Source organism: Mercenaria mercenaria, chromosome 11, assembly GCF_021730395.1.
Source record: "Mercenaria mercenaria strain notata chromosome 11, MADL_Memer_1, whole genome shotgun sequence".
NCBI lineage: Eukaryota > Metazoa > Mollusca > Bivalvia > Venerida > Veneridae > Mercenaria > Mercenaria mercenaria.
Genome location: NC_069371.1, coordinates 17,414,007 through 17,558,185, shown reverse-complemented (window position 1 = coordinate 17,558,185; position 144,179 = coordinate 17,414,007). Strand labels below are relative to the sequence as shown.

At 35.5% G+C, this 144,179-nt stretch overlaps 1 protein-coding gene across 5 annotated transcripts; it reads left to right on the top strand.

Moving 5' to 3' along the window:
* The first annotated feature begins 56,003 nt into the window (after nucleotides 1-56,003).
* Nucleotides 56,004-131,675, top strand: LOC123530779 (integrin alpha-5-like). 5 transcript variants are annotated; one of them, XM_053518661.1, is made up of 37 exons: nucleotides 56,005-56,397; nucleotides 57,949-58,082; nucleotides 65,157-65,251; nucleotides 66,294-66,427; nucleotides 66,945-67,041; nucleotides 69,249-69,294; nucleotides 77,078-77,152; nucleotides 77,483-77,583; nucleotides 78,209-78,268; nucleotides 79,421-79,600; nucleotides 80,048-80,195; nucleotides 82,505-82,618; nucleotides 82,969-83,049; nucleotides 84,063-84,281; nucleotides 87,634-87,797; nucleotides 88,122-88,265; nucleotides 89,176-89,325; nucleotides 91,342-91,430; nucleotides 93,726-93,915; nucleotides 96,384-96,490; nucleotides 97,876-98,044; nucleotides 102,244-102,304; nucleotides 102,833-102,900; nucleotides 104,323-104,442; nucleotides 105,843-105,944; nucleotides 106,122-106,172; nucleotides 106,496-106,577; nucleotides 108,943-109,074; nucleotides 113,170-113,269; nucleotides 114,978-115,074; nucleotides 117,646-117,732; nucleotides 119,414-119,497; nucleotides 120,520-120,615; nucleotides 126,118-126,294; nucleotides 128,259-128,338; nucleotides 129,270-129,339; nucleotides 129,796-131,675. In XM_053518661.1, the coding sequence occupies exons 1-37, from the start codon at nucleotides 56,180-56,182 to the stop codon at nucleotides 129,925-129,927; spliced, it is 4,254 nt and encodes a 1,417-aa protein (XP_053374636.1). In that variant the 5' UTR covers nucleotides 56,005-56,179; the 3' UTR covers nucleotides 129,928-131,675. The 5 variants fall into 5 exon arrangements, 4 of the variants coding, with proteins under 4 accessions (XP_053374639.1, XP_053374636.1, XP_053374637.1 ...); XM_053518662.1 differs by lacking the exon at nucleotides 108,943-109,074; XM_053518663.1 differs by lacking the exons at nucleotides 56,005-56,397; nucleotides 57,949-58,082 and having other exon boundaries at nucleotides 66,945-67,015.
* Nucleotides 131,676-144,179: the final 12,504 nt, after the last annotated feature.

Below are 144,179 nucleotides of genomic sequence, written 5' to 3'. Positions count from 1 at the left end.
GCGAGTAAAGTGCCTTCATACAAAAAGTTAACGTTGGCCCCTATGACCTTGACCTGGTGACCCCAAAGTCAGTTGGGTGCACTCAATAAGTACTATCACAGGTGAAGTTTTGAAGGTCTGGGTGCAGTTGTTCGCGATAAATGCCTTCATGCAAAAAGTTAACGTTGGCCCCTGTGACCTTGACCTTTGACCTGGTGACCCCAAAGTCAGTAGGGGTGGTGTACTCAGTAAGTACTATCAGCATGTGAAGTTTGAAGGTTCTAGGTGCAGTTGTTCGCGAGTAAAGTGCATTCATGCAAAAAGTTTACGTTGGCCCCTGTGACCTTGACCTTTGACCTGGTGACCCCAAAGTCAGTAGGGGTGGTGTACTCAATAAGTACTATCAGCAAGTGAAGTTTGAAGGTCCTGGATGAAGTGGTTCGCGAGTAAAGTGCCTTCTTGCAAAAAGTTAACGTTGGCCCCTGTGACCTTGACCTTTGAACTGGTGATCCCAAAGTCAGTAGGGGTGGTGTACTCAATAAGTACTATCAGCATGTGAAGTTTGAAGGTCATGGGTGCAGTGCTTCGCAAGTAAAATGCCTTCATGCAAAAAGTTAACGTTGTGACTAACGAACTAACGGACGGACAGTTGAAAACTAATATGCCTCCCTTCGGGGGCATAAAAAGCCCAAAGTCAGTAGGGGTGGTGTACTCAATAAGTACTATCAGCAAGTGAAGTTTGAAGGTCCTGGATGAAGTGGTTCGCGAGTAAAGTGCCTTCATGCAAAAAGTTAACGTTGGCCCCTGTGACCTTGACCTTTGAACTGGTGATCCCAAAGTCAGTAGGGGTGGTGTACTCAATAAGTACTATCAGCATGTGAAGTTTGAAGGTCATGGGTGCAGTGCTTCGCGAGTAAAATGCCTTCATGCAAAAAGTTAACGTTGTGACTAACGAACGAACTAACGGACGGACAGTTGAAAACTAATATGCCTCCCTTCGGGGGCATAAAAAGCAAACCTTAAGAACCAAAAACGTATGTATTCAATGCCTTTTCAGAAGACAGAGAGCAAGCCACCGCCTTCTAGCAAACAGAAATTGTAATGCGTATTGCCATGACGTGTTCAATACTTTTGTATGAACGTACTATGAAAGTTGCTGATCGCAGTAAAATGTGACGATAGAAGGAAAGTACATTTGATTTTGTGTGATGTTAATTTGCCAAAACAAAAAGATAATTGTGCATTGTCAAAAGGGAAAAAAGGATGCAATTTGATATGAAGAATAAAAAGATGTAAGCGTAATTATTCTATTTTCTCTATGAAACGTAACATGCTAAAGTGCAAGTACTTACATCTTTGATATTAAACCAAAGTACCCATGTGTCACATTGGTTTCAGATATTTCTCTGTAGTTGTTTAATACAAGACATTAAGGAATCTATACTAGTCAAAAGTTCCAATGTACATAAGTATCGATATTTTATCTAATATTAAACCAAATATAATGAAATTTCACAAGAGTACCACATAACTATCCTGTAACAGAATGAAAAACAAAAACTTAACAAAAAAGCACAGTAGATAACAATAAAATGCATTATTTGATTGAATGGTGCATTTTTAAAGTTCGCAGGATCAGTCAATAGCGGGCGTGGCCACTAGCAGCATTCACCACTGCTTAACATCTTCGCATTGATGAAACCAACCGAAGTAATTATCCAGGAGTGGCATAACATTCCCATTACTGTGTAATTAGCTTGTTCGCATCAATGCGACGACAATTTTAAGCCGTAGTGAATACTGCTAGTGGTCACATCCGCGCTTCTGACTTATCCTGCAAGCTTTAAAAATGCACCCTTTAATCAATTAATGCATTTTATCGCAGTCTACCGTGGTATTTTGAAAAGTTTTTGTTTGTTATTGTGTTAAAGGATAGTTATGTGATACTCGTGTCAAATTTCAGTGTATTTGGTATAATATTAAATGAAATATTGATACCTATGTACATATGGGCGTTGGGACTTTTGACTAGTATATATTTTCGATGTTAAAATGCAAATAAAAACTGACTGTCACGATGACTTTCGAACCCGCACAGCAACAGTTCAATTGAACATAAACATTAACTTTAACATATAACCTAATTTGTAATTAGTTAAAAAATACATAGATTTTAATTTTGACAAGATAAAACAAAGTTGAATTTAAATCTATTTATAGTTATGTTCATACTATAAAAAAAATTGTACTGAAAAACACAAAAAAACGAGCAAATAGAATTTCTTCATCTGCATGAAAGAGAGAGGAGGGTATTACATGATGTCATTTCATATTGAATTTGTTAAACGAGTTGAATAAAAATAATAACATCCGAGTACCTGTGTTTGTGTTTGTGGATCATGGTAAGGAGTCATCAAATATTTTCTTGTATATTTAGTTTTTCTACAGGGATATCCAGAGTCCCCCAGCAACAAACCGTCGACCTCGCCTACAACATATGTTTCATTTGATTTTACTGAATCTAAGTAATTGACTGTCAATAGTATTATCCATTGGTAGTCTTGTTTTTGTGTTTCTTGTAGTGCTTTTTATATTGATTTTATGTTGTTGCTTCTCTCCTTCTATCACTAGTGCCCTTTGTGTTTTCTCTTTTTACCACAGGACAATCTATCTGTTATCAACTGGACGATTACACTGTTTGGACGGATTAGACATACAAACATCAGTAAGAGCCCTGATATGATTGCTGGAGAACACAATATTTGTTTTATATAGGCACTTAAGATATTATACACGTAAAAGAGAACCTCCTTTTTGAAGAGTATTTAATTCCTACCATAAACCTACTTTGACTGCATTTGTAAAACTTGATTGGGGTCATGGGGCTTTAGTAAAGAAAGAACGCGTGATGGACGAAGCATTCTTCAGTTGTGGATGGTATATTTCTAAGAAAAGAAATAGATGACGATTGATTCCACTGCAGTAAGGACGTAATCTCGTGTAAGAATCTGGAGCCGAAGTTTTTTATTCCGACATAATATTTATTCAAGAAATATTGAAAGGAAAATGTCGTTAAACTACAGACACTTGTTAATACCAATTCATGTTGTAACTTACACAGGCAAATCGAGTTAATCGAGCAAAATAATAATTTCTGAACTTTTATTTATGAAGTTATACGTTGAATAATTTGTTGTCACTTTCTTTCAAAAAAGTTTCTCCTAGACATATCAAACAGGGATTATATTTTGATAGAAGGATAATTTCATTATAATAAGCTTCAATATAATCTGGAAAGTAGATACCTCGAAAGCACCGAGAACAAAGCCAATAGTGAAAATTGCAGACTCGGTTTGATTGAGTCTGTTCATGGGCAGTAACGGAAAAAGCAACACTGCCCACGCCCCCTAGTACCGAGTTAAGCAGTATTCAATCTTCAAATCTAAATGAGTTAAAATCGATGCTCCCGAAGGACCAGAAAATAAAACAAAACTGAGATGAAGTCGGGGCGACTTTTTATGGCCGCCACACAGCACTTAACATCCGCTGTTGTGAAGTAAATAAAATCTGGAAAGTAGATACCTCGGAAGCACCCAGAACAAGGCAAACAGTGAAAATTGAAAAAAGTCCACGACAGTTCCACTGGATTATTCTACTCGACATTAATATGTTCTAACTGGAAACATGATACTCACATTATTCAGTCTTCTCAGGAGAAGGGAGTTTGGTAATCTTTTTCTCCGTCAAAGGTTTAGAATGTAGGGCAGGAGGCTTAGACGAACGTACATCCTCCTCATCCTCCATCTACATCTACTGTTTAATCCGGTTGTAGTGGTTAATGGGATCATTAGATCCCTTTTCCACTCCACCGGTATTTAGTTCAATTCTTTGTTTAGGTGTTTTATTCACTCTTGCCGATGATGAAATACTTGTTGAATTGTTAGATATATTGCTTGTTCGTTGTTGTGGTTTGCCAGAGCGTGTAGTCATGTCAAGCATTTCAATGAACGTAATCAATATACACAAGTAAACTTCTTCAGCAAGGCTACCGTTATAAAAAATTGCGTGAATATTTTGCAGAATTTTACTATCGTAATTCTGATTTAGTTTTAAAATTCAATAGTAGTTTAAAGACACTTCTGCGAGAAGATATTTCTAAACCCGTTTTTATGGGGATATGGTTTACAAACTTCGTAAGATATGGGTTATAGTAATTTTCCAAATGTATTTGGTAAAATTACAAACGCTTTATTAAAAAGAGGTTACGACCCAACTGTTTTGAGGCATACCGCATGTTTAGTGTTCAACCCGTTTACAGTTGGACACTACGCTTCCCACTTTGATTGTGTCTGACGGAAGAGGGGGAGGACTCTTATGATAAGCAGTTTATAAATCCTACCAGGACTGAACTGTTTTGATATTTGTCTTCTGGCCTGTTTCGTCGGGCCCTTAAGGGTGTTTCTGTTGTTGCTCTGTCTTCTGAAAAGGCATCGAGTACACACGTTTTTGGTTCTTAAGGTTTGCTTTTTATATATTTATACACGAGCATTTTTGTTTTTTACATGCCATGCCTTTTTGTTTCCATTACGTGTGTAAGAGATTCACCTGGAGGGGATTACTTTTATGTACACTGTCCCGTGTCTTTGCAACATGGTGGGGGTAAGAGTGAGGTTTGGTGCGCACCATAAACCCGTTTAAACTCCCCAGTGGTGTTTTTGCAACTGACCGTTCCAAGGCGGTGCCCCACTGTGTTCCTTTGTTTGTTCATTTTGTCCTAGTGTGTGTGTGTGTATGTGTGTGTGCGTGTGTGTGTGTGTGTGTGCGCGCGCGCGCGCGAGGCTGCGTTTTTGGTGCGTGGCATTCCCTGTTTGATATTTGTCTTTGTTTGTTTTGTTTTTTTTGTAATTATGGATGTTTTGTATTGCAGCTGGAGCTTTAACTTGCAGTCCTGTTTGGCGCCATATAACCTATACTGTGTTGGTGGGCCGTAAAACCCAAATTAATAAATAAATAACTTGAAGATTTGTCTGTACATTTGATTGTTATTTACTGGGTTCCGAAGTTGGGCTGGATTTTGAGAAACGGTCACTGAATCTGTTTGAGTAAAAGCATCAATACACTGTGTTGTTTTGTTAGCGACAGATTTAGTTATTGACAAATAAGTTTGTGCGAGTGATGGAGATGTAAATCTAGCTTTGGCAATTTGCCTGGCTACTTGAAATCCAATGTCTTGTGTGAATTCGAGATGAAGAACCTCATCGAGTTTCCATGTCTTGCAATCCCGAGACCTGGCTCAATGTAGATTGCTGCAATTCACACAAAGCACTGGATAACTGCACTTGTCCACGTCATGGGATTGGCCATCTCGACAGCACTTTGGGCAAATGTGATCACTTTTGCAGTTTCTCTCGTTGTGTCCGAACTTAAAGCAGAAGTAGCATTGAAGTGGATAAGGAATATAGTTTTCTCTTGAGGTATCCAACTTTTATGATTGAAGGAAGGAAAGGTATGCCAAAAGTATGAATGATAATGTTTACGTTAATTTCTTTTCCTAATCGTTTAATTTTGATTCGTCTAGCAGCCGTGACATGTTGATCAGTAAGGCCGTGCACAATTTCCGACTCCAAAACTCCAGAAGATCAGGACAGCGGATGACCCCATTGAGGAATTCAAAGCGCGATGTGCAATGCACTTACAACGGTTGAAGGATGTTAATTTAAGTAAATGGTGAGCATGTGCTGCTTTTTCTACTTCAACGAGCATATCCCCTGTGCGTAACTTTTTGACGTTCGGTACACCAGCTGTACTTTAAAGTGTTTTTTCAATTACAAATGGAGAACGACTAGTCATTTTAAAAGTTTCATCAGTTGACTGAATTAATAGAAATCTTGGAAATGCCGTGTTGGATGTTTATGGTCGGTGAGAGGGATTCTCACCTTCCGTACCGTCTGAGTCTGTTTCGGTATGCGGTCGTTTGTTTTTGTTTTTATTTTTCATGTTGAATTTGTTTAGATTCGTAACTCCCAGCCCCCACCCGCTACGGAGTCCAAAAAAAGGAACATTTAAGCAGAGCGGATATCCAGATCAAACATGTAAGGTACTGTAGTGATATACTCAGCCAGGCATTATACAATCTTGTTTATATTACCAGCTGTATTGCAAACAATGCAGTAAGGGGATTCAAGGGATTGTAACTTTACCCAACCAATTGACCCTAAGCCACCTCCTTCTAGGAAATAGAAATTGTAATACATATTGCATTGACGTGTTCAATAATTATGTGTGAACGTACTATGAAGTTGATTAACGCAGTAAAATATGACGATAGAAGGAAAGTACATTTGATTTTGTGTGACGTTAATTTGCCAAAAAAGATAGATAACTGTGTATTGTCAAAAGGAAAAAAAAGTCAGATACAATTTGGTATGACGAATAACAAGATGTTAGAGTAATTAAAGTGAAATTTCATAGGGCTTGGCCAGCCGATTGATCGTATCAGGTCAATACGACCGCCAAAAACGTCTAGACCGAAGGCTTCCAAACCCCGAAAAGGGGATACACACATGTAAACAAGCATGCATCCTCTCCGGGGTGCTATGGGGCACCTCAACATCCAGGACCCTCCTCTCCGGCTTACGCGCCGCCACCAAAGGCAGACGGGCGGCTCCATTTTCGGGGGAGTCGTACCCCACGATGGAGATAAAGCCGGCATTTTCTATCCCCCACCTCCCCCGCCAAGGGGCAGATGATTAGAGTCTAACACATGCAGAGTATATGACCCCTTTTGACTTTGGGGTCACTATAAAGGTCAAGGTTACAGGGGCCTGAACATGGAAAACCATTTCCAATCAATAACTTGAGAATCACTTGACCCAGAATGTTTGAAACTTCATATGATGATTTGGCATGCTAAGTAGATGGTTCATGCTAAGTAGATTTTAGGTCACTCTGTTAAAGAACAAAAACAAATATCAAACAGGGAATGCCACGTATCAAAACGCAGCCTCCACAAAACGAAACCCACAGCACGCAGACGTGTATTTCACAAACACACACGCACAAACAAGCCAAAACACGAGGAGAAAATGAACAAAGGAACACAGTGCCTTGGAACGGTCAGTGGCAAAAAAAATACTCTAGGGAGCTTAAACCGGTTTATGGTGCGCACCCAACCTCACTCTTACCCCCACCATGTTCCAAAGACACGGGACAGTGCAAATAAAAGTAATCCCCTCCAGGTCTAACACACGTAATGGAAACAAAAAGGCATGGCATGTAAAACGCAATAATGCTCGTGTATAAATATATAAAAAGTAAACCTTAAGAACCAGAAACGTATGTACTCAATGCCTTTTCAGAAGACAGAGCAACAAGAGAAACACCCTTAGGGGCCCGACGAAATAGGCCGAAGACAGATCTCAAAACAATTGAAAACTTCTTATCATAGAGTCCTCCCATTCTTCCGTCAGACACAATCAAAGAGGGAAGCGTAGTGTCCAACTGTAAACGGGAGGAACACTTAATATGCGGTATGTCTCAAAACAGTTTGATCGTAACCAAATTTAGCAAAATTGATTTTGGGGTCACTCTATTAAAGGTAAAGATCACACGGGCCTGTCCATGGAAAACCATTTTTACATTACTGATTTTAAATATGCTTTACATTTTTACATGGATGTTTTTAGATATGTTTTACATTATTCATAGTGTTCTTTACATTTTAACATGGATGTTTTTAGGTATGCTTTACAGTTTTACATCAATGTTTATGCTTTACAGTTGGCGTTTGCAATATAACTTCTTGTCGGCGATATATGACCATTTTGTGTCGATTCGCCGAAAAACCCATCTCACTCCGTAACTTGAGAACCACTTGACCCAGAATGTTGAAGTGAGTGAGTTGGGTTTTATGGCGAATCGACACAAAATGGTCATATATCGCCGAGAAGAAGTAAAAAAATGTAAAGCATATCTAAAAACAGTAATGTAAAAATGTATATACATGTGTGTTAAAATATCAGCTGCAAACATAATAATATTGCAAGATGTAAACAAAAATATGAAATGTTAGATTTTTTATATATTCCCTTTCTCCTTTAAAAACGGTAAAATATTTCCGACTGAAACGTTTTCAAATAACTCTTTCAAAGATTGAACGTCATAATATGTACCGCGCTGTGTAGCAAAGTCCACACAGTCGATTAGAATATGTTTAATAGTTAGCGGTGTTTGACATGGTACACATTCGGGTTGATCTTCTTTATTCAAAAGATAATGAGTCAAACGGGCATGACCTATTCTACAGCGAGAAAGAACAACTTCCTCCCTGCGAACAGATCTGTTCCCTTGGTGCCATTTACCTAAAGTAGGTTTGATATCATGGAAGTTTATTCAATGTTGAAACTTCATTGGGTGATAGGACTTACAGAGTAGATGACTCCTATTGTTTTTCGGGTCACTCTATTAAATGTCAAGGTCGAAGCGGACAGAACATGGCAATCCATTTCCAGTCAATTACTTGAGAAACATTTTACCTAGAACCTTCAACTTTCATAGGGTGACAAGACTTTTGTTTGTTCGTATTGTCCTCTTGTGTAGGCTTTGTGTGTTTGTGCGTGTGTGTTCCTTTGTTTGTTCGTTTTGTCCTCGTGTGTTGGCTTTGTGTGTGTGTGTTTGTGTGTTCGGGTTTAACGTCTTTTTCAACAATTTTTCAGTCATATAAACGACGGTATCTACTTGTAGCAGTGCGCACAATGCTCAACTTTATAGTGCTGCCTCACTGGAATATCACGCCGTAGACACGTGGCATGATACCCCAGCCAGTCACATTATACTGACACCGGGCTGACCAGTCCTAGTACTATCCCCTTAATGCTGAGCGCCAAGCGAGGAAGCTGCTAGTACCATTTTTTTACGTCTTTGGTATGACGCCGCCGGGGATTGAATCCACGACCTCCCGCACTCGAAGCGGACGCTCTACCATTAGGTTACCGAGGCGGTGTTTGTGTGTGTGTTTGTGGTGTGCACGTCTGCGTGCTGTATGTTTCGTTTTGGGGAGGCTGCGATTTTGGTACGTGGCATTCCCTGTTTGATATTTGTCTTTGTTTTTACAGAGTGACTGACCCGTACTGGTTTTCGGGTCACTCCATCAAAGGTCAAGGTCACAGGGGACTGAGCATAGAAAACACTTTTCAATCAATAACTTAAGAACCACTTGACTCAGAATGTTGAAACTTAATTGGATGATTTGAAATGCAGAGTAGATGATCTCTATTGATTTTGGGGGTCACTCGATCGGTCACAGGAGCCTGAACATTAAAAACCGCTTCCTGTTCATAACTTGAGAACCTCTAGTTATCATGAGCATTTGTAACACTTGGTTTGTTCATTATTTGATGCTCAAGCACAATTCATGTTATGTTTGAAGGAAACAAGATATTAAAACACATTTCAAAAGCATCATAATGTTCCAGTTACCAAGAAACATTGTTGTTGCCAAAAAGATGTTACTGGATTTGTACACAAAATTATGTATTCAATTCACACAGTACCGTATCGCTCATATGATTTATAAAGATAAAACACCAAATTAAGTTCAGGGCTGTTATATTTCGTCCTTCTCAGATCGTTCAGCACGACTTCTATCAAACCGAGCCTGCAACATTTTCGTTTTTGTTGTGTCGAGCGACCTGTGGAGTTTCCACTTTTTCTATTCTATGTCGTGTTATTGGTACTGTTTAGTTTATCAGCTAGAACACTTCGGCCTTGGTGGTTCCAATATTCCTGCTTTCATAACTTCGGGTATTGCATAGTTGCCCCTAGGATATGGTGCCTGCTTTTGTCTTTTTGCAGTTCCTTTGATTTGCAGGCTGTATAACCTTAGATCCACTTTCTAAATTCCAGTTTGTTTAGTTCTGCCCATTGTTTTCTCGTTTGGGGCAAACCCATTTGACCATACGCCTCTTTTCATGGAATTAATCATTGAAGGATCCATGTGCACCGACGTATGAATACATCTGCGGATGTCTGCAAATTGTTTATGTACTTGTAGCATGTGTAAATTTTTAATTCTGTTCAACCCGGGGCTAAAGGGCGTGCACGGTAGCATGCATTTCCACTACCGTCCATGAACAGGTTCAATCAAACCGAGCCTGCAACATATTCGTTTTTGTCGTGTTGAGCGACCTGTGGAGTTTCCAGTTTTTCTATTTTATTCTTACTTCCTTTCCGTATGACTCCAGATTTCTGTTTATTTACCAGTCGGCAGAACAGAAGAGGTTGCTTCAACATTATGAGACTATAGTGTTCCTTGATGCAACATATAAGACAACTCTGTATTTTTTTTTTTTACAACTCTGTATTATTTTTTTTTGTTTGGTTTTTTTTTGCTGTCAAAACAAACGTGGACTATCAAGTTGTTGGGACGTTCTTGACAGAGGATAAAACTATTGTTTCTATAACGGAAGCCCTCCAAATCATCCAGTGCAATTGGCATGATTTTAACCCATCGTTTTTACTGACAGACTTATATGATCCTCCATTTCTGCGATATACACTGGAAAGGATAATCAAAATTGAGAATTCCAAAATGAATATCAAAGGCCTGAATGGCCTGAGTCGGCTAATGATTGATGTACTGACAGTATAGTCTACCAGTTTCAGTTTATTTTTAGTTTTTTTCTTAAAATTTCATAACACAGCTCGATATTTACCCAAAATATTATATCCGGATACGATTACACTTTTCTCCAGTTTGAACAATATATTTTAAATTGTGATGATACGAAGACATTTAGCAGCAATTGGCAGTATCTAACATTGAAGTTTACGGTTAAATTACCTCTTATTTAAATCTTTTCATAAAAAAGTTGTTTCGTTTCGCCAAACATAGACGATCTACTTTCGATTTCAAAAACTACAAGAAAATACAATTTAATGTTTCGCCGATTTGTTTATTTCTCGAAAAATAAGAATTAAAATCATTTTTAATATCAATAGTAACTAAACAAACCAGTAAGAGCTTCTTCTTCCGATAAATATCCGTTTACTGACTGCAAAATTCAACCCACGCAAAGTTTATAGAAATCATACGATGCGTGTTTACGTTCAATGTGGGAGAATTGAGGCTGATCGGCTATGTTACCTAACGCATCCAGACGATTCAGATTTTGTTTTTAAAAAAGCACTGTGTGCGTTTCTGTAATTTTATATACGTTTTTATACGCTTAGAAATTATTAGACATGCGTATTTGCATTATTTCTATACGTAATTTACGCTAATAAGCATCTTATCTGGAGCCCTGCTGGAACTATTTTTTTGTCTTTCGCTGGATGTTACCCAAGCTTTGTAAGCCTGCGCAATTCTTAAAATGCACATTTATGCTTAATGAGTTACATTCGAGAATTGCACAATTACAAGTCATAAATATGACAGATTACATCGTATATTGGTCATAGCAAAGGGAATTGACACAACTTAACTTCATTCATGCAGTGAACTGTTTGAAATTTGAGAAATCTAATGGAACTACATCGCTTCACATGTTATTCGGTCCATTTAGCGAATCGTTGGATAGCAAGGACTCGTCAAAAGGCTTTCAGCCTTTAGCCGACTCAATAACTGAATGGATGCAAACACATCTCGCGGACAAAAACTAACCTGCTGATTTTTGAAGCCCATGCAATGAATTTTTCTTAACTTTTTATACACCCGTGGGAAAGAAGGACAAATGTTTTCACCTTTACATGGTACGGGCAGTTTTGTGGTTGGATATTGTGGTGAGCAGAAAAAGTTTGTGTCTTCTCAAATTTGTGAATTCTCTGTGGAGGGGTTTTTGTCCAGGATGGGTTTGTTCAGCTTCAAGAATTGCTTTGTATTTTAGGGTCATTTCAATGAGATGACATTTACATTCCTGTACAGACAGCATTAGGTAGTAATATTCCGGTTGTTGACCTACACACTTCAATAATAACACTTTTGAATACCACCTGCCAAAATTGATATTGTCCAGGCAAAACCTTGAAAATGTTAAGTGGTTAGTGAAAATGTGTATGGACACAAATTTAAAGGCAATTCTGTTCATTGGACACAGATTTAAAGGCAATTCTGTTCATATAACTACATTTTGAACAAGTTGAATGGAATATTATTCTTCAATTGTAATTGACATTTACAGGCCAGATTTTCAAACAGGATATTGGGTATGCATTTTTGTCTAGTCTGCTTGCGATGAGGTCGACTTAGTCGTCAAATTTGGCGGGTCGGTGTATGTGCATGCGTCAACGTGCGTGCCGAAGTCCGATTTTGTCCGGACTATTACTTTGACATGCAATGACCAATCTTGTTTATATTTGGCGTGAATGTTTGCCTCAATGAGAAAGAGTGTCATGCGCAAACCCCATGTTCCTATCTCAAAGGTCAAGGTTACGGGTCCGCCCGCTTAGCTCAGTAGGTAAGAGCGTTTGTCTACGGATCGCGAGTTCGATCCTCGGGCGGGGCGTATGTTTTCCGTGACTATTTGATAAACGACATTGTGTCTTAAATCATTAGTCCTCCACCTCCGATTCATGTGGGGAAGTTGGCAGTTACTTGCGGAGAACAGGTTTGTACTGGTACAGAATCCAGGAACACTGGTTAGGTTAACTGCCCGCCGTTATATGACTGAAATACTGTTGAAAAACGGCGTTAAATCGAAACAAACAAACAAGATTACGGGTGGCGGTTAAAGGTCAAATAGAAGTTAGTCCGGAGCATTTCTTCTTCATGCATGGTTGGATTTTGATGTAACTTGGCATGAATGTTCACCATTATGAGATGGAGTGTTATGCGCAAGAAACAGATCCTAAAAGGTCTAAGGTCAAAGTCTCTTAGACAGCTGGCGGGCTCGACATTCTTCCCTTGAACATACATACATGTTCAAGACAAATAAATAAACAGGAGTTTTATGTTATTAAACCTTGTTGATTTTCACAGGAACCGTTGCTTGTATGTGACTTCACAGGAAGCGCTGCTTGTGCGCGAGTGCTTAACGTCTTTTTCAACATTTTTTCAGTCATATAAACGACGGTGTCTACTTGTAACAGTGAGCACTGTAGGACCACATTCGTAACAGATCGCATTTGTAACAGGTGTTACAAATGCGATCGCATATGTAACACGTGTTACAAATGAGATCGCATACGTAACAGAAATCAAGCACATATGTAACAATTTTTGTGACGAATGTGATCGATGCCGATTTTTGATGTGACATCTGATCACATTTGTCACATGTCATTTTCAATCGGAAAAATGAACAAAAAAGTGCATTTTTACATCTGAAACACATTTGTAACATGTTTTAGCTCACTTGTACGAAGTGACAAAGTAAGCTATTGCGATGATCCGTCCGTTCACATTTTTCTTGCGAATATGACAGAGAGAACATTTATCATTTGATTTTGACAAAACTCGCGCAGAACTTAATATAGATCTATATCTCGGTTCCTTTCGAAAACCAGCCATATCACCTTATTCGTCTAGGAGTTATGGCCCCTGGAATGGCAATAATTTATGATTTTAGCCTTGTGAACCCGATTAAGGCCACATGTTTTGTTATTTTGACTCAATATGCATACAACTTGTATATCTATAAGATCTCGGTTCCTTTCAAAGACAACCGTATTGCACCATTTATTTGACTTCGAGTTACGGCCCCTGATTTGGTAAAAAATGCTGCTTGTGAACACAGTGGAGACTACATTTATTATTTGATTTTCATTAAACTTATATAGGATCTCACTTCCTTGAACACAATAGAGGCCATATTTATTATTTCATTTTGACCAAACTTGTAGAGAAGTTATATATCTATGACATCTCGGTTCCTTACGAAAACCAGCTGTATAGCAACATTTTTACTGGAGTTATGGTCCCTTAAATGACAAAATTTGCTGATTTTAGCATTGTGAACATGACAGAGATCACGTTTATGATTTGATTATGACCAAGCTTGCCTAGAAATTATATACTGTAGGAACTATATATCTTTTTTCCTCGAAGAGTAGCCATATCACGCTATTTGTCTTAAGAATTATGACCCCTAAAATGGCAAAATCGCAGATTTAATAACATGTATAGTGTAGTATTACTCATGTGAGCAATAGTGGGCCATGACGACCCTCTTGTTGATAGAGGGATTTTCCGGTTAGGTTAATATCTTGGTACTGGTTGGTTATCTGGCAATTAAACTTGGCAAGAATACCGAACGGTTATCATGACTGGTCTGTTCATAGTACTTCATGTACATGTCACTTATAAATTTCCCATATAGGTTTTGGTTTGTAAGATTTCATTTTTATTAAATGCATGAATATATGTATATGAATATGTATGATTAAAGGGGAAGATACACCACATGCAATCCCTGTTCAACTTTCGCTGGTTGTATCGCTTCAACAACAAATAAAGTGCGCTCGAAAATCAAGATCAAGGCAGTCTCAACTAGCATAGAAAGTCTTGTTAAAGCTGAACACTAGATATATATACATCTACGTATACTTAAAAAAAAGTGACTAGCTTGACTATTCGAGGACTGCTAATGGCTATTGTTCTGATCCTGATGTCGTCGGTGTCCGCGGGTTCGCTGCAAGATAGGTTTTACGTTTTCGTTTTGTTTATCTTTGTCAATTCGCATTACTTTAAACATAAAAAAAACTTAAACTGACGACAAATGAAATATGTCCAACTTAAAATCCTGACGTGAACTTTATTGGATTATATTTACTATGAGAGTTTTCTTGCCAGGCCTGGTGTCTACATTCGCATGGAAACACTCTTATTTTGTATCTCTATAGGAACGGTACGAGTAACTCCATCGGCGAAGCTGGTGCAGTGGATAGTTTTGCAGATTACGAAACCGGCGGAGCGGGTTGAATTCCTAGTCAGGGCCGGAATTTCCAGAGATATTGTGTCTCTCATCCACCCAGTTAATACCAAGTACGTGTATAAGTGCGTTTTACCAGACCTGTAAACGAACATATGAGTGTAAACTCGTATATGAGCCAGGGTATAATTTCAATTGAAATTAATGGGAAGAACTTACCATCGACCAGAGTGTCGAGGTACACACGTTCGAGACCGGGTGAAAACTACTCGTATCTGTTGCTATTTTCGCCACTCAGTGCTGTTTCAAGCTGGGACGTTGTCGGTTACTAATATAAAGATACTGTTGTACTCATTTTAATATTACTGACATTTTTATCAGCATTATCAGCATCATCATAATAATAATCATCATCATCATCTTGGACTGGTCCGTTCTAGGATCAATGGTAAGATTAACTGCCCGAAACTAAATACTGTTGGAAACATGCGCTCTGAATCCAACAAACAAAGATAATATTCATCAAAACCATTCTACAGGGTCCCAAAATTTGAGACGTTTGCAGTAATAGGTGTAATATGATCACTACAGATTGTCAATAAATGGTGGTTATTTGTACCAAGGTATTTGGAAATCTGACTAAAGCGGGTTATGATCCGGGCACAAACATATATATTACAACAAAATAACAAAACAAATCCAAGTTCAAAGCTGTAAACTTTATCTTGGATATATACATGCAGCAACAAGGATCATGATCTCAATACACCTATCCATGCTGATCATTTGTACCAAAAAATTTGAAAATCTGACAAAATGGTCAAGTTACCAATGACCAAGGACATGAACTTATATATATCACTGCACGAACGCACAGCCTCCTCTATTTCCCGGCGGGATTATAAAAGAAGGCCTATTACATGTATCTCACAGACGGACTCAGTGGGGTGAGGTTAATTAGAAAATAAGGTGTATTTTCTTAAAATCCCATAGACATTAGTTCGCAGCACAAGTTGTATATAATTTGTACCGTGACATAGCAGCTTCCTGTTTGTCAACCAACTTGAAACAGCTCTGGATGTCGCCACCGGGTTCGAACCAGTGACCTGGGCATATGGGTCTACATTTCAGCAAGTCGAGGTAACAGTAGAAGTAGCTGAAGTTGTACTCATATTAAAGTGGTAGTGGCTGTGGATGCAGAAATGATTATAAAAAATGAGCCACGTCACGGAAAAATTGGCATTCGGACATTTTCGTGAATTTCCGAAAAGTCTATATTTAGGCTGACCTGTGCATTTATGCATCTGAATCAGGGTCAGAAAATTTCATATTCAGGTAGAGTAAGCCTTCTTTGAAATAACAGCGAACGGTGTGGGCCATGATCAGACTGCGCGGATGCGCAGGCTGATTTGGGCCCACACTGGTTGCAAAGCCTCGAAGATTCCCGAAGGCCCATTTTCTCATGATGCGGCTCAAATAATTTTATGATGTCATTGACCTCGACGACGACGACGCTTACTTGTGATATGCTTATGGCAGTCGTTTAATTATGTTGCGATGACAACCAACTCATTGAACATTTTGCAGTATAAAACTCAACATGATACATATGTGCTTCTCATGTCAACCCCCATGTTGGCCAAACACATTCGTAACACATTTTACCTGTTACGAATGCGATCGCATACGTACGAAATCTGTTACAAATGCGATCTGTTACAAATGTGGTCCTACAGAGCACAATGCCCAACTTTATAGTGACGCCCGTTGCTTGTATAGGAATGACAAGTTACACAAGTTTTTGTAGTCAACCTACTGTAATAACCACAGGGATCCGTCACGTTCTATGATAGATGGGGAAAATGTTTATGATAGAGGGGATTTTTTTTTGCTTTAAATGTTTTAGGTGAAATTCAACTTATATGTAAAACAATCGTCCATAAAAATTGATAAAGAACCATAATTTGATGTAATTTTAAACAAAACATCATATGTAGCTTTTTTATGGGCGATTTTGTTTTTACAAATTCAACTTATATGTAAAAAAATCGCCCACTTTACCCTGTCGTAATAACTAAATATGACGTTTTGTTTAAATTTACATCAAATTATGGTTCTTTATCAATTTAGAAAGTTTGAATTAATTTCTGTGTGCATCTAACAATTGAACTCTTTGTCAGTAGCAGCTACATAAATTGATGTATAGTCAAGTGCGCTGTCTTATGGATGTTTGTTTTACTTTGTTAAACAACTGTTGCCCTGTGGACTTTTAAATAATATTTTAAATAGCCCAATGAAGTCTGGTTAATACTTACTGTGTTGCTTGAAGTATAAAGGGGCATACAGAGCTAAGTTGTTAAGTTTGTTTGTTTTGGGTTTAACGCCGTTTTTCAACAGTATTTCAGTTTACTGACTTATGCTCACATGTCCATTATCGCTGTGGGTTCAAACCTCCTTTGGGCCGTATAATTCTGTCATGTGAGGAAGCCATCCTGCTCAGTTACAGAAGGTCCATGGATCTACCCAGGTGCCAGTTCATGATAAAGTAATGGCCAATGGGGCACATGTGGTCTTCCTGCACCTTGAGAAGCGTGACCTTAAGTTGTGTCAGCATGACATTAAACCAAAGAACAATAAATTAATTTAGCATAACTGTTATTACCATGTTTTAGTAAGCATGTTTAAAAAAATATTTTTTGTAGGTTTTTATACCAGTCCTTTGATATAATTACAATTTTAAGGTATTTCTGCACATTTGAGCTGTAATAAGTTGATAACAATATTAAGGCCATGATTATTGGATTATTTGAGAGATGGTCCAAAGCCTACAGAGAAGGAATTATTGACATTGTTGCCAGTACTAGTTACGGAATAGAGTTCCACCATCGCATTTTCAAGAAAATCTACATACATGGACAAACAAAGTTAAATTTGACCAGCATGTCTCCTATAGGGGAGGCCATCAATGACTTCTTTTCCTAAGGTAAGTATGTACTTATCATCGGTTTCAAAAATCTGCCTTGATGGATATAATCTGTTGTGTATTTTTTGGGTTCAAACATGGATTAGCCATTTTTGAAAGTTGTTCACAACACTCCAGTATCAAAGTCCTTACGACTGTTAAAATATCAAACAGGTAAAGTAAGTACGTTTCCCTCTCTAGTTTTTGCCTGTTGATTATACAGTAAAATTAATGCTAAATTTCAAGCAAATGCAAAGTAACCAGACTTGATATCTACCTTTAACATTTAACAGTTGCAATAATAGCTCCGAGTGTATTCTTACTTAAACACAAAGACGTATATTGTGTTGCATCATGTTTGAAACTTGTTTAGGGGGCATATATTGAAAAGTTGTCTTGTCTCATCTTGTAGTTTTCTGGAGCTGATTCATATTGAATTTCTTCAACATGAGCATTATAAATGAAATTAAACCAGTATTTAATAGTTGTTATTGTAAGCTGATATGTCATTCAGAGAAAATCGACCAAAAATAACCAAGATATCACATAATTAACTGTTTACTTCCAGCTATGTTGACAAGAATCAAAAGTTGCCTGGGAAATTCAAGAAATACTCTGATCAAGTTCCTGTTCAACTTCAACGTCGGCCAAGAGAATTTATAAGGCATTGTCTACAGTATGTAGTGTTGTCAAAGGATATTAACCAGTATGTTAGTCTTATTTTTTTGTTGTTGGATTTAACGTCGCACCGACACATGATAGGTCATATGGCGACTTTCCAGCTTTCATGGTGGAGGAAGACCCCAGGTACCCCTCCGTGCATTATCACGAGCGGGCACCTGGGTAGAACCACCGACCTTCCGTAAGCCAGCTGGATGGTTTCCTCACATGAAGAATTCAATGCCCCGAGTGAGGCTCGAACCCACATCGATGAGGGGCAAGTGATTTGAAGTCAGCGACCTTAACCACTCGGCCACGGAGGCCCCTGTATGTTAATATTATGTTATACATTTTTATACACCCGTCTCTGAATGAGCGGGGCATATTTTATGAATACCCGTGACGGCCAAAATCGATAACCAGCCAAATCGTCCCAGGCACTCTTGGATTATGGCCAATGAATAAGTTTAATAATCAGCCAAATCGTCTCATGCACGCTTGATTTATGGTCCTTGAATAACTCGAAAAACAGCAAGTTTAGCCTTGTCTGCTCGCAAGTTGAATAGTTTTCATGCGATCTTCACCAAACTTGCTGGTAATGTTTGTGGGTAATGTTTGTGAGCAATATCTCGGTAGTTCGATAACCAGGCAAATCACCTATGGCACTTTTGGATTATGCCCATTGAATTTGGCCAAGCTCAATAATAGGTGTATTTTTGGACAGTCTGGCACACTTGTTAGACTTTGATAACGCATATGAAACATACTAAATGCAATCAAATCTATTTTCATACATGCATTTTGTTCTATTTTGTATATGGTTATGTTTTCAGGAATGATGTTAAGTCCATTGAAAGGGATTGTTCAGTGTGGCTTCTGGAAAGAAGGCGTACCAAGTATTGCTTGGGGATGACAACCACGTTCCATTTTGTGACTGCAACGATTGGTTTAAGTTTCATATACCATGCAGACATATGATTGCAGTTCTATCGTCAGGAACAGATATTCAGTGGCAGCGCTTCAGCACTGCATATGTAGTCAGTGTATTGCACTGTAGATGGTAATACTTACTGTTTTATAATTAAAAAAGATAACTTTAGTGTGAATTGTATGTTTAGGACTGCTTCAGATCACCTTTCAAATTTGATGACTAATAACTGATAAACTATATTCATTGCAAGGCATTACATCATTAAAAAAGTAACAAACAGACATACTTATATTTTCCCAGCTTTTCCCTAGGATCATGACTACTGTTGTGTGAAAATCCTTACTTCTTACAGCATCAACTGGTTTATGATAGTGTCAGCTTTTTTGCACAATCATGGAGGAAACAACAAGACAAGTCATTGATATTAATAATTTTTCTTCCAAAGACTTTTGAAGACGTTACTGAAAGAAAAGCAGATATGAGGAGGAATGTGACACATCTGAAAAAGAAGTCGAAGAGACAAATGGAACTAAAGAAGCAGTCACAAGTTTATATAATAATTCTGCCTCCCCTATAAGAGACAATTTCTTTTTTGCCTTTGCCCTCTACCTGTCCGTCCGTCCGCATTAAGCTTGTCTGGCTTTTACAGGTCAAACTACTGGCTGGATTTTAACAAAACTTCAAAGGAGTATTTAGTACCAACCCCAGTTGTGCATATCACTGGCACGTTCCGATTTGATGCAAAAAATGGCCGCCAGAGCTTAAAAAAGGGGAATACATAGGGCGGAGACATATGTTTTTGTGACAAAAACACCTAGTTGTAACAAAGATAAGTGGTTCTCTTTAAAACATAATTTACAAGGAATTTACAGAGAATACAGAATGGCATGCCAACAATTCACACAAAATACATAAACAAAGACATATTAAATTTTATAATAGATCTAAAACCGTAGAAGACAGATAATTAGGTTAACAAATTGCGAGCATACAGATATTTAAATAAAATCTGAAAAGTAGATCTCTTGGAAGCACCGAGAACAAGGCAAACAGTGAAAACTGCACTCTCGGTTTGATTAAGTCTGTTCAAGAGCAGTAATGGAAAATGCAACACTGCCCCTTAGCACCGGCTAAAGCAGAATTCAATCTTCAAATCTAAATGAGTTGAAATCAATGATCCCGAAGGACCAGAAAATATAACAACACTGAGATGAAGTCTGGGCGACTTTTCACGGCCGCCACACATGTACAGCACTTAACATCCGCTGTTGTGAAGTAAATAATGTAGCAGGAATGGAGGTCACAGAGGTCGTGAGAGGTCAGCTGAGGAGCTATGCAGCCAATCAGCAGCAGAGTCGGGCATCATGTGACCGTCACAGCCAATGAGAGTGGAGAACGAGGGGTGAACTATCTCTTCTGATTCTGGACGCCATTGTTTGTTACCGTATCTATTACAGCAGTGAAAATCCAGGCTAATCCTTGGTAAGTAGGCTGCACTTTGCATTGTTTATTCTGCCATTAGAGTCAGGAGCATCTCCTGCCTCTAATTGGAGTGTTCATCCAACATAGCGAAGGGTATTTACGCTATAATAAAATCTGAAAAGTAGATCCCTCGGAAGCACCGTACACCGAGGACAAGGCAACATTCTCCTGTTGAAAAAATTACATAGACAATTACTTGTTTTGAGTTTAACGCCGTTTTTCAACAGTGTTATGTAACGGCGGACAGTTAACCTAACCAGCGTGCCTGGATTATGAACCAGTACAAACCTTTTCTCCGCAAGTAACTGCCAACTTCCCCACATGAATCAGAGGTGGAGGACGAATGATTTAAGACACAATGTCTTTTATCAAATCGTCAAGAGGAACATACGCAGGGCCCGAACTCGCGACCCCGAGATCCGTAGATAGGCGCTCTCCCTACTGAGTAGTCCAACTAATTGTACGTAAGCCATGATATTGTGATAATTTTTGTATAGGTCAATATCTTTCCTCCACGTACAACATAGAAAGTACCTTTTACGTGTTGAGCCTTCCGCGCTGTTTTCTGAGCGGACGGCTCAACACAGACAAGGTGATTTTTAAATCGCATTCAAACTATTAAAAAACAAAAATATTAGTGAAATTTTACGGTACCTGGAAAGAATATCCATTTCTTCCTTCGATTCAATTAATGTTTACATGAATAAACGGCAAAACACGAGTTTGTCACTGTTTTAAGCAACACACCCTAAAGTTTACACAAATTTTACATGGCTCCGATTCGTGTCACATGATCGATAACGACCAACCGCACATGTACTGAGTTCAATGGTAGACGTGTAAATACAGCGAGGTAGCCAAACTGAAACATATAGTGTTTACGCTTTATTAACGTGTTTTTGTTTCCGTTACGTGTGTTAGAGATTCACCTGGAGGGGATTACTTTTATTTATACTGTCCCGTGTCTTTGGAACATGGTGGGGGTAAGAGTGAGGTTGGGTGCGCACCATAAACCGGTTTAGGCTCCCCAGTGGTGTTTTTGCCACTGACCGTTCCAAGGCGGTGCCCCACTGTGTTCCTTTGTTTGTTCGTTTTGTCCTCTTGTGTAGGTTTTGCGTGTGTGCGCGTGTATGTGTGTGTGTTCCTTTGTTTGTTCGTTTTGTCCTCGTGTGTTGGCATTGTGTGTGTGCACGTGTATGTGTGTGTGTTTGTGGTGTGCACGTCTGCGTGCTGTAGGTTTCGTTTTGGGGAGGCTGCGATTTTGGTACGTGGCATTCCGTTTGATATTTGTCTTTGTTTAACTGTTATGTTTAAAATCGAAAAAAAGTGGAAACTTCACAGGTCGCTCAATACAACAAAAACAAAAATGTTGCAGGCTCGGTTTGATTGAGCCTGTTCATGGAAGGTAGTGGAAATGCATGCTACCGTCCACGCCCTCTAGCCCCGGGTTGAGCAGAACTCAAAATTTACACATGCTAAAAGTACAAAAAGCAATTTAGTGACATCCGCAGATGTATTCAAACGGCGGTGAACATGGAACCTTCAATGATACACGTGTTGAGGCGTGTAATTCCATGAAGAGCGGCGTTTGGTCCCCAGATAAAAAAATTAAACCGTAAAATGATTCAGTCTTATTGTGTTTTATGATTTCATCGTTTAAATATATTGCCTGATCGTGTTTTTACTTAAATCTAATTTCAACACAGGAAAGGTTGTTCTTAGTTTTGACGTAAAGAGAGGGATTATGACCTACCACAAAAATATCTCAGAATCACTTTTGACGTCAATTTGGACTACCTACTGAGCTAAGCGGGCCGGCCTCGTAGACAATTAATCTTGAGTAATATGAGCATATTACAAAAATGAACATATATTGACAACAAACAGTATGTACAAGGCTAAAAATTACTAGAAACAATTTGAGCAATTTATTTACAAAATTACAGTCATAGTCATTACAACATACACATATTTTGAAATACATACTAAGTTTTCTTTAGCGTTTTCATTCATAAGTTATAATGTTTACCCGAATCAAATCTGTTATTAAGCCGCTGCTTATAATCTAGATAATTCCTTTTAAAACTGTTTAAACTATCCAAGTGTTTTTATTTGTTCACGAAGAGTTTCATACTTTAGGTGAAATTGTTTCGTAGAGAACAACCTTGCACATCATTATTGATTTTTTGTATTCTACTCTTTCGTAAAAAAAAGAAGACAAATATCAAACAGGGAATGCCACGCAAAAAAAAACGCAGCCTCCCCGAATTCAGTCATTCAGTTTAACATCTTAAAAAGCTTTGCTTAAGGTGTTTGTTGCTTTTGAAAGGACATGTGTTTATTGGTTTGCTCTTGATTAGAATGGCCCCAAACAGTACAGCAATAGTCCAGGTGGGGTATAAATATATGAGTTATAGAATAGTTTACAAATATGTACTGACAAGTAATATTTGATTCTTCCAAGTAAGTAAAGTAATATGTTGCATTTTTCAGGATGTTCTCAACTTGGTGTACCCCTAACAACCTTGTGGTTTAGAAATCTCTGTATTTTCATTATTTAAGTAGAACATGAATTTGGTAAAAACGAAGAAAAATATCAAACAGGGAGTGCCACGCACCAAAAGCGCATACTCTTCTGTCTGTAATGTCGTTATCATAGTTTTATTTTTAGTTGCATTTAATTTCATTGCATTTGTAGAACGGCAGGTATTTATTTCTTCTAGATCTTCATTTAGGGCGATTACTACATGTGACATAAGACTAGCATGCTTTTCCACTATCGTCCATGAACAGGCTCAATCAAACCAAGCCTGCAACATTTTCGTTTTTGTCGTGTTGAGCGACCTGTGAAGTTTCCATATTTTTCTATTTTAGAACTGTATGTAAAAGATTAGTCATCAGCTAACATATTTGTTGTAGTGTTGAGTTGATAAAAAAATACAAATATCAAACAGGGAATGCCACGTACCAGAAACGCAGCCTCCCCAAAACAAAACCTACAGCAGGCAGACACACACACACTTCTTTTATGAAAATGATGAAGAGTACAGGTCCTAGGACAGATCCCCGAGGAACTCCGCATGCTTTAGGTATGAGGTTAACCGCGTCCTTATGAAATTTGTAGGCTGTTATTTTTTTTTATACGCCCGAAGGGACGTATTATGTTATACCTCCGGTGTCCGTCCGTTAGCTATTTCGTGTCCGCTCTGTAACTCTTAAACCCCTTGAAGGATTTCAAAGAAACTTGACACAAATGTTCACCACACCGAGACACGTGCAGAGCGCATGTTTTGGATGACTCGCTTCAAGGTCAAGGTCACACTTAGGGGTTAAAGGTCATATCAGTTTGTTTCGTGTCCGCTCTTTACTCTTGAACTGCTTGAAGGATTTCAAAGAAGTTTGGCACAAAAGTTCACCACACCGAGATGACGTTCAGAGCGCATGTTTCGCGAGTGCTTTGTGTATATTGTCCTGCATTGCAGTGCTCTTGTTTTTATTTGGCAAATCCATTTTTTTTTTGTTCACTAACAATATTTTTTTTAATTACTTCCCTTTTATGTTACTATATATAGCTTATTTTGAAACCTTTTTTTATTATTGGCCGTAGGGAGAAACCGAGACCACTTTTCTGTGGTACAACATAGATGGTACCTCCAATTGCTAGGTGTATTTTGACATATCTGTACCAGGTAAGGGTTTTTTTGCGGACTGAGAACTTTTTTTAAATATCTTCCCTTTGTTGTTCCTGTCCTTGGGCTTCAACAGTCAAGTTCTTTAAATTTTGCTCCCATCCTCTGATGTAACCCTTCGGGCGTATATTGTCCCGCTTGGCGGAGCTCTTGTTAATAGTATTTTGTGGTTAATAAGGTCAAACGCTTTTGATAGATCCAAAAAGATTGTACCGGAATATTCATGATTGTTGATTGTTTTTATCCAGTTATCAACCATGGCGCTGAGAGCAGTTTCACAGGAATGGTTAATTCTAAAAAAAACAAAGACAAATATCAAACAGGGAATACCACGCACCAAAAACCCAGCCTCCTCAAAACGAAACCCACAGCACGCAGACGCGTGCACCACACACACACACACACACACACACACAAAACCAGCACACCAGGACAGAACGAACGAACAAACAAAGGAACACAGTGGGGCACCGCCTTGGAACGGTCAGTGGCAAAAACACCACTGGGGAGCTTAAACCGGTTTATGGTGTGCACCCAACTTCACTCTTACACGCACCATGTTCCAAAGACACGGGACAATGTAAATAAAAGTAATCCCCTCCAGGTGAATCTCTTACACACGTAATGGAAACAAAAAGGCATGGCATGTAAAAAAACAAAGAAAAATATCAAACAGGGAATGCCACGCACCAAAAGCGCAGCCTCCTCAAAACGAAACCCCCAGCACGCAAACGCGTGCACCACACACACACACACACTCAAAGCTTACACATCAGGACAAAACGAACAACACACACACACACACACACACACTCAAAGTCAACACATAAGGACAAGACGAACAATAAGCATACACACACGCGCGCACACAAAGTCAACATACAAGGACAAAACGAACAAACAAAGGAACACAGTGGGGCACCGTCTTGGAACGGTCAGTGGCAAAAACACCACTGGGGAGCTTAAACCGGTTTATGGTGCGCATCCAACCTCACTCTTACCCCCACCATGTCCCAAAGACATGGGACAGTGTAAATAAAAGTAATCCCCTCCAGGTGAATCTCTTACACACGTAATGGAAACAAAAAGGCATGGCATGTAAAACACAAAAATGTTCGTGTATAAATATATAAAAAGCAAACCTTAAGAACCAAAAACGTATGTACTCAATGCCTTTTCAAAAGACAGAGCAACAAGAGAAACACCCTTAAGGGCCCGACGAAACAGGCCAGAAGACAAATATCAAAACAGTTCAGTCCTGGTAGGATTTAAAAACTGCTCATCATAGAGTCCTCCCCCTCTTCCGTCAGACGCAATCAAAGAGGGAAGCGTAGTGTCCAACTGTAAACGGGTTGAACACTAAACATGCGGTATGTCTCAAAACAGCTGGGTCGTAACCTCTTTTAATAAAACGTTTGATAATCTTTCCAAATACATTTGGAAAATTACCATGACCCAAGATCTTACGAAGTTTGTAAACCACATCCCCATAAAAAACGGGTTTAGAAATACCTTCTCGCAGAAGTGTCTTTAAATTACTATTGAATTTTCAAACTAAATCAGAATTACGATAATAAAATTTAGTAAAATATTTACGCAATTTGTAATAACGGTAGCCTTGCTGAAGAAGTTTACTTGTAATATATTGATTACGTTCATTGAAATGCTTGACATGACTACACGCTCTGGCAAACCGAATTAATTGAGAAATATATACCCCATAAGATGTAGCCTGAGGTACATCCCCATCCAAATGGGGAAAATTTACAATACTAAAATTAAAATCATCCCTCTTGTCATAAATTTTGGTATGTATAATGTTGTCAAATATAGAGAGATGTAAATCTAAAAATGAAGCATCAGTATCCAAATTGTTAGTTTTAATTAACTAAAGCTCCCTGGGACAAATAGTACCCACCAAATGACCAAAAAACGGATTATCCATATTAAGAATATCATCCAGATAGCGTGATGTATTATTAAATGCAGTTATAATATCTGCTTGCGTATCTGGAGAAAGGCTCAACATAAAGTCTCTTTCATAACAATATAAAAACAAATCTGCGACAAGGGGTGCACAATTTGTTCCCATGGGAATACCAACAACTTGTCTAAAAACTGCATTCCCAAACCTGATGTAAATGTTGTTCAATAAAAAGGAAAGGGCTTTACAAACTTCGTCACAGGTCCACATAGTATAATGTTTAATAATATTGCTAGTAAAAAAAAGCTTTATCAAAATTGCAAGCGATAAATGTAGCATTCTCTCTGGCAAAAGTCTTTTGAATTAGGGCGGTTAATTTGTCATTTATTAAGTTATGTGGTAAAGTGGTATACAAAGTAGAAAAATCGTATGTACTGACTGTAGATACCTTGTAATTATTAATTTTCAACTTATCAAGGATTTCGCCAGAATTTTTAATCGACCAAAACAAGTGTTTACCAGAGTTTTCGTATACTTTATCGCAGTATCTTTCCACGTGGGCTTTCACAGCAGTTGGACATGATGTTAATAGTTTTGAAATATTTGTAGTTGTACAAGAGCTTGAATTAGCGATAAAGCGAGCTTTATATGGTTGTTTAAGCAATTTAGGAATCCAGTACATGGTCGGTAGTTTAATTTGTTGATCGTCTATACGAACTTTTAAATTAGAAACTTCAGTGATGTGATCAGTAACCAATTTGTTTTCAACAGAAGGACTCAATGTATAAGTTTTAGTGCTATTTAGTTCGTTTTGTAAAACATTAATATAATGCAGGCGTCAAATGATGATAATATTGTTGGCCGCCTTGTCTGCTGGAACTAAGACATACTTAGAATGAAATTCTTGGATTTCCTTTTTCAAATGTCTTAAAGTAAACTTGGGTTTTGGTGGAAGTAGGTGTACATTAGTTTGATCAACAATGTTAAAAATGTTTCGTATCCAAGACGTTAATGCATTGGGATCAGCGTTCTCACGACGACACCTTTTAACACAGAAGGTTTCAATGGATTCAGCAATGTGACCACGACAAGCATTAAAATCAAAAGTTGAAGAAATTCTATATTTAGGTCCTTTAAAAAATATATTACGAATACGTTTGTCTTTAATAATATCAAAATTACCAGTTATGACATGACCTGCATCTGAATAGCAAAATTTTGAGTTTTTACATTCGCAGTAAGGAGTATTTGTTTGAACATCTAAGTCGGAAACAATTTTATTGTAATTGAAAATAACATTTCTTACAGGTGTTTTATATTTATAACAGATAATAGGAACTTTGGAGTTTCTGAAATATTTAGGCACAGAATCAATGACACGTTTAACCCGAAATATACTAGGTATATCGACGAAGTCAATACCTTTGTTCAGGAAATATATTTTAAGAAAATGTCTCTCATGGTCAGATTGGATGTCAATATGTGGACGGAGAACATGTTGTGTGTAACTTTGAATAAGATATGATACAGTGTAAAACGGATCTGTTTGAATAACATACTGGTCCGCTTCCTCGTCCAGCTTTTTAAGAGACTGTACAGATAAAGATGAAAGACGAGAAAGCATTGAATGTCTACCAGAGTTTGAAAGAATTAAATCGAGGTCAGCAACAGATATATTGACTTTAGATTTGCGTTTTACATTACCATTTCGTCTAATTCCATGAGACCTGGATTAACGTTTCCTAATATTTAAAATAGAAAAGATATCGATATCAGGGTTTTTAGAGATATTACCTTCCTGATAAATATTATCATTTAAGCGCAACGGAAACGGTGACTGTAAATTTTTAATCCATTTGAATTCTGCTACATGTCTGGCTTTAATTTTAAAACCAAATGTGGAATTAGTATCATATACGATTTGCTCTACAGGTTGCATTGTTACCTGATCAAATGTATGGCCAGATTTACGAAAGTGTTGGTATAAAAATGTAGTAAACTTGTTCCGACTACGCATTTTGTATGAATGTTCACGGAAACGAATTTTTAAAGAACGCCCTGTTTGGCCAACATATTGAATACCACAATTGGGTGCGTTTAAAACACAAAAATGCTCGTGTATAAATATATAAAATGCAGACCTTAAGAACCAAAAACGTATGTACTCAATGCCTTTTCAGAAGCCAGAACAACAAGAGAAACACCCTTAAGGGCCCGACGAAACAGACCAGAAGACAAATATCAAAACAGTTCAGTCCTGGTAGGATTTAAAAACTGCTTATCATAGAGTCCTCCCCCTCTTCCGTCAGACACAATCTAAAAAACAAGGAAGAATATCCAACAGGGAAAGCCTCGTACAAAAAACGCAGCCTCCCCAAAGACACATGTAGCAGTGTCATTTTTAACACTTTCATTATGTTGTCCAGTTAATGTTTTTAACTCCTCTCATATTTCAGATTTGTCAACATGGGCCTTTAAACCTTTTATTTATTACTTAACATAGGGCCTTTAAAGTATAGAAAAGTAAGATGTTGTCACCATTTCCACGAACTGATTATTTTTAGATCGGCTAGTTTCACTTTGTTTCGTCCAATAAGATTGGAGTAGTGGTTGTTTTGTGGTCACGTGATCTTAGTTTGCGGTAGAGACCGCCATGTTTAATTTCTTGTTAGCAGGGCAAAGTGGTTTATCAAGTGTTTTATTTTTTTATAAGTTTGTATGGTGTATTTGGATATCGGAATTGGGTTTGTATAATGTTATTACATTGTATCGATGGATTTGTATTATTTCTGGTTCGGTTGATATTGTTGTATTCGTTCATTTTACGCGTTCTTTCTGTCATTCTGGAATCCGCATAAAGTTCTGTAATCGCAGGTCTACAACTGCCATTTACTTCTGTTTTAACATTTAGCATGAATATCACACTATTCACATTACAACACATAAAACATATAGTTTAGTATGAAGGAACAGAGTGAAGTCAAGATCAGTGCAGTTGAAACACTAGGTATTAGCCACTATACAGACCACTGGACCACTAGATAACAATGATTTGATATATATGTTTTATATTGTTTTTAAATCATTTATAATCTGTTGTGTAATTCATATATAACCGATAACTTCTAAATGAACAACAGATACATGTAGATTTATGGTTCTACTTAGTATAATGTAAATGTTCAAGTAAGGCGATATGGTTTATAGCGTAATTGATATCTATAGTATGTATGATATCTGTTGTATGTATGATATATGATTATCTGTATGATACTTTTACTATTGTTGTTATGTATGTTTCAGACCAGGACATGTTACACGTCTTGAGTGGTTTGATGATGAACAGTTATAACACGTCTTGAGTGGTTTGATGATAAACAGTTATTACACGTCTTGAGTGGTTTGATGTTAAACAGTTATTTATGTGTTCAGAGACATGTACCATTGTTTACATGATGACAGATTGATATATATAGAAGAAAATAATATAGATAATTAAAAGTAGTAGAAACCCCGAATTGTGTATTTTCGTCTCCACTAGACACACACGAACAACTCTCGCACACCATACACAAAAATGAACACAAAAGGACGAAACAAACAAATACAGAAACACAGTGGGGCACCGCCTTGGAACGGTCAGTGGCAAAACCACCACTGGGGAGTTTAAACCGGTTTATGGTGCACCTAACCTCACTCTTACCCCCACCATGTTCCAAAGTCACAAGACAGTGTAAATAAAAGTAATCCCCGCCAGGTGAAACCCTAACATACGTAAAGGCAAAAGAAGGTATGTAATGTAAAACACAGAGATGCCCTTGTAGATATAATATAAAAATGCAATCCTTAAGAACCTAAAACGCATGTAGTCAATGCCTTTGCAGAAGACAGAGCAACAAGGGAAACACCCCTTAGGGCCCGACGGAACAGGACAGAAGACAGAAAACAAAATAGCTCAGTTCTGGTGGGATTTAAGACCTACCACTCATAGTCTTCCACCTGATCCGTCAGACACAATCAAAGAGGAAAGCGTAGCGTCCAAATGTTTGCCACTGACCGTTCCAAGGCGGTGCCCCACTGTGTTTCTGTGTTTGTTTTGTCCTAATGTGTTGGCTATTGTGTGTGCGCGCGTGTATGTGAATATGTGTGTTTGTGGTGTCTGCGTGCAGTGGGTTTCGTTTTGGGGAGGCTGCGTTTTTGGTGCGTGGCATTCCCTGTTTGATATTTGTCTTTGTTTTTTTAACACCAAACATGCGGTGTGTCTCAAAACAGTTGGATCATAACCTCTTTTCATAAAACGTTTAATTACTTCACTAAATACAATTGGAAAATTGTCATGACCCAAAATCTTACGAAGTTTGTAAACCAGATTGTCATGCAAGAGATTGTTGGATGTATGAAAGGACATCTAGTTTTAAAATTAAAGCCAGACATGTAGCAGAATTCAAATGGATTAAAAATTTACAGTCACCGTTTCCGTTGGGCTTAAATGATAATATTTATCAGGAAGGTAATATCTCTAAAAACCCTGATATCGATATCTTTTCTATTTTAAATATAATGAAACGTAAATCCAGGTCTCATGGAATTAGACGAAATGGTAATGTTAAACGCAAATCTAAAGTCAATATATCTGTTGCTGACCTCGATTTAATTTTTTCAAACTCTGGTAGACATTCAATGCTTTCTCGTCTTTCATCTTTATCTGTACAGTCTCTTAAAAAGCTGGACGAGGAAGCGGACCAGTATGTTATTCAAACAGATCCTTTTTACACTGTATCATATCTTATTCAAAGTTACACACAACATGTTCTCCGTCCACTTATTGACATCCAATCTGACCATGAGAGACATTTTCTTAAAATATATTTCATGAACAAAGGTATTGACTTCATCGATGTACCTAGTATATTTCGGGTTAAACGTGTCATTGATTCTGTGCCTAAATATTTCAGAAACTCCGAAGTTCCTATTATCTGTTATAAATATAAAACACCTGTAAGAAATGTTATTTTCAATTACAATAAAATTGTTTCCGACTTTGATGTTCAAACAAATACTCCTTCTTACTGCGAATGTAAAAACTCAAAATTTTGCTATTCAGATGCAGGTCATGTCATCACTGGTATTTTTGATATTATTAAAGACAAACGTATTCGTAATATATTTTTTAAAGGACCTAAATATAGAATTTCTTCAACTATTGATTTTAATGCTTGTCGTGGTCACATTGCAGAATCCATTGAAACCTTCTGTGTTAAATGGTGTCGTCGTGAGAACGCTGATCCCAATGCATTAACGTCTTGGAAACGAAATATTTTTAACATTGTTGATTCTCGATTAAAATTTTATCAAACTAATGTACACCTACTTCCACCAAAACCCAAGTTTACTTTAAGACATTTGAAAAGGGAAATCCAAGAATTTCATTCTAAGTATGTCTTAGTTCCAGCAGACAAGGCGGCCAACAATATTATCATCATTTGACGCCTGCATTATATTAATGTTTTACAAAACGAACTAAATAGCACTAAAACTTATACATTGAGTCCTTCTGTTGAAAACAAATTGGTTACTGATCACATCACTGAAGTTTCTAATTTAAAAGTTCGTATAGACGATCAACAAATTAAACTACCGACCATGTACTGGATTCCTAAATTGCATAAACAACCAAATAAAGCTCGCTTTATCGCTAATTCAAGCTCTTGTACAACTACAAATATTTCAAAACTATTAACATCATGTCTAACTGCTGTGAAAGCCCACGTGGAAAAATACTGCGATAAAGTATACGAAAACTCTGGTAAACACTTATTTTGGTCGATTAAAAATTCTGGCGAAATCCTGGATAAGTTGAAAATTAATAATTACAAGGTATCTACAGTCAGTACATACGATTTTTCTACTTTGTATACCACTTTACCACATAAACTTAATAAATGACAAATTAACTGCCCTAATTCAAAAGGCTTTTGCCAGAGAGAATGCTACATTTATCGCTTGCAATTTTGATAAAGCTTTTTTTACTAGCAATATTATTAAACATTATACTATGTGGAGCTGTGACGAAGTTTGTAAAGCCCTTTCCTTTTTATTGAACAACATTTACATCAGGTTTGGGAATGCAGTTTTTAGACAAGTTGTTGGTATACCCATGGGAACAAATTGTGCACCCTTTGTCACAGATTTGTTTTTATATTGTTATGAAAGAGACTTTATGTTGAGCCTTTCTCCAGATACGCAAGCAGATATTATAACTGCATTTAATAATACATCACGCTATCTGGATGATATTCTTAATATGGATAATCCGTTTTTTTGGTCATTTGGTGGGTACTATTTATCCTAGGGAGCTTCAGTTAATTAAAACTAACAATTCGGATACTGATGCTTCATTTTTAGATTTACATCTCTCTATTAATGACAATATTATACATACTAAAATTTATGACAAGAGGGATGATTTTAATTTTAGTATTGTAAATTTTCCCCATTTGGATGGGGATGTACCTCAGGCTACATCTTATGGGGTATATATTTCTCAATTAATTCGGTTTGCCAGAGCGTGTAGTCATGTCAAGCATTTCAATGAACGTAATCAATATATTACAAGTAAACTTCTTCAGCAAGGCTACCGTTATTACAAATTGCGTAAATATTTTACTAAATTTTATTATCGTAATTCTGATTTAGTTTTAAAATTCAATAGTAATTTAAAGACACTTCTGCGAGAAGGTATTTCTAAACCCGTTTTTTATATGGATGTGGTTTACAAACTTCGTAAGATCTTGGGTCATGGTAATTTTCCAAATGTATTTGGAAAGATTATCAAACGTTTTATTAAAAGAGGTTACGACCCAACTGTTTTGAGACATACCGCATGTTTAGTGTTCAACCCGTTTACAGTTGGACACTACGTTTCCCTCTTTGATTGCGTCTGACGGAAGAGGGGGAGGACTCTATGATGAGCAGTTTTTAAATCCTACCAGGACTGAACTGTTTTGATATTTGTCTTCTGGCCTGTTTCGTCGGGCCCTTAAGGGTGTTTCTCTTGTTGCTCTGTCTTCTGAAAAGGCATTGAGTACATACGTTTTTGGTTCTGAAGGTTTGCTTTTTATATATTTATACACGAGCATTTTTGTGTTTTACATGCCATGCCTTTTTGTTTCAATTACGTGTGTTAGAGATTCACCTGGAGGGGATTACTTTTATTTACACTGTCCCATGTCTTTGGAACATGGTGGGGGTTTTGGAACATGGTGGGGGTAAGAGTGAGGTTGGGTGCGCACCATAAACCGGTTTAAGCTTCCCAGTTGTGTTTTTGCCACTGACCGTTCCAAGGCGGTGCCCCACTGTGTTCCTTTTGTCCTTGTGTGTTGACTGTGTGCGCGCGTGTGTGTATGCTTATTGTTCGTCTTGTCCTTATGTGTTGGCCTTGAGTGTGTGTGTGTGTTGTTCGTTTTGTCCTGATGTGTAAGCTTTGAGTGTGTGTGTGTGTGTGGTGCACGCGTTTGGGAGGTTTGTTTAGAGGAGGCTGCGCTTTTGGTGCGTGGCATTCCCTGTTTGATATTTTTCTTTGTTTTTAGTATGACTGCTTACATGTCTTTCTAGTACCTTTGACCAGAATGGCATGATAGCAATGGGACGGTAATTGCTTACGTCATCATTCTGTCCTTTCAAAAAAACTTTCTCAGACACAATCAAAGAGGGAAGCATAGTGTCCAACTGTAAACGGGTTGAACACTAAACATGCGGTATGTCTCAAAACAATTGGGTCGTAACCCACCTCTTTTACTAAAACGTTTAATTCCTTTAATTCCTTTCTCACAAACAAAGGTATTTGAAACTCTGATATTTCAGTATCATTTGTTCTACTATTGATAAAGTTCACGGTGTATATGCATATCGGATCCCTCTGTGGAAAATGAAAAAACGGATCCCTGTCTGTTCGCGCACAGGACACTTTGTGGTAAACAATGAACTCCAACGTAAGTGAGCTCGGAAAATAGAAATTTTCGTCCTAAACACATTTTTGTGCATAAAATAGAAAAAAAGTGGAAACTTCACAGGTCGCTCAACACAACAAAAACGAAAATGTTGCAGGATCGGTTTGATTGAGCCTGTTCATGGACGGTAGTGGAAATGCATGCTACCGTCCACGCCCTCTAGCCCCGGGTTGAGCAGAACTCAACATTTACACATGCTAAAAGTACAAAAAGCAATTTAGTGACATCCGCAGATGTAATTAAACGGCGGTGAACATGAAACCTTCAGTGATACACGTGTTGAGGCGTGTAATCCCATGAAGAGCGGCGTTTAGTCCCCAGATAAAATAATAGGTTTGTCGCAAACGAGAAAACAATGGGCAGAATTAAACAAACTGGAATTTAGAAAGGGGATCTGAGGTTATGGAGTCTGCGTATCACAGGAACTGTCAAAAGACAAAATTAAAAGCAGGCACCATATCCTTGGAGTGATTATACAATACCCAAGGCTATGAAAGTGGGAGTATTGGAACCACCATGGCAGAAATGGTCATGTTGAGAAACTAAATAGTACCAATAACACGACATAAAAGTCGTGCTGAACGATCTGAGAAGACCGAAATATAACAACCCTGATTGAAAAACGTATGAACGACGGAATGACTTAGCTATATATACCATTGCTTTTTTATCATTACTTTTATTTTACCTGTTGCCACAAATCCAAACGAAGATGGAATGTAGCCGGAGGTACTTGCTTGGATGAACATCCTGCGATGTTTATGAAACTAAAATACGACTTTTCTTTAATATAGCAAATATCTAGTACCTTATATATGAAAACAAAGAAAAATATCAAACAGGGAATGCCACGCACCAAAAGCGCAGCCTCCTCAAAACGAACCCCCCAGCACGCAAACGCGTGCACCACACACACACACACACTCAAAGCTTACACATCAGGACAAAACGAACAACACACACACTCAAAGCCAACACATAAGGACAAGACGAACAATAAGCATACACACACGCGCGCACACAAAGTCAACACACAAGGACAAAACGAACAAACAAAGGAACACAGTGGGGCACCGTCTTGGAACGGTCAGTGGCAAAAACACCACTGGGGAGCTTAAACCGGTTTATGGTGCGCACCCAACCTCACTCTTACCCCCACCATGTTCCAAAGACATGGGACAGTGTAAATAAAAGTAATCCCCTCCAGGTGAATCTCTAACACACGTAATGGAAACAAAAAAGCATGGCATGTAAAACACAAAAATGCTCGTGTATAAATATATAAAAAGCAAACCTTAAGAACCAAAAACGTATGTACTCAATGCCTTTTCAGAAGACAGAGCAACAAGAGAAACACCCTTAAGGGCCCGACAAAACAGGCCAGAAGACAAATATCAAAACAGTTCAGTCCTGGTAGGATTTAAAAACTGCTCATCATAGAGTCCTCCTCTTCCGTCAGACGCAATCAAAGAGGGAAGCGTAGTGTCCAACTGTAAACGGGTTGAACACTAAACATGCGGTATGTCTCAAAACAGTTGGGTCGTAACCTCTTTTAATAAAACGTTTGATAATCTTTCCAAATACATTTGGAAAATTACCATGACCCAAGATCTTACGAAGTTTGTAGTCGTTGATCCTATCTTACTTGTAAATGCACTTTATGTTGTTATATTTATCATGTTTCCTGAAAAACGCCCTACTTTCGATTTCATTAATGCACGTTGGAGTCCATTGTTTACCACAAAGAGTGTCCTGTGCGCGAATAGAGAAGGATCCGATATGCATATATACCGTGAAGCTATCTAGCCTCTCTGATTAAAGGGTTATTTTCATATTCCTTATTCCTGTTGAAAAGTTTAGTAATGCGTTCGTATATTACATCAGAACCTATATATGACCATTTTGTGTCGATTCGCCATAAAACCCAACTCACTCACTCACTATTTGACAAACCATCAAGACCAGAGTTTGCAACGTGTTTATTTTTGTCGTGTGCGACCTTTGGAGTTTTCACTTTTTATGTTTTTGTATGCAAGCCTGTTGGAATGGATTGATACGACATGACAAAAATGCCTAAGATACATAATTTCCAAAGTGTGTACGTAGCTATATTGTAAACACTGCGGATGGCGTTTCAGTCATTGTCTTTTCTGTTACTAATTTGACGCTATTTCAAATATATTTTGTAATACTTCAGATGTTGCAAAATACAAACATGTTCTATTCATATACCGTTTCAATCATATTTTCTGAAGTTTTGATGGGGATCATTATTGCGCTAATGATGTGCGGTTTCCAGTTTAGGCGTAACGAGGCTCTGCTCAATTGCCACTTAAATAAAACTGTTTATAATGAGACGGACACTCATAGTCATACTTCCGTTCTTTTACATATCGTGATCTAAAATCAACAAGAGGGTCGTGATGACCCTTGAACGCTCACCTGAGTAAAATGAGCTACATGCTTCAAATGTAAAACTGATGCTAAAATATTAAGACAGTAGGTCAAATTCATGGTCACTGAAAGTCAGTTTTTTTAATATCTGTATTCAAAACTATAGGTCATTCAAATTTCAAGGCTGTATCTAAAGAAACAGGAATGTAGGTCAGTAGGCCAAGGTCACAGTCAAATGACCCTTAATTACTTGGGTTCATCAAGTAATTATAATTAAACAGTCTAGGAAATATGATCAGATAATTTTGAAGTATTTTTTTCCTAAATAACATATAAAATATAAATGACCCCCGACGGGGGCCTCTTTTCACCCCAGGGGCATAATTTGAATAATCTTGTTAGAGAGCCACTGGGCAATGCTACATACCAAATATCAAAAGCCTAGGCCTTGAACTTGCAGTCAAGAAGATTATTAAAAGTTTTTTCCTATGTAAGTCTCTATGTAAAACTTGGGACCCCCAGGGCAGGGCCTCTTTTTACCCCAGGGGTATAATTTGAACAATCTTGGTAGAGGACCACTAGGTAATGCAACATACCAAATATCGAAAGCCTAGGCCTTGCAGTTTGAGACAAGATGATTTTAAAAATATTTTTCTATATAAGTCTATGTAAATAAAATCTGGAAAGTAGATCCCTCGGAAGCACCGAGAACAAGGCAAACTCGGTTTGATTGAGTCTGTTCCTGAGAAGTAATGGAAAATGCAACACTGACCAGGCCCCCTAGCACCGGCTTAAGCAGTATTCAATCTTCAAATCTAAATGGGTTGAAATCAATCATCCCGAAGGACCAGAAAATATAACGACACTGAGATGAAGTCGGGGCGACTTTTTACGGCCGCCACACAGCATTTAAACACACGCTGTTGTGAAGTAAATAAAATCTAAAACTTAAATCTAAATAAAAACTTGGAACCCTCGGGGCGGGGCACCTTTTCACACAAGAGGCATAATTTGAACAATCTTGGTACAAGACCACAAGGCAATGCTACATACCAAACATCAAAGGCCTAGGTCTTCTGGTTTCAGACAAGAAGGTTTTTTCCTACATAAGTCTATGTAAAACTTGGGACCCCCGGGGCGTGACCTCTTTTCATCCAAGGGGCATAATTTGAACAATTTTGGACCTCAAGGCAATGCTACATACTAAATATTAACGGACTAGGTTTTATGGTTTCGGCCTCATGGCCGAGTGGTTAAGGTCGCTCACTTGTCCCTCATCGATGTGTGTTAAAAAAAAGAAAAGACAAATATCAAGCAGGGAATGCCACGTACCAAAATCGCAGCCTCCCCAAAACGAAACCTACAGCACGGAGACGTGCTCACCACAAACACACACACGCGCACACACACAAAGGCAACACACTAGGACAAAACGAACAAACAAAGGAACACAGTGGGGGTACCGCCTTCGAACGGTCAGTGGCAAAAACACCACTGGGGAGCTTAAACCGGTTTATGGTGCGCACCCAACCTCACTCTTACCCCCACCATGTTCCAAAGACACGGGACAGTGTAAATAAAAGTAATCCCCTCCAGGTTCAGACAAAAAGATTTTTAAAGTGTTTTCCTGTATAAAACTATGTAAGTCTATGTAAAACTTGAGACCCCCCGGGCGTGACCTCTTTTAATCCAAGGGGCATAATTTGAACAATTTTGGACCTCGAGGCAATGCTACTCAAGTCTCACTCGGGGCGTTGAATTCTTCATGTGAGACTGGCTTACGGAAGGTCGGTGGTTCTACCCAGGTGCACGCTTGTGATGAAATAATGCACGGAGGGACACCTGGGGTCTTCTTCGACCATCAAAGCTGGAAAGTCGCCATATGACTTTCACTGTTTGCCTTGTTTTCGGTGCTTCCGAGGGATCTACTATCCAGATTTTATAATTGTGTCGGTGCAACGTTAAACCCAACAAAAATAAATAAATGTGGTTTGGGACAAGAAGATTTTTTAAGAATTATCCAATATAAAACTATGTGAAACTTGGGACTCCTGGGGCGGGGGCCTCTTTTTACACCAAGGGCATAATTTGAACCATCTTTATAGAGGATCATCAAATGATATCACATGCCAAATATTGAGGCTCTACGCGTCGTCTGAGTGTGTGTGTGTGTTCGGGTTTAACGTCTATTTCAACAATTTTTCAGTCATCTGAGAGCGATCCGGCAATGATTTGGACATGTTCAATTCAGTTCCAGATCATTTCAGCAATTAATATCATGGACAATTCATAGTCATATCACGTCTGTTAAAAATAAGCACCTATCCCGTATGCCGGAACTACAAACTGTTGAAAAACGGCGTTAAACCCAAAACAAACAAACAAATTGACCAAGTGGTAAATCACAGGTCGCCCAACCCGACATAAACAAAATGTTGCAGACTCGATTGGAATGAGCCTGTTAATGGACGGTAGTGGAAAAGCAAGCTACCGTCAACGCCCTCTAGCCCTCAACGCACGATATCCGCAGATGTGTTTACAAGCATGGACATTAAGGTTACGCATTAACATGATATGACTGAAATGAACCATTTTGCTTAAGAAACCGATATCTGAACCTCCATTCCCTATTATGATACCTGTTGAAAAATAAATTAATCAATATTAAATCGCTTACGTGTGAAAATACATTGTTTTATCATTTATAGCTTAATATTACCTTATTGTTTTAGCTTCATATAGCAAAGTACAATTACTAGTATCATTTGAATGGCATATAAGTACTAAACTAGCCTTTGCAAGCAGTACGTGAACCAACTTGCATCTTTAAAATGTACCTACATGGCATTATTCATCACCGTTTTCATGATAAGAATAATTATCGCATAGTGCGGCAGTTTTCCTTTGATCTTTGCAGTATGTTAAACATGGTAACACACATTAATACTACAAAATCTGTGCTGATATTTTACAAAACTGTTACGATATATATCAACACAGAAATCTCTATAGAGATTCATTAGAAAAAAAAACTGTTGCGATATATATCAGCACAGTAAAACTGTTCCGATATATACCGCAACACTTTTTCTCTAATAAGGTCCTATCAAGGGAGTATAATTTTTTTCCTTTAAAAGATTATTTTAGCTAAATTTACAGTTCACAGAGAAAGAATTGTCACAAACACCTACATTTATAAAGTAAAAAATAAATAAACTAGAATATTTCTTGATAGTTCCAAACACAAAGCCTCCGCAAAACGAAACCCAGAGCACGCAGAATGGCACACTACAAACGCACGAAGACAAAACGAACAAATAAAGGAACACAGTCAGGCACCGCCTTGGTAAGTCAGTGGCAAAAACACCACTTGGGAGCTTAAACCGGTTTACAAACTTAGTAAGATCTTGGGTCATGGTAATTTTCCAAATGTATTTGAAAAGATTATCAAACGTTTTATTAAAAGAGGTTACGACCCAACTGTTTTGAGACATACCGCATGTTGAGTGTTCAACCCGTTTACAGTTGGACACTACGCTTCCCTCTTTGATTGCGTCTGACGGAAGAGGGGGGGGGGGACTCTATGATGAGCAGTTTTTAAATCCTACCAGGACTGAACTGTTTTGATATTTGTCTTCTGGCCTGTTTCGTCGGGTCCTTAAGGGTGTTTCTCTTGTTGCTCTGTCTTCTGAAAAGACATTGAGTACATACGTTTTTGGTTCTTAAGGTTTGCTTTTTATATATTTATACACGAGCATTTTTGTGTTTTACATGCCATGCCTTTTTGTTTCCATTACGTGTGTTAGAGATTCACCTGGAGGGGATTACTTTTATTTACACTGTCCCATGTCTTTGGAACATGGTGGGGGTAAGAGTGAGGTTGGGTGCGCACCATAAGCCGGTTTAAGCTCCCCAGTGGTGTTTTTGCCACTGACCGTTCCAAGGCGGTGCCCCACTGTGTTCCTTTGTTTGTTCGTTTTGTCCTTGTGTGTTGACTTTTTGTGCGCGCGTGTTTGTATGCTTATTGTTCGTCTTGTCCTTATGTGTTGGCTTTGAGTGTGTGTGTATGTGTGTGTTGTTCGTTTTGTCCTGATGTGTAAGCTTTGAAAATTACAAGGTATCTACAGTCAGTACATACGATTTTTCTACTTTGTATACCACTTTACCACATAACTAAATAAATGACAAATTAACTGCCCTAATTTAAAAGACTTTTGCCAGAGAGAATGCTACATTTCTCGCTTGCAGTTTTGATAAAGCTTTTTTTACTAGCAATATTATTAAACATTATACAATGTGGACCTGTGACGAAGTTTGTAAAGCCCTTTCCTTTTTATTGAACAACATTTACATCAGGTTTTGTAATGCAGTTTTTAGACAAGTAGTAGGTATTCCCATGGGAACAAATTGTGCACCCCTTGTCGCAGGTTTGTTTTTATATTGTGATGAAAGAGACTTTATTTTGAGCCTTTCTGCAGATACGCAGGCAGATATTATATCTGCATTTCATAATACATCACGCTATCTGGATGATATTCTTAATATGGATAATCCGTTTTTTGGTCATTTGGTGGGTATTATTTATCCTAGGGAGCTTCAGTTAATTAAAACTAACAATTCGGATACTGATGCTTCATTTTTAGATTTACATCTCTCTATTTATGACAATATTATACATACCAAAATTTATGACAAGAGGGAAGATTTTAATTTTAGTATTGTAAATTTTCCCCATTTGGATGGGGATGTACCTCAGGCTACATCTTATGGGGTATATATTTCTCAATTAATTCGGTTTGCCAGAGCGTGTTGTCATGTCAAGCATTTCAATGAACGTAATCAATATATTACAAGTAAACTTCTTCAGCAAGGCTACCGTTATAACAAATTGCGTAAATATTTTACTAAATTTTATTATCGTAATTCTGATTTAGTTTTAAAATTCAATAGTAATTTAAAGACACTTCTGCGAGAAGGTATTTCTAAACCCGTTTTTTATGGGGATGTGGTTTTGAGTGTGTGTGTGTGTGTGTGTGTGTGTGTTGTTCGTTTTGTCCTGATGTGTAAGCTTTGAGTGTGTGTGTGTGGTGCACGCGTTTGCGTGCTGGGGGGTTCGTTTTGAGGAGGCTGCGCTTTTGGTGCGTGGCTTTCCCTGTTTGATATTTTTCTTTGCTTTTTTACAAACTTCGTAAGATCTTGGGTCATGGTAATTTTCCAAATTATTTGCAGGGCCCACACTGGGCTGAAAAAAGTTGGAGCCACCTTTTTCTCGGGAACGGTAGGGAGGGTGCTGGAGAGGTTTCCTTTCCGCGGCGCGTTGAAAATTTTTGTTACTTCCCATAAGCAAATGGTGATATTCTAGCTATATAGGGGGACTTTTGAATGAAAGTGGGTATACCTCTAAAGCAAGTTTTGTATTTTAAAATGTTGTTGGATGTTTGAGGCAACCTGTCTGAAATATTTTTCCATTACAGCTTCTTTTTGTTGTGGGCCTACTATGTAAATGCATGGCCCGGGGGCTGTGTTTTTGGTGCTCTGTGCTTCCGAGAAATCTACCCTGATACAGGATTACATTTCAAATCCATTCCTAACTTTTAAAGACATTCAAAAAAGTTGGCAAACACCTTTACTAAATACTTACTACGATCACAGACACGGGTCCAGTGTATTTTTTTTTTTATTAATATAAAAAAAAAACAACCTTTTTTCACACAAATATGCTTTCTATGTTAGTCAAATGAAACAAAAAAAAAAAGATGACAAAAATCCGGTCACAGTGTCGTGTATGATATTGTGACCAGATTTTTTGTCATCATTTTTCTTTATCATTTGACTAACATATAAAAAGTATATTTGTGTGAAAAAAAGGATTTTTATATTAAACAAAAATACACTGGACCCGTGCCTGTGACTAAGATACTGTCTGACGGTGGCGACATCGTTAAAAAATTCATCAAACCATTCATTATTTTGCCGATTTATTTATTAATTATTTCATCATGGAAATTAAAGGCATCAATCATTTAATCTGCCGTAATGACAACAAAACAAAAAGGTTATTTTAACCCGATAATCGGTTGCTAATTGATTGCAAATTGCATCTTCTCGCGTGTAAAGATGTTTATTACATTGTTATATGTAAAGTAAACGCAGACTGGGTAGAACTATCCCGAAATAAGTTAATTTTATAAGGTAAAATTATCGGAACCAGTCAACTGTTTTTAACATAATTTCTCGGAGGTTACGATTTAGAACGTCTGAAACAAAATGGCGGTCCAAATTACGAACATTTTTTCATTTTCGCCACTCGCGATTTTTCTTTGCCACTTTCATCGAAGATTCGCCAAATGGCTCGAGTGACGAACGACAGCGTGGGCCCTGATTTGGAAAGATTATCAAACGTTTTATTAAAAGAGGTTACGACCCAACTGTTTTGAGACATACCGCATGTTGAGTGTTCAACGCGTTTACAGTTGGACACCACGCTTCCCTCTTTGATTGCGTCTGACGGAAGAGGGGGAGGACTCTATGATGAGCAGTTTTTAAATCCTACCAGGACTGAACTGTTTTGATATTTGTCTTCTGGCCTGTTTCGTCGGGCCCTTTAGGGTGTTTCTTTTGTTGCTCTGTCTTCTGAAAAGGCATTGAGTACATACGTTTTTGGTTCTTAAGGTTAGCTTTTTATATATTTATACACGAGCATTTTTGTGTTTTACATGCCATGCCTTTTTGTTTCCATTACGTGTGTTAGAGATTCACCTGGAGGGGATTACTTTTATTTACACTGTCCCATGTCTTTGGAACATGGTGGGGGTAAGAGTGAGGTTGGGTGCGCACCATAAACCGGTTTAAGCCTCCCAGTGGTGTTTTTGCCACTGACCGTTCCAAGGCGGTGCCCACTGTGTTCCTTTGTTTGTTCGTTTTGTCCTTGTGTGTTGACTTTGTGTGCGCGCGTGTCTGTATGCTTGTTGTTCGTCTTGTCCTTATGTGTTGGCTTTGAGTGTGTGTGTGTGTGTGTTGTTCGTTTTGTCCTGATGTGTAAGCTTTGAGTGTGTGTGTGTGTGTGTGGTGCACGCGTTTGCGTGCTGGGGGTTCGTTTTGAGGAGGCTGCGCTTTTGGTGCGTGGCATTCCCTGTTTGATATTTTTCTTTGTTTTTTGCGTGTGTGTGTGTGTGGTGCACGCGTTTGCGTGCTGGGGGGTTCGTTTTGAGGAGGCTGCGGTTTTTTATGCGTGGCACTCCCTGTTTGATATTTTTCTTTGTTTTTATGGTGCGCACCCAACTTCACTCTTACCCCCCACCATGTTCCGTACAGTTTCAATTTTCTTTAACCACATGCTCTTCTTCGCTGCCTAAATAAAGTTCTTCTCCTTTATCAATCAGACGTCACCTGCGCGTCTCGGTTTAAAGTTTTTATACATGAGCATTTTTGTGTTGTACATGCCATGCATTTTTGTTCCCATTACATGTGTTGGAGATTCACCTGGAGGGGATTACTTTTTATTTACACTGTCCCGTATCTTTTGAACATGGTGGGGGTAAGAGTGAGGTTGGGTGCGCACCATAAACCGGTTTAAGCTCCCCAGTGGTGGTTTTGCCTCTGACCGTTCCAAGGCGGTGCCCCACTGTGTTCCTTTGTTTGTTCGTTCGTTTTTTCCTGTGTGTAAGTTTGACGCAGCGTGTGTTCGTGGTGTGCATGTCTGCGTGCTGTGGGTTTCGTTTTTGGGAGTCTGCGTTTTTGGTACGTGGCATTCCCTGTTTGATATTTGTCTTTGTTTTTTAGATGATACATATATGTTTACAGAGAATTGTCTTTTAGTCTCTTCGCCTGGCGGTGGTAAAGGCCTACATATATATTTCACTTATTATAATAAGCAGTTGTTTCATATTGCAAGCCTGTGCACTAATTTAATAAATTGTCGGATCTTCCCTTTCTGCGCAAAACTGGAAATAAAATTCTTCAGGATCATTGTATCTTAAATTTCTAACGGGGGCGGGTGGGTGGTTGAAGAAAATCTAGAACGACAAGCTGTGGCCCTACAAATAATTGACTGTTTCCCCTTACATGCCTTTTACAGGTTTTTACTTTTCAAACATTGAGATGATGATATACCTAATATGGACAATCCGTTTTTTAATCAGTTATTGGAAAAAAATATCCTAGTTTGTTTGTTTGTTCTGGGTTTAACGCCGTTTTTCAACAGTATTTCAGTCATGAAACGGCGGGCAGTTAACCTAACCAGTGTTCCTGGATTCTGTACCAGTACAGACCTGTTCTCCGCAAGTAACTGCCAACTTCCCCACATGAATCAGAGGTGGAGGACTAATGATAAAAATTATCCTAGAGAGCTGCAGCTAAATAAAACTAACAACTCGGATAATACTACTTCATTTCTAGATTTACATCGCTCTATTTACGACAATTTCATACATACCAAAATTTATGACGAGAGATGATTTTAATTTCAGTATTGTAAATTTCCCCCATTTGGATAGAGATGTAACCCAGGCTACATCTTATGGGGTGTATATTTCTCAGTTTATTCGGTTTGCAAGAGCGTGTAGTCATGGTGAAGATTTCAATGAACGCAACTTATTTATTACAAATAAGCTTTTTCAACAGGGCTACCGTTATTATAAATTACTTAAATACTTTTCCAAATTTAACTATCGTAATTCAGATTCGATTTTTAGCTCACCTGAGCACGAAGTGCTTAAAGGTGAGCTTTTGTGATCGCCCTGTGTCCGTAGTCGTCCGTCCGTCCGTCGTCAACAATTTGACTGTTGACACTCTAGAGGTCACAATATTGGCCCAATCTTAATGAAACTTGGTCAGAATGTTACCCTCAATAAAATCTTGGACGAGTTCGATATTGGGTTATCTGGGGTCAAAAACTAGGTCACCAGGTCAAATCAAAGGAAAAGCTTGTTAAGACTCTAGAGGTCACAATTTTTTTTCCAGTCTTAATGAAACTTGATCAGAATGTTACCCTCAATAAAATCTTAGACGAGTTCGATATTGGGTCATCTGGGGTCAAAAACTGTCACTAGGTCAAATCAAAGGAAAAGCTTGTTAACACTGTAGAGGCCGCATTTATGACTGTATCTTCATGAAACTTAGTCAGAATGTTAATATTGATGATTTTATGGTCCAGTTTGAATCTGGGTCATGTAGGATTAAAAACTAGGTCACCAGGTCAAATCAAAGGAAAAGCTTGTTAACACTGTAGAGGCCGCATTTAAGACTGTATCTTCATGAAACTTGGTCAGAATATTTATATTGAGGATCTTAAGGTCCAGTTTGAATCTAGGTCATGTAGGATCAAAAACTAGGTCACCAGGTAAAATCAAAGGAAAAGCTAGTTTACACTGTAAGGCCACACTTATGACCATATCTTAATGAAGCTTGGCCAGAATGTTAATTTTGATAACCTTTAGGTCAAGTTTAAATCTGGGTCAGGTGGGGTCAAAAACTAGGTCACTAGGTCAGATCAAAGGAAAAGCTTGTTAACACCCTAGACGCCATATTTATGACTGTTTCTTCATGAAACTAAGTCAGAATGTTGAACTTGATGATCTTTAGGAAAAGATCGAATCTGGGTCATGTCGGGTCAAAAACTAGGTCACCAGGTCAAATCAAAGGAAAAGCTAGTTAACACTTTAGAGGCCACATTTATGACCATATTTTAATGACACTTGGTCAGAATGTTAATCTTTGTGATCTTTAGGTCAAGTTTAAATCTGGGTCAGGTGGGGTCAAAAACTAGGGCACTAGTTCATATCAAAGGAAAAACCTTGTTAACGCTCTAGAGGCCACATTTATGACTACATCCTTATGAAACTTAGTCAGAATGTTAAACTTGATGATATTTAGGACAAGTTTGAATCTGGGTCATGTCGGGTCAAAAGCTAAGTCACGGGGTCAAATCAAAGGAATAGCTAGTTAACACTTTAGAGACCACATTTATGACCATATCTTAATGCAACCTGGTCAGAATGTTAATCTTGTTGATCTTTAGGTCAATAGGTCAGGTGAGCGATATAGGACCTTTATGGCCCTCTTGTTTACTTAGAAAGGGACAGGATTCCAGATTTATATATCAGTTTTAGAAAACAACCGTCTCTTCTTGACACTGGGGCAGTCGATTTTCATACGTGTTGGTAAATCCTTAAGTCACACAGTGCACCATAGCACTCAAACTTCAAAGGTCATCAATCTAAAATCAACAGAATTTGTTCATATACTGACCATTTTAGCTAACGATTTTCAGGTGCAAAAAAAAGCTAAATAAAGGTGATGTTAATCTGGACGCCATTCCAATAGGGTGGCATCTGATAAATCAGGCGGTCTAATTGTTGCAAGTATTGCATGTACATCAAAACTTGAACGACGGAAGTCAGAAACATTAATGTTTCATTTTTTCCAAGAAATGGTTTCCAATCTTCCCAGTTACCGATTTTCCAAACCAAAACCCTTGATCCGCTGCTTAATATATACTATCAAGTCTGTTCAAAGCTAAAGGTTAATGTTTGTGGAGTTACAAAGTACTCATAATGCTATCCTTCAGGTACACATGGACATTTTGCCACGTAGAGGTTTAAGCAATTATATAAACTGGTCACCCCGACATTCGCAATCTCACGATGACAAGCTTCCTTTTCATGCACTAAACTTTCACAGATCAGGTGTGTTCATAAGAAAGAAAACCATGGAGTTTCAGAGAGTTGGAAATAGACTGTTCCATGTTTTGCGTTTATCAGCAACCCTCGTACATCTAGACAAGTGATAAGGTGTATGCATGGTACTGGCTACTGTTCAGCGTCAGATTTAGAGATTAACAATAAAATTTATAAGTAAAGATTCCATAGAGCCAATATTTCCAAGAGTTCTTGGAAATATTTAAACTGAGCTAAACACTTGGTATCAAAACTAATGAAAATAGGTATCGATGTGATAAAATTTGCCCGCGGAAAGGGAAAAGGTATAGGGAAAATAGATTGTCTGGGTTTCAAGTCGCCGCCGACGTTAAAATTTCTAAAAGAAAGTATTCTCGTTTAGTGTGAATTGTCTGCCAGTGTATCTGGAGTTTCTGATAACAGTGATAGCAAGTAATAACCGCACTCAGTACTGACTGTATAAAAGTGTGATAAGATTTGGGCCATATGAAGTCAGATGGTTGATTTTTAAAGTTCTTGACCAACTTTATAACATTAAAAAATTCTTGACCAAATTTATAAACATGAATTATTTAAGGAGGTAGGTTACCTTGTTACCAGGGTAAATTCAAATTAGTTGAACCGCAGCAATTTTTTATATTTCGTGTAATATGATGTTTTAACTGCTACAATCTCAATTTCGTTTATCTCTGTCCCTTCAAGTTCAATTCTAATCCAGGTTTGAAGAACATGACCATCCAAAAGTATTTTATATTGAAAGAAGAAGGAAAATACGGATATTTAACACTTCAGTGTATTCTAGTTTCACTGATATCCGTAGAAGTCTGCATAACTGATAAAACTACTAGTATGCGCGTTAGCTTTCTAATATAAGCTTAAAATGTAGATGTCGCGGGGCTCGTGTTGCCATGGTAACGTGTTTTCTCTCATTTTTAAACAGCTATGTATAAAAACGGGCTTTTCGACGGCTTCAGTGCCATTCTGTTAATGACCAACATGGAATATTTGGGTAATATTGTTAGCAAAATACCAAGCACTTTACATGGTACCGTACTTTTCTCAAAGTTTAAAGTAACCATGGCAACAGAGATGTTAAAAATAGCTTATATCTTGCTTTTTATCGTAATTTCTTATAAAAATATTGAATAAAATTATCTTTCTCGTTAATGTACTTTTAAAACATATTATTTCTAACGTAAGTTATATTTTCGTGTTATTTGCGTTCATTTAAACAAATTTCACAGCTTAAAATACTTACAGCAGTACCCTTCGTCTGGCATTTTCATGGAAAAACCGTTCAGCATGCTGCTATTATTCTCATGGATATTGTTAAAAATAAAAATAAAAAGCCAAAGCCGTGTTCTTTAAACAGACCAGTGTCGACGCTTTTGAATTTTACATTTAGATATATAGGTCACGGGCTTCGTTTCCATGGTAACATCAATTCAATTCAAGAAACCACAATTTTCTACTGAAATCTGAACAATTTTAGAGCTTAGTTTTAGTATATAAGTAACAAATTATCAACGGAAACTGAAAAAATAGGTATTACAAATCAAACTGCAAGTTTTTTATTTGAAAATGGCCGTAACAAGTAACCTTTCACTCAACTATATTCCAAATAACATTGGTTACCATCATCCATTTTCTTACATTTCGCATAACATTTCGATATAGCTACATAAAAGAAGCAAATATTGATTAATTATTCAGAGCAAAATACTCATAAAAAATATTTCAGCAAATAATGGCTGTTTGAAAATAGTTCAAATAAAGAAAATGCACAAAATGACGTATTTTCAAAATAAAAGCTATTAATTTTGCGCGGTAACTGACACGTAACGTCATGACGTCAATGACATAATTTTAAGGCAACATTGTTCTGAAGCGTTTCTGCGGCAATTTATTCATTATTTCTGCATTATTAAGCCATAAAGCATCGGATAGGAGACAGGTTCATGATTTGTTTTCAGAAGAATGGATATACAAACACATTTAGTTTGTTGTAAACGTCGTCGTAAATCGGCACGTTAGCTTCCGGTTGGATATGCGCACATACAAATATTAAGGTAACCTACTGCCTTAAAGGTCAAGAAAATTTGAATCATGTGTCAGAAGAGTTAACATCATCCCGAAAAAGATCCCCATTTAATTTAGCAGAGGAAAATTGGGTATTTTCAGAAGGGTAAATTACTTACACGAACTGAAGAAATCCAATGCAAATAGTAGTCACTGAAGTGGAAGAAGTACATGTTGAGGAGGGGAATCTATGGATATGGTTAAAGCCCAAGTAAACATTAGGCGCAATTCTGTTTCTAGAATATAGAAAGTATTTTGCCAAACCTGTTTTTCATCACTTTATTCATTAATTATATTTTGCAATATCTGCGCTAGCTGCAAGTTGGAAAGAAAAAATGTTGAAGGAATTTCAGATCGTATTACTTCCTATTTGTTACAAGCAACCGGAAATGCAATGTTTGATTCAAGGGTGGCGTGTCTGTATATGCTAAAATATGTTGTTGAAATGTACGTGTAAACCTTGTAGGTAATGTCGGCAACATAAAACTTCAAAAACATTCACAAAGTTAGCTGAATGTGTAAACGTTCACATGCCCTATCATGTTATTGTGCTTGATTACAAGATATTTGGTCTGTTGCGTGACTTTGGAACATGGCGGGGGTAAGAGTGAGGTTGGGTGCGCACAATAAACCGGTTTAAGCTCCCCAGTGGTGTTTTTGCCACTGACCTTCAAATGCGGTGCCCCACTGTGTTTCTTTATTTGTTTGTTTTGTTCATGTGTGCTTTCTTTGTATTGAGTGTGTGTGTTAGAGGTGTGCATGTCTGCGTGCTGTGGGTTTCGTTTTAGGAAATCTGCGTTTTTGGAACCTGGCATTTTCTTGTTGATATTTATCCCTGTTTTTTAAACAATATTTATTGACATAATTGCAATTGTTACAACATTACAAATACCAAAACAGAGGATGTAGGAAGCTATAACCATTTGTATAAACTCTCCCTATACATAATTTTATATTCAACAAATATATATATAAATAATCCATCGTACATGTTCTGCTTGCAGTTTCTTCGTTTATCCATATGGTATATGACATATATTTGTCAAACTGTAGTTCTGAAATAGGTTGAAAAAACATTCATTTTTGTAAATATTTTTATTTTTTTTTTAAATGCGGAACTTAAGAATATTTCTTTGAATGTTTTAATGTTTGGTTGGTCCTTTCCTGTTTTTAGCTCACCTGAGCACGAAGTGCTTAAGGTGAGCTTTTGTGATCGCCCTGCGTCCGTCGTCAACAATTCGACTGTTAACACTCTAGGTCACAATTTTGGCCCAATCTTAATGAAACTTGGTCAGAATGTTACCCTTATAAAAATCTTGGACGAGTTCGATATTGGGTCATTTGGGGTCAAAAACTAGGTCACCAGGTCAAATCAAAGGAAAAGCTTGTTAACACTAGAGGTCACAATTTTGGCCCAATCTTAATGAAACTTGGTCAGAATGTTACCTTTAATAAAATCTTGGAAGAATTTGATACTGGGTCATCTGGGGTCAAAAACTAGGTCACCGGGTCAAATAAAAGGAAAAGCTTGTTAACACTGTAGAGGCCACATTTATGACTGTATCTTCATGAGACTTGGTCGGAACATTACTCATGTTGATCTCAAAGTCCAGTTTGAATCAAGGTCATGTAGGTTCAAAAACTAGGTCACCGGGTCAAATCAAAGGAAAAGTTAGTAAAGAGGCCACATTTATAATCATATCTTAATGAAACTTGGTCAGAATGTTTATTTTGATGATTTATAGGTCATGTTCAAATCTGGGTCAGATGGGGTCAAAAACTAGGTCACTGGGTCAAATCAAAGAAAAAGTTTGTTATCACTCTAGAGGCCACATTTATGATATATCTTCATGAAACTTAATCAGAATGTTAATCTTGATGATCTTTAGTCAAGTTCGAATCTGGGTCATGTGGGGTCAAAAAATTAGGTCACCGGGTCAGATCAAAGGAAAAGCTTATTAACACTGTAGAGGCCACATTTATGACCATATCTTAATGAAACTATCTGGATGATCTTTAGGTCAATAGGTCAGGTGAGCGATACTGGGCCTTCATGGCCTTCTTGTTAAATAGATCCACCTCAGTTCATGCAGACTCTGTAGAAAGCGGGACAAAAATTGACAATTTCAAATGTAACAGATAAAATGATTTGCAAATAATCAAAAACAAAAACGGCACCCCTAAAATGTAGATGAATTATTCTATTTTGGTTATGTGTTATTTGTTTTAAAGTTAATAATGGTATTCTTGGTCCTTTTTACACTTTAATTAGTACAGTAAGCATTTCTTCAAATATTCCGACTTTTTCTGTGGTTACCCGTAAGTACTTGGAAGCTGATATGAAAAATATTGTCTGGCATAGAATTGGTCGGAACAAATTGTTATAGGTCAAAACCTATGTATTGTGAACAATTTCACATTTACAAAAATAATTAGACCATTACAAATAAATTAATTGTTGAATTCTGTTTTTAAAGCCATATCTTTGGAAACGTTGAACAGCCGTTAAAACAGTTACTTCCGAAAAGTATTTCTTGAAGCACGTGATTTTTCTTTATAATTCAAGCTTTAATTTTGCTAATGGTCACTTACCTAAAATTTTTCTATGGGGACGCATGGATATACAAAAACCGATATAGATATTTTTCATAATTATTTTGCGCAAAAAGTGTAAAATTCTTTAAGAACGGTTTTTACACGCACCAGCTTTAAATTTGGTACTATATAATTCCTTAAATACACAGGATACACATATATCTTGACGGTAAAAAGATCGACATATGACTGCTTTAATTTATAAATACAGAGTAAAATATTGAGAGGAGGTTCTGAAAAAAGCAGAATTATTAGTTCATCAAGGCTATGTGATTTATGGAAGGACAAATTTGTTTTTAGCTCACCTGAGCCAAAGAAAAGATATATTATAAAATTAAAATGTAAGAATCCTTATCCTTTTGTCTTCCAGCTGGCTTACGGAAGGTCGGTGGTTCTGCCCAGGTACCCGCTCGTGATGAAATCAAGCAGGAGGGGCACCTAGGGTTTTCCTCCACCATCAAAGCTGGAAAGTCGCCAATATGACCTATAATTGTGTCGGTGTGACGTAAACCCAACCAAAAAAAATTATCCTTTTGTCTGTTCAGTTCGACTTAATACCTGTTTCTGGTACATTTTTAATTAAGGAGGTAGGTTACCTTGTTAACAGGGTAAATTCAAATTAGTTGAACCGCAGCAATTTTCTGTATTTCGTGTAATTTAATGTTTTAACTGCTACAATCTCAAATCCGTTTATCTCTGTCCCTTCAAGTACAATTTTTATCCAGGTTTGAAGTACATGACCATCTTAAGGTATTTTATATTGAAAGAAGAAGGAAAATACGAATATTTAACACTTTTCAGTGTTTTTTGGTTTCATTGTTATCCGTTGAAGTCTGAATAATTAATAGTTTTACTAGTATGCACATTAGTTTTCTAACAAAAGCTTAAAATGTATATGTCGCGGGGCTCGTGTTTCCATGGTAACGCATTTTCTCTCATTTTTTTCAACAGTTGTGTATGAAAACGGGTTTTTCGACGGCTTCAGTGCCATTCTGTTACTGACCAACATGGATTATTTGGGTAATATGATTAGCAAAATACCACGAACTTTACATGGTACTATGTTTTTCTTAAAGTTTAGAGTAACCATGGCAACAGAGATGTTTAAAATAGCTGATATGTTGTTTTTTTATCATAGTTTCTTATGAAAATTATTATATAAAAGTATCTTTCTTGTTAATGTAGCTTTAAAACATCTTATTTCTAACGTAAGTAATATTTTCGTATGAATTGCATTTATTTAAACAAATTTCACAGCTTAAAATACTTACAGCTGTGCCAATCGTCTGATATTTTTATCGAAAAATTGTATTGCATGCTGCTATTATTCTCATGAATATTGTTGAAATGAAAATAAAGAGCGGAAGCTGTGTTCCTTAAATAGATCAGTGTCAACGCTTTTGAATTTTACAATTAGACATAAAGGTTACGGGCGTCGTTTCCATGGTAACATCAATTTAATTCAAGATATCACAATTTTATACTGAAATTTGAACAATTTTAGAGCTTAGTTTTAGTATTTAAGTAACATATTATCAACGGAAAATGGGAAATAGGTATAACAAATCAAACTGCCCAATTTTTATTTGTAAATGGCCGTAATAAGTTACCTTTCACCCAACTATATTCCCAATCACATCAGTTAACATCATCCATTTTCTTACATTCCGCATAACATTTCAATATAATTACATAAAAGAAGCATAATATTGATTTTTTTTTCAGAGTAAAAGACTAATAAAAATATTTTAGCAAATAATGGCTGTTTAAAAATAGTTCAAATAAAGAAAAAGCACAGAATAACGTACTTTCAAAATAAATAGAGGATAATTGTTGGTTTCGGTGTAATATCACGTTATAATTTCACCGAGTGGGCACCAAAAGTGATATTTTCACGAGTGGCGCAGCCACGAGTGAAAATAACAACTTTTGGTGTTCACGAGTGAAATTACCGTGATATTACATCGATACCAACAATTTTTCTGTTTATTTTATGTCTAAAACTCTACTTTTGTTGTGTTTATTTCAATAAAATGTCGAAATTTGCGGGAAATTTTATCAGGAAGCATCGCAAAGATGACGTCATTTTAACGACGTCATCGTCATATTGTTTCCGGCTTTCAGTACGCTCGGTAAACTTTTTGACGTTAATCCGGGTATCAGATTTGATAATTTTCACTGAGTGGCCAGTGAGTTTATCAGGATATAATTCACCGTTATATTTCGATAAACCACAGAAAAACATAAAATAAATGCTATTAATTTTGCGCGGTAACTGACACGTAACGTCATGACGTTAATGACGTCATTTTAAGGCAACAATGTTTTGAAGCGTTTCTGCGGCAATTCATTCATTAATTCTGCATTATTAAACCATTAAACATAAGATCGGAGGCAGGTTCATGATTTATTTCAAGAAGAATGGATATACAAACACATTTAGTTTGTCGTAAACGTCGTCGTAAATCGTCACATTAGCTTCCGGTTGGACATGCGCACATACAAATATCAAGGTAACCTACCTCCTTAATGGCGTTATCTTTTTATTTATTGTTATACACCCCCCCCCCCCCCCCGACAACAAAGTTGTAAGTGGGGGTGTATACTGGTTTCAGGTTGTCTGTCTGTCCTTCCGTCTCTCTCTCTCTCTCTCATCTCTCCTCATCCCCTTGACACAATTTAATGAAATTTCACACAAGTGTACATACAGTCTGCATATGCAATCTTGTGCGCGCCTAATCTTCCGAACCCTTGCACACAATTTAATGAAACTTCACACAAGTGATCAGTACCAACCCTAGTTGTGCTTGGTGCATGTTACGCTCTTTTAGATAAATATTCTGCAAAGTCATGGGACTTTGCTTTTGTTAGTATATTGTATACATACAGTCCACATAATTATGCAATCTTGTGTGCGTCATATTGCAATGTACTGTGTCAGTGCATGCGGGGGGTACATTCATCACCTTTAGTGATAGCTCTAGTTTATTTTAGTCCCATGATTGCACACAATTACATTTTTCGTTTTAAAAAACATAAAATAATTTAATTGTATCAATGTTTAATCATCCTTTAAATTTCATTGTGTACTACAATATTACCTAAGAGTAAACAATATCTGGTCAGTGTTGATTAGTTGGTAATGTATATTTTTATTGCATTACATCTGCAAAATTTTGCTTAATTTCCTATCGTGTTTATTTGACAGGGATAACTTTTTCGACACCATGGCAGTGGCAGACTGAGAGGCAGTGTAAAACGTAAAAGTTTAAACGATGCCATATTAAGCAGGCCAGCGTGTCCATTTAATCGAAGAGGGGTCTCTGGCAATACTGGCACATATTTAAAAAGGCCTCTATGACATGAAATGTTTTGGTGCCCGAGATATCAGAGTAAAGAATAAACGTCGATAAAGAGACAGAGTGCGCACAGATATCTATGCGCGCTCTTTAACACATATAATTGTTAATCATTGACAAAATAAGTGTATCATTTTCGTTTGACAAAACAGCAACTTAATTTACCATGAACTAAGGACCATTATAAACGTTTTTCTGTCAACATGGAAGTAAAGTGTTAACATCGACAAATTAATTATAACATCTGTGGAGGTCATAATTTATAATGACAAACCGAAACACTTCCGTTCTTTAATTCATCAAACTCTAAGAGCACGACAAGGAGGTAAGTACTTCGAGTGCTTTTTGAACCCATTAGTATCCACGAATGAATTATATATAATCAAATGTAAATTGGTCATTTAAATTCATTCTCGCATGTCACAGGTCTGCTATAGTTCTCGGGACTGTGGCCAACCTCTGTGTGATGAGATTGTTTCCACTTTAGGTTGCTAAACTCTTAAGCAATTATTATAACGCTATAGTTGTATTTAAAGCCTGTGGTATAATCATACTTATTTTCGCTGGTTTCCATTGATGATACACAATATGACAAAATTGGCAGAAGAAATGTGTCAAACTCTTTTGAGTTTGATTATCATTGCAATTATATTGCCAAATAATTTGGATTGCTATAACATCGAAGTAAACAAAGTTGGTGTTTTTAGGGGTGACGCCGGTTCGCAATTTGGATATACGGTCGCCATAGTCAGGGCACCCGGTTGGGTTAACGGATCTGATTTTTATCCTAAAGTGTGAGTATGTTTGTTATTTATATGATGACATTCCTTATTTGTAGTAAGCCATTTATGGCCCATGAACAAAGCATCAATATACAATGTACAGAGAACATTGGTAATCGAGTCACATTATGCAATATATAAAAAACAACACAAATCTAGCATTTGTGGGAGAGACAAATTTACATATGAATCAACGTATTTGTGTTTAGACATCTCATATTATTCGTTACTTTTGTAACAGTGTAACAGTAAAACTTATAATTTACAACTTATAACTTACAACCTTATCACAGACGTGGGATGAATGATTCCGTAGTCAAACTATAAATACTGCTTGAGCGAACTTTTCCGTACCATGGTGTTTTACTTCAACATTCATATTACACATCAGTCTAAAGAATTCCGAGAGTAAGTACGTAAACCTTTTTAAAAATGTAATCGATCTTAATCAGTTTCGAGTGCTGGAGGTCGTTGGTTCGATCCCCGGCCTCGTCATACCAAAGACGTAAGAAATGGTACTAGTAGCTTCCTCGCTTGGCGCTCAGCATTAGGAGGGTAGTGCTAGGACTGGTCAGACCGGTGTCAGTATAATGTGACTGGGTGAGGTATCATATCACGTGTCTACGGCGTGATATTCCAGTGAGGCAGCACTATAAAGTTGGGCATTGTGCTCACTGCTACAAGTAGACACCGTTTATTTGGCTGAAAAAATTGTTGAAAAAGACGTTAAACCCGAACACACACTCACACAATCAGTTTAGGATTTATCATCAAAAGCGATTCTGATAGTGTTTTCCGTTGTAAATGTTTGCCATCTTGGACACCATTTTTCTTAGACTTTCCAACCTTTAATTAATTTGTGGATGGATAATTATCAAATTTTTAGAATATCTCAATCAACATTAACATTTTCGTTTTCGAAAACAAAGTTCAAATTAAACCTTGAAAATCTTGCAAAATAAAGCCGCAGTTGGGCTAAAACCCTCTATTACGCATTTGGTTGATATATTGGATTTGTCTGAAATAGATCTTTATCACTATTGACTGTAAATCATCTAAGTGTAATATATTCAGAATTGTTTAAAAGTTATTAATTTGGGTTTTACGGCGCACCAACACAGTATAGGTTATTTGGCGCCAAACAGGGAATTGTTTAAAGGAACTAACCCAAACATTTTAGGCGAACAATAATTTCTCCCAAAAATTCATAAAAAGTGAGTACTCTCAAAGTGACTACTGGTACAAACTTATTTACATAAGAGTTATGCAAGATATTCTTACAAATAACCAAATTTATTGTGCAGAAGGTAGTAAACCGTTGCAACGCTTTTGAGAAAATTTATATTCTCCTTGCATTTTTACCAATATTTAACTTTTATTTTCACCTACTTTATCATATTTCAGTGGCATATATAATCTATGCTAGCCATACATTCTATGAAATAAACACGTTGAAAAATTCAACCAAACTATGTGCGAGTAGATTTAGGACTTAAACTGTTACATATCTTCTATTGTATCGAAGCAACATAGTTTCTAAACTTAAGCTTTGACTTGTTTCAGACTATTAGCTGGTGCACCAAATACAACATACAATGGTATAAGAGGATATGGTCAGGTATATGGATGTTCACGACTAACAGAGTCGGAAGGGGATTGCGAGATATTGAACATAACGGAAGAGTCAAATATGTGCGGTAAGTGACTTGACTTACTCATTTATATCCATGTCGTTTAAACAGTGCGTGTTGACTAAAGGAGAAGATCGACGTTGCTACTGAATTTACAGACATAAAATGCGATGCTACATGCGGGCACACATTAAACGTGTTTCATCAAAATATATCCATACAAAAATTAAATGTAAATGTAATAATTCTGATATCATCTATATCAAATAAAATCGAATATCAAATATGTTAGATCTAGCGTTTCACTAACATGAAAAAACAAGAGCTGTCACTATAGGTGACAAATGCCGCCAAAGCGTGTCCAAGAATGCCACAGTTGTCTGCGCCAAAAAAAATCACATATCACTTCGTGACCTTTACCTTGACCCGAGGGAGCCGGTCATAAGCATGACACAACTTCTCAATATGGTAATCGTTTGTGTCAAATTATTTTCAAATCCCTTGATAAATGGCAGTTATGGACCAGACAAGAAACACTTTTGACTTCTAAGTGTGACCTTGACCTTGGAACAATGGGTCTGGGTCTTGCGCCTGACATGTCATCTCAATATAGGGAACATTTATGCCAAGTAGATTTAAAATCCCTTCATCATTGGCAGAGTTATGGACCAGACAAGAAACAGACCCTGTTAACCTTTAACTTCTAAGTGTGACATTGACCTTAGAGCTAGGGGCCTTGGTCTTGCGCATGACACGTCATCTCATTACGTTGAACATTTATGCCAAGTTATTTCAAAATCCCTCTATTGATGGCAGTTACATCCCGGACAAGAATTTACACGGGTGCACGCACGCATGGACAGTGCGATTTTAATATGCCGACCTTCGGGGGCATAAAAACGTATACCTTTATCACAGCTCTTACATCTGGGAACTGCCATTTAGACCTTAAAATTATGCGCGCAAGGAAAGTTTTGATTTTTGTGTCAAATGCGGTAATGTTGGTATTTTTGTGTGGGGCGTTTCATCACAAGATTCTTTCGTGTGCGTTTCAAAATACGGTCTGTGCGCGTGTTTAATACAAAATTTGGTAGACAGCAGCCTTTTTAAGTTAAGATTTACTTCCACGTATGTGTGAAATGTAATTCCGTACCCATGGAATTATGTTTGGTATTCTCACTGTGTCATTATCGTGGTATAATCCATCATTTTATCTAAAAACATGTTGTTTACCAAACGAAAGAAAAACATGGATTGTTATTTCTTCTCAAATATAAAAAGGCAAGATAAAACCCGTCAAGAGGGATCATTAAATCAGTGTACAGACTCTGTACGCCCAAACGGAAGTCGCTAAAAACTAGGCGTTCACTTTCGTTTTTCAAATTTTCTGAAGCTGTCGGTAGTAAGTATTTTTATGCTTTACTCTGGCTGTTTGAAATAAATGTTCTTGTTGTATATATTTTTCAGTGTATGCAACACACAGTTGAAACAGACATTAACGCTTGAAATTAAAACGTATTTTCACTAAAAACACAAATAGTCAAAGCAAAAGACGAAGCTAAAAATGCCCGCTATTTTGGTTCATGTCAGACCCGCTTCAAAATGTTCCATTATCAACCCATGCACATGCGTTTACACGTACAAATATGCATTTACAATCCTGAATAGCTGAAATATTGTTTAAATCAACATGCATATGAATTATGCACTGACCGCATAGTCGCAAAACTTGATATAAAACTGTTACACTTCGATAAAGAAATGATGAGTGAGTTGGTTTTACGGCGAATCGACACAAAATGGTCATATATCGCCGAGAAAGAAATTATAAAGAAATGATGAAGTATTTGGGATTATAAACTCCATACACTGTACTCCCTGAATTAATAAATAAAAGTTTTTGTACTTTACTTGCGACAGTCAAACAGTATTTTATTGGTCTATTTCACCAACGATGTCCTTGTCCCCGACAAAAAATAGAATCTATATGCGTGTTCCGCTAACATTTGAGAAAACTGTATATTTATTCCACTCAGTTTGACAGGACACTTTGTTTTCCTTTTTTTCTTTGTATTTTTAGCTCCACTATATATTCGGAGAATATGGGTGCTATTCTACTCGCCCCGGCTTCGGCGTTCGCTTTCTTGGTTAAAGTTCGGCAAACTGTTTTTCTCTCGCATCCTTTTTATTATTGCTTATACCCTACTGTAACTTCACATAAACACTGTGCGACATACAAACAAGTTTATGCAGGGGCTGTGTCCATTAAACTCAAGGGCAAGGTCACCAAAGATGTTATTTTTAGCTTATTTTCAGGTTAATTTCGGCTACCTTTGTTGTTCTGTCATATCTTTGTTATTATTGCTTATATCTTACTTTAACTTCGCATAAACATTGTGCAGCATACAAAAAAAGTTAATACAGGGACTGTGCCCATTATACCCAAGGTCAAGGTCACCAAGGTGTTATACTTGGGTTATTTTCAGGTTAAAGGTTTTTGGCAAACTTCGTTTTCTAAAACTCCTACATCTTAATCAACATCTGCATGTGTGGAAACAATTCCCATTAACCTGGTTTGGTTTTTGTTTGTTTGTTGTTGTTATTTTGGAGGGGGGTGACAATTATGCCTCTTCACAGTAACAAACGACGCTCTGCTAACAACGTTATAAACTTGAGGAAGAGTTCTTGCTGCCTGGTGGATTGAAGATAAGAAATGACCATGATGACGTCAGGAATGCATTTTACTATTCGCTGTGTCAGATTTTTTATTTCCTCATCATATTTGTCGCTGTTGTCATCAACAACCAAACATTCAATTGTCTGTGTACCAAACATATGCCTCAAACATGTGCATGTGCTCAAAATATGCACTCAGATCTGCTGCTTCATCACTCGGTATTATCGATTACTGAAGAAGTCTGCATGTGTGTTGTCTGCTTTCACAGGTGTTGAAGATAGTCTGAGCACTTTCTTTTCGAGTGATGTAAAAAAGTCTACATCTTCTAAACATTCATTTTTTTTCACTTTCCAAGCCCCTGATTCTTTAATGGAGGTTGAAAAAAATGTTTTGAAAAAAAAATACTACTGGAATAATTTGAAAGTTTTTGTGGACAGGGAAAATGTTTTTTTTTTACTTGTATAGATTTTCTGTTTTACTTTTAAATTAAGTTCATTGTGTTTTGTTCAGGTGTGATCTATTACTTCAGGAAAAGTGGAATCTAAACTGAAGTAATAACATCTACACTGGTCCATGACTGTTAAAAAAAAATGAATTTATAATTATTATTTTTTAACTGTTGGTTATCTTAAAACAAAGTCAAAACATTGAAATATAAGAATGAAAAGAAGTTTTAAATAGGCGTACAGTTTTTATACGCCCGGTTGAAAAACGGGACGTATTATTGGAGCGCCCTTGGCGGGCGGCGTCCACAGACATTGTTCGGAGCATACCTTCTTCATGCATGGATATATTTTGATGAAACTTGACACACTTGTTCACCATTGTGAGACGGAGTGTCGTGCGCATGAATCATGTCCCTAAGTCTAAGGTCAAGGTCACACTTAAAGGTCAAATGTCAAGTTCAAGAATGACTTTGTCCGGAGCATATCTTCATGCATGGGGGGATTTTGATGTAACTTGGCACAATTGTTCACCATCATGAGACGGAGTGTCATACGCAAGAATCAGGTCCCTAGGACTAAGGGCAAGATCACACTTAAAGGTCAAATGATACAAGAATGAAAACTGTGTCCGGAGCATTTCTTCTAAATGCACAAAAGGGATTTTGATATAACTTGGCACAAATGTTCACCACCACGAGACAGAGTGTCATGCGCAAGAACTAGGTCTAAGGTCAAGGTCACACTTAGAGGCCAAAGGTCCGATACAAGAATGACTTTGGAGCATTTCTTCTTCATGCATGGAGGGATATTGATGAACCCTGGCACAATTGTACACCATCATGAGACCAAGTGTCATGCGCAGGTCCCTTTAGAATTATTTCCCTTTGTTTTTACTCTAAATAGCTTATATTGTAACTTTTTCATTACTAGTATGGATAAATCGAGACCACTTTTCTGTAGTATAACATGCATGTTACATCCAATTCTGAGGTGTATTTTGACCTATCTCTACCTAGTAAGGATTTTTGTGTGGACTTACAATTTTTTTTAAAGATTATCTTCCCTTAGTTGTTACTATAAATAACTTATATTGTAACTTTTTCATAACACTTTTCTTTGGTACAACATAGATGTTGCTTTCAAATTTTAGGTGTATTTCAAGGTATCTAAATTATTTTTCAACCAAAGTACTCCGATTTATGAGGAAAAACCAAAACAGATCAACCCGTTTGGATTTCGCATAAAATCTTCTATGAATGAAACTGACTTTGAATTCGATGTTATTAAAGAAAATTCAGTTCACTTTGAATTCGATGTTGTTAAAGAAAATTCAATTCCAGATACATCACCATGGACCCTTTATACCCCTACAGTTCTTTTCGATTTGAAAACTGTCTTTAGAAAGTCTAAAACAAACCCTGAAATATTCAAGTCCAAATATCATGAAATCAAATCAACTTACAAGGACTATTTTGCAATTTACACAGACGGTTCAAAAGATTATCAAAGGTTGGCTGTGATGCTGTCAGCCTCCTTCCGCAATCAAAATTACGTTTGCCAAATAATGCAACAAAAAAAAATATTTACAGCCGAGGCCAAAGCTATTGATTTAGCTCTAAATTTTATATAAAAAAATAGCGAAGATAAATGTATTATCTTTTCCGACTCGCTTTCTGTTTTACAGTCGATTCATAACCGAAATATGGAAAATCCATTCATTCAAAATATTCTTCTCAGGGTTCATGAACTATCTTTAAAAAAAGTCTATCATATTTCGTTGGATTCCCAGTCATGTTGGTATTCATGGAAACGAGGATGCTGATGTAGCAGCCAAGAAACCCTTTTATTATCACAATCTAATTTGAAATTTCCACATACCGATTTTAAGCCCAACATAAACAAATATATTTTATCTAAATGGCAATTGTCATGGAACAATGCTTCATTCAATAAACTTCATGATATCAAACCTACTCTAGGGGAATGGCACCAAGGGAACAGATCTGTTCGCAGGGAGGAAGTTGTTCTTTGTCGCTGTCGAATAGTCATACCCGTTTGACTCATTCATATCTTTTGAATAAAGAAGATCAACCCGGATGTGTACCATGTCAAACACCGCTAACAATTAAACATACTTTAATCGACTGTGTGGACATTGCTACACAACACAGTACATATTATGACGTTCAATCTTTGAAAGAGTTATTTGAAAACCTTTCAGTCGGAAATAGTTTATCGTTTTTAAAACTGATAGGAATATATCAAAAAAATTAACATTTCATATTTTTATTTACATCTGGCAATATTATTATGTTTGCAGTTGATAATTTAACACACACGTATATACATTTTTTATTTTAGATATGATTTACATTTTACATGGATATTTTTAGATATGTTTTACATTATTCATGGTGTTCTTTACATTTTTACATGGATGTTTTTGGGTATGCTTTACCTTTTTACATCGGTGTTTATGCTTTACAGTTGGCGTTTGCAATATGACTTCTTCTCGGCGATATATGACCATTTTGTGTCGATTCGCCGTAAAACCCAACTCACTCACTAACTACCTGGTAAGGAGTTTTCTGTGGACTTGGAAAAACAAAAGAATTACAATAATTACTAAACAACCACAGAATTAAAATTCCATTTGCAAATACAGGTGCTAGTGTGAAGAAATTTGCTGTGACGGGCGTACAGTGTGACATTCTGGCACTTGTTCGACTAAGCGTACAGTCCGTAATTTAAAAAAAATGCGATTAGTGGGCCAGTATTATATCGGATAGTGGGACAATGTAATCGGCATACATGTCCCAGAAAAACACATTTTCCTGAAAACATACTCGTTACCATAGAGCCATGCTAGTATTATCGACGCGTAAGATATTTATCTACGAAGTAGCAAAGGTGTCAAACCTTTGCGGTCTCAAGATACATGTATTTTAAAGAATTAATAGTTTCATTACGAAATGGAACAAATATCAACACTTGATAAGACTTGAAATTAAGTATATATTGAGTTGTATCAGTACCTCTCAGACAATAAGTAAATTAAAAAAAAAAATACACTTACTTTATGCGTTGTTAACGAAAAAAAAAAACCAAAGAAAATCCAAGCCATCCGCGACAGAAAAATTTGTGTTTTGATTTTCGAACTCATAGTTTTTTGGCGACTTCCGTTTGGGCGTACAGAGAGTCTGTACACTGTGTAAATGACACCAAAACACATTTTAAAACTGAATATGTTCGTCCGGCTGCTTCACCTTTCGGAAGTTTTTGCGGACTTATATCGAAATAAGCTTCAAAGGTTTATGAAAAGACATATTTCTAGGATGATATCACATTTTTCTATATTGTAATTATTTCAGTCTGTTCTATGGAGTAATTATGCATAAAGCACTCTTCTGGTCTGAAATAAAATGCAACAGCATGTAAAACCCGGGAAAGATAGCACGAACTCAAATACTTATAGATCTATTGCACTTTCTAGTTGTTTATGTAAAACTCTAGAACGTATGATTAATTCCAGACTAGTTTGGTATCTTGAATTGCAAGTCCTAATACGAACTTTCAAAGTGTTTTCGCAAGCAATGCAGCACAGCTGGACATCTTGTTTGACCGGAAAAGTTTCGATTTAGAAAAAGCTTATGACACTACATAGAAATATGGTATTATGAATGGCATTGACGACTTAGGTTTAAAAGGTCTTAAATGAATATGTAAGCATGTAATAAACAAATAATTCGTTGATCGTCATAAATTAGCATATAATAAAAAGAAAATTTATTTGTTTTCACTTTTCAGCTCCGCTTATATGAAAATATTGAATTGTCATCCTTATCGGTGACGATATATTTCGATATCACACTAAAAACAAACAGATATCCTCTATATATCATACTCATGAAATTTCACTCGAATATTGAAATACTTTTCTTTTTGTAGACGTTGGTATATGTTAGAAAATGTTGATGTTCTGATGCACATTTGAGGAAATTCTTCCTCTAATTTTAGCAAGGTTAAGCAGATATTCGTCTTCTCACTGTGAAGAAGACAGCAGACTTGGAGCTACAATGAAAGTTTACAGAAAAAATTCTTCAGTTGTGACGGTGAGTAACATCACATTTGTTATAATACGTCTATGTCAAATGCATCGAAAGCTAACTATTTTAGTCTCCTAAAACCTAAGTACTGGCCAACTAAGTTTCGTGTATTTGTATTATTTTGATAAAAACAATTATTTATAAGCATATTTAACAAGTACCTAAACTTGGAGATCTGATAATATTTAAAGTATATTCAGATATGGAATAGACTGAAGATACATATGCACTTTTTACACAGTTAATAGATTTTTGCTGGACATTTTTGTGTGTCTCTAACTTGTATTTTGGTACGTGTAACATGTGTTAATGGTACGAAAGGCTGGTGGTGACTCCTCGTTTCACTATTCTCATTTCCTATTTCTCATCATACACATTGAAACGTAAGAAAAGTGTAAAATGAGAAGTGAAAACTGTGTATTAAATTTCACAATTCACACTTCTCAATTCTGATATCGAAAATGAGAATTGAGATCTTTGAAATGTTAAATTCTCATTTCTTACTTATCATTTCATAGTTTCCATGTTTTATAGTGTATCATAATAAATGGAAAATAAGAAATGAGAAATTCACACACTCACCTCATACTTATGTATCAAAAACCGAAAGGGAGAACTGTGAAATGTGATATTCTCATTTCTCACTTCTCATGTCATAGTTTCATTATCTTTAATAGTCCATTATAAGAAATTAGAAATTGGAAAGATGAAACGTAAAGTCGCCACCGGGATTTCGTAAAACGGTCAACCGAGCTTGCAACAATTTCATTGATGTCGTGTTTTTCGCTTTTTAATTCTAGGCAGTATTTATTATAAAAACACTTCAGTGTATGTAGAAATTGCTAAAGTGTTTATATTGAACTCATAAAATGTCAACTTGAAAAACATTGTTTAATGAGTTGGATATTTAACATAGTTACTATGTAATTGCTTTTAAAATTGTGCAAGCATGTCTTTATTAAAAATTGCTGGTAAATCAACGTTATGATTTTGTTTTCTAGTGTTCATGATTATTATACATGTATAAGAAAAAATGTGTGCCATATAGGTGTGTGCACCAGGATGGAAAAATGTGTTTCCAGAAACTAGACCTAGCCAATACCAGAATTATATGATTGGACTGTGCCTGCAATTAAGAGATTATGTGCCGCCAGTCAATTGTTGGACTAAAGGCCGCAATAGGTAACACTCATATTTCGTTTCCATGGGTTTTAAGACAAACCGACACAGTTTTTAAGATATATGGGGGCTTTTTGGTAGATGAAACAACAGGTGTCACACCTGTCAGTATTTCAGGTGCGGACGGTCTCTTGAGTTCCGCAAGCCAGTCTGACGACCTCCTTATATAAATAAAATTCTATACATAATGCGAGTGTTCGAACTCACAACGGTGAGGGGAAGGGAGGTTGGGGGTAAATAATTCAAATTAAGCGACCTTTACCACGTGGTTACGGAGCAATTCTCATAGCGTTACTCTACTACAATAAATATAAATGGTTCATATGAATTATTGGCACCTGAACGGAGCCATACACATTTTGATAGTCTATTGAACATATACACATTTATTTTTCATGTTAAACATATATAGGTAATGCAATCTTCTATTGAATAATATCCAAGAACAATACATAGTCGATATTTGGATTTACTACGGATTACGTTCTACATGTACAGACGTTTACCGATCTTTTTACAGGTGTTGGCCGTTCTGGGCTTCTCGTGATACTACGAGTTACATGGGACGTCCTGCTTTCACATACGCCCAAGGTGGGATATCGGTAGCATATACTAAGGTTTATTTAATATTTTGTTTCCACATTTTTTTTCTCATGTTTATCCTTGCTCATTTCACATTTGTAAAAGCTTTTTTTTAATTATACCCCCACCAAACTTTTGTGGGGAGTGGCTATACAAACTTGTGGGAAGCGGCTATATAGGTAGCACTTTGTCCCGTTCCGTCCTGTCCCGTCCCCTCCCTTTTAATGTCAAGGTTGAAACTAACAGTATGTTTGTAGGATCATAAGACAAGTTCACATACCAGGTCCCGTAACCTTTGTTTTAACAAAATTATCTGCTTTTTACACATGGAAAAATTCCCAAAATTTACATTTCTTTCAACATTTCTGAAACCTATTCATATATTTGATTGAAATTTCACGCATAATGTAAGTTTATACACTAAGTTCTATAACTCTGTCTACAAGTAATATTTTTACAAAATTAGTCGCTTCTTGAATTGAGAAAATTTGACAAAAATGATTTCTTTTAACATCTCTGAAACAAATTAGAAGTATTGCAATGAGGGGTTTAAAACACATTGAACGTATCATAAGTCAAGGTCACATATCAGGTCTCATAACTCTAAATTTTGTTTTTGAAGAACTACTTCCTCTTTTTACTTTTAAAATGATAAATATTGTAAAACCTATCCATGAATTTAATGGAAATTTCACACAAACATTTAAATACATTATTATTAATTTATATCAGTTTCCATAGCTCTGTCTTTTATTTTGACAACATTGTATCCACTTGTTTACTTATAGAAAAGTTGTATTTCTTTATTAATATTCCCTGAAACTAATAAGGGTATTGCATTTCACTTCAAAACAAGTTGTAAGGATCATAAGGCAAGTTCACGTCCAATGTCCCATAATTCTGACTTTAATTTTGACTTACTTCTCATTTTGCGCGTTGAGCATGCACTTAATAGTGCTAAATCATTTAATAAAACCTATGCATCTTCACACAATGTGTAATAACAATGCAATAATATGCACTTGCAGGCTGGTTTGGTCTGCACTGGTCGCAAAGGCAAAACCACTTGCCGGTTAAATAGCTGTCGCACCACTGCAGATATTTAATTGGAATTTTACATAAACCTGTTGTCTTATGACGAAAAATTGGTGATAACAAGTCCAGTATCTCTAACTGCATTTGTATACAAAATTGTATCCCTTTGTTATTGTAATTAACTTTTCTAATCTTTAATATTTAAGAGAATGACATTGATTTTTTTCAAGGGACTTTATGCATAATTGTAAAAAGGACGGAAAGGCACAATAATCATAACTCTATTGCATGCAATGATAAAATCATCTCCCATGTTACACGATTTTTAAATTTAATTTTTAAACTAATGGGAATTTTACATGACTTAGCACCGTAAAAGATGTTTGAACATAACAAGTCTCGTACTTGATTGTTAAACAAAATTGTCTTCCTTTTTCAATTAATTGTATACAATTTTTTTCACTTTCAGTATTGAAGAGAATGACATTAATTCCACTGAATGAATTTGATACAATTTGAAACTGATACATGTCATTCAGAGGAATTGAAATACACATTTCATCATACAACTGCCCTGGTTAATGATACAGTTATCTGCCCTTTTTTACTTCTTTTTAATCAGTTTAAAAGTCAATAAATTGAAAAGCACAAGAACTGTAAGTTTTTCGAATATAGATAAAATTATCTCCCGGGATGAACATTAAAGGTGCAGTGAGTGATAGTGAGTATTAGTTATTACTGATACAACCTATTCTAAGTACTTTAGTCGGGGTATGAGTCGCATTAAGTGACAGCTCTAGTACCACATTTTTCGGCTACTATAAACTATTGTTGTACTGTTTAATTTCTTTCACGCCTTATATGATCAGGTCCACTTCTGACATTTTATATTTCATGCGTATGAACAATAGAAAAATTGAAGATTGTCTTCGGAGATTATAATAACCTAATAATTTTTAATTGTAATTAACCTGTTTCAATAAAATGAAACAAAAACTCACACCGGAAGTGACGTATTGTCTCAATCTAGCATCAGTGTTGATTCATAAATCTGACCTAGATAAACAAAAATGGACCTTTTCTTTCTGCTTTACATTTCCAAAAATAAATGTATATAACATTGCTGTAACTTATGACGAGGTGTTGTTTAGGTTTTGGCACGCACGAGAATGCAAAGATTTCCTTTTTTTTCATATTTGAATTGCAGGATGGTACTGAAGTTATAAGTGGTCCAGGAGCGGATGACTGGAGAGGTATGCAATGCAATAACTTTTCTAAATATTTCAGTTTTGAGAATGCAGTTTTAAGACATATCGGTAACTACTGCCGCCCCGCTTGATACCTTTAGCCTTTCTCCTGATAGACAGTGGATATGAATGATTTGCTAAACATGTATATTCCGTCTGTCCGGTTTTATCCACCGGAATGTAAGGATGTCACGAGGGTAATTAACTCTTAAAGCTGCTGGAAACTCATGCTTGCTTTTCTTTATCCCTGCAAGTAAACAATTCATATAGGATTGAAGTACATGAGCAGAAAAATTATTAATAAAAAGCAATAGGACGGCTAAATTTTCTCTAATTTAGTGCCTAATAAACGCAAATGAGATTTTATTTCATTTAGAAATCAAGAATAATTCTGGTACCATCCGTTTTCTTTTTCTTAAATTGGTGTTATCTACAATTAGCGGGATTTGACTGGCACTTTGCGTTCAGGACAAAAGGAGGGCGAAGCAAATATACAGAAAAGGTATTGTGCCCAATGAATATTCCCTAGTCTAAATATATCTTTGCGACGTCGCTTAGTACTTATACACTTTTAAACACTAAACTCGTGTTCATACAATGAATGTTTTTCTTATATCTACTGATATCAGGCAATATTTTAATTTGTATGGAAAATTCCTAAGAAGAAAGTCCGCGCTTAGAAGTGATTTTAGGACTTAAAATGTAGCTGCAAGTACACAGGTAACCAACGATAGGTCCTGGCTAAAAAGTCCGTCAATAAGAATATTAACTTTGGTTCGGAAATAAGTTTCCATTCGAAACATTCAGTCAGTAAGGGTTTCGCTTGATAGCACAAAAGCGTTATTTATATAAATAACAAGTGTCCGTCTTTCATTGGTTATTATTCCAATATATTGAGACACCGTATGTTTTGTATTCATCCCTTTTAATGTTGGACGCTGCGCAGTCCTTTTTAAATATTTGTAGCGAAACAGGTAGTAGACATCAAGCTAGGCAGATCAAAAAGCTCAATGGGATTAAGCATCTTTGATATTTGTCTTTTGGCCTGTTCCTCTTGTTGCCCTTCCTCGAGGACATGAGTGTATGTATCTTGTGATTTTACTTTTGTACATATTCACATAATAGTTTTCCGTCTAATGGTCTCGTCCAAATTTTAAAGATAAATGATTCTTGAGTTTTAATAAGCGAATTTCATTGCAAGAACAGAAAATGAAATAAACAAAATCACATAGTTGATTTTGGGGTTAATAAAATTTATTTCGTATTTCGTGTCTAATATGTGACGATTTCACTATGTCCTTGCAAATTATATTCTCTTGTTAAATAAACGGAAAACAATGATGTGAGTTATTGTGACATTGAAACGATGGGATTAAGTCGTGAAATATTATATTATTACAATCCTGCTTTTGGTGAAATTTTGGTATGTCATTAAGAATAAGGGTAAATTTTCAGTAAATCACTAAATGTAAACACTGAATTCACCTCTTTTTTAAGAAGCGAGTTGAAAAAGAGCAAGTGACGCTATTGTTATCTGGAACATGAAAACTGTTGGTTACAATCGATCCCTTTTCACCGTCTGTACTCACATACAAGAATCCGTTTTCTCTGTAAATCTTATACATTATGTATAGTAGCCACTCGCCTTTCTTTTTAAGTTGTTGTAACTCAGTCCCGGTAAATTGTGTAGCAAACCCTACATGTATCTTGGAAGAATCAGTTTTTTTTTCTGTGTTGACTATCCTCCAAAAGAAGTAGAGTAGTGCATACAAGTTGTTTAATTTTAAGAATATTGACACAGTTTCAAACGTCGCGTTGAAAAGAAGTTAAGACTTTTAAATTTTGTGTACTGCAGTGTACAAATAAGGGTTCATTTGTGCATTTCGTGTTATTATCACTTAAATGAATTATTTACATTAAAGTATGTCGTATCACCTCCCCAGCTATACTCAGATTTCGAAGGCTTAATTCTTGTTTATTTCTATACCTTTGTCCTCAAAAATACTAGTCATTTACATTGATCATAACATGGCGACGACATGTTGCGTACAATATTCAGTTCACTTGCTCAAAGTAAGATTTAAAAATAAAAATAATCAAAGGCCTGAAGGGCCTGAGTCGGCTAATGATTGATGTACTGACAGTATAGTCTACCAGTTTCAGTTTGTTTTTAGTTTTTTTCCCCAACTTAAGAGAGATTTTGTTACAATAAATGAAATGGCGATTCGGTCGATGCCTAGTAAAACTTTAATTGACATTATACAAGTATCTAAACCCAATATATTTCTCTAAAATTGAAGAGTGGTTCGCAGAAATAAAAATTTGACAGCTGACACTAAGATACTGCCCATGACTTTATATATTTGTCCAGTAAACATTTGCCTCCGGCATTGCCAAAAGAGGCTATTATCGGCTGGTATATATTCGCACATGATAAAATTTGAATATGACAATTTATAATATTAAAATTTTACAGCGCGGATTGCCACATACAATTTGTAACGGATGGACGAAAGAACTGATATTTTACAGATATTATAATGGGCCTGGCGATAGCCTTGTCATAAGTTAGGTATTGTTCAGTCATATTATAAGTGATGTCAATTTAAAGTATACTTACTTTTGCGTTTAGAGATACATGTATGTAAATGTTGCTGAGTGTCAATATATAGTGTAACCAATATTAATAAACGCAGTTCTTTTTTAGTTAAAACTATTATTTATTCTATTTCAGACTTGTTAACCCCTTAAAAATCATGTCTGTTATCCCGAAGTCCATCCACTTTAAATTATCAATTTTGATTCATGTAGACAGACAGGCCCAGACTGGGCAGAAATTTTGTTTGAGCAGGGTGGGTGTGGGGAGGGATGTTTCTTTCCGCTTTAAATTGCAGTCAGATTTTGAAATGGGCGTTGCGGCAGGTGGTAAAAGGGCAAATGTATCAAACTGTAAAGTGGCAATATGGGGGAAGGGTGTGGGAGGATACCCCCTCCTGCAAGTAGGGTTTGGGGTATTACCACAAGAAATTTTTGAATATGTAGATACAGCCTTTGGTGCGATTTTAATTGAAAATCTTCTGTTTCAATTTCTAAATATTACCTAGATTCTTTCTAGTATTACAATATCCAAAGTATGACTGTCACTTCATCTTTTTACTTTCAGGTCATGCCTCAGGACTAGAATATGAGTCTGATATAGATTATATGTAGGTGTAATAAAAATAAATTCTAGAATCATTTCTGTTACAATAATATCTATCATGTATGTTACTTGAATGTTAAAATTTCATAACACAGCTCGATATTTACCCAAAATATTATATCCGGATATGATTACACTTTTCTCCAGTTTCAACAATATATTCTACAAATTGTGATGATACGAAGACATTTAGCAGCAATTGGCAGTATCTGACATTGAAGTTTACAGTTAAATTACCTCTTATTTAAATCTTTTCATAAAAACGTTGTTTCGTTTCGTCAAAGCAGCCAAACATAGACGATCTACTTTCGATTTCAAACTCTACAAGAAAATACAATTTAGTGTTTCGCCGATTGTTTATTTCTCGAAAAATAAGAAATAAAATCATTTTTAATATCAGTAGTAACTAAACAAACCAGTAAGAGCTTCTTCTTCCGATAATTTATCCGTTTACTGACTGCAAAATTCAACCCACGCAAAGTCGTAGAAGCGTTGTTATAAACAGATCACGCGTGTTCGCCGACAAGTGTCCAGAATGTAGTTAGGATTCATCCGCGAACTAGCGGAAGAATTAACGTACTGCACATATCTTATTCGGGTCATTTAAAATGAAGCTGTCATAATTTAATTTCATCGATCTGGTAAACTCTTTGATAAGAGACATTCAAATGCTTTCAGAGGTACCCACTCAATAAAATACTAGCAGTATGTTCTGGAACTATATTTTGTCTTTCGCTGGATGTTACGCAAGCGTTGTAAGCCTGCGCAATTCATAAAATGCACAGCGCAATAAATATGTTATTTGCGCAATGATTTTAAAGATTATTTTTTGAAACGGACAGGGTAACAAATGGATAATTTGGCTAATAAGTTAATATGCAGTTTTTATTTGAATTTGTGAACATCATATTTGCTATTTTGTGACAAAAGGGCATAAAATTCGTCACCATATTCATATGCGCAAATGTATTACCAAATCCCGCAGAATCGTTATGCGTGTTTATGCTCAATGAGTTACCGCGGAAGAAAATACGTGGCTTTATTCGAGTATTGTACAATTACAAGTCATAAATATGACATATTACATCGTATATTGGTCATAGCAAATAGGATTGACATAAACGAACTTCATTCGATCAATGAACTCTTTGAAATTAGAGACAATCTAATGGAACTACATCACTTCGCTGTGTTGTAAGGCCATTTAAGAATGAGAAATCGGGCGATAGCAAGGACTCGTCAAACGCTTGACAGCGTTTAGCCGACTCAAAAACCTAAGATTAATTTCATATCAAGATCTTAACGTTGTCGTTCATATATCTATTATTGGACATTCGGCATTAAATGTTACCTGGCATGTTTGCACGTTACCGTCAATGTGATGACTACAGATTGTAGGCATACACAAGATCAAGGCCACAAGTTCCAGGGTGAAAGAATCTTTGGTATCAGTTGTATTTTCTAGATAATAGCTTTAATTAATCAAGGACTTCCAGAATACGTGGCATTAATATAGACATTATATGCTGAATGTTGAGCATAAGACGAATATCCTTTATGCTTAGGGTCAATGACACGTGTATAGAAAGCTTGTGTGCCTTGATATAACTATTTTTGTTATTTATCGAGGGATTATCAAGGTACTTTGAACGATTTTCTACCGAATTACGTTTCAGTCGGAAATATTTTTATCGTTTTCAAAGCAAATAGGAATATATCAAAAAATCTAACAGTTCATATTTTTATTTACATCTTGCAATATATTTATGTTTGCAGCTAATATTTTAACACATACGTATATATATTTTTATATGGATGTTTTAGATATGCTTTACATTTTTACATGGATGCTTTTAGATATATTTTACATTATTCATAGTGTTCTTTACATTTTTACATGGATGTTTTTCGCTAATTCAAGCTCTTGTACAACTACAAATATTTCAAAACTGTTAACATCATGTCTGACTGCTGTGAAAGCTCACGTGGAAAGATACTGCGATAAAGTATACGAAAACTCTGGTAAACATTTATTTTGGTCGATTAAAAATTCTGGCGAAATCCTGGATAAGTTTAAAATTAATAGTTACAAGGTATCTACAGTCAGTACATACGATTTTTCTACTTTGTATACCACTTTACCACATAACTTAATAAATGACAAACTAACTGCCCTAATTCAAAAGAGTTTTGCCAGAGAGAATGCAACATTTCTCGCTTGCAGTTTTGATAAAGCTTTTTTTACTAGCAATATTATTAAACATTATACAATGTGGACCTGTGACGAAGTTTGTAAAGCCCTTTCCTTTTTATTGAACAACATTTACATCAGGTTTGGGAATGCAGTTTTTAGACAAGTAGTTGGTATTCCCATGGGAACAAATTGTGCACCCCATGTCGCAGATTTGTTTTTATATTGTGATGAAAGAGACTTTATTTTGAGCCTTTCTCCAGATACGCAGGCAGATATTATATCTGCATTTAATAATACATCACGCTATCTGGATGATATTCTTAATATGGATAATCCGGTTTTTTTTTGGTCAATTGGTGGGTACTATTTATCCTAGGGAGCTTCAGTTAATTAAAACTAACAATTCGGATACTGATGCTTCGTTTTTAGATTTACATCTTTCTATTTATGACAATATTATACATACCAAAATTTACGACAAGAGGGATGATTTTAACTTTAGTATTGTAAATTTTCCCCATTTGGATGGGGATGTACCTCAGGCTACATCTTATTGGGTATATATTTCTCAATTAATTCGGTTTCCCAGAGCGTGTAGTCATGTCAAGCATTTCAATGAGCGTAATCTATATATTACAAGTAAACTTCTTCAGCAAGGCTACCGTTATTACAAATTGTGTAAATATCGTAATTCTGATTTAGTTTTAAAATTCAATAGTAATTTAAAGACACTTCTGCGAGAAGGTATTTCTAAACCCGTTTTTATGGGGATGTGGTTTACAAACTTCGTAAGATCTTGGGTCATGGTAATTTTCCAAATGTGTTTGGTAAAATTATAAAACGTTTTATTAAAAGAGGTTACGACCCAACTGTTTTGAGACATACCGCATATTTGGTGTTCAACCCGTTTACAGTTGGACACTACGCTTCCCTCTTTGATTGTGTCTGACGGAAGAGGGGGAGGACTCTGTGATAAGCAGTTTTTAAATCCTACCAGGACTGAACTGTTTTGATATCTGTCTTCTGGCCTGTTTCGTCGGGACCTTAAGGGTGTTTCTCGTGTTGCTCTGTCTTCTGAAAAGTCATTGAGTACATACGTTTTTGGTTCTAAAGGTTTGCTTTTTATATTTTTATACACGAGCATTTTTGTGTTTTACATGCCATGCCTTTTTGTTTCCATTACGTGTGTTAGAGAGTCACCTGGAGGGGATTACTTTTATTTACACTGTCCCGTGTCTTTGGAGCATGGTGGGGGTAAGAGTGAGGTTGGGTGCGCACCATTAACCGGTTTAAGCTCCCCAGTGGTGTTTTTGCCACTGACCGTTCCAAGGCGGTGCCCCACTGTGTTCCTTTGTTTGTTCTTTTTTGTCCTCTTGTATAGGCTTTGTGTGTGCTCGCGTGTATGTGTGTGTGTTCCTTTGTTTGTTCGTTTTGTCCTCGTGTGATGACTTTGTGTGTGTGCACGTGTATATGTGTGTGTGTTTGTGGTGTACACAACGCAGTACATATTATGACGTTCAATCTTTGAGAGAATTATTTGACAACGTTTCAGTTGGAAATATTTTATCGTTTTTAAAGCAGATAGGAATATGTCAAAAGATCTAACACTTCTTATTTTTATTTATATCTTGCAATATTATTATGTTTGCAGCTGATATTTTAACACACACGTACATACATTTTTACATTACCGTTTTTAGATATGCTTTACATTTTTAAATGGATGCTTTTAGATATGTTTTACATTATTCATAGTGTTCTTTACATTTTTACATGGATGTTTTTAGGTATGCTTTACATTTTTTACATCAATGTTTAGGCTTTACAGTTGGCGTTTGCAATATGACTTCTTCTCGGCGATATATGACCATTTTGTGTCGATTCGCCGTAAAACCCAACTCACTCACTCACTCACTCACTCACTTGTGTGCACGTCTGCGTGCTGTAGGTTTCGTTTTGGGGAGGCTGCGATTTTGGTACGTGGCATTCCCTGTTTGATATTTGTCTTTGTTTTTTTAGGTATGCTTCACATTTTTGCTTTACAGTTGGCGTTTGCAATATGACTTCTTCTCGGCGATATATGACCATTTTGTTTCGATTCGCCGTAAAACCCAACTCACTCACTCACTTCCGTGAATTACGTAGTGGTCCAATGTTGTACTGGTCTTTTCAATATCAGACAATAACTCTCGCATTTATCAACGGCCTTTGAAAACTTCTACACATTTACTCATTTAATAGAAAGTTTGATATAAATGCATTAGTAAAGTTGATTTTCCGGCAAAACATGAACTTTGATTTATAAATATAAATCGTGGAAAGGTTGTCCACGAAACGGTAACAAATCACTCTAGTAAGTTACTCAAGTAAATTGATACACTTCAATTGTATAGGTGCATTCAGTATACCTGCAAAAGACTTGGTACGACGTCGTGACTGGGACGGGGAGAAACATTCATTATATTTTGGTAAATATATGTGTCACTGTTCTTATTCCTGTAGAAATTTTTTGTATTTTATCATTGGATATGTTTACATTATTTCTTCAAAACATGTGCAATTTTTTATCTGATATTAAATATTATGATACCGTATATTTTAAATGTTTTTTCGTAACACTGGGCCTCTCATCTGAAGGAGCAACCATTTTGTTTTGCCTTCCTTGTCTGTGGATCCTTCCATCTGTGCGAAATTTTGTTCCGAAACAACTAAAGGATTTTGTTCGAAAATGTTTACCTTAATAGCTTCATATTATTTTTATATGTAAGTTATACATATGCTACAATTTTCTTTGTTAGGCTATGCAGTTGCAACAGGCATCTTTGAAAAGGGCAATACAGAAAGCATAGTGGCAGGAATCCCAAACTGGTATTCTCCTTATCATGGACATTTAGGCAAGGTGAGCATTACAGATTATCAAACAGTTTCTTTCTTTTTTTTACATTTAACATGCCAACAACATCGAACGAGTGATGCTTCTGAAGCCTGATTGAAAACATAAGATAACTGTTTGACACCGAGTACAATTGAAATAAACTTTATTGAGTTGATTTCACATGAAACAGCTGGCGTTCATAAAAATGTCTTACATTCAATACGAAATGAAACTCTTCTTTTATTTCAATTTCTTTTCATTCGTTGTAAAACTTAAAATATTATTTCTTTTCAACGGCTATGTTATTTTCATGGTCACGTGATACATGTGAGGGCAGTGGTTAATGTAGCTGTAGAGGAAATACTACTTACTGAGAGTTTGAGGCCTTGTAAGACATTCTTTGGAAAAAATGTTTTCATTGTAATTCGGGCAGAGTATTTAAATGATGAGTTAGAATGACTTAAATTAACGGGCAGACATGTTTATATTTATAATTGTAAGATGAGAATTCGAGGACACTGTTCTTTACAGTATAGCTTTGTATGTTGTAACCTGTTTTACAGTCTGTATTATTTCTTATTTGATATCGTATTTAAGTATAAATTTATGGTATAATTAATAACGAAAACTTTTTACTTACATTTTCCAGGTAGAATTATATCATGGGACGAGTAAATGGGCAGCAATTCAGTATGGCATTGCCCTGCAAGTATGTTAATAAAACAAAAATATATTTTCAAAGCACCAATAGTGTAGAAAAAAATAAAGGACATCCATCCCTGATAAATTTCTCAAAGTGTATAACAATGAAATATTTTCCGTATGGCTTAAATAATAACTGTTTAACTTAATAATTAAAATACAAAATAATTTCTTTGAATTACTTCGTCGATTCGGCAACCTTCTACTGTAGATTCTACTTGCGTTAAGAGACTACCTCGGAACGACGAAAAGATGTCTAACACAAAAATATTATATCAGTTATATATATTTGTTATCTGATAACACAAAAAGCGAAGGAAAAGGTGGTCTTTTGATGTAGGTGGTCTTTTAATAGACGTGGTCTCTGGAGTAAGTTTGATTGTACATTTTGTTTTTCAAGTATAATCTTGGTAAGTTATATTCTTTTTTACCAAACGCTCATGTGACAAGTGAATCAGTTACCTCCCTCATAATGAACTCTATGGCCTGTGTTTGGTGTGCTCTGTGCTTCCGGGAAATCTACCCATACCTTTGGTTTTTTTGGCGATATAGATAACAGGTTCTGATTTATGATTTTTGTTTGCGAAACCCATTCTTACTATCAGTAAATGGTATTTACCCCATACACACAATGCAAGGTTTATAAGGGGAACCATATTTACGTTTACCGGACCTTTTAACTGTATTTTGCACGTGGTATGTACTGGTAGAACATCCGGATTATGTTTGGTCGATTATGAAACAATAAGTGTCATGGTATTACTGCTGTCCAAGAGGTTAATTCGGATAACATATCTACATATCTATCGAATGCATCAATTTTTGCTATAGGAATGATATTAGTTCAGATATGTGTACACTATCTCACTGTTTTCTTCTGAAAACAGACTTTAAGAGCTTTATCTCCGTCCAGTGGATACATCTATGATTGACGTTCATTGATTTGCTAACCAACTTCGGCTCTGTTCCGTCTATGCGACCTTAACTACATGCAAACGGAAAGTTGCGAGAAGAGGTCACTGTTTTGAGAGAAAAGCTGTTGCAATAAATTGAAGATAGTGACTTTTCCCGAAGAAAAACATGATATATTAGTGGTTTTCCTTCCTTTACAATCAAAATGTAAATTGCCTTTTATTTTGATATATTTTACCAATATCAGTGTAGAGGTCAGCTTAGGCTGGATTTAGAAAACATTGATCGTGCTCAAACAGGAACGAAATTTGGTGCTACCTTGGAAACAGTTGATCTTAACGGTGATGGCATGGACGAACTATTGATAGGTGCACCACTGTACACAGGTGAAAGGCCAGACGAAGGCCGCGTTTTCATCTATAGCTCAGTAAGTGAATATAAGTGTATTAGTTTTACTTTTTGGTAATAACGGTATGGAAAGGTTTTATCATGTAAGCTAGAAGCTAGAGTAAAACCCGAATTTTAAATACAGACATAAAAACTAAGCATGGAAATTTACAAGTCTGTACAGTTTCCCATTTTCCGCAACAATGAATATCAGTTTATAGAGGATCACAATGGCTGCGGGTGTTGTAAAAGTGGTTCCCGTATTACATTTGTTAAACTGGTTCTGCAACGTCACGTATAAGGCATCGCTTCCTCGACGCTCTACGTCTCAAAGTTTTACCAGTTGACGTTACAACTTTACTGCTACAATTTGCTTAACTTTTCTTTGTACAAGAACTAAGCTTGTGCAAATTTCTGAGCAAAATTGTAGCATAAAAATAGCATAGGTTGAAAAGTTACGGGTCCAAGAATATTTATTTACTTGCAGCAAACAGCCTCCGGGTCCGCAGTCTGCGGTCCAATAGGAATATTATCAGGAGCAGCTACAGTAGCTTCACTCAAAGAAGGGACAGCAAACGCGCGGTTTGGAACATCTATAGCAGATGCTGGTGACCTTGACCTGGACGGATATAAAGGTAACTGCAGATGGTATGAACAAATTGCTTTGAATAACTGTTTATTTTTCTAAACAATGTTATAATATAATATATTAATATTTTATCACTTGACAATGTTTTCTTCACGTTAACTTTATGATAAAAGTCAATTGAACATTATTTTTACCAGTATGATAATATCGTTATAACGTTGTTTTTTTTTTAACTGAATTTGAAGCGCGCTAACACGTTATATCATTTGACACTGATGAACAAAAACAGTAGAAGAGCTAACATTTAGTAGAGAATTATATGAACTCGATAAATTTTAAGGATGTGCTTACACTTACCCTTGAATGTTATCAATGGAATATTTATACGTAACGGTTTTACAATACGTTGTCACTATTTTCGCAACGACTCTAAGAAACACATGTGCAAGAACAAACATGCAGTTTGTTTAGATTTTGATGTCATTCCATCATATAGGTAATGAAATTGAATGTTTCTATAGAGAGAGAGAGAGAGAGAGAGAGAGATTAAGTTCGTATAAATTCTCTCTACTATATATATATGTATATATTGAGGCTAGTATTAATAGGATGGATCGTGTTTGTATACAAATCCGTTGTATTTTCTATTTTTAGAACTGATGTTGATGTTTAGAACTGGCAGTGATGTTTTTCTAACAGCCTAAACTTTCTTAAAACACAAATTATATCAATAATTTTTATCAGTGGAAATGTTATAAAACATGCAATTTATTAATTACTTTTAATCATTATTTCGAAATAAAAATAGATTAATTATGAACGCTTAACTTAAAGTGTTTTTCTAAAAGTTTTGAACATCACTAAGTCGCTATTAAAATTATATGTCATTTAAAACGGTTATTCATATAAAAAAGATATTTGAATACGAAAATATGAAAATTGTTAACATTTCAAAACTTTTTGTATTTTGAAATACCATCAATGAGCGGAAAAGTTATTAGAAATTAAAAATTCCGATCCCATACACAAACGATGTAAAAACATTTGTTTTGCCAAACACCAGATAAACAAATGTTAATGCGTGACGTCACGGCGATCTCTCCTATTGGTAATGTCCTTTATAAATGTCGCGAAAGGTTTTTCGTGCAGAAGACCAGATTTGGTAATTGCCTCTCCTTTTTTCAATTGTTTACTTCACTACAGAAGTGGCAAATTGTTCTTTAGGTAATCAACTTAATGTTAATTTACACCTGTAACAACAGGTTTTCCATGCAACATACAAAATGTTGCTATAACTTCTCCCTTTCTTTTAAGTAATTGATTATTAGTATTATTATTATTATTATTATTATTATTGTCACATTATACATGTTACGATGCATTTTTCATGCATTATTACAAGATGCTGAGGTTTAATCATCTCCATTTAGGTCATTGACGATCTATTTTTAGCTCACCAGTCACAAAGTGACAAGGTGAGCTTTTGTGATCGCGCAGCGTCTGTGCGAGCGTGCGTAAACTTTTGCTTGTGACCACTCTAGAGGTCACATTTTTCATGGGATCTTTATGAAAGTTGGTCAGAATGTTTATCTTAATGATATCTTGGTCAAGTTCGAAACTGGGTCATGTGCGGTCAAAACCTAGGTCAGTAGGTCTAAAAATAGAAAAACCTTGTGACCTCCCTAGAGGCCGTATTTTTTCAATGGAACTTCATGAAAATTTGTCAGAATGTTTACCTTGATGATATCTAGGTCAAGTTTGAAACTGGGTCAGGTGCGGTCAAAACCTAGGTCAGTAGGTCAAATAATAGAAAAACCTTGTGACCTCTCTAGAGGCCATATTTTTCATGGGATCTGTATGTAAATTGATCTGAATATTCATCTTGATGATATCTAGGTCAGGTTTGAAACTGGGTCATGTGCGGTCAAAAACTAGGTCAGTAGGTCTAAAAATAGAAAAATCTTGTGACCTCTCTAGAGGCCATATTTTTCATGAGATCTCCATGAAAATTGGTCAGAATGTTCACCTTGATGACATCAAAGTCAAGTTCAAAACTGGGTCATGTGCCTTCAAAAACTAGGTCATTAGCTCAAATAATAGAAAAACCTTGTGACCTCTCTAGAGGCCATATTTTTCAATGGATCTTCATGAAAATTGGTCAGAATTTTTATCTTGATGATATCTAGGTCAAGCTCAAAACTGGGTCACATGAACTCAAAAACTAGGTAACCATATCAAATAATAGAGAAAACAACGTCATACTCTAAACTGGGTCATGTGGGGACAGGTGAGCGGTTCAGGACCATCATGGTCCTCTTGTTTATATTTTACCATTACTTAAATGTAACTTTACAGATGTGGCGATCGGTGCTCCTTATGAAAACAATGGTGTAGGTGCTATTTACATTTATCTCGGTAATGTTGATGCAGGACATGTAATAAAGGACTTATTCTCTCAGAGAATAGCAGGTTTGTTCTTTTACTCTGAAAAAGTGATAATTCACACAATATACATTATGCCTTTGCTTGCATTGTTGTCTAAAACGTTTCCGTCATATTACATAGAATTCAACTTACCATTGATATATTGCAACGATATTGTTTGCAATAGTACCAATGCATTATGTATCTTTGAGAACATTTAAACAATTATACGTTGACAAGAATTTCAGTTCAGAAACGATGAAATCCATCAAAGTTTTGAACAGAGCAGATCTTCTGGATATTATAATTAGCAATGACAAGTTCTCTGTCGTATATGCTGGATGGATTATGGTGTAAGAGCAGTGATAAACACATACATATTAATGTTATTTCAGGCAAGGATTTTGACTTTGGAATAAAATCGTTTGGCTGGAGTCTTTATGGAAATGAAGATGTAGATGACAACAGCTTTCCAGGTTATTTACTTATCATTCAAAATATAGATTTCTATTTTCAAACTGCCATTGTTTAAAGTGTTTGCTCAAGTCGTTGGTGATTTGCACATTCTTATCATACATGTAACAAATCAATGCAATAACATAATAGTAATAAACGACATTAACAGTGGACCTCCATGGCCCAATTGTTAAGGTCGCTGACTTTGAATTATCTGCGCCTAGCCGCTGTAGGTTAGAAACAACTCTTGGTGTGTAGATTCTTTCAGCCCAGAGAGACACCTAGGGTTTTCCACCACTATCAAATGTGGAATGTCGCCATATGACCTATAACTGTGTCGGTATACTCAGATTTTACATAAAATACTTTAATCAAAATATCTGGGACTAACGATCATATGATCGTTTATTTTCTTAGTAACGGTTAAATAAACAAATATTTCTACAGGTCTATGAAAACAATTTTTATTACATACATAAACGGAAATCATGACTGTGTGTCAAGTATCCGAGCAACCTAAATTAAACCCTTGATCCAGCATACAGAAACGTAAAAATGACTACGTTTCTATCTTTTCCAAGACCAGATGGATTAACAAAACATTTTGAAATTATACATTTTGATCAGTATTTTTGTCAACATTAATCACACGGTCTTTTAAGTTTTGATAAAACATACAGTAGACAAATGATACATTTACAATTTGTGAGAAGTTTGGTGTCTAGTTAAAATCCACTTTGTGGATCATTTTCAGTACTTCGACCATCAATTTTCCTTGGTCCCCCCTTTTAAAAACTTATATCCGTCTAGCATAAATCAAGTGCATCATCTATATTTGTTTTGGTTGTTTTGTTTATTGTTCTTTTTGTGGAGTGTTGAATGGTTAAATAATCATAGTATTTTTAGTTGTAAGGATAAATCGGGATTACAAACAATTCAGCAGTTGCAATGGTTTTGACCTCAACGTACATTAGTGTTTCATATAGAAGTAATGTTACCTCAGTATAATTATTAGGTCAGTACTTTTCGACAGATCTTGCGGTCGGAGCCTACGGGTCTGATACAGCTGTCGTGCTAAGATCAAGGCCTATTGTGAAGATAACGATGGAAGCTGCAGTATTTCCAAGTCCCATTCCATACATAGGAAATTCTTTGAGCTGTAGTTTGGACAATATTTCCCTCTGCTTCGAACTGACGACTGTTGTCCAGTTCGGTGCAAACGGCACAAGGAAAGGATATTTAGACGAAATTAGTAAGTACACTGTGTATCTAAAAGCATTTGCATTCAAGAAAGGTATGTTCCGTCGGATTGAAAAAATAATGCTAAGAAGTTGCGTTTTCAAAGTGACAGCACTTGGGATACGCCACAAAATATGATTGACTGTACTCGAGTCTTCTGTTCTATGACTTGGTTGCCTTCTATGTTTCCAAAGGATCTCCTTGCAGATATATTTTGATATATAAAAGCTGTGTGGTATAAACATAATGTTAAATAAATATGTGTTCGGTGTAACATGTAAGATTCATGTTTCAAATGCATTCAAAGCAAAGGAATCGAACATTTTTTTTCAAATGTAAGCTCCTGTTTTAAGCTTTTCTTCCATTTATGAAATATCTATATATGAATTATTAATATGTGAAATGCAGTGGAGATATTATATATGATTTATAACACTGATATGGTTTCGGTTTGTTTGAAAATGCATGTCTTGGTAATTTTCATTTAGTAGTTAGTACAAACATTTATAAATATACATTTTACTCTATACTTTTCAAATTGTACGTTTTGTCTTGGGTGGTTCCAATACTCCCGCTTCCATGGCGTTTGGTATTGTATAACTACCCCTTGGATATGGTGCCTGCTTCTTAATTTTGTCTTAGGGTCCTCAGATCCCCTTTATAAATTCCAGATTGTTTTTTCTGCCCATTGTTTACTCGCAAACCCATTATTCTAACTGGGGGCCATACGCCGCTTTTCATTGAATTACACATTTGTGTATCATTGGAAGTTCCATGTGCATCGCCGTGTCAACACATCCTCGATGTCTCTAAATTGTTTTTAGTACTTGTAACATGTATATTTTTTTATCTCTGCTCGACCCGGTGATAGATGGCAATAACGGTAGCATGCATCTTTACTATCGTCCATGACCAGGCTCAAACCGGACCTGTTGTCGGGTTGAGTGACCTGTAGAGTTTCCACTTTTTCTATTTTAAGAAGAAAATGATAACGTGTCGAGTGCATAAATAATTAATCTGATATCTTAGGAGGTTTGGTGATTGATCTAAATGTGGCAACATTCAAAGAACATTTATATTTTTTGAAGACATATTTGAAATTTGGAATTTTTATGAATATTGTTTTATCATTTTCATTTATTTCTATGCCCCCGAAGGTGGGCATATTAAAATCGCACTGTCCGTCCGTCCGTCCGTGCGTGTGTGCGTCCTGGAAATTCTTATCCGGGCTGTAACTCTTCCATTCATAAAAGGATTTTGAAATAACTTGGCATAAATGTTCACCATAATGAGACGACATGTCATGCGCAAGACTAGGCCCCTAGCTTCAAGGTCAAGGTCACACTAAAAGGTCAAAAGTTAACATGGTCTGTTTGGTGTCCGGTCCATAACTCTGCCATCCATGAAGGGATTTTGAGACAACTTGACATAAATGTTTACCATAAAGAAACGACGTGTCATGCGCAAGACCGAGACCCCTAGCTCTAAGGCCAAGGTCACACTTAGAAATCCAAGGTTAACAGGATTTGTCTCCTGTCCGGTCCATAACTCTGCCATTCATTAGGGGATTTTGAAATTACTTGGCATAAACGTTCATCATAGAGACGACGCGTCATGAGCAAGTACAAGACCCCTTACTCCAAGGTCAAGGTCACACTTAGAGGTCAAAGGTTAACATGGTCTGTTTCTTGTCCGGTTCATAACTCTGCTATTGATGAAGGAATTTAGAAATTACTTGGCATAAATGCTCCCTTTAATGGGATAAGGTGTCATTTGCAAGACCAAGGCCCCTAGATCCAAGGTCAAGGTCACACTTAGAAGTCAAAGGTGTTCTTGTCTGGTCCATAACTATGCCATTTACCAAGGGATATGAAAATAATTTGACACAAATGTTAACCATATGGAGAAGATGTGTTACGCTTATGACCCAGGCCTCTTATGTCAAAGTCAAGGTCACAAATTGATTTGGGCACACCACAGTGGCATTCTTGGGCCTACTTCAGGGGCTCTTGTTTATTTTATTGATATAATTTCATCAGGTAAAACATGAACTGGTTTGCATGTGCCAAACCTCGTCAGTACATTTTTGCTCTGCATCACCGAATACAAATTTTATGATCTACTATTTGTATTGTGTTATGGTATAAGTAGGTGAAAATTTATCTAATAGTGGCAATAAATGCATTTTTACAAATTTATTGAACTGCACCATTATATCTGATGAATGACAGTGCAAATAAATAAACATAAGGCGTGTTGCAGTTAACGTCAAGGTCCGAGTTTAGCTATATGTATTAAGCTAAATAAAAATAAAACATAAAATATTGTGACAGTTTAAAGGGAATTCCTATAGTTTTTAATGCGCATCTTTCTGCGCAGCCGACACTTCCTATGGAAAACTGAGGTGAAGTCAACATTTGTTAAATATGTGACACACAATCTTAAATATGAGGAATCTTGAATAAATAGCATTTCTGATCAGTTTTATAAGTAATAAAATGTTGATATTGGTTTATGTTGTATGACAAGTATCTTGCCATTTTTGTGGTTGTCTTTTCACATCGCATTTTAGTACAAAGACAGTGTTGTTCATTTAATGTAAGACAATTGACTTAGTACTGATAAAACAGTATCACCTTTCAGATAATTTAGCATTCAATTAAAGAAAGAATTAAGAATTTTTAAAACTTTTTTTAACTTCTAGCAGATATACATGTAATCAATTTGGTCAGGTTCGCGCCATTTTCGTTCGAACAGGTGTTGTATTCAAGCGGTCTTAACATAAAATTTAGCCTGGTGACCCATACATTTTTAGCCATTTTTATGCTCGCAATACAATTATGTATACACAAGAAAAACAGGAAATAACTCTATGAAACAGTTTTTTCAAAATTTAAAAAAAGTATTCTTCTCATTGAAAAAAGTGCAAAAAAGTGAATATGACACATGATATTTTTTTTTCGATTTGTACCCATTATTGTAAGGATCTAGTATTACAAATATGACTATGATATCAAAAAAGTATATGATAACATTTGTAAAAGGAGTAAACCTTATTGTGCTGTCTTGATGTATATTTTAGTCGGTATTTATAAAAAAGCAGAAAATGTTGAAAACTTGCTGACAGTTCCAGCAACAACGGGTGTGATCAAAACATTCTTTCACAAAAACAAGCCTGGTGACCTATTGTTTTTATTTGTTATTTGTTTTCAGCACAAAATTTCCTATCAGATATGTGTATTTGAAAAATAACAGTTATGAAAGGAAAAAACTATAGGAATTCTCTTTAAGATAAACAGTTTTCTAGTAAGGCGGACACTTTGCATTGCTTTGCAATACTTTCTTTTTTATTATCTTGCTCACAGACATTGCCTTGCATCTACACTTAGACGCTGAGTATGTGAAAGCCATGGGCTACAGTAGGGTAATATTCAGGGGTACAGATGTATCAGAAACTCTCTCTGAAAACATAACACTAAGAAACACTGCAAGCGGAATTTTCACAATGAAGTACATTTTTGATGTAAAGGTATAACCATTATTTTGCCAAGTCAGATAACACATTTAGATTTGCAAAGTCAGTTGTTTGCTTACGAATCATAAATGAAGATACAGTTAGGCAGTTTGTGCTTATAACATATGCTGATCTTTAGACTGATATAAATATATTAAGCATAATAATCACTTGTACGTGATCAAATATGCTTGAATTGTGTTTGTTATTATAAACTAAAAACTGTGCATGGTATAACAACGGTCTAAAGCACATATTTGTATTTTATGTGATTCTTTCTAACACATGTGAACATTCGTCATATCACAACAAAATGAGTTAACACAATCAATCCTTTAGGGTTACAAGGACAGTCATGAGCCAAAAGATGTGTTTACACCTATTATCATAGACAGTAGTTACGACATACTTCCAGTAAGTGGGGATGGCGTCACTACTGTGCAGCCAATTCTTCATAAAGACTCTACACGTATAAACACGGAAGTAAGTTATCACTACTGACAAGGAGTAAGGACGTAATTATGAACATTTCATCACTTTGTTTAACAATAAATTCATATGTACGAACTCGTTTAAACTTACCCATTTTATTTTTGAAAAGGACGACTTCAACGTGTTGCAACAAATGTTTTATTTTCTTATCAGTAATTAAGTTTTTCTGAATGCTTTGAACATAAATATACTATATTGCCAAGTTGATTGTATTCATGATCTTTAATCAAATATATATTTTGTTGGATATGATTTATCCAGTTTGGACACCATACTTTTTTATTCATGTGTCGATCGAATCTGTGACTACTTTTAGGGTATTTTACCTAGGTGATAAAAGACATCTTTAAATCTCCATTCCCCTGATATCGTAAAAGAGGTGTTTAACTAGTGTCCGGCAGACAACATTTAAACAAAAAAAAAACATTAGTCAATTAAGACGCCCGTGAGCAAAATATAAGAATTCTTGAGCATGTGATACAAACGAATTTCTTCATAATTTTTGACCTGCCATACGTTTTGGAAAAAATTCCCTTTCATTTAAGTAGTTTAATGTCTGGATCTATTTCGTTTTAGGACAAACTTTTATGTGTCTGTCCGTTTTGTGTCGTTTATCCCAAAGACACGCGGACTTCCGAAGCTTTATATGTCAGTATTGTCAACTGTTGCTTGGTTACGTATAATATTAACTTTTGATTTGTAACTGCTATAATTGTGTTGACTTTCACAGTTAAATGGACATTTTTGTTTAGAAACAAAGTATATATTTAGGGGATTGCTGCGTATATATCCGTTCAATTGTAAGATCTATATGTTAATCGGTTCTGTTGTTGCAGTATGCAAAATGCAATATTAAAGACAACATCTAGATTATAATTGTTCGTTGTTTGTTTCCCTGAAGGTGAAATTTGACAACAAATGTGACACAACTGATGGATGTATATCAGACTTAGATCTCGGTGTGGAAATGTTCATATTAGATAAGGATGGACAAGCAACTCTGGTTCAAGAAGGAACAGTACTGTATGTTGGTGCCGCAAATGAGTTAGAGGTGGGTAAATATATACATTGTGAATATCTATATTCAATTTGACATTTTAGAAATATAAAATGTCAGTGATACTTAGAAAGAAAAGGATAGATATTTGCAACTAAGAAAACTTATCACAGAATGTAAATGTTATATAATTTATGGAGTAAATATTTGAAAATACCAACGTAGAAAATATAACGTATGTGTTTGATATATGCAATTTAAATACTAGATATTGTGGAATCTATTTTGAAAGGAGCATGTACGTAGATTAACATAAACTTATATTTCTAGAACATTTAGCTACTAGTACAGGGACCAGAAATGTCTACCATGCATCCCCTTGATTTTATTTATGAATTGGTAAGGAAAAATAAATAAAAATATAATGAAATATTTTATCATATTAAAGGAGGAAATCAATAAAGACAATATATGGTATTAAATTACGCTGTCGGTCAATGTAAAGCTGCATTACATATCAACTTAATGTATTGCAACCATAGTAATGCTGCATTTACCTATATATACCATTAAGTTTTAACTTGTGCTTGGGTTTGCATTCTACAAGTCTACAATTGTTAATAGCTGATATAAAACACACGTTTTGTTCTTTATCATATAAAAGGCAGTATTTTCAGGTACAAACAAACAAAAGAAAGATAACTTTGGTGCCTGTGACTTTGACGTTTGCACATGACACAATCACTTGTAATGGTAAATATTTATGCCAAGTTACTTAAATATACACCAATGCATAAAAAGTTACAGAGTGACAAACAAAATCACCAAAGGTCAAATCTCCAAAGGTGACCTTGACCAAGGAGCTATTGGTCTGGGTCTTGCACATGAAACATCAAATCATTATTGGGAATATTTGCGCCAAAGTTATAGACAGGACAAGAAACAGACCATGTTAACCTTTGACTTCTAAGTGTGACCTTAACCTTTAAGCTAAGGGCCTTGGTCTTGCGATTGACTCGTCGTCTGATTATAGGGAACATTTGTGCCAAGTAATTTTAAAATACCTTGATGAATGGCAGTTATGCACCGGACAAGAAACAGATCATGTTAATATTCAATTGTTACCTTGACATTAGAGCTAGGGGTCGTGTCTTACGCATGACACGTTGTATGATTATGGGGGAGATTTCTGCCAAGTACTTTTGAAATCCCTTGATCAATGGCAGGGTTACGGACAGGACACGGAACAGACCCTGTTAATATTTGACCTCTTAATGTGACCTTGACCTTGAAGCTAGGGTCTGGGTCATGACATGTTATCTCATTATGGGGAACATTTATGCAAAGTTATTTCAAAATCCCTTCATGGATGGCACAGTTATGGACCGGACAAGGTCGGAAGGACGGCCTATTTCTATGCCACTTCCCCCCCCCCCCCCCCCCCCCCCCCCCCCCCAACTTTTATCTTTGAAAATGTTTCCATGAATTTTTTTAACTTTACATGATTTCACTGTTTTCATAGCAACCGTTAGAACAACCTTATAAATGATAATCAGTCATATCTTGGTCATTTTTGAGGATAAAACAATAGTTTAAAAATGGTATCAAAATGGAGCCAAGACATTCGCCTTTTAATAATAGTAATGAACGGTTGCCATGGAAACAGTGAAATCATATAGTTCAAAAGATTTTTTTTATGGGATCATTTTTTGTATTTTGAAAGGGTTGCTACTGCCAAAAATTTTGGTAGAATGGTAGACGTTTCTGGCCCCCATCTACAAGTATATCAAATATTTTAAATAATAATCAAAATTATATTTTGCTTGGTTATACGTGCATTTGGTGTGCACTGCTTTAAAGCTACATACAGCAATGTGTTTACACACATAATGTTAGTTTCATGTTTAGACAGATTTTATGAAGTATTATTGTTCGTCTTTTCAAAAGTGAATGCGGGTCTAATATATCTTTAAGAATAAATTTTTAAAGCACTTTCTAAATTTCGAAAAGTCTGATACTTATCTGAAAACTGTAGATGTGCTTGAAGGTAGTTATAAAATTCTTTTCCAGATTATAGTTGATGTAAGAAATATTTTACACACATCTTACAATGCTGCGTTGACTGGAACAATAACATCAATGACCTCCCATCACAGAGAGTAAGTATTTATAACTCGTCACAGTCATTTACTTTCATCAGATTAAATCTGGTCTTGATTTCACCACGAATTCTTCACATATTATCTGATATATATTGACAGATAAATTATATCAATGATTAAATAATAGCATATATCGTCAAATGTTTTTGGTATGTTTCTGAATGTGAACCTGTACCTTGTGCGCTTCTTCAGTCAAATGTTGATTTTACATCTTGTATCAAATATTGACATATTTCTGTGTTTTATATCGCATGTTAACATTTTTTTAGCTCACCTGAGCCAAAGGCTCATGGTGAGCTATTGTGACCGCTCAATGTCCGGCGTCCGTCCTGCGTCGTGCGTCGTCCGTCCGTCAACATTTCCTAAAAAATTTCTTCTTAAAAACCAATGGGCAGAATTACACCAAACTTCACAGGAATGATTCTTGCGTGGCCCCCTTTCGAAATTATTAAAGAATTGAATTCCATGCAGAACTCTGGTTGACATGGCAACCGAAAGGAAAAACTTTAAAAATCTTCTTCTAAAATAACCAGAAGCCTAGAGATTAGATATTTGGTGTGAAGCATTGCCTAGTGGACCTCTACCAAGTTTGTTCAAATCATGACCCCGCCCCAGGGGTCACTTGATTTTACATAGGAAAATCTTTAAAAATCTTCTTCTCCAAAACCAGAAGCCCTAGAGCTTAGATATTTCACATGTAGCATTGCCTAGTGGACCTCTACTAAAATTATTCAAATCATGACCCCGGGTTCAAAATTGACCCCGCCACAGGGGTCACTTGATTTTACATAGAAAAGTCTTCAAAAATTTTCTAAAAAATAAACCAGAAGGCCTAGAGCTTAGATATTTCACATGTAGCATGGCCTAGTGGACCTCTACAAAATTTGTTCAAATCATGACCCCCGGGGTCAAAATTGACACCGCCCCAGGGGTCACTTGATTTTACATAGGAAAATCTTCAAAATTTTTCTAAAAATAAACCAAAAGGCTTAGAGCTTAGATATTTCACTTGTAGCATGGCCTAGTGGACCTCTACAAAATTTGTTCAAATCATGACCCCCGGGGTCAAAATTGACCACGCCCCAGGGTCACTTGATTTTACATAGGAAAATCTTAAGAAATCTTCTCCTCAAAAACCAGAAGCTCTAGAGCTAAGATATTTGACCTGTAGCATTGCCTAGTGGACTTCTACTAAAGTTGTTCAAATCATGACCCCGGGATGAAAATTGACCCCGCCCCAGGGGTCACTTGATTTTACATATGAAAATCTTCAAAAATTTTCTAAAAATAAACCAGAAGGCATAGAGCTTAGATATTTCACATGTAGCATTGCCTAGTGGACCTCTACAACATTTGTTCAAATCATGACCCCCTGGGTCAAAATTGACCTCGCCCCAGGGGTCACTTGATTTTACATAGGAAAATCTTCAAAAATTTTCTAAAAATAAACCAGAAGGCCTAGAGCTTAGATATTTCACATGTAGCATGGCCTAGTGGACCTCTAAAAAAATTTATTCAAATAATGACCCCCGGGGTCAAAATTGACACAGCCCCAGGGGTCACTTGATTTTACATAGGAAAATCTTCAAAAATTTTCTAAAAATAAACCAGAAGGTCTAGAGCTTAGATATTTCACTTGTAGCATGGCCTAGTGGACCTCTACAAAATTTGTTCAATTCATGACCCCCGGGGTCAAAATTGACCACACCCCAGGGGTCACTTGATTTTACATAGGAAAATCTTAAGAAATCTTCTCCTCAAAAACCAGAAGCCCTAGAGCTTAGATATTTGACCTGTAGCATTGCCTAGTAGACTTCTACTAAAATTGTTCAAATCATGACACCCCCCCCCCACCCCCAGGTCAAATTGACCCAGCTCAAGGGGTTACTTGATTGTACATAGAGAAATCTTCATAAATTGGCTTAAAATAAACCATAAGGCCTATATCTTAGATATTTGATATGTAACATTGCCTAGTAGACTTCTACAAACATTGTTCAAATCATGACCCCCGGGGTAAAATTGGCCCCGTCCCATGGGTTACTTGATTGTACATCTGAAAATATTCCAAAAAATTTCTAAAAATCATCAGTTTGACACTTGAAACATGTAGCACATATTACTCAGGTGAGCGATCCAGTGTCATCATGACCCTCATGTTTATATTTTCAGTCTATAATGTCCGCTTCCTCTTATTTTTGCATTATAATTTTGATCGACTTTGATAATATTGATTATTTTCGACCGAATGCCTGTCAATGTCCCACCTTTTAATATTTATTATTCATTTAGTGCTGAAAATAGTGATAACATCGCTACATGTAAATATGACTATTCAACGAACCGTCATACCGACCTTACATGTGAAGCAAACAGAAAGCTTGGGATGGGTGCCAGTATTCGAATAAAGTTGTACTTTAACGTAACCGAGAGACTTTTAGTTCCAGATTTGAACATTGGAAAAATGCAAAACTCACTAAGTGTAAGTAAAAATGTTAAAGAAGTAAGTGTTGAACTCTAGTAAGCGTACAGCGAAGCCCGACAACGCACAGTGCCACACACACGGCTAGCGAAACATTATCAATCGACAGATTTACATTCGAAAAGGAAAAGAAGGCCTCGTACTTGTTCCAAATTAATAAACCAATCACAAAGTTCTAGCGTCTTGTTGTTTGTGTGCAGCACACATTTAAAATTGACCAATGGCCAGGCTACATGCTGTGGTGGGTGTCCAAACTCAGTTTCAAAACCAAACACGTCAGAAATTTCAATTAAAAATGTAATATAGTACATGTATTTCAATTAAAGCACATCAGTGAACAAATACTTTAGTATACGTTAAAATGATCACCACAAGTATACAACAACAAACATAGCATTTGAATGGTGCAAGCATGTACTACTAGAAAGTGAATAATAGGGTCTCCCTCCGGAGAAAGCTCAGTAACACTGAAAATGAAGATGAAGTCATGAGGTAGGGTTCGTAAATCTGTTTATGACACGACTTGCACTTCGATTTTTCTATTGTTTTTTTAATTATCAAAACATCTTTTAATTTGAGTGTATGCTTACATAGATAATCGCAAATTTCTATAACAATGCACCAATAAGTAAAGTCAAAGTTTTAAATTTTGTGCCCGACTCGTTTTATGATTAAACTAAACTAATAAAAATGTTTAGTAAATTAAAACGATTATAAGTCCTCTTCTGGTTGAGAACATGTTTTTGGGACAAAAGGATTGCCGTCCGTCCAGTTTTGTGCCCGGTCCATAAATCCATCATTCATCAAGGGATTTTAATAATGTATAAAATAAATGTTTCCTATGACACAAAGTGTCATGAACAAAACCTGGACCTCTAACTCAAACGTCAATTTCATATTTTGAGATCAAACGTCAAGAGGGTTTTTTCCTTTCCCACCGGTAAATCAGTAATCCACGGATGGATGTTGATTTTACTTGGCATAAATGTTTCCCATAATAAAACGACGTGTCATGCACAGGTTTACGACAACTGACTAATGGTCAAGGTCACAATAAGACGTTAACATAGCATGAGCACGGTCTGCTAAGTGTCGAGTCCAGAGCTCTGTCATCAGTTAAGGAATAATAATTTTACTTGGCAGAAATATTCCTAATATTCGAACAATATGTCATGCGCAACACCCAGAACCCTAGCTTCAAGTTCAAAGTCACAAATAGATGTCAATTGTCAGTAGGATTTTTCCTGTTATCTGTGTCATTCAATAAGGGATTTTAATATTAATTGATATAAATATTTCAAATAATAAGACAACTAGACTTGTGCAGCTCCCAGATCCTTGGCTTTAAAGGTCAAGGTCACAGTTGGAGGTCGGAAATCTGAAACAAATTCCTGTCAAGTGCATAACTCTGTCTTTGATCAGGGAAATTTAGTATCACTTCAAACAAGTTATAATAAGACTATGTGACGATGTGTCATGTGTAATACCCAGACCCCTAGCTCAAAAGGTCAGTGTCACACCCGGAGGTCAATAGTCAACATTCCAGTCTGTAAAACATGTAAGGTCACTTTTCTTGTCCTGTTCCTAGCATTTTCGTCTATACCTGAATATGTGAATAACTTAAACGTAAACTTATGTGTCATATGGACCCAATTAAAACAATGTTGGCGTAGTTTAAAATATGATGAAATATTTTGCTGCATTTATTCTTGTAGTTTACCACAGATTTAAAAATGTAATGTTACTACCGATATTATTATATACGAAATAATAAGACCATACTTTATGCCTTCATGTCAAAATGGTACACCTAAGGCCATAAATGCTTGAGGGCATATTAAAACTAGGTCTGCCTATAGCTAGAAGACACAAACAAGCCGTTTATTGTCTTTTTTATTATATACATTATTTTCATTTTTTATCGTACTTCCCAAATACTTATAAGTAGAATGAATTGCTTTGTTTCAACTAAATGCCGTCAATATTTGCAAATCTGTTCTAAAACGTCCAGCACCTCATCTGCAATACTGACGTTGTTGTATTATCTTGACAACAGAACGTTACGCAGGCACACTGAGCTGTAACGGATCCGTCAACGGCGGCCGTAATGACGGTTTTCAATTGCGTTTCAGTATCTGTTTATAGTAACGTGCATAATAATGCGTTGAATTTGTATAAAAATATAGAGTAAATTTCGAATTTAGATTAAATGTTAAAGGAAATATATTGTCTGGCGATGCGGAGACGACAGCCGATCACCGGCTTGAAAGAAGATTCTAGGCAGAAATGTTTAGATATTTCAAATATTCTCTACGTATGTACGTCATTCGGTTAAACTTGGCACGTCGCTTTGCTTGTAATATGTGTTTTAAATTTATTATTGCATCTTCTTTATACACTGAATTATGTCACGTGATGATATTCTATTATTTTATAGTTGTTTTAATACATCAAATGTTTTGTTCCAGATTTCACTTTACACATCGCAGGCAAATCGAGACAGCAATGCCTATAACAACGTTTTTGAAAGTCAGATCAATGTTAAGCTGAAGTATGACCTTTTGTTAGAAGTTGAGTACGTACAGATAATTTGTTTGTTTGTTTTGGATTTAACGCCGTTTTTCAACAGTATTTCAGTCATATAACGGCGGGCAGTTAACCTAACCAGTTTTCCTGGATTCTGTACCAGTCAAACCTGTTCTCCGCAAGTAACGGTCAATTTCCCCACATGAATTATCAGACACAATGTATTTTATCAAATCGTCACGAAGAACATATGTGCCCCCAGGGGATCGAACTTGCGACCCCGCGATCAGAAGACAAATGCTCTCCCTACTGAGCTAAGCGGGCGCGCTCGTACAGATAAAGATTTACCAACGCATGTTCACATAATACTAATTTAAATTTTTGAATATACTAAAGGTTTTGTGTAGCTCTTAACAATTTTAGCATATCGTCGTGTTAAAGCTGTTCGCCCGCAGATTAGGTGACATTTTTCTTTATGCTCATTTTCAAGTTTGACATTGAATGTATAGATCTATATGACACTAAGGAGGGATAAAGAAAGTCAAAGTAAATGTTATATTTTCTGTAGAGCAGAAAGATGGATGTTGTTTTTCTTCATTATTTTAAAAGCGTTGTGAAGATTAACTTTCTTCTGTATACATTTTTTTGTAATTGGTTATGCAAAATTCATATTTACATCACTGTTTTCTTTATCAGTACTATCATTTTATTAATTTAAATTAATTTTGCAAGAGAGAAAAATTTGCCGAAAACGTTTGAATGAGTTGCTTTAATTATATCTCGTAGTTCCACAAGGAATGTTTTAATATGTATATGAGCCGTGCCACGGGAAAACCAACATAGTGGGTGTGCGACCAGCATGGATCCAGACCAGCCTGCGCATCCGCGCAGTCTGGTCAGGATCCATGCTGTTCGCTAACAGTTTCTCCAATTCCAATAGGCTTTAAAAGCAACAGCATGGAGCCTGACCAGACTGCGCGGATGCGCAGGCTGGTCTGGATCCATGCTGGTCGCACACCCACTATGTTGGTTTTCCCATGGCACAGCTCATATGATTTTTCTTACAAATATGAAAATGAAAAATAACAACCAAAATAACATTACATCTATCGACTTGAGCATTGCGATTTTCATCCGTTTTATTTACACACGTAGTAGACTTAGTTATATATTGTGACTATTTTCTTGTTGTGTAGGATCATATGGTCTGTTCAGTGAATCTGTAAAATAGATTTTCTCTTGACACGGTGCTTATGTTGCTAGAGGAACATTTTAGATTATCTACATTTTTCTAACTTAAACAAACACTAAGATATTTTGTCATTGCTGTATGTTAAGATACATACCTTGATCGCAAGATAGATTGTAGTCCCCAAATAAAATCCAGCGTTTAATCCTTGACGTAAACATTGTGAAATGATATTTCTTTTGCAGCGAATCGTCGAAAAAAATTAAATACAGACCGAATGACAAAGTGGATCAAAGGGTTACATTATTTCATAGATTCTATATAACGAATCAAGGTCCAAGCTTTCTACCAATGACTTACGTCAATATATACATACCAGTAAGCAAAGGAGAAAGAGTAATTGCTGAGGTCAAGGTAAATACTGCTTATTTAATTGCTTTTCTTAGAAAAGAAATATTGTTATTTACTTCCAGAAAGTTAGTTAATGACATCTGACTGATAGTGCTGATAGAATTCTGTTAAAAATAATTTATTTTGTTAAAATGACAGTTACCTTTGGAAGGACTTAATACTGCTTATTTAATTGCTTTTCTTAGAAAAGAAATATTGTTATTTACTTCCAGAAAGTTAGTTAAAGACATCTGACTGATAGTGCTGATAGAATTCTGTTAAAAATAATTTATTTTGTTAAAATGACAGTTACCTTTGGATGGACTCTGTCGTTCTGTGTGATCAAATTTGTGGCTCGTGGAGCAGCATTTTCTTACATAGACGATATAATCGAAATGTACGTTCGATAAAATATCAGCATAAGTACCTCTTATAAACTTATTCATGTGCCACAAATGCTCATTTACTTATATGAAGTACTTTACTGACACTGGCGAACTATTTCGTAAATGAAGGACAGTAGCTTGTTTATATTAAGTATTCCCAAACGAAAAAAACAGGGTAACAAACTACTATAACAAACAACTAATCGTATACAGTATACCATTAGTATAGAATTAGTAAAAATTTCACATGCAAATGAGCTAATAGTATACTATAACAAACTACTATCAAGATACTATTACTAATCAAACAGTGTAATGATATGCAAATTGATTGCAACGGATGGTCAATAGTATACTAATTATATACTGTTAATAGTATACTAATTGTATACTGCAAATACTATACCAATTGTATACTCTTAATACTATACTAATTGTATACTGTTAATAGGTCATTTCACAGTAGTGAAAAAGCCACTTTAAGTATTCAACTCAAAACATAAAAAGATGAAACATAGCAGAGAATTCTTTGTAAATTATTTAATTCACAAAATTCAAAATAATAGCATGAAAATGACTTTTACATGACAAATTAGAAACGAATGATAGAAATACCTTTGAAGCTTTCTAATCTGCTAAATATATATAAAATTCAAAATAAGAATTATTCCATTAAATGCAACTGCTGTTTAACACTAGAGAAGTATACACTGAAGTCATTTTCACTGAATATTTATTCCTTTTTTGGCAAATTAATTGGCATCTATCCAATTCTTTCTGTTATTGCCAGATTCCGCCTAGCATCAGTTGGCTGCACCATACTTCTTTTTACACCACATTGTCACATAGTCTGAAAAGTTGAAAGAGCAAACTAACAGCCACATTTACAATATCATAATATGTCTTAATTTAATGTAAAATGTTTAATGTGGTAACAGAAAATTACACTGTAACAGTAATCAACATTACCAATACTAGTGTAATGTACAAATACTAATTATGTCATTGGTCTTTAAGATAGTTAGCCGTTACTTCCACATGAAGTTCAGCGGGTTGCACTAAATGTAAATATTTGCCATAGTCAATGTTACAAAATTGTGAAACCAACAAAATAAAAATCCTGAATTAATCAAAAGTAATATAAAATATTTATTTTTACCTTTCAGGTCTTCAACTTTCATCGGGTTTAAGGGTAGTCAGTGTTTAATCGCCAGGGTTTGATTTTCCCAGCCCAGTGCCCGTACATGCAATCATCTCCTCCAATATGAAAACAGCACTTGTTAATTTATTGTCTTATCAATGATCAGTCTCACCTGCAAAAGTCAAATAGATAAGACAATTGATGCAGCTGTTATTTACAAATAAATATGAGGCCATCTCTCACCGATTAAAATGATCAGATGATAGAAAATAATACAACCCAGTCTGCAATTTTCAGTTTGCATTGTTCACGGTGCTTCCGAGGAATCTACTTTCCTGATTTTATTTTACATAAGTTGTAACACATTAAACGATGAACAAGTTAAAAATATCAATCAAAACTACATACAAAAACTTCTATTGAACAATCGTTTACCTTGTAAATTCAAATCTAAAAGCAATCCTCTAAGTACGAATCCGTAGGGGACGAAACGGACAAATGTTTCGGACTAATATTGGGCAGTGTAGCTAATTATTTCGCATACAGACGGAAGAAATGATATATTGTTACATATAATATGTAATAATACTTTGAATTGAAGTCAAATTGTTGTGTTTAAACTAAAGAATAACTCGTTTTCTACCGGCGCTGTATTAATTTTCGATCTTTCGTACCCTCTGTTAATACAAAAGATTTGTAAACTTCTCGCTAAGATTTTTAATTCTGAATGATAATAAATAAATTAAAACACTCACCACATGTTATGATTAAACAATAATTTCATTTTTAATCGTTTCCATGCTTTTGAATCAACAGTTATATTGATTTTTGACGATATTGTGTATCCTCTTGTTTTCACAAATTTCAAAATGGCGGCCGACCTGAAAACATGCGCGACCTTTGGGTTTTTCCGAAAGTTGCTATTTTCAGAAACAGATGCGACCCAGTAAATAGTGTTTCCAAAACAAAAGATTTGAACTAAATTAATGTTAAGAAAGTATATTTTGCATTGATATGTGAGGCTTGTCTGAAAATTTCGTATTTTTTAGACAAACAGGTGACACTTAGGGGGACTACTTCTTTGCGTGGAAGTATCGTATTGCCACAAGTTATAAGGCATTCAAATTCCCCCTTTCTGATTGGATAAGAGGTCATTAACATTTATAGCTCGATTGTTTATACTTTATTACCAGTCATTCTGCAAGTGTACATGTGTACTCGCAATTTGCTGTTGGATAACAAGATTATAAATCCGGTAATATGGCAATAAAAGAACAAATAAAATACATATTGTAAATAATTTCATTAGCCTTTCAAACATGAATATTTTGTTTTGATTTAGAGTAGTCTGATGATTTTACATGAAAATGTTTCGGCTGGAACAATCTTCTTCCCAGGTTTAGGCTACAGCCTACAGGTATCCGGGGTATTTACCTCGACGCCAGCTGGTGTCAGATTTCGAGATCTGCAGCTTGTATATTTAAACATAGTTAATATTAAAACATGTGTTTTATACGTCTTTGATTGAAAAATATCTTATGAAAATGTCAAAGTACATTTTCATTGCTGTAAATGTTTCCAAAATTTACTGCTGTAAGGAAATAAGAAAGATGCATGAATCTAAAACAACAACAAAAACCGTTGCATGATGTGATAGATCACATTTAATTAGAAGATTAATAATAACAATTTTAAAAAAGATAACAAATCAAACCTGCTTGAATTTTCTTTAAAATCCATTTGAATCACCATAGTTTAACATCTTAATCCTTAAAAAACTTATAAGAGAATGCACTCAGGCCCCACATTAATAATAAATATCCTAGCAAACCCCTTAGTTACAGAAGGCTGTAAATTTCTGTCTGTAATAAAACAAAGCAGAGATGACCAAAACTAATTGTTTATTCCTACAATTGTTCCCGTGACATAATCTACCAGGGATATGTATGAAAAAGATCAGATTCTTCTAAAGTCTTGCAGGGTAAAGTATAATGGTATACTAATGGTATACTCAATATTTTACAAAGTATAATGGTATACTAATGATATACACAAGCAGGGTACAATGTATAATAGTATACTAATGGTATACCCGCCATTGTTTATGAGAGAGTATACTATTGACGGTCAAATAGTATACAATACAATGCTATACTAATTCTATACTGTAATAGTATACTAAACAGTATAGAATTAGTATAGAATTGATATAGAATTAGTTGTTTGTTAAATTATTTTTTTGTTTGGGTTAATACAGCTAGTAATTAAGATATCAGACTGGTTTTCACTTCGGTCTTGATCAACCATTCTCCCGGGTTAAATAGAAAGTGAATTCGAGAGAGTTCAAATAAGCTTTAAGTTTTGATCAAATAAATTCGTATAAACTAAAATACCAATTACTTTAAAAATAAAGGTATCCCCTTCAAATTAGTATCAAGTAAATTATATTTTGCCTGTACTGAAAATGCCGGGTAATAGTTCTTTTCCTAATAACTCGCCATAAAGTATTTCTCTGTAAGGATTAATTTCTAAATATTAAGTTATGTTGTTTTAATTACAGCATATTCACCCTGGTCTTACCTAACCTATTAAAGAGTTTTTATCGAATACTTCAATTAAAGATATATTTTAATATGCATTTTCAAACAGTTTCCACGTTCTGCTTTTAATATTAACTAATGCATTTTACATTTAAGAATGTGTCTGAAGACTGTTCAATAACTGCCGGACGGCCAAATAAGATGGGAATCTCAAACGGTAATGTAAACCGTAACAAGATTATTTTATAGGGTTTTAAATGAGGTGAAATGTATTAAAAATAAATATCGATCTATAGGCTATTCAGTGTACGCGTTTGTCTAACGCTTGAAGGCATATTTTCGATATTACACGTTCGTAAAACATTTTGATGTTAACACCGTTTCAAGTATAGATCTGAAGAAGTCGGTGGAATCTACTTTGTCTGTAACAGGTAAAGAAGGGAGATATTTCAATTGGTATACAGATAAAGATGACGTGTGTAAAATGCTCATTACATTTGTGTTTTTCCTCATAGAGTTTTGTTAGCCCGTTGAATAAAAATATTTAAAAAAATCACAATTTATCATTTTACTTAGTTTGTTTAGTAAGTTCTAAAATTATGCTCATGTAAGATTACATTGTATCGAAAATGATGCACATTTTTTCACATCCTTACTAAATTTTAAGGAATATTCATATTGTTACTATATAAAGGCATGCTGTTCATGTTTAATAATAATAATAAAAAATAATGACACATTTAAGATCGAAACAACCTCACATCAGTTTCATATGACGATTGGATTGCTGATGGTGGAAAGGGAAAACGCATCGTGAGTTTATCAAATATTTCCCTTTCACCCTTGCTCTATAGCTTATCGAATTAATTCTTGGTTGAATTGAAATTATTGTAAATAATGAAGTTTTACAAGTAAATATTGTTGTTTCCTTTTTTCGGTATATATGTAATACATTTTTGTATTTGTTTTTAACGTCTTTTGCAGAAAACTACCACATGTCTATTGTGTGTTATTTTGGTAATTTCGTCTTGTCAGCAAAAGGAAACAGCTTTTGGTTTTTGTGGCTTGTCTTGCGTGCTAAAATGTCTTAAAAGTTGCTGGCCAGTAATTTCAGTCAGCAATGTCCGTGCGATTACATATCCTTGCGTGTTATTTTGGCATTCATCGGTCGTAAATGTAGTTTATACAAGCAAATTCGATGAATTGGAATCCCCCGCCGAAAGGGTCAGAGGTGAGGAACGGCAAAAAAAAAATATATCCAGCAAAAAGTTAAGAATGTTACCAAGAAGCAAATAATTTCATTAGTCAAAATCAAATTAAAAGAAAATGAATGGTTTGTTTGGGTGGGGGTGGGGGGGGGGGGAGGGGTGAGGATACAACAGTTTACATGTTGATTATTAATATTGATAGAAAACGAAAAATGAAAAAAAAATGTGGGGGGGTGGGGGGAGTGACCAAGGTAAGGTGGCGACCAGGTGTAGGTACACAACATCACATGCTTATATTAAATGTTCATGGAAAAGAATGAAAGAAGTTTAATGAAATTCTTCCCATTGGTTGGTTTGTTATGTACAGATCTGTGGATTTTTAAACAATTAAAGGGCAATAACTATATGGAAAATTGACCAATCGAAAAAGAACTTGAAGGGCCTCATCGCAGTATCTTGGTTCATGTCTATTTCAAGTCTGATGAAATTCTACCTGCTAGTTACTGAGAAATGGCTGCAGACGGACATTTTTCATTAAATCAAGGGCAATAACTCTGAGGGAAATTGACCTATCAAAAAAAAAAAAACTTGACGGGCATCAGCGCAGTATCTTGGTTCATGTCTATTTCAAATTTGATGAAATTCTACCTGTTAGTTACTGAGAAATGGCTGCAGACGGACATTTTTTATTAAATCAAGGGCAATAACTCTGAGGAAAATTGACCAATCAAAAAAAAACTTGACGGGCATCATCGCAGTATGTTGGTTCATGTTTATTTTAAGTTTCATGAAATTCTACCAAGTAGTTACAGAGAAATGGACGGACGGACGGACAACGCCATTTCAATACCCCCCCCCCACCCCCCGGCGGGGGATAATAAGCAATGTAACAGCCAAAAATGCCGAAATTATATACGGAGACGACGTAATCGAACGGAATTTGCCGATTATCATTATTCGTCCAATACGTTGAACAATTCTGATAATACAGACTATTTTATGAAGATTTGAGATATTTTGTTTTCAGTCCTGCCTTGATTATGAATGCCTTGTTGTTGAGTGCAAAGTAACCAAACTAGAAGCAGTACACCGGAAATCTATAGAAATAACAATTGATTTATTATGGAGTGAGCTAGATATCCAGAAGGTAAACTTATTAGTCAAATGTATATCTATACACATTACTGTTGTATCTTTTTAATTTTAATGATTTGAATGCTTTACATAACCAATGTGTTTGCAATTATAGTCAATAAAAGTGCAAGGCAAAGAGATTTAATAATACATGTCCATAACTATATCATTCAGCTATTTCAGATCCATTTTTCGATGATGTGTGAAATACTTTTTTTGAATAATCAAAGCATTATTTAAACGTATTCAAGACAAACAGTGCATTTTATTAACAATGCTATATCGGCTTTAAGAAGTACATATATTCAGGCGGAAAAGGAGTATGTAAAACAAATTCAATAAGCTTCCAGCAGTTATCACTGTGTGACCGAGTCCGGTACACTTCTTGTCCAGACCTTAACTTTGTAACCATAACACTGATTTTATCACCACTTGACACATCAAGTTAATTATACCTACTTCGACTGTTATTTAAACTTTGTATTAGATATAGCATTTTACTATAGCTAACTGTCTTGAATTGAATTATGGAGATGTTTTGTCCTGTACTTGCTTATATTATATAATATTACCTACATAAATTCTGTAAAAAATTGCCTTGTATTTCACAATTAAATATGAACAGGCAGAAAAAATCCGTATTGTACCTTTTAAATTCCCTATTGTACTTTCTGTATTGTATGCTGCTGGACTACTTTAATTAATATGCATGACCTGACATAGTTCTATATATAGCGCAAAAAACAACTTTACTTAGTTCCATTCTAATATTGATAAACGTTGAATGTTTCGTTCAATTACAAAACAAAAAAGGGTAGAGATATATAATAAAAGGGTCATTATAACAGTAGCTAGATCTGGAATTTTGTATTCGGCTCTCATGGATTTTGCAAGGTCGGATCACACTCGGCGCGCAAGCGCCTTGTGAGATCCGATCTAACAAAAATCCACTCGAGTCAAATACAGCATCCCAGATCGTGCTACTGTTATAATAGCCCTATTTTATTACTCATTTCAATTTAACAGAAGGTAATGGATCCGTAATGACAAATGTCTGTTTCCGTGTAATTACGTGTTCGAGTATCCTATTTCGGCATCCCTTTGTATTTTTCGAACACAGGAGTAAATGGTTTTTAATTACAAACGGAGAATGCCGTGATCGCATGCGGAGCAAATGTAATCCAACGAAAAGTGTCGATTGTTATAACATGTCCACTACCTTTAGCTTGACAGAAGTAATCAGACAATATTGATGTCTCCGGAACATAGTATCCCTCGTAAAGCTTAGGGAATCTTTGCTAATATATAGCCTGAACCATACTGTGATGCCTTTAACTGCAATAGATACTTTTACAACACTTGATTCTTTTAAATATGTTTGACTTTAATAAGGAAATATTATTTGTCCTCTAGGATGCTAGTGCAGTGACCTACACAACGAGTGCATCAGTTACAGATCCTGTAATTTGGTACGGGTTTAAAGTAGATCCATTCAAGGAACCTTTGTTTATTGAGGTGAATGAACTTTTTGTAATATATCACATTTTTTCATTCCCGGCCGAATATGTTTAGGCTTTAACCAATTTATGTCTTAATATTTATTTGCTGATTTTGAATTTACTGTTAAATAAATTATTGTTTTTGTTTGCAATTGCAAAGGTGCTAATTAACAGATGCAGCTTCCTTTTTCAGAAAACAACAGAAATTGTAGCTCCTGCCACGCCTAGGACCCAAATACTCAAGGTATTTTTAGATATTTGTAAAGTTCATAGTATGTTTTCCTGATTGTACTTGTTTCTTTTATCAGATTTTATAACTGTAACTTCATAATAAAACGCTTTTAGTTTTTTTTTTTCCTAAAAGAAACAATTATGGTTCTTTTTAAACATTTTTATTTAAAGTCTTCATTACGAGCACGTGGCTTTCCGTAGACGGGAGAATGCCATAATACGGAGTCTATGTAATTGCACGAAAAATTCGGATTTTCCAAACGTGCCCACTGCTTTAATGTCAAGAATCTAAAGAGAAATAATTGAAAGCTAAATTATTTTGCTTCCATTATACAGAATGAACCATTACAAGATGGAACAAAAAGTCGAAAAGCAGTTCAGTTAGCTCCGCAGCATGTAAAACTAAACTTGAAACCAGGTATGGTGTATATTCTTTGCACAATTGTCATTCGACTATTTTATCATTTGGACAAGGTCACTTTTCCCTAGATGTATAGTTTTGGAAATTTAACAAAAGTTAAATGGCAGAAACTGTTGCACTGACTTGAAATAATTACACAAATGTATTCCTTGTAATCGTAATATTCCGATTCGTCAAAACATTTGGCCGCCATAGAGGCTTTTGACGTTTCCTTCTATTTCTATAATAAAAATATACGCAGATATTACTTGTATTGTTTTGAAAATTTGATACAATTGTTACGTGGGTGACCATCTAGCAAGATTGTTCAGATTATTATGATTGGTTAAAATACTTGTTTGCATTTGGGCGTTATCACTTTTCCTTATATTTCTATAATGGAAACTTCTTTTTAGAAATTGCTTTGCCTGATTTGGGAATAATTTCACAGAAATATCTTTATTTTCCCTTTACTAAAATTGGTCTATTCTTATTATATCGATTCGTCAAAAGACAGAAATTTAAATAGAAAATTAAATAGAAAATTATTCAGACAACACCTCTTCATAAACTGTTAGTCATAGCTCTGAATCTTTTTTTTTAATTAATTTAAATGTGGAAATTATTTTAATTTGTCAAATAGTACGGCAGCCAGAAATTAAAATAGGCAATTCTTCAAACGGCATTTCTGCCGAACCACTTGACCCATTTGAATTTATTTCAAAGAACTGTTTCTTGAGTTGTCCTCCATCTTGATTAGTCATAAAACCGTTTGGATTTCACTAAAAATCTTCTATGACTGAAACTGACTTTGAATCCGATGATATAAAAGAAAATTTAATTATAGATACAGCACCACGGATCCTTACTTCCCCTACAGTTCTTTTTAATATTGAAAACTGCCTTTAAAAAGTCTGAAACTAACCCTGAAGTGGTGTGCAAATCCAAATATAATGAAATCAAATCCATTTACAAGGATTATTTCCCAATTTACAAAGACGGTTCGAAAGATGATTTAAAGGTAAGATGTGCTGCTGTCAGCCACCTTTATCGGTCAAAATTACGTTTGCCAAATGACGCAACAAGCTATTAATTTAGTCCTAAATGTTGTATCAGAATATAGAAAAGAAAAGTTTATTATCTTTCCGACCAATTTTCAGTTTTACAGTCAGTTCGTACCCGAAATATGATTTAATTGACTTTTATATGCATAAACAGGTACATGCTACAGATTCTGTATTTAAATGAATTACAACACAAGCTCCATGTGCACATGTGACAAAGGTCATACTTCAAAATATCACATAGGAAACGACGATACATGATCGGATTAAATCAAAAATGATTAATCTATATCAAAAAATCTGCATGCAAGTTGCAAAAATGAAATATATTTGCAATATATGAATGTCATATTTTGCATTATGTTTACTAAGTATATCCTGTGTTAGATACTATTAGGTTACCGGTATTTAACATTGTTCTGTACAGTACGGAGATATATTTGGACGAGTACCCAGCTGGGTAGATTGTACAGTACAATGTTAAATAACCTTTTTATTCTATATCTATTTTATTTTGGTTAAAATTAAAAAGGATTCACTGAAAATTGTATTTCTGATTTTCTGTATTTTCCCTTCTTGGTATGAGTGCAAATATATATTATACTGAACAATGTTAGGCCCTAAATAATCTTTTTATTCTATATTTATTTTAATTCATTTAGAAATATACGTGAATTATTTTCAGTTTTCGCCTAGAACAGCCTGTTTCAACCACCTTTTGAAAATTCCTACATTAGTCTTTTATGAGTTTATATCCAAATCGGACAACATTCCCATGACTTGCACTTTCGTTTTTGTGTTAACAAACAAACGACAGACAGACTGATATCAAGACGCATAATCAAATTCTGTTCATTGAGCGCCTACTTCACCCGATTTACATTCGGAACATTTTCACGCGTTTCGGGCTTTATCATATTTTTAACATGGGACTGTTCAACCGTCCAAATACGGTAAAAATACTGGGCTTTTTTGTACGCAAGTGCATCCAGTGCGATCATATTGTCACGTGTTGCAAATAAACGTTCACGATTGGATAAATAAAATAGATATAGAATAATTTATTTTACTATTTCATAGAGGCGTTACACTATGATCACATATAAAACGTAATCTAGTAGGATTTATATTATATCACTATACTTGTACATTAGCATATGAGTAGCTTTAAAAGCATTTCTGTCTTACGTATAAAGATTGTCCAATTCGGAGTAAAAGATAAAACGACATATAACTAAGTTTGTACTTTATTTATGATCGGAGGAATATACTTCGTGCTGTATACAAAAAGCTATTATTATGTTAATATATTGTTTCAGGAGACCCAGTCGAAATACTGTTGAAATATCGTCCAACCCTTAATTTGCCCACAGATATTTATTTCGTAATAGACTATACAAATACAATGAAGGAAAGATGGGGAGAAACCTATGGCCTTGTCAGCAAGAGTAGTAAGATAACTTTGACACATTTTTCTTCTGTTTTCATTAGGAACGTCATACTTCACATAGACGGCACATTAGTAACGTACTGATATCACTTCAGCATTGTATATTGTACGTGTTTTGTTTGTATTTAGTTGTACGAATGGTTCTGCTTGGTGCCACTAGAGCTAAATATATAAAGAAAAAGTAAATGACATTTCTCATGAACCATTTGATGGATCATCACCAAGCTTGATCTGTAGCATTCTTGTAAGATCCTTTTTCAAATGGTTCCGCTGGACAGCTTTTAGGTATAATCAAAGTAGAAAAATTTAATGCAGTTTCCACTTGAAGAATCATTGTCAAACTTGGACTGTAGCATCTTTGTAAGGCATTCTCTCATATTGATTAAAATTATTTCTCATGACTGATTTTAGGTGCTGCCAGAGCTTAAAGTATAATAGAAATGCCTTATGAACCACTTGATAGTTTTTCACCAAACGTGGTTTGTGACATCCTTGTAAAGTCTGTTAATCCCCCTTTACAGATTTAAGGACCCCCAGAGCTAAGATAAGAAAACAAACTTTTGAAAGACTTTTCCCATGAACATTCCTATGATTGGGCTAAGGTGTTGGCGCATTTGACCTTTTTGAGTGTAGAGATTTTGAAGGGCAGCAGACAAGTTGTTGTTGTAATCCCAGTCCGGGCGTTAAACTTTTGTTTGTGTTTTCTTGTTTTAATAGTGCAATAACCATTTAGATGCCACAGGGTCATGGTCAAGGTCAAAGTTACTAATATGATTATTTAGATCATAAAAAACGTGGTTTCTGTTAGGACTGACATGCAGTGGCCAAACTTGGTGTATAGCAAGCTTAATTGTAAAAAAGCTTTGGATTGTATTTTTGGTCGTTGTAACTAAAAATGCTTTCCGTTAAATTACTCTTAGTTGGAACAAAATATTGTGACGAAACTAGGTATGTATGTAGCTTAATACGACAGGAAGGTTGGGGACGGTTTTTGTGGCCAAGGTCACAGTAAGGTCAATGTCACTGTTACTAAAATAGAAAATTCCTGAAATTAACGTCTTTTGAGCTATTGTGGTCAGTGGTTGCCCGTCGTGCGTCGTCCGTTGTCCGTCAACATTTTCCTTTAAACAACATCTCGGCCTAAACAACCAGGCTAATTTTGGTGCAACTTCACAGGGATTTTTTCTTGGATGTTCTTCTTTAAAAAAAATAGTTCAAAGAATTGAGTTCCGTACAGAACTTAGGGCTTTGACATCTGGTATGTGGCATCATCTAGTGGTCCTCTACCAAGGTTGTTCAATGTATCCTCATAGGACCTCTACCAAGAATGTTCAAATTATCCTCTTCGGGTCACGCGCTGTGGGTCGCATGCTTTATACAGACTATATAGGGAAAACACTTTGAAAATCTTCTTGTCCAAACCCACAGGGCCTAGGGCTTTGATATTTGGTATGAAGCATCATCTATTGGTGCACTACCAAGATTGTTCAAACTATCTCCCTAGGATCAAACATAGACTTATATAGGGAAAAAACAACATGGCCTAGGGCTTTGATATTTGGTATGCATCATCATATAATAGTCCTTTACAAAGATTGTTTAAATCATTCCCCTTGGGTTAAAATGGCCCCGCCCAGGAGGGTGGCACATGGTTTAAATAGACTTGTATAGAGAAAAACCTTTAAAAATATCTTTAAACTATAAGGCCCAGAGCTTAGATGTTTTTGCGCCCCGGTGTCAACAGTTTTTACATTGGCTTATATAGGGAAAAACCATAAAAAAATTATTTTCTGAAATCATAAGGCACAGAGCTTAGATACTTGGTATGTGGCATGCTCTAGTGGTTCTCTACCAAGATTGTTCAAATCTTGATCCTGGGGTTAATATAGGCCACGTCCAGGTTTTCCATTGTTTTACATAGACTTATTTGTTTTTGAAGCAACGGGAAAGAAATTTGGACCAGAAGTATAATGCATAACTTTTGATACAGATACTCGTCATTTATATTCTAAACCTACTTTTTTGTTTTGGAAGCTACAGTAAAGAGATTTGGACAACCTGTATACTTTTTCATACATATTTCAGTAGTTATCTTGAATCTTCTTTTCCATGACCTACTGGCTTACATTTTTGTTTGTTTTTTAAGCTTTAGCAAAGACATTTGAGCCACTTGAACCACGAAAAATCTGATTCCACCAAACTTAGTCAGTAGCATTCTGGAATGGATTTTTATCAAGTTTGTTCAAATGGTATAGCTTGGCCCCCTTTTTAGCTCATCTGAGCAATGCTCAGGTGAGTTTTTCTGATCGCTCAATGTCCGGCGTCCGTCGCCTGTCGTCTGTCTGTCGTCTGTCTGTCAACATTTAGCCTGTGTATGCGATAGAAGCTATATTTTTCAACTGATCTTCATGAAAATTGGTCAGAATGATTACCTTGATAAAATCTAGGCCGAGTTTGAAAGTGGGTCATCTGGGATCAAAAACTAGGTCACTAGGTCAAATCAAAGAAAAACCTTGTGTATGTGATAGAGGCTGTATTTTTCAATTAATCTTCATGAATTTTTGTCAGAATGATTATCTTGATAAAATCTAGGCCGAGTTCGAAAATGGGTCATCTGGGGTCAAAAACTAGGTCACTAGGTCAAATCAAAGAAAAACCTTGTGTATGCGATAGAGGCTGTATTTTTCAATTAATCTTCGTGAATTTTGGTCAGAATGATAACCTTGATGAAATTTAGGCTGACTTTGAAAATGGGTCATCTGGGGTCAAAAACTAGGTCACTAGGTCAAATCAATTTTCAATTGATCTTCATGAAATTTGGTCAAAATGATAGCCTTGATGAAATCTAGGTCAAGATCGAATATGGGTATCGTGCTCTGGGGTCAAAAATTAGGTCACAGGTCGAATCAAAGAAAATACTTATTTATACTCAAGATTTTTGCTCCAATTTTAATGATAATTGGTCAGAATATTTATTTCCATGAAATCACCAGGTCAAACATGTTTACAACACTGTTATCGTGTGTTATGGTGTGTTTCTCAGGTGAGTGACCTAGGGCCATCTTGGCCCTCTTGTTTTAGTAGAAACTTTTAATTGTTCATGCAAGCTACCAAACTCAGGTGAGCGATATAGGGTCATCATGGCCCTCTTGTATTGTATTGTATATTAGTATCCCTTACTTACATCCTGGATTTTCACCAAACTTGGTCTGTAGCATCCCTGCACGGACGCAGAGTTTTAACCCTTGATTTAGTAAGAAATAGAATTTTTGACAGTATGTAAGTAACCTATTAAAGAATCTTTATGAAATTTTGCAATTGTAGATCATTATAACATGTTGGTGCCTGCGCAGTTTAAACAGGGTCACATTATTATGTCTAGAGTTATTGCCCTTTAATTACTTTAGAATCTTTATAATCTATAAAATTCCACATAACACAGTAATTTATTGATGGATTTTCATGACATTTATCACAAATATACATCACTGTAGGGTGGTGGTGTGTGCATATCTTTTATCAGGATTTCTCCTGTAACTTTAGAGTTATTGCCCTTTAATCGTTCTAAAATTCATAAACTCTCACAAAAAGTAACCGTATTGGTGAATCTTCATGAAACGTAATACATATATTGATCCCTATAGGGCAAAGTTTTTCCCTTATATTTTTTAAAAAGTAGGAAAAAATAAACCTTTGCACTGTCCTTTTGTATATAACAAAAATGTGATCTTACCTGTGTTTCTGTGACTGACAGCTGATTTAAACCTTCTGGACAGTCGTGCATGTAAAAACCTTATATATGACGTCACACACTCGATACGAAATTTGCATGTCAACGTGGAAATATATTCACGTCTCTGATGGTCCTTTTGTAAATACACGGATATAAAAAAAAACACCTATATCATAAGAGAAATATTGAAGTCTTGTGTTCTATTGTAAATACGTGGATGTAAGAAATACTTTTGTTATCATTTTTAATATTGGGGTGAACTTTCAGAGGTATGTTCATTTAATATTTTCTGACATAACATCTCTAGAGGATGTGAAGTTTTAAAAAATCCTTGGTAATACGAAATGATGCATTTGCTTTCAGTTGATGTGCTTAGAAAATCTTATACAAGCGACATACAGGTTGGGTTTGGATCATTCGTTGATAAACCGGTTCAACCGTTCTCTATTACAACGCCACAGCAGTGAGTAAATATCATACATTGAAAAGCTATTGAAAATAATTTAGATGAAGTGTTTGGTTAAATAACAGATAGTTTTAGACCTATTTCCTACAAGTTCTCATGTTTAATTTTGAAACCATGCATGAGTGAAATATATAGAATGATTTAGCAGCGAAAAAATGTTCATATTTTCCAATCTATGGTGAATGAATTCTTCGCGACATGTCAGGTAAAAATATTGAAAATCTCTTTTTCTACCGTTGACAAACTTGAAAACACTTTAATATGTACAGAGAATTTCTGGACTGTGGCTTACTGCAGAACTGGAGCGCCAGTATAAATTACAGACTCGGGCAAATATCGGATTTTAGCAATTTGAACAAAAATTATCTTAAATGTATATATTTTGTAACCATGGTAATACCAACTCTAATCTTTAGTCAGTATATTATACATATTATACACTAATTACGTGCGGAATTGCAACAAATCTAGGTCTACAATGAGCTCTGCAATGAGCAGACTTTCTTTCTGTGGCATTATAAAATCAGGTCACAATTCATGCAAGCAGTGCAATACCGTCAGAAATTTCGAAGTACTTCATGCAAAACAATTGCTTGTGTATACATATTATTACGAATAAAACGAAACCATATGTGTTTTGTACATTTTACTAAAACTCTTAATTCTAGCCTTATTCTCAAGACTGAGGATAGCTCTTATATTAACAACTAAAGTTCTAAGTAAATATGCACCAATATAGACTACTATATTTTAGGCATCAGGAATAACAGGAACAGTTATTGTTTACAATTTCATTTTGAAGACCTGCTCTGTTTTTATAAGGACAAGCATTAAAAGGTTTTGGAAATTGTATAAACAACTTTGTAATGTCTTTCGAACATTTAAAGAGGGGCATATTGTTTTTATCTGTTGCAAAATTATGCCGGCTTTTATCTTTTTGTCCTTTTAAAGGATTTTTAGATAATAAGACGGCATGTAGAACACAACGTTCGATCACGTCGATTCAAAGTAAGGTCGTGATAAAATCAAAAGTCTAATAGAGAGTATTCCGTGTCCGCACTGTATCTGTTTACCCTTTGGGATTATGATTTGTCATACATGCAATAAGACGTATGTACAAAGCGCAATTCATCAGTGATGTTGTTCAAGTGCAAGATCGTACCATTATCAAAGGTCAAATAGGCAGACCATATCTCTTTAAAATTAAAAATGTTTCAATAAATGAAACAAGTGTTTGCAATAAGGAAACCACGTGCAGAACATGATATTCGTTGGTGGTTCAAGGTACAGATCGAGGGTCGACATCAAGGATTAGATACGCAGCATTTTGCTTCTTATCTTTTATATTCAAATAAGCGGGCTTAAGTATTTGTTATAATGAGGCAATTGTTGTCAAGTTGATAAAGGGTCAAATATCGCCGGCTGCAGTGACAGAAAACAGTATTGCATGTCTATTCTATATCTTTTTACCCTTTAATTTTTTGAATGACTTGACACGAATGTTTATCATATTAAGATAACAACTCACAAGTTTCTATCCACTATGATTAAACGGGTACGGCAATTTCAAGTTCTTCTTTCAAATTGTCTTTATACCAGATTGTATGGTTTTGTTTACATTTCCGAGTAAAATATTTACGTCATAAACTCAAAGTTCATAACATTTATATAACTGATTAAATGCATTTATTGCTTTTGCGTTTAGTTTGGAAAATCCATGCATATGGATGCGTACCAAATGCGACCCGACTTACGGCTATATCCATAGACTTCACCTCAGTAAAGACGTCCAGAAATTCATGGTAAGTAGTTACATCTTATAATGTGACTTGCGCTTAGATGGACATTTTCTTACAAGAAGACGAACGTCACAAAAACACACAAAGAATATACGAGGGGTGTTCTATAAGTTTTTATTCAAGCATCTTGAGGCTCTTTCGAAATAGTCCGGCCATCGGCAACTACCTTAAGTGTAAGTTTATCAATAACTGGATGTACGATATTCGGATATAGTAGTATTTATGGCAGTTAAAGAACGGGTGAGTTTTTGATCAATGTGAAATATATTGTGTGAGACGTAATCTATTAAGGAAGTAGTATAAGTGCGCATGTCCAATTGGAGACAGAATTTAATCATTAACAACTACTAAGTGTGTTTCTATTTTCATTCATCTGCACAATTACATAAACATGTCTCCAATTCTAAATGGTTTCATAATGCCAATATGATGAATGAATTACAGCAGAAACACTACACAACATTGTTGCTTTAAAAAGCCGTTATCGACGTCTTGACGTTACGTTACAGTAACTGTGAAAAAATAATAAATGATTAATACTTAATATGTCTTTGTATTGAAATGGACTTCGGAAAGTTAGCAAAATGGTGTTGGTTACTGACGTTATTGTGAAAATATACGGATGTAAGGTTGATTTTTTACCAGAAATTGGTCAGTTTGATTTTTAATACCTATTGTTCCGTTTTCATTGGTTATTTGGTATCTTCTTACTAATAACTATGCAAAGATTGTTCATATTACAGTACGAAAAATTGATATCGTATATTTGATTAACGTAACTATGGAAATGAACCGCACGACCAATATATCTATAAGATTAAAAGGCTTTGACACTGGCCTGTTACACACTTTTAGATTTTTAACTGTATTTCAAACAATGGTCGGTGAGAATGATATTTGCAAGCACACATAAGCCGCGCCATGAGAAAACCAAAATAGTGGCTTTGCGACCAGCATGGATCCTGACCAGCCTGCGCGTCCGCGCAGTCTGGTCAGGATTCATGCTGTTCGCTTTCAAAGTCTATTGCAATTAGAGAAACTGTTAGCGAACAGCATGGATCCTGACCAGCGGATGCGCAGACTGGTCTGGATCCATGCTGGCCGCAAAGCCACTGTGTTGGTTTTCTCATGGCACGGCTCTCATATACTTTCTATAAAAAAATCAGACAAGGAGTACTGCTGAAAGTATTTAAAGCTTTAAAATATTACAAAACAATGTGTTGAGTACATGAAATGGGAACGATAGACTTATTTGATTCGTTTTTAGAGAAATTGAGAATAAAACAACACATAAGGTAATTTAAACATCCCTTTGGCCATTGTTACTTACAATTTTAAGATGCGATAGGATGCAATGCTAAGTTTTTGATATTCTGCTAATATATTGTGCGCTATATTGGCTATCATCAATCCAGATCTCTATGCGCGCATATGTGTAATTGTTGTGCGCATGTCTAACGGAAGATGACAAAACTAAAACTCGACAAATAAGATATTTGTCGAGTTTTCGTGTCGACGGGACGAAAACACGCAAACTCGACAAATAAAGAGATTGTCCTGCTAACGTGTTTTCGTGTCGGCGGTGAGAAGTCACGATAACACAGCAAATAAAGAATGCCAACATGACATTTTCATACCCGCAAACACAAAACTCGACAAATAAATATGTTGTGTTGGCGCCTTCCAAGCGTCATGTTTTCGTGTCAAATGTGTCGAGTTTTCGTGTTTTCGCCTCGTGCACACGCTATCACGCCATGGCAGAAATCAGCCATCACAGATAAACCGAAATAAATTTTCCTACTTCTTTGTATATGAATTTCCTTTAGAGGGTCGTATACTAAAAACCTATATAACGTATTTACTTGAAGGAAACAAACATGGTATTTAACCAGCTAAAAAGTCAATTGCTTGAGTTAGTACGAATTACTATAGTTCAGTAAATTTGAATCTACCTTTTGTAACCCTGGGCATCCTTAATCTTTACAGGATACATTCTTCCCCAGATTTTTCAAAAGTGAAATAAAATAACGTATACATAGTCTTGCCCAGTTTAGATCCTCTGTTCCAACTGGTGGTCCCGAAGGACACATTTGAAAACGATCAAATTGGCTCGAAATTATGGTAAACTTCGTTATTTGTAACTCGGACATTATTGATTTTATATTGGTCATATAGTATTTCAGTGGTCTTTAAGAAAAATACGCAATGACCCAGGCAATACATTTTGTTTGAGTAATTAATACCATAAAACACACTATCCACTGTTTCAAGTTTCAGCTTGAATACCATATATTACTAAGTTTGACTACGTACGTTTTAAGGAAATAAAGTTGTAATGTACTTTTAAGACGCGGACAAAATTTTACTACATACTCAAACCAGACAAAAACACCAACACTTTAATTTATAAATTAATATGAGACATGTCAAGGAAGTGATTTTAATGTCAACGTTTTATGTGCAAACATAATCAAACTGATATATTAATACATGAATAATTCCACCTTACAATTCGTAATTTTCGCATTACCAAAGCATTAAATGATTTCATTATTGATTTTGCTTTATTGTCAGGACGTCATGAATAAAACTCGTGTATCGGCAAACTTTGATCCCCTTGAAGGAGGGTTAGATGCAATTGTTCAAGCTTCGGTGTGTCCGGTAAGTAACGCATCGATATTTGAACTTGGCGAAAGGCGCTTCTTACATTCATTGTACTTGCTAATAACGTTTATTTTTCTAGTATCAAGTGCCAGATTTACTAGTCATAAACCCCTTAAAACTCATTAGACATAACAAAATAGTTGATGACTGACTTTTCTTAGTCGATTTCTTGTCAGCTCACCTGAGCACAAAGTGCTCATGGTGAGCTATTGTGATCGCGATGTGTCCGTCGTGCGTGCAAGCATCCGTCCGTCCGTCGTCACAAATTGTGTTTAAACGACATGACCTCCAAAACCACTAAATAGATTTTGATGAAAATTGGGTTGTTCAGACAGTTCCGCTTGGTTGCACATAGAGACTGCCATAGCTAAAAATAGAAAAATCTTCAAGCGATATCAGCTGCTAAAACGATGGTCCGATTTAAAAATAATTTCACACAAATGGTCCTTATGACATCTTCTATCAAAATTGTTCAAATTATACCGATTCATATAAAAAAAAAACATGGTCAATTTCTCTATATGTATATAGTGAAAATTTAAAGTCTTTTTTTGTGACACTGCTTGCCCGATTTTAAAACAATATTACACAAATGCTCCTTATGTGACTCTCTACCAAGATTGTTAAAATTATTTTGGAACGTCAAAAACATGGCCGCCATATGTATATGTATATGGCGAAAACTTTAAAAAATCATGTGTGAAACTGCTTGCCCTCTACAAATGTTGTTCAAATTATTCTGATATGTCAAAAATCGTGGTTGCCAGGGACGTGGTCACTTTCCCCGATATATATGTATATATAAAATCTTCATATATAAAACTGTTAGCCCGAATTTAAAATAATTTCGCACAATTTGTTTTTGTGTGACCTTCTAAAAGTATGGCCGTCAGAGGGCGAAGTCACTTTTCACCAATAATTTGTTTAAACAAGTCTCATCCAAAACCACTGAATATAGTTTGATTTAAATTTACACGAATGATCTTTGGGTAGCCCTCATTCAAAGTTGTTCAAATGGTTCCGGTTCATTGAAGTTTTGGTTAATTTTTTTTACGCTCTCAGCCTTTTCAGACAAATTTTCTTCACTAGAGCTTTGATATTTGCCTAGTGATATAAGGGTTTGACTCTCTACTATATTTGTCCAAACTGCTGCCCTATGGTCAAAAATTGCATCGCCCCTATGTGTGACATGTTCTTACTATAGACTTAATACATAAGAAACCTTGAAATTCTTCTTCTCTGGATCAATAATAGCTAGAGCCTTCACATCTGGCATGTGATATCAGAGTTGTACTCTTTACCGTAATTAATGAAATCATTGCCCTAGGTTCAGTAATGTGTATGACATGTATATAATATAGGCTGATGTAGAAGAAACCGAACTCAGTACTTGTACCATTACAAGCACAATTGATGCCTTGTATACAAGTGAGCGCTTTAGGGTCAATGACCCTCTTTACGATAAAGAATATATCGGTAGTGCCATTGTGTACTACGTACTGAAGTGTACTTTGTACCGAATCAATTGTGTCATTTTCCTTGTAACATTTTAAACATCATCTTTTTGTCTTACCATAGGAATAATGAGCTGGTATTAGTATAAATGCATACATGATGTTTATCTTAGTTTACGTTTGTTAAGGTTTATACTATTTATAATTGTTTCTTTGTTCTTTAGAATATTATTGGCTGGCGAAACCAGTCAAGACGAATTCTTGTCTACGTGTCTGATTCTGGATTTCACTTTGCAGGAGACGGAAAGGTAAACGCTAACTATCTTTTGATATATTAGGCGACCTATTTTAAAATCAGCTTTAAAGGATTTAAAGGCTCTTACATGTTTTATGACATGTAAAGGCTCCTACATATTTTATGACTTTATCTATTGTTCATTTATCATCTATTTGTTTGTTTGTTTATTTACAACTAATCGAGAATGAATAGGATTTTTTAAAGAGACTTCAAAAATTATAATGATTCTTTAACAGTTATAATACTATATAATTTTATAGATTTAGCCTGGGCAGCAGGACAATTGTCGTTAGCTCAAAATGTATGCATGAATAGATATTCGAATACTGATATTGGCACTATAAGACGATGTGTGCAAGACCAAAAACTCTAGCTGAAGGGACAAAATCAAATTTTTAAGTCAAAGATTTTATGTCATGTTTTGCAAAGAAGTATATTGAAAAGCTTGGTACAAAACTTGAAAAAGAGCTATAGCCCATTGACACATTTTAAGGTAAAACATTTAATGCCATTTTTCTCCCCAACGTCTGTATACACGAATGCAAACCATTCACCATATTATGACAAGGTGTCACTTGCAAGTCAGGCTCATAGCTCAAATATCAGGGTTACCCGTCGAGGTCAAGTATTTCAAGTGTTTGTCTTGACCTGTATATAACTTCTTTACACATGGATGAATATTCATATAACTTAGAAAAAACATGCACTGTAACAATACAGTATTTCCCTTGAAAGAGTTAGATACCTAGATTTGAAGAGGGTCAACTCTCAATGTTCTATTTTCGAAGTGCTATTACTCACATGGCTCACAGTTATGTCTCCTGAGGAATTCTTGTCCTATGGTCACATGTCTAGAGTGTTATGTCTTACACTGTATCTTGTATGTGACTTAATAGAACTTCAAGAAATGTTATTGCTGTAAAAACTTAACTGTTGACACCGTTTAGAATTCTTGTTTGTCGTTGTTGTTGTAGTTGTTTTCTTATATGGGAATGATAATAATGTTACGTAAATGGGTCATGTTTGTTTTAGTTGGCTGGAATAGACGAACCCAATGACGGTTTATGTCACCTAGCTCCGAATGCTCAAAGTACAGAGGAATACATCTACACACATTCAAAAGTCCTGGTGAGCATATATTTTAAGGAAATGTCCGTTTAAGACTTTTTATCGTTTAAACGGGTTTTAAATGACATTGTCTTCTGAAAATTATCAAAGAATTGCTGTTGGTAAAATAACATTAAATACTTATATTGATAGTGTACAGTAGTTTACTATGAAATAGTTTGTTTTCGTCCATGAATGTCAGAAAATATTTTAAGTGTCAGAATTATGATTTTTACATCTCTAGATAGAATAGTTAAAAGGACGTGTCCAAAGGTTTGTTAAATTTTACTTAGCCTTCCTATAAGTTTAATTATAGTCTTCTAATCCATATTTAAAGACGCTATTTTGTTTAGATTTCGTGAATGACGTCAGACCTCGTGTGCAAATTCGTGGAAAAGATAACCAGTGTTGTCCACACGAACATATACTTCTTTCTGTTTAAACAAAAATTAAATGTAAATATTTATTATCAAAAGACATTTGAAGTACACTTTACTGTGCAATAATCTTTTGTATTTTATTTTATTTCAATGAACTGTTAAGCAATCTTAATTCCACGTGATGTATGTGTAATTTTGTCAAAATTGTTGTTTCAGTCAAAACAACTTTTTGGCATTATGTTTTCTGAAAGGCAAGACTAATTTATTTTACTTACGCTGAAGCTGTGAGTAAATTGATTATTCTCTTATCTCAATTAACTAATAACATAAAACCAAAAACATAAATAGGTTTAAAGGCACGTCACGGCTGAGATAGTTTAGCATTATTGCAATACACAATCGTTACTTGTGTGTCCAATACATGTGCTCGTTAGATAATCCTCGATATCTATGTGAAAATAAGGGATGAGTTTTGTATGATTGCAACACTGAGTTGCTTTAATTAGTGACAAAAGACTAAAACAATAGGAATTCTTACGTGATTTGGATAGACAAAGCGACAGTAAGGTAACAATATATTCTTTTATTGTTTTAATTTATGAGTTGTAAGCTACAATATAGAATATCAATTTTAAGAAAATAAAACTGGAAGGTAGAAATAACAGACAATTTTTAATTAGGTCATAAGTCACCATACTCCTGTCAAAATTTGTCATTAGTTTTCACAAGCTGTCAAAATTATTTTTATCTCTGCATTCTACATATGTTTTTGTAAGTATCTTGGTAGGACATTCTGGTGTGTAACTTACTTTAGATTCCACAGTAATATTTGTGCTTTAAATTGCTTTGTTGAGCTCACTGAAGTCACGTAAGAATCTCTATTGTTTTAGGTTATTGTCTGTAATAAAGGTACCAAACCTGAATATTAAGATATAAGAATTGTTCCTTTCTGGTGGACAAAGAAAATCATTTGGTTGAATCATAACATAACGATTTTGGAAAGAACTGAATATTCTTTGGGGTTTTTTTTATCATTCACCGGAAATTCAAAACGTGATACCACCTTAAGGTATATATTTGGCAGCAAATATCTCGAACAATGTATCGCGGAGTAAATATTGTCCTCGACTCTGCCCTAGTCTCTTGACATGACTCAGTTGTGATTGTAAAAATCTGAAATGACACTAATATATATATATATATCTTTATTGCCTCCATTTTCTGAAGATGTACATAGCAAAATACATGTGAAACAAATAGCAAAATAATACACGTCAATTTACATATGATAGACAAACAGAAAATATACACAGTTACAAAATAAGAATGTACGATTGTAACATAACACATAATAACAGGTACTGCCTAAGACTTTAAACTCAGCTTCTTCGAAAACGAAAAGGAATCTATGTTAATTGAGTCTTAATGTTGTACATGAATGGGATTGAAATCTCAGCCACCTAACTTACATTCATGAGACAGTCATACAAGTGCATGATATTGTATAGTCCATACTATTTGTGCACTTGTTTTAGAAGTTCAGCACATAGAATCAAGAATGTTGGTTACAGATCGACAGTTAACACTTCAGTTAAGTTTTCGTCAATTTTACCAAGCATATAGTCAATGAGTTCATGAGTTGAAATTCGACTTAACATTTGACTGAGGGTAATACTCAATGATCTGACATTGGTAAGGAACGTATTTAGCAGTCTTTCGCCGTCAGTACAGGGACACTCAAACAATAAGTGCACTGTTTCATTTTTGCGCTTCCGGAAACAGCGGAAACAATCTTCCGGTTGGTCTGGTGGTCGCTTACAACAGATACAAGCAAGAAATTTCAACAAGGAGAGACTAGCTGGACGTAATTTAGCCAAAGTCCAAATGCTTGACATACTAAGGTTCGGATGACAACGTTTGAAGTTGTCAAAGTCTTCGGACGAGTCCATTCTAGCACGCCAAGACGACTGTTCGTATGCGTATACAGCTCGATAACACAATGTTTTCCAAGTGATCTTTGGTGGAAAACATGATATTTGACATTTCATTTTAAAATAGGGAAATGATAATGATAAATAAATGAACGTTAAAGCGGTTCCCTCTTAATGAAAGCCTCAAACAAATTTACCAAATTATCAAATCTAACTGGGAGGGAGAGTGTGCATAAACTTGTGTTTACTGCCAAATGTTAACCATGAAGGATAGTTAATTTCGAAGGGATAATAATTATATACGTTTGACGTCTTTTAGCGTAATGTCATTTAATCAGAAGGGTTCATCTTTATAGTTCAGTTCTTGTTACTGTCTCAAACATTCATCGATCTTATCATTTATCAACGGGAGAGTATTTTTACAATTGCTTCTGCATCTGAAACGATAAATCTATATGATTCGGTTTTTTTTTTAATTTCTCATAAATGTCATGGCTAGGCGTAACATTCCGGAGGTCAGAACGCTCGATTGGCTACAATTGCTTACATACGTCACGTTGTCATATATGATGCTACCAGTGGAAAACATGCGTTTTTGTGCGACGTTAGGATATCTGTGTTCTAACAGCTAGCCGCTGTCAGTTGGGGCACTTATTGTTTCTGCATTCAGTGCACAACTGTAAGAGCCGAAGAACAACAAAACTGTAAATACAGTATATGAATCGCGGCTAACACCCGTGATATTTCAATAATTGAATTGCACACCACGGAACTGTGATATGATATCATTCGTAGCTGCAGCGCCATTAGGAATACATCTGATGTAATTTCGTTTTAACGAGCCAATAAATGGTCTTGTTACAAAGGAAAAATCCGTATGATACAAATTTGGTAGCATTCAATAAGACTAACAAAATATACAATATCATTTACAAGGTGTGAATGACAAGGTGTACATTAAGAATAACAAAACATTAATAACAATCGCAATATACAGTAGCAACATAAGGTAAGAATAACGACATATATAAGAATTACAATTTACACAATAGGAATGACAAGTTTTCCGGCCGTCGACTGTTGTCTTTTCCTGCTTATGTGTGTGTGCGTGTGTGTGTGCTTGTGCGTCTGCGTGTCATGGGCAGTGTCCTACAGTATTGTTATCCCCAGCCGAAGGCAGAGGAATATAGTTTTGGCGTCGTCCGTCCGCCCGGAGCAATATCTAGGAAGTGGTTTGAAATATTTAAATGAACTTCACATACACTTTTACCATTATAGGGAAATGCGGCCTGTCAACTTTCAGTCAGATTGCCCAAGTAACACCAGAGTTATGGCCCTTAGTATTTTCTAGTGTTAACTATATAGGGTAATATAAATATGACAATTTCTGCTTCAAAACGTTTGACATATTTAACCTAGATCTATGAAACTTAAATTAAATTTAGATAACCACAATGTGGTAGTACACACACCATTTCGCCAGGATCTCTTTTGTAACTTTAGAGTTATTACCCTTTAATTGTTTAAAAAATCCACATATTTGTACATAACAAACTAACCAATTGGTAGAATTTCATTAAACTTTTTCATTTTCCATGAACATTTACTATCAACATGTGAAGTTGTCTACCCACACGCGGTCACCCCCACCGCCCTTGTCATATCCCCTCCCCCATACCACACCCTACATTTTATTTCTTTTTTTAAATCTTAAACCTTCCATGAAAATGTATGAAGGTTGTACCCTCTCCCCCACCCCATCTCGCCTCTCCACCCAGTCACCCCCACCACCCCGATCATACACACCCCCACACTGCCAACAGTTTTTTTTATTCATTTTGTATTTTCCACCAATATTTATTATCAACATGTGAAGTTTTGTACTCTCACCCGGTCAACGCAACTACCGCCCCCCCCACCACCTACCAAAAAAGAAACAACAAAAAACAAAACGTCCATGAATATTTAGTGAAGATGTACCCCCTACCCCCACCCCGTCACCACCCACGTTCCAGATGTCTTACTTGATTGTGCTCTCTTAAGGACTTTGTTCTTTTTAAGTTCAAATGTAATAAATTATTTGCTTCTTAGTAACATCCTTAACTATTTGCCTGATACATTTTTTGCCATTCCTCAACACAAACCCATTCGGCGGGGGATACCAATTCATCGGATTAACTTGTTATATCTTACTTGTCTGTTTGTTTATCTATGTATGTTAGTACTGTGTGTTTGTGTTTGTCTTTGTCTTTTGTACGTATATGTCTGCGCTGCTGTGGTTTGCGTTGTAGGGTAACTATGTTTAAGGAACGTAGCATTCCCTTTTAGATATTTATCCTTGTTCCATTTTCCCCCTACACCTACTCGCAACATCCCCACTCCTCTTTTTCTACGCCTACCCCTTCCTTTGTCCAACACCGACTTTCTATGTAGTTGTTGGATTTTTGAAGCAACCCGTCTATAATATTTTCCGTTACAGCTTCTTTTTCTTATGGGCCTACTTTGCAAATGCGTGGCTCTATAGCTCTGTTTGGGGTGTTCAGTGCTTCCGGGAAATCTACCCTTACTTTTTATCTTTTACAATATCGAATCATTTAATACGAGTAACATACATACAGTAAAAAGAACGAAATAATATAGAGTAACAATGATAAAATTTTTAATATGAATACCACAATATTGAATAAAAACAACGAACATACAATAATAATAATGTAGCAATGTTTGATATGCCATACCACGATTTATAAATATTCTTTTTATATTATGAAGTTATATGATGTATAATTAGTTGTAATCACGTTCAGTGGAATCAACTATGGTGATTTTTTGAAGATTGTCTGAAGAGCTGAATGAATCTATCTGACGTGAACGCTTGAAGGTCTGTGTCAGTCTTCTACGCAGCGGTCTCCCTGTGAAAGACATCTGCCACCATAAACGTTCTACTGTAGTTAATTGATATTGTATGGAGTATTTTTCAGTGGTTAAACATTGATGCAGGTGATAAATTAACAAATAAAATCGAAAATAAGAGAATGATATTTGAATTGCTTTCCAACGGTCTTGTGGTTGGTATTTGTAACAGCTCTGATTAATGTAGCACTGGGGAGGTAATCGCTACTAGGAGTTTGTTTATGTATATGTGTGACTATGAACTTAACATACTTTCAAAGTAGATTAATCCACTATGTTATATTACGAATTAATTACAGGACTACCCATCGTTTGGTCTGGTAAAGAAAGTGCTCACGGAAAATAAGATCAGCTCACTTTTTCTCGTTCCTGAATCCGATAAAGAGGTGTATAAAGGACTTACTGATTTCATTGGAGATCAGTCATCCACTGCGGAGTTGACAGGTGACAACATGCGTCTGTATAGATTCATAGAAGTAAGTTTACACGTCTGTGCTTATCAAATCCTTTAATCATTTTAATATCAAGAGAAAAAGTTAATATGAAAGGAAGGATTTCACCATGGACAATCGAAGTATATGTTAAAAAGGCAAACTGATGTGTGTTCCTCTGTCAGTGTTTCAACATTGTTTTGGAATTTGACATGTTCAAACGGTTATGCCCCATTAGGCCATACCAGATTGATTTGTCGTTCGTCGGAACTACCGCATCAATAATTCCATTCCCGAGAAAACAGAATTCACCCGACCGCAAGTACATAAAAATCTCCGATTTTTTTTTCTGATTACGCGGTCCGAAATGATAACGGCAAAACAGGTTTTATCGCTGGTTTAATGCGTCAGAGTGATAATGATCGGAATTCATGCGTCCGTAATACATGTAGCCCAAACTAAAAAAGTCAGGAATTATGGTGTTGTTCATCATTTGTTTTATATCTGGAGTGTCTGTGCTAGTGCCACCCATGGCAATCGATGTGCCGGTAGGTGATGAAGTAGGCACGTTCTACGATTGTTCAATACAGTGAAAAGAACAAAGCCCGACTTGTAAGACGTGCACGAGGATTCAGTTGAAAATATTTGGATTAAACAAAGAGCTATAAAAATAAATGTATTTTATACTTCTTTGGATTAAACATATTGTTCAGATAAAGTGTTCAAACCATTTGTTATCAGTTGTTTAGTTCAATATGTTAGATCTAGAGCCAAAGCCGAGTGCTATCTTTAAAAAAAAGTTTGTTCACAGATCCTGACCGATCCAACACATTAATTGTCTCGGGTCCAAATCTTTTTGAACGTAACTTCTTTAGTACGGCAGTCAGATATTCTATCAAAATGTATATATTCAATTTAAAAAAAAATGTTTAGCTTTTCAAATAAGTAGTGTAGATATAAAAATAATTTCTGTCCTATTGTAACCCCAAATTTTCCCTGTTTGGGAATTAACTAATTGGCTGTGAATTGATTGAAAGAAGAAACTGAAAAAACAGACCTTCCCAACTCAAAATTTCTGGGTCAGTCAAAGCACAACAAATAACACTTTTAAGAGTGGCCATATTGGGATTTACTACTTTTCCCTCACCTCTACCGTTTGGAGTTTCATTAGGGGCACAAAGTTGCTCATGTGTCGAAGCAATCTAACTGGGTTTCAGAAGATATGTTATTCCACTCGTGTGCCCGTTTTGTCTGAAATATTCCTCATCCTCTGCCGTTAAATGGGGACGCCATCAGATTAATGTAGAACAATCAAAATTAAAAATAAGACACTCATCCCTTAGTAATTATAAATACAAAATAAAAACAAAGTGATTCAGTGAGTTTTGGCAAGAATTTATTTGCAAAATCATTCATGTAGTCTTTAAAACATATAGAAAAGCTATCTACTGTGTTAGTCACACTGTAAATGTTTGATTTCTGTGTTATTCTTAAAGAAATGTTAACTTCATGTATAATCATAACCGCCTCTAGGGTCCAAACTGGGAAAAAATATACACGCCCGCTCGCTTGTAAAATCTACCCGCCTCTGAAAAAATCAAAATTGAGAAGAAAAAAATTTCGCTCGCTCGCTCCCATTTCTTTTTTTTTTTTTTTTTTTTTTTTGAAAATTTTCCGAAGAACTATTAATCAGTTCGGTATGGCCTTATGTTTCTGTTCAATAAAATTTGCAAAATGTAATAGAAAATTACCTTATTTTAACAAGTTTCATTATTTCTGGCTGTCAAGAAATGAATGTATTATCATTGTCATGATTAAAAGCATTACATTGAGTAGTCACGTTTGTCCTGTAACATTTTATTAGAGTCATCGCAGTTAAAAGTACCGCAATTAAACGGAAACTTTTCTTACATTTACACTTCCAAAAAAAATGTAGTTTTATGAGATTTTTTAAACATAATTATCAAATAGAAAATGTGAAAATTCTACACACTGTTTCTGTTTGCAAGAGCTTGGCTCGACGACTTTACATCATTGCCGAAGATCTGCCAGAAGGTCTAGATGTGAAAGCGGAAACGAGCTGCAACAAGTGAGTAAGATAAACTGGAATTCTGTATGAATATTCAAGTTTCAAGTATTATAAAAGTTGAAATTGTGAATGTGATTATTTTAAATGAACAGCATTTTCAATTAAATACTGTTAGTCGTAGTAACTGGGTACTAGAAGAATGTTGATAGTTCTAATTGAATGTTAATAATTGTAATTGGATGTTGATTGGTTTTACTAAACAAAAATTCTAGTTTAATATTGATATATTTATACTTTTCATACTTTTACTAACTGGATACAATTGTTTTATTTAAACCTTTGTGCGATTTGTCAAATGTGTAGCACATAACTGAGTGCCACTGTAAACATTTCTCGCTTTATTCATTTAGAAGCAACATTCTAGACCTAAGAAATTTTACCTTTTTTACATATACTTATAAATACAAAAACAGTTTTAATTGAGAGTCACATATACAGAAAATTATGTTCTAATTGTAACAAAAACATGTTGAAATGACACTTTACATATACTTAGTTTCATTGATACCACCTAGGTGTCTCATGTGAAATATTAGTTCAGATATGATAAAATTATTGCACATATAAACATAATTATCTTTTATGGAATAAAAATGTTAAATGATATGGAATTATTTCTTTTTTATACCACCATGGGATCGCGTTTTGTCCTTTAGTCTGCTGGCGGCAAGTGATTTTGCCTTTGCGACCAGTGCAGACCAAGATCAGCCTGCACACCCGTGCAGTCTGATCATGGTCTGCGCTGTTTGCCATTCAGTCAGTATCGTAACTTTTAACCTTTTCACAGTTAACGGTATTGTCCAAATTGAAAGGTGGACAAGTTCATTATATAGATGTTTAGCAGGGTAAAGGTTATGATATTTGAGTTCAATATGTGAACGAGTCGTTACACAGTTTTAAACAGTATTATATGTAAGCTGTATCATTTCAGGCATGTTGCCAGTACATTTAACCTCAAGGAGGAATCGGTGAAATGTTCTCAGCTTGAATTAGGGCAAGAGGTTTGCAATTATTCAAAACAATTTACTTGTCAAAATTTCAGCAACTAAATGTTATCTTTAATAAAATTTACCCATTTGTTTTCAAAACAAGAAGTCATCCTGCAAAATGTGTAACTAAATTTCGGATTTTTGTTATTAATTTCATTTCGAAAGAATAAATTCCTTTAATTGTAGCCAAAACAGTTATTTCAGGGAGGGGGACATGCATGCAAGAAGATCATGTTTTAAGATATAAGAAATGGTTTGTGAATACAGTTAAGAGTGTAGATGATAGCCGAGAAGAACATGAAGTATGTAAAAATAAAAAACTGACACACTTTTGCATGACGACTATCACTCGTTTCATCTTAGTAGATTTGTAATTGATTGCACTGGTATCCAAAGTAATAGTATTTTAAAAATTAAGTAAAGTATCAATATATCAAAATAGTAACTTCTGTTCTATGTTTGTTCCAGGTTGATATCCGAGTTACAATTACTCTAAATGGATGTCCGAAGAATGGGAAAAGAAAGAACATCAGACTGGTACCATCTGGTGTACAGGAATCCGTTCTGATAGAAACTGAATATGCTTGCGATTCTGACTGAATCATTGAAAGACATTTCATTTTTTGTCGATGACCTATGTTATGAAACTTTTCACTCTCAATTCTATCACCCTAAAATCCTGTTATAGTATTCTAAATAATAAATTATCTAAATCCAAGTCACACAATACTAAATAGTTAACATATTTCACATATAAGTGTAACATAGTTATTCAAGGAAGTCAATTTATTTTTACTTTTAGCTCACCTGTCACGAAGTGACAAGGTGAGCTATTGTGACCGCTTGATGTGCGTAGTCCGTCGTCCATCGTCAGTCGTGCGTCGTCCGTCAACAAGTTCTGAAAAAAATCTTCTTGAAAATCACTGGGAAGAATTACACTAAACTTCACAGGAATGATCCTTGGGTGGCCCCCTTTCAAAATTGTTCAAAGAATTGAATTCCATGCAGAACTCTGGTTGCCATGGCAACCTAAAGGAAAATATTCTTGTTCAAAACCACATGGCCGAGGGCTTTGATATCTGGTTTGTAGCATCATCTAGTGGTCCTTTACCAAAATTGTTCAAATTATCCCCCTAGGGTCAAATATGGCCTCGCCCCGGGGGTCACATGGTTTGTATAGACTTATATAGGGAAAACTTTGAAAATCTGTTTGTACAAAATCACATGGCCTAGGGCTTTGATATTTGGTATGTAGCATCATCTAGTGGTCCTCTACTAAGATTGTTCAAATTATCCACCTAGGGTTAAATATGACCCTGCCCCGGGGGTCACATGGTTTATATAGACTTATATAGGGGAAATATTCTTGTACAAAACCACATGGCCTAGAGCTTTGATGTTTGGTATGTAGCATCATCTAGTAGTCCTCTACCAAGATTATTCAAATTATCCCCCTAGGTTCAAATATGGTCCCGCCCCGGGGGTCCCAAGTTTTACATAGACTTATACAGGAAAAAAGTTTAAAAATCTTCTTGTCTGAAACAACAACACTTACACCTTTGATATTTGGTTTGTAGCATTGTCTTATGGTCCTCAACCAAAATTGTTCAAATTGTACCCCTTGGGTGAAAAGAGGCCCTGCCCTGGGGGTCCCAAGTTTTATATAGACTTATATAGGAAAAAGCTTTAAAAATCTTCTTGTCTGAAACCATACGACCTAGGCTTTTGATATTTGGTATGATGCATTGTCTTGTAGTCCTCTAACAAAATTGTTCAAATTATGCCCCTGGGATTAGAAGAGGCCCTGCCCTGGGGTCACTTAGTTATTATGTGAGTTATATAGGAAAAATACTGAAAAATCATCTGATCCTATTTCGAAGACTGTTTAATTATAATTCCCTGATGACCCCAAGTAATATGATGTCACATGAACTACAGACCTACTTTCTTGTTTTTTAAGATACAGCCTTGAAATTTTGATGACATATACAGTTTTGCACACAAATCGTCAAACTGAATTTCATTGACCATGAATGTGACCTACTGACTTTCTTAATATTTTATCATCATTTTATCATTTGAAATATGTAGTTCATATTGCTCAGGTGAGCGATCCAGGGTCATCATGACCCTTTTGTTATTTTTCAATACGTTTTATGTTACAAAATTAGGCAGAAATGTAAATCCAATATCTTATAAAACAATTGTCTCCTTTTTGTGTGACAGTAAACAGTGCTGTGTTTTTCCCATCTTTGTAATCGGACGCTGTTATTTAAGTAAGCAAGTTTTGAATAATATAGATAGGATGATTTCATATAAAGAGAAAATAAATACTTAGTATAGCAGCATTATTTGTTTGTTTTTTATGCTTATAGGTATATAGTTTGTACTCGTTTGTTATTCTTTAATTGTGTCACAGTGCTTTAATCTATAAAAAGTCAAGGACAAAAGTCCAACAGTAAAAGCTATACACTGACACATAGCAATCACACATACATCATTGTACGTTGAAATATGTGTATCTATTAATGTAACCATGTACATAACGGCTGAGCACATGTACACATTGACACAAACAAATGCAATAATAAAAGAACAGACAAAATACACGAAAAAGGAACTCTTCAGGGTACCGCCGTCTTGGAACGGTCGCTAAAAAGGCGTGACTTAACAAAGATAAGAGGGTATTTTACCCGACAGCGCTCACCTGTGTGAAAAGCTGCAAGTGTGTTGTTTGTATAACGTAATGGTACAAGTACAGAGATAGGTTTATATAAATATCAAGGCTCTAGCTAATATGGATTCAGTGAAGAAGATATTCTAAGTTTCTTTTATATAAGCCTATATTATATACATGTCGCAAACATGGGCATAGCCATTTTTGAGCCTAGGGCAATAATTTGAACACTTATGATAGACAGTCATACCCTGATATCACAAGCCAAATATCAAGGCTCTAGCTATTTTGGATTAAGTCTTAGAGAAGAAGATTTTCAAAGTCTCTTATATAAAAGCCAATAGTAAGTACATGTCACACACGGGCGTTGCCATTTTTGACCCTAGGGCAATAATTTGAAAAGTTTGGTTGAGAGTCAAACCCTTATATCACATGCAAAATATCAAAGCTATAGCTATTTTGGCATCAGAGGAGAATATTTTCAAAGTTTCTATATATAAGCATATAATATATACATGTCACTCCCAGGGGCGTAGCCATTTTTGACCCTAGACCAAAAATTTGAACAATTATGGTAGAACGTTATATGCAAGACTCTAGCTGTTATGGATTCATAGAAGAAGATTTTCAAAGTTTCTTATATATAAGCATATGGCATATGGACATTTCTAACCCTAGGGCAATAATATGAACAATTACGGTAGAGAGTAAAACCCTGATATCACAAGCCAACTATTAAGGCTCTCTTTATTATCGTTTCAGAGAAGATCTTTAAAGTTTGATAGCTGAAAACCTATTTTTACCATAGTGACCCTTAAGTTCATTTGTAATAAGCTTTATCAAAATTGGAGAAGATGTTTAAAGAAATTGTCGACGACGGATGCATGCACGCACGCAAGCACGAACGATGGACACATTGTGATCACAGAAACTCACCATGAGCTAAAAATCGGGCCAGCAGTTTCATACAAAAAACCTTTTTTAAGTTTCCACTATATATATATATAAAAAATAATTTGATCAGTCTCGGTGAAAGGTTACATAAGGACCATTTGTGTGAAATTATTTCCAAAATCGGACCACGAGGAAATTTAGGAGATGTCGTTTGAATATTTTTCTATTTCTAGCTCTGGTGGGCCCAATGTGCAACCAAGCCAAACCGTTTGAACAACTTTGGTAGAGGACTACTAAAGGAACATACATAGTTTTATCAAAATCCATTCAGTGTTGACGTCGGACGGACGCACGCACGACGGACGACGGAAAATAGATCAATATGAGCACTTTGTGCTCAGGCCCCATGTTCACAAAACATTTTAAGTCTCAGCTGAGTTTGATAATGAACTTTTATTTGTCATGATATCTAAATAGCATGTTTAAAACTGAATATTAAGTTAATAACTATTTTCAAGTGACCTAGCAGCATTGATGATCAGTCTTATTTGAAAATAAGTCTTGAAGTTTTAGTAAAATTGTTATTGAAATTTTAAACTCGGCTGCGACCGAAAAATGTTTTGTGAACACGGGGCCAGGTGACCAACAAAAACTGATTGATCCCAAGTTAATTGACAACTTATTCCATTTCTATTAAATTTCACTATTAACGAAGACCGTAATTTTATATGATTTATGATTACAGTAAAGTAATGGTCACTGAAACCGACATGCTTTCCATAACCTTGAAATGTTCATAGTCATGTTAGAACAAATGATGGCTTAGAAAAAATGCAAATAGCATCTTTACATGTGAAATATGTACCCGATAGGCATATACTACTTTGATGAATTATTGATTATGATTACAGTATATACATTAATACAGTAAACAGTCACATACATGTTTTCGAAGAAAGACAATAGTAATAAAAGACCAGTAACAAAACGTTAAAATTAAGTGCACATATAACCTTGATGCACCAATGCTTTTTTTGCTGAAACTCTTTTCCATGATAAAAAATCACGATTCTAAATAATGACAAATGTTTACGAATAAAAACTTACTAATGCAAGATTGTAAAATTCGTAAAGATTGCGCTTTACAGATGGTGTTCCCTATCCTTCAGCCATTTGTTGTGTCGTAACGTTTTAATTTTGTTTGCATAATACGATGCTCTTTCAGCAACAATTGGGGCTCTTTCAGCACAACATATACTGTTACTATATTTCAAACCAAGATAAAGAAGTATATGTTTATAATTAAAATGCTGATAGTTTATTCCGACGGTTGTCGGCTGAAACCAAGCATTTGTCATGATGATCTCCCCTCGGATGTGGTTCTCCGAACGAAGCATACTGGACGCTCGACTCGACTTCACCTCACACAGATAAATCAGTATATGTAATGGCAATTTAGGTCTTATTTTTGCTTTTGCTATTGCATGGTAATCATTAATTGATTTCCCTGTTCTGCTTAATCTAAATATGTTTTAATCTTCTTACGAACAGCATACACCACACAATTTGTTTTGAAATAGCAAGCATTTTTCTAACATTCACAGATGTATAGCTTTAATTAATTCGAAGTAAGATATCCTGTTAATTTTACAAGACATATGGTGTCTGCAAGTGTTGATATTTAAAAAGACTACCAGATAAAGATGAATCCTTACGATAATTTCAAAGATAATATTTCTGAACTATTTAAAATATCCCTGTAACTAATTTATCAAAGATTTTGGTGAGGTATTCCGTTGCAAAAGAATGACAAAAGCTTTGTTATATAATACGTGGATGAAACAATACCTAAACTGAAACTAGAAACTACATAAAAACAGATTATTCAATGTATAGGGGATAGCCGCGCAAAAGTTGTTGTAACATGAAACAAATCCAATACTGGTTCCCCTCTTTCTCTATAACGTTTCAAATAAGAATTCAGCTGGTTTCTGTCTTTGTACTTTACTTGCTTACTGGTGTTTAGTTTACTCTTTCTCTGTCGATACTGCTTTAAACCATTTTCTCTGTTTCGCGCTATAATTAAGATTAGTGGCCATATGTTTCTGACACGTATACTGAAGACTTGTCAGTAAAGTGGGTCAGTTGCCAAGTGGTTAGTACGTTTGCCTATAACGCTAGCCATCCGGATTCGATTCTCGGTCGCGGCAACTATTTGTGTAATGTTACATGTAAGCAGATTTCTCAAAAGCTATTAGGCCAAATGCTTTAAAACATGACACACGTCTTTGACATCATGCGATGACCTCTCCGGATCAGGTAAAATAAATGTATGCCTTTTTAACATAGAATCTTTTAAAAGTACTGAATGTAAGCAGGCTCCTCGTGAACTATTTTGCTGAGCGGCATTATGAAATGGCCATTCTAAATTTAATATACATAAAGTGTATAAAATCGTTTCCCTTATTCAATTTTTTATTGTACCTATTTTCCTCTTTTCGTTTCTTTCCTTTGTTTCGCCAGGCTGATAGTGTTTCCCTTAAACACAAACTGAGGATTTAAATCTCAGCGTTGTTTTTTTTCTTTTGTAATTTTACTGGTTTATGTTTCTTTAATGAATATTTGCTAATCAACGCGAAAGAAACAAAATGGTTGCTTTTTTTCAGTAATCCAGAGACAATGCTTGTGAGTTCATCACTTTGTTTTCATTATGTTTTCAGAAAGACTCACGTAAAAAATCTGAAACGCTATTTTTTTTAATAAAAAATAAACTCGGCTATATATTTAGACCCCATCTGTTAAGTTCATGAAACATCAGCGGTAAAGTTGCACAGCACTTTATCATTTTTTGATGGTATGTAGTAACTCACACCTGAAGATATGAGAAAAAATATTTAAAGTTCCACAAGGCTTTAAATTTTATGTTACGAACAGATGAAACAGCTGTCCAAATAGATAGTATGCATACTTACATGGTTAGAAAAGCGATACTTTTAATACTGCACGTGAAGTTTTACAGTAAGAGCCACCAAGGGAGGTAATCAAAAACAATAGATTCCATAAAACTCTCTACTATGTTCATCAATATTCAAATCTTTGACTCGTATTAGAGAAAACAATAAGATATCTACTGGAAATAGGATTTAAAAAGAAATTGATATATTTTAGTTCATCTTGGAAAATGTGACAGCCACATTTTAAACAAAGGCATTATGAACCTTTAAATGGGCACGAGTATATATATGCGTGTGATTAGAATAATAATCTTTAAGGTACTAGTAACCTGGTGTCTGTTTTAATTTGATGTTCATCTGCCAGAGAGCATCTTTAACTCCCGATCTACAATTATAGGTAGCGTATCATAGTAGAGGATCTTCCATGATTTCTTGTCCATACTGATTTTATTAAACGAGTTGCAAAAAAATGAAAAACTGCTTTGACCCTGCCAATTTGATTTTTATATATACAGTGTACTTTCGCTTGCTGCATCTGTCTCTTTACTCTTTACAGTCTTTCAGACAGAAATTACTGGGCTCTTGAATTAAGTATAAAGACATACCTTTTATACAGTATCTGTTTTCAACGATGAGATTATTTTCCCTCAGCAGCATTGGTTTATTGTAGGACATTCCTAGCACCTACCTTGGGTACGCCAGTCACGTGAGCGGCAGGTAAATATTCCGGTTTTTTAATTAAAAGGCCCTCCTGCGTAGACCAGCCACTTGAGCTGCGAGTGAATAATTAACAAATTTTAATTTGTTATGATTTTCTATTATGACCTGTTCAAAATAAGCAAGTACAATTTTCCTTGTGGAAAATTTATAATGAATTGGCCCCATTTCTTACAGTAAATACAAGGACAGTCACCAAAATAAGAGAAAGCAGACACAAAAATGTAAGTAATATTGTTTTAAAACTGAAAAAGGGTATTTATTATAATAAATGATCATTTGTTCCAATAAACAAAAGAAAACTGTATGGCCACGGGGCAGCAGCCCTACCCTAGGTTCCAATTTAGGCTCATGTTACAGGGTGAGAAAAATGTGCAGCCAGACCAGGACTCAAACCCGGGGCTTCGGAATACTGCACTACCGACTGAGCTAGCCGGTCGCCTACACATTTTCTCCCCGTTTTAATATTCAAGTCTTATATAGTGACACTCAAATACTGGCAAAATGCAAGTGAAATTTTCGAATTGCAACATTTCATAAATTAACTTGCATTTTATTTGCATATAAAAATGGACTTTATTTTTTATTTCTTAGACTTGGTTAATTATGTGCAATGCGGATTAAAAATTCATTCAGAGTCAGAGGAACAGATAAGCTTCCAGAGTTATTTGGGTATTGCCCCATCATTACGGTTGGGCCATTGGCTAAGCTGACTTTGGTATTTTAAACGCCTTACTCCATGATTTTTATTTCAGTTGCTTATTCGTATATTTCAATTCGAATGTCTGAACAATGATTTAATTAATGTAACTTTCTGGCAATATTTCAGTGAAACGTTTCGTAGACAAATATTCTCACATATAAAGTGGTTTACCCAAAATATGTTTTTTTTTCAATCATCCGAAAGTTTTTTGTTGTACTTTTTAACACCAGGAGGTTTTCTTCTTCCGATGTTTGGGATGGTACTGGTTCCGATAAAAATGGTGGACAAAGCACCATATATTACTGATTAGGGGACAAAATGAAGGAAGCTAACACAGTATGACTTAGTTGTGGGTGGGGCAGCAGCTGTTTGGGGATGACATATGTAGATCTAGTGTTAACATGACTGAATTTTTGTTTGTAAGACTAAATTAGTTAATACAAAATTTAAAAAAGATTCCAATATTAAGATCGACCGGAAGTTGACAGAATCAGATACCTCTGGCTTTTTTGTGTGGGCTAATTGTGGATTAACTGCTTCAATGCGTACCTTGATTATTTCTAATTCAGGTAAAGATCATGTTTTCTGAATAAAAGCAATTGTGTGCCCCAGAGCTAAAAAGAAAACCTTCGGACTTGTTCTTGTGAACCTCGTCATGGATATGGTTACCGAATTTTGTCATTGCCAGGTCTAAAAGTCATTGTCAGGTGAGTAATTTAAGGTTTTCATAGATCTCTTGTCCTTTTTTAGCTCACCTGAACTTTGTTTAAGGTGAATTATTGATATAGGTGGATGGCCAACGTCTTGAGTCAACATTTGTACTTAAACATCTGAAACTACAAGCCAGAGCAATCTGACTAAAGTACTTGATCTTCTAAACGAAGATCTGAGAACGACCCATTCACATTCGTCTTCTGTATATTTTGGATTTCCATTATTGCTATTTTTATGTTATCCAATCAGACGACGATTGTCAAAGGATAAGAAAAATATGCGGTTATTCCAGGACTCGAACCCGGGACCCCTCGCTTACAAAGCAAGTGGCCTACCGACTGAGCTAGCCGGCTATCTGATACATAACGACATAAGAATTGTAAATATCAAAAGTCAATGCTACATGTAGATTTGCAAGATGTTGTAAGCTAGGCTCTGATTGGCTAGCGAAAGAGCCGTCAGAACGAGGCAATGAATAGGTCGTTTTCAGATCCTATGCGTAGCGTAATATAGGAGATGTACTTTAGTCAGATTGCAAGCCAGAGTTACCAGCTCAGAATAACACAAAACTTAGGTCAGCTGCATCTTGGAATAGACTTATATCAGATTTCTTATCATGGTTTAGCTTGGCCTCTGTTAAGGGCCGCTAGAGCTAAAAATAGAAAAACCGTTAAAAGTCTTCTTTTCATGAACCGTATGATGGATCTTCAGCAAACAATGTCTGTAGCATCATTGTAAGGTTCTAATCTAAATTATTTTAGATTGAGACACCCGGCCCCTTAAGGGTCCTAAGTGCTAAAAGTTATACCTTTGAATGACTTCTTCTCATAAACCACTTGATAGATCTTCATCACACTTGATCTGTATTATCATTTGATTCATCATTTATAGGAAAGTTACTAAATGATCATTTGAATATATTAAAGATTTTCATTTTTATGTTTTGCATTGAAAACCATGTAAACATTTAAATGAAATTCATAATTAAAAGTTTTCTGTATATTTTTATTTATAAAGTTGACCAAATTACTGAGTAAGATTTTTAAGAACCAACACAGGTGCTTTGTTTCACAATCTACATAAATGCTGTCCAGATCTGTTGACTTACTGAAATTTTGATAAATTATCATATCCAGGATTTTCAGTTTAATATTTGGTTTGAAAGGTGCATAGAAACGAGACCAATAATTTTGTTTTTGCAGCTCACAAAACTCTGCACTATATAGTGGTTAGATGCAACATGTTTAGTATAATTTGTGCGATTTTCACTATTTTCAGGCATCTTCACATATTGCTTTTCCCCTGAAATTAACCCTATGTCTGTAGATACTGTCTCAATATACAGAGTATTGTTCTACTGTTCCAGTGTGTTTGTAGACAGTCTGAAACCACTTGTTGCAGTTCATGAGGTATGCATTTCCATGTTGTTTTTTCTTTAGTTCTGGTTGTGGGAAGCAGTTTCCAGCATTCAGTTGTTAGCTTTCCAGAGCACGGTATACTGTGCAATCATACGTATTTGTGTTTGTATTTTTTGTGGATTTTCGTGGTTGTATCAGTTTATAAAATCAAATCCCAAGAAACAAGTAAATTATCTTGGAAAGTGAAAATCCATGATTTCATATCTGAAAGAAATAGTATTTTTGGGATTTACACCCGCAATATTAAATGATTTTACAGTGCTGGTTAGCTATTGTTATTGCATGGTGTCCATCATCATGTTTTGTTGTCAACAATTTTACTGAAAAAGTGTTAACACTTCAGAGGCCAGAATTTCATCTAAACTTAATTGAATTTTGTCAGTATATTTGCCTAATAAAATCATTAACAAGACCATTACCTGGTCATTTTGAGTCAAAAACGTGGTAATTTGGTCAAATCTTAGACATGCGTTGTTAATTGTTCAGAAGCTACATTTTCTGCCTAATCGTCATGAAACTTTATTTGTTTATACGTTTATAGTTAAGTTTAAAACTGAATTAATTGAATTTAAAAACCTAGGGCAGTAGGTTGAATTATCAAAAAACCCTGTTTTAAGTCTGAAGCTGCTCAAAAATTTCTTGGCGAATGCTAAAAGTCAGAGAATAATGTTTTATCTGTTTATGTTGAAAACATGATACATTGTAAAATACAGATTAAAGCTAGTCACTTTTTTATTTTATTTTTGATACGTACTTATTTCAAGTTTGCAAGTTCTGTCCAAAAGCATCCAGTACTGTACTAAAGGTTTCATTCACAGATTAGCTGTATTTCATGAATGGACAAAACAAAAAAACTTAACCAAATAGACAGCTTGTTCTGTGAATAAAGTTTTGGTACAAGGCCTTTCTTATGTCTGTATAAAAACAAAATTATCATTTGCATTACCAACCATAGTAACACAGAGTTTGTAATTACAAAATTACAATAAAGGCAGGTAAAAACATTAAGCCTGCACAACAAGGCTAATATGTCTCTAGTCTATGCTCTTAACATGTTGGGGTGCAAATAGATTTGCACATTTGTGTCTTGTTTGCAGAGAGTTGCCATCTAATGACTTTTTAGCTTGTCTGATTTTTCGCTCTCCTGAGCAAAAAGTGTTCAAAGTGAGCTATTATTGTGATCAGCCTGTGTCTGTCCTTGTGCTTCATATAAATCATAATAAAACCTTTTAAACACTCTAGAGGCCACATTTTCAATTAGATCTTCTTAGAAAATTTCAGAATTTTTGTCTCTATTAAATCTAGGGTAAGGTCAAAACTGGACAGCCTTAGGGAAAAAACTAAGTCATTAGGTCAGAAAAACTTTAATAACACTCTAAAGGCCACATCTTCTTAAAACTTTGTCAGAATGGTTGTCTATGAAGTCTAGGCCAACTTCAAAACTGTGTTATCTATGGCAAAAACTAGGTCAGATCATAGAAAGATATTTTAACACTCAAAAGGCCATATTGTCTACATGGTCTTGACGAGACTTGGTTTGAATGTTTGTCTGTTTAAAATCTAGGATAAATTTGTACCTGGGTCACTTGGGAAAGAGCGAGGTCATTAGGTCAAATCTTTAACACTATAGAGGCCGCTCAGAATGTTTATCTGTAAGGAATCTATGTAAAGATCAAAAGTGGGATACCTGAGGTCAAAACTATGTCACGAGGCCAAATCATTGCAAAACTTGGTTAATGATCTACCTGATGTACATGAAACACGGTAAGAATGTTTGTCTCTATGAAATCTAGTCCAAATTGAATACTATGCTATCTAGGGCAAGAGTTAGGTCAGGTGAGCGGTAAAAAATGTTATTGATGTCACTTGATTATCAGCAGTGGCATTTGTTAAAAATTTTGTTCAGTTCAACTAAAGCTTCAGGGTGAACTATTAGTATAGTTGGGTGGATGGAATAGCTCTCTCTGAGCCAGTTTCCATAACTTCGACTTAAATTTTCAAAGGTATGCTCCTTTTCAACCAAAGCTTTTGTTTGTAAGCCAGAATTAGGTGGAATTAGGTTCAAATTGTCTAGCGTGCTGTCATTAGACAGTTCTTTTCAAATGTTATGGGATGAGTTGAAGTCGGATCGATTCCCGATTAAGACAATGCCTTATTTCATATTACCTTCGTACCTATTATTGGTGATAGTTTTGTTTAAGAAATGATATATAACAAACAGCGATCTTTATTCATTTTTCATATTAGAGCTGTAAAATTGTAACACGTAAAAATGTATCATTTAATACGATGACGCTACCATTAATTGTTTGTTCAATTAATATCAAAGTGACAAAATGTTCAAAGTTCGTGTCTAAAATTTCAATTATTGATGCTAAAATATTTTCCTACGACAGTTATTTGGAAATAAATGAACAAGGAACAGAAGCAGTTGTCAATTAAAGAAAATTTTATGAGTGACTTTCAGAAGGGCATACATTGTTATCGAACCGCTTATTACTTTTTGATATCAGAAAACAGGGTTAGGCTATTTCAGTTGCGCCCACATGTTTTCTAGAATTTTCGAAAACTGTATACCGTTTAAGGAAATTAATAGAACATCATAAGTCGTTCTATTGAAAGATTCATAATGCCTTTGTCTGAAATCTGGCTGCCACAATTTTTGCTACCAACATGAAATATGTATGTTTCTTGTTAAATCCTCTTTTCGATAATTGTTTTCTCAAATATTTGGCAAAATTTGAATATTGATTAACTTAGTAAACAGTCTTATTGAATCCATTGTTTATGATTAACTCCCCCCACCCCCTCTCTCCCTTTATGTCTCTAACTGTATAAGTTAATGTGTAATAGGAATGCTTTTCTAACCATGTAATTATGCATAACATCTAAATGGACAACTTCCTCACCTTGTTTTGACATAAAAGTAAAAGCCGTATGGAACTTTAATTGGTGTCATGGAAATTTGCAATAAATTAACAAACTGTCTATAGAAAATATATAATTGGATACACCTAACAATAATCATTGTGCGTGTTATCATTGTGCTCAGAATTAAAGTAAAAACAACCTATCAAACTCCTTCTGTTACAGATATTCTCCATACAATAAACGAAACAATTGGCACAAGAGACCCACGTGACATGCGCATAAAATGCGCAGTAGCAACTTGTTAAGGCGTATTCATACATCGGTATTGCAGATATATCATTTCTCCACCGAGTGTTACGATACCAAGCAACATCATATTTAGTCGGTGAGTATATCACTTGAATTGTAAAATTATAATTATCGGCAAATTACGCATAATTTGATAATAAAAAGAAACTTAAATGTAAATGAAAGTACAGGAATTATTGCTAAATAAGAATTATTGATATATTCTTATGTGAAAAACACGTGCATTCTATTGATAATTGACAGTTCTGCGCGTTTCTTAGTATAGCGCAGAACGAATGTTTTAACATTAAGTAGCGCAAATATTTACGGAAAAGAATATTCATGCAGTTTAGTCATGTGATATTTGGCGGGTATTTGATGGATTAGCGGGTGTTCCTTATTTCTAAGCTAGACTTCACGCTTACAGGTTGTAAATTTACTTTGCTATTCAAATTCGAAGTTTTTCTGTAGCTATGATGTATTATGTATAGATTGACTATTAACATTATATATGCTTGGGTTAGATCCGGTATCCAAATTTCGGAGGAATATTCTGACTGAGAAATCACTTTGATTTAGTGCCATACAATTTTTACTGTAGCCACGGTGACACGTTTCTTCCTAATCTAAAATCTGTTATATCATTTTTATTAAATGTGTGGGCTCTTAGGGAGTTTTTCGTGTGCGGCCAGTATTCCATCGATGAAAATACGATCGAATTTTTCAATTAGTATTATAATTATTCTGTTTTTAACATCGAAGTATCATTACTGTTTACAGCAGCCGCTAAAATATTTAGGATTAATGTGTTCGTAAACTGTACAACGTGAACGATATTTTCCAGAAAATATAGCACAATGGAACTGCTGAGTATGTTTTATGTTATTTGAATAATTTTCCTTAAATGAAGGTTTTAGAACAATTCTCTATTTATTATTCGAGGGAAAATATTCTTTTTGACTGTATTTTCTCGATAACTTCACAATAATCACTCTTCACTAATTGAATTTCAGTTAAATTCTAGCAAGTATGATCTTGTAGTAACCGTTTCACGTTACTCAAAAACATATTTATAAGCTATGTACACTGATGTACAAAGTAGATGTTTCCTTGAAATGTATAAAGAACTTTTTTAGGAGTAAATGTAGCTCCCGCTGTAAAACATTCATGATAACATGTGAAAATTTAGCAGTTTATATGGTTTTGATACGGAGCCCTCTGACTTTCGTCACTTTTATTAGAATTTACATTTCATTATATTTCATGAAAACGAAATATTATTTCGAAAATAGGAAATATTTTCGTAAAACACGATATAATTATTGCGTATTTACAACCTTTATTTCGTTTTGAAGAAACATTAGTTCGTATATCAAACATACGTACGGAAGCGTCAAAGGGCCTCCACTTGTGAGAAAAGATGTTGCAGTTCTCGACTTAAATTAGTCAATTTACGCAAACGAAATGGTTTTCTGCATTTATTTTTGCCAACTTGTCAAACTTCTGAATAGATACACTGACATGTTTCTTGACAAGACAGATAGATCTATCTTGTCGACTTCTGTTTTGTCGAAAAGTAGAAAGTATTTATCTTTCTCTAAAAGCCTATAAAAGGG

Bases quoted from the DNA above. Each gene is read 5' to 3' on its own strand.
- LOC123530779 (XM_053518661.1), top strand. From the start codon at position 56,180: ATGATACACAATATGACAAAATTGGCAGAAGAAATGTGTCAAACTCTT. The intron at 82,619-82,968 runs GTTTGTTCTTTT...ATGTTATTTCAG, and splicing joins ATTCTCTCAGAGAATAGCAG to GCAAGGATTTTGACTTTGGA. The intron at 129,340-129,795 runs GTTTGCAATTAT...TGTTTGTTCCAG, and splicing joins AGCTTGAATTAGGGCAAGAG to GTTGATATCCGAGTTACAAT.